The sequence below is a fragment of the Sarcophilus harrisii genome, chromosome 2, assembly GCF_902635505.1.
Source record: "Sarcophilus harrisii chromosome 2, mSarHar1.11, whole genome shotgun sequence".
In the NCBI taxonomy this organism is placed as follows: Eukaryota; Metazoa; Chordata; class Mammalia; order Dasyuromorphia; family Dasyuridae; genus Sarcophilus; species Sarcophilus harrisii.
In genome coordinates, this window is record NC_045427.1 from 367,854,716 (window position 1) to 367,998,894 (window position 144,179).

At 34.8% G+C, this 144,179-nt stretch overlaps 1 protein-coding gene across 1 annotated transcript; it reads right to left on the reverse strand.

Annotated features, from left to right (window-relative positions):
* Positions 1-36,546: 36,546 nt before the first annotated feature.
* C2H14orf132 (chromosome 2 C14orf132 homolog) lies at positions 36,547-90,218 on the reverse strand. Its single transcript, XM_023495467.2, has 2 exons — positions 89,649-90,218; positions 36,547-39,056 (listed from the first exon to the last, which is right to left on the reverse strand). Exons 1-2 carry the CDS (start codon positions 90,201-90,203, stop codon positions 38,832-38,834), a joined length of 780 nt encoding a protein of 259 aa, XP_023351235.1. The 5' UTR covers positions 90,204-90,218; the 3' UTR covers positions 36,547-38,831.
* Between the last annotated feature and the right edge of the window lie 53,961 nt (positions 90,219-144,179).

The window sequence follows — 144,179 nt, forward strand, 5'->3', positions numbered from 1 at the left end:
GAGCAAGAGACATACAAATAATTGTGATGCAAAGGCCAATGAAATAAGTACAAAAGAGAAGTAAAGAAAGCATACAATGAGAAATCTGGGGAGAGGTCACATGGCTTTCTGTTACAGAAACACTAGGGTTATAGAATTATAGATTTAGAAAGGGAAAGGATTTTTGCAGCGATATATTCTAACATTCTCATCTTATATATGAACAATCAAGTCTCAATTAAGGGTCCTTTTCAAAGTCTCTCAGGTAATCAGTAGCAGAATCAGCAACGCAAAATTGGGAAGTAGATAAATTAGTCCAAGCTGTTGGTTTTCCAATCTTTTAGGTTTGTACCCTTTTTCTGTTAGTGGTTCCTACCTTCTATCCATCCATATGGTCCTTTTTCTCTCCTTGAAGGATCTCCTCTTAGAATCTGTCAATCACATAAAGACAGTAAGGATTGGAGACAACTTAAAGTGACTATAATTGGTTGGGTAAATTTATCCACACATTCAAGGTGGACTGAAAGGATTTATCTTGCAGGACTATGTAAAGGATTTATCTTGCAGGACTATGGAACTACAACATCCCACTCCTACATCTCTTACTACTTACCCTACTTATAGGGGAGAACTTTTGTTACTAATTTGAAACAAGATTTTCCATATCATTCATATTTCTTGTAGAACTGGATTTTATTTTAGTCTCTGATAGTCTATTAGTGTAATTGGTGATTTTGGGGAGGTGGGATTGGATACGTAGGGTAAAGAAAGTAACAAGTTTGTGTCTGTGATTGACTCACAGATACTTGTGTGAATCAAAGCCAACTGAGATCTTAATGTTGTTCAAGCATCTCTTTGTGACTTTGTTCCTCTGTAAAATGGGATCATTATCATCATCATTATCATCACCATCATCATCTCCTGAACTCAAACACAGTTTCTGGACAAATAAGATTAAATAAAATTCAGGTTTATAGCACCATCCTTTACAAAGGTACAAAGTAAAACAATCTATGAAAACATTGTTGAAAGTAATTATATGCTAAAAATACTTTACTTTTTTCCCCTGTTGTTTATCTTTCCCTGGGTGAACCTCTCATCCTACGGTAAGAGCCCAAATCTTAGGGTAAGAATTAAAGCTCTAATACTTACTAGTTGTGCAACCTGGGTATGACACTTAAATTCTCTAGCCCTTAGTTTCTTATATGTAAAATGGAAAGACTAACACTTGTGGATATCTCATGAGAACAGCGTGGTATAGTGAATAAAGATCTGGCCTCTAAACCAGAGGGCTCAAATCCTGCCTTCAGATACCACCCATGTAACGTTGGGCAAATCATTGAAACTTTTAGTATTGTGGGCAATTATCTGAGACTATAAGTTGCTATTTACTATCTATTACAAGTCCCATATCCTATCTGGGTTTTAATTTTTACTGCAAAATAAATGTTGGACTAGATGATCTCTAAGTTTCCTTTACCTTTAAACCCATGAATGAGTCCTTTCTCCTGGGGAACTTTACCTTTTCAGCTCTTGAACAAAAACTCTTCTCCAGACTTCAATATTTTGATAATGTTGAATGTGTCACATGGCCCATTATGTCTACATAGCCCCTGTTTTGATCCACATTCTTCTTGGCCATCTTATTTTATCCCAGGCTCTTTTCTAGCTCTGGAATTTTAATTGAATCCATACTGTAATTGTTACTGAAAAGGATATGTCAACCAACTCCTCTATAGTTCCATTCACCACCCTTGGACTTTCTCAAACAAAACAACTCTCTCTGACCAACATTCTACTGAGGGTGTTGCCTTCCTTACTTAGAGTGTAAAATCAATAATGGCAGAGACAATCTCCATCTTGTATTTGCATCCTTGCACTTATTACATAGTAAACACTACATAAATACTTTTTCACTTATTTATTCATCCACTCATTCATCCATTTCATTCTTTCTTACATCCTTTAATCATCTAATTGATAAGATTTTTATAGGACCTCTGGGTTAAAAAAAATCAGTTACACAAATATAGAATGAAAGAGATATAGTTAGATGACATTTGTATGAAAAGCAGCTGTTGTATTTGTATCTGATACAGTTCCAAGGAGGATAGAAATAGATCTGCCCTTGGTTTAGAGGTTGCTAAAGAAGTGCTTCAATGTCTCTCAGCAAGGAATCACCCATTATAGCTATTCCTTCATTTTTTCTCTGATCCTTAATATATGACCTCTCACTTTGTATGTTTATACTTCAACCCTAAGTAATTAGTTAAAATCTTTTTTTTTTTTTCCACTTTGCTGAGGCAATTGGGGTTAAGTGACTTTGCCCAGGGTCACACAAGTAAGGCATGTTAAGTGTCTGAGGTCAGATTTGAACTCAGATCCTTCTGACTTCAGAGCTGGTATTCTATCTACTGTACTAACTAGCTACCCCTAAAATCTTTACAGATGAAAATGATCTCGTAATTACTGGACAAGATACTTGAATTCCTCTTTTATCTCAACAACTCCAGAGATGCAGACACCCCCCACTTGCCCTTGCTCTTGTACCAATCTTTTATCTTTTTCACTAATTTATTCCACCCACTAATATACTACCAATTTGGTTAACTCTCTAATTGTTCTTTTTATTTAGTCCTGCCAGTCCTCTTTTTCTCCTTTTTGAATCTATCTCTTCAGGTTTGAACTCCTCTCTCTTGGTTACTTCCCTAACTTCTTTTTTTGGTGAGTTGGGATTCACTCTAGAGGGCAGCTGACTACTTCTTCTCTAGTATGGGGAGAGAAGAGGAAAGATAATATCCTTTATATAGCACCTATTAGATAGTAGGCAGTAGACAAAGTGCTTTATCTCATTTGATCTTCACAGTAAACCTTAAAGGCAGGTACTGTTATTAACTCCATTTTATAGTTTAGGAAACTAAAGAAAATGGAGCTTAAGTGACAAATCCAGGATCACATAACTAGTAAATATTTGAGGCCAGATTTTAACAGAAGTCTTCCTAACTCCAGGTCTGGCTCTACCTGAACCATCTAGCTGCTTGAGTTTTATTATCAAGTAACCTAAAGATGCTAGGACTCTTCTTCTTCTTGTTCTTGTTGTTGTTCTCATTCTTCTCTCTTCTTTGATTTATTTAGGGGAGGAGATTACAGACAAGATACAACAGATATCAGAAATGGTAAATATGCAATAGAGTTAGGAGAGCACATAGTAAGACTAACCAGAATTAATCAGAGTAAGGAGAAAGATGCCATTAGAAGCAAGGCACTATGAGGAGGAAGAGAGAGTAACCTTATAGTAGCCTTAGTTCTAAAAAGAACTTAGCCTGTGCTAGGGTTTCTAATATTATTGTTACTAAACTCCTATCCCAGTATTCTCCTCAATATCAATCAATTAGCACCAATAGGCTTTTAAAGAAGTATATTTATTGAGAAGGTACAAAAGGAACATAAACCATAAAATGTCTCCCAATTCAGGGAAATTATCTCATCTGCTCACACATAGCCCAAAAGTAATAAGACATTTGTGGAACACATGGAGCCAAGGATTAGCTCAGGATTCTTGACTCTAGGAATCCTTATATCTTTGAAGAGTACTTCTCTATTTCATTTGGTTTGTTAATGAATAACTTGTTCTCTTGCTCAACTGGGTCGGCTCTTTCCAAGATGTGTTGTGTTGACTAACAGGTCAATTCATTGGTGGGATGGGTCAAGCAGGTCACTTGACCATTATGTTGGTTCTTCATAAGACTAGCCACCTGCTACCACTGGTTCCAGGAGTCCCAATGTCTGTCGGATCTCTGATGGCTTTGATGGCGCTCCTAGTTCTTTTGCTGAGTGTAGCTGGTTCTATTCATTACTGAACAAATGGAACTTTTTTAGTTCATCTCATTGTTGAAGAGGGCCACATTCATCAGAATTGATCATCATATAGTATTGTTGTTGAAGTATATAATGATCTCCTGGTCCTGGTCATTTTACTCAGAATCAGTTCATGTAAGTCTCTCCAGGCCTTTCTGAAATCATCCTGCTGGTCATTTCTTACAGAACAATAATATTCTATAACATTCATATACAATAATTTATTTAGCCATTCTCCAATTGATGGGCATCCACTCAGTTTCCAGTTTCTAGACACTACAAACAGGGCTGCCACAAACATTTTGGCACATACAAGTTCCTTTCCCTTCTTTAAGATTTTCTTGGGATATAAGTCCAGTAGTAGCACTGCTGGATCAAAGGGTATGCACAGTTTGATAGCTTTTTGAGCATAGTTCCAAATTGTTCTCCAGAATGGCTGGATGCATTTACAATTCCACCAACAATATATCAGTGTTGGCTGATCTCCCTTTACCAGTGTTGGCTGGCATCTTCTTTGCAACTAATAGTCTCAGAAAATATCCTGGAGTATCGAGTGGTTGTGTCATGACTAGAATCACAAAGCCAGTATCTATGAAAAGTGGGACTTGCTTTCTTAAAGTGTCTTGATTCTGAAGCCAGAACCTATTTTAGCTAATATTTTTACCATCCCCCCAAAACACACATGCACATTTTGCAGTAGCTTAACCTGTTTGTCACAAGAGAGCTGAGCTCTCTTGGCTATGATGGTGAGGACACTATGTACATCTCCAGCTAGCCTGAGGAATAAAGAACAGAACCAGGATCAATTTTACACTGGAACACTTGGGATAGCAAACATTCCTTGAACTTATATGACATCTGTTCCTGGAAGAATAGCCATTACTTATAGCAAGGGAAATTTAATTGAATTTTTCTGTTTGAATCAGTTCTATAGTGAGGGAATGTATTCATGTCCAAGGATCTGACATCCTCCTTGGTTTAAGAATGTTGACAAATGTCTCATTTAATTAGTGGTAACCAATATTCATTTGTCAGTAAAGAGGAAGACAAGTGAATGGTGAGGCTAAAAAGAAAATGTTCCAGTCAGCCCTCAGAAGGATTTCTTAGAGGAGGGATCACTTTAACCTCTGCCTGAGTTTCTTCTTCCCACATTGGTTACGGAAGTACCTCAGAGAATCAGGAGATTTGGACTTTTTCATCAGCCTTTTGTCCCTTTCATCTCAGAGATAGAAGCTTCAGAGGCCAATGTCTGTCTTGGGCACCAATGAAACATTGATGAGATTGAGGAACAGATTCAAGGTTTTACAAAGAGTCTTGCCAAAAAGCTACACCATATCTAAAGGGGAGTTGAAGATTTCATTTGAGGATTTCAGTAAAAAACAACAAAACAAAACAAAAAAACCCTAAACTTTGAGGGTTTTTCCCTTTGCTACATGTGCTCTCTGAGTTTGAATCCCCTTTCCCTTGGACTCTGTATAGACTGTGGGAAAGTGTATCATAGGCTTAGCAGGATATTTAATGATTGTTCTTACTATTCCACCTTTCTAAAACTTAATTAGGTCTAGCTAAGTGATCACCGATTATCTCTCTCTGTCTTTTTCTGTCTATCTCTGTCTCTGTCTCTGTCTCTTTGTCTCTCTCTCTCTGTGTGTGTGTGTGATATGTATGTGTGTGTAAGAATACCCAATGTAGATTTGAAACCTAAATCACTAGAAAAAAATATCCTAACCCTTCAAGGGTACCTTACAATTTTGAGAGGACATAGGAAAGTCACATTTTGGGGATTTGATTCATCAGTGTTAGTTGGGACAGTCACCCCTAGAATGCATGACATATCTGCATATGAAAACGCCAGGATTGTGGTTAGGAAAGTAGCAAAGCCAGTGACCTAGACCTTTGGAACTAGGTCCTCTCCATTCCTGTGTCTATCTCTGTCTCTCTTTTTCTCTCTCTCTATGTCTCTGTGTCTTTCTCTATTTGTCTCTCTCTGTTTCTCTGTCTCTCTCTGTGTATCTTTCTGTCTCTGTGTCATTGTGTGTCTGTCTCTGTCTCTATCTCTCTCTTTCTTTGTCTCTGTCGGTCTGCATTTCTGTTTGTCTGTCCTGTCTCTCTCTCTCTCTCTCTCTCTCTCTCTCTCTCTCTCTCTCTCACACACACACACACACACACACACACGCACACACCCTTATGTGGGAGAATGGAAAAGCCATAGAGTTTGAAACCAGAGGAACCCTGAACACCAGAGATGTTGGATAATCACTGAGCAAATAGCCATGACCAGATTATAGTTTAGCCTTCAGAGAAGAAAATTTGGGATGTTTAAAGTGCAATATAAGTTTGGTAGAAATCTCAAAGTATTTGTGCAACAATTAAATGGCTCATTTGCTTGGTTTAGGACCAGGAAGACCTGAGCTAACATTTGACCTCAGACACTCATTAGCTTTGTGTCCTTGGGCAAGTTCACTTAACCTCTTTCCTTCAGTTTTGCCAAGCATACAAAGGATGCTTTTTATATACTCTACATGTTGTTTGGGTTATTGTGGTAATTAATCTTGAAAGGTTATTGTGATAATTAAATGAGATAAAAAATTTATCACAAAATTAGCATTTTATTTTTCTATATACATGTGTTAAGATGAGCCATGCTGGCACTGTGAATTTTTAAAAGTCTAGAAATGCAAGGGAATCAAGTTGCAGTTGAAGATAGTTTTACTTTTCTTCCCTCCTTTTTTAAAAATAGTATTTTATTTTTCCAAATACATGCAAAGATAGTTTCCAACATTCATCACTGCAAAGCTTTGTATTTTGAATTTTCTCCCTCTCACCTTCCTCCCTCAAAGAGCAAGCAATCCTACGTAAGTTAAACATATGCATTTCTTCTATTTTTCTATATTTATATTGTTAAGGATCACACCTATATATGAAGCCCAGAAAGCCTATAAAGGGTTAAAGGAGACTGTACCATTAAGGGACAGGTGGATTCTCCTAAAGCCCCCACAGATGTGAATCATAACACACTTGAAGGAATTGCAAATCAGTCTTTACTGACAGATGTTGCTTGTGAATTGGGAGTGAAATAAATCAGAAGCAAGAGGGAAGAGGAGAGAAACCAGAGAATGTAACTGCCTCTCAGTCTCCTTGTATCATTATCGTCCTCTCACATGAAGTGATCTCTTCTGCTGGTCAGAATTAGATCCCCAACAGCCACTAGCAAGTGGCTTTTGTAATACTATATCTTTTCTATTTCTTCTCTATTTCTATCTTCATCAAGTTGTGAAGAAATCAGATCAAAAAGGGAAAAAAAAACCGAGAAAGGAAAAACAAACAACAAAAAGGTAAAAATATTATGCTTTGATCCACATTCAGTATCCAAAGTTCCCTCTTTGAATGTGGGTAGCACTTTCCATCACAAGTTGACTGGATTTACCTTGGATCATCTCACCAATTGTATCACAGTTGATTATCACATAATCTTGTTTTTACTATTGTATGGGACAGTAGTATACACAAAAATAGAGACTCAGGATAAGAAAAGCAAAAAAGGCTTTATTACAATCTCATGAGAAAGGGCATCTCCCCTTTGACAAGGTGTTTGTCGGTAAAGGGTACAAGGCATAACTTTGAAACACGAGATTAAATAGCCTAAATGCAGAAGCCCCCACCCGTCTTGGTTGGCCTTTTCTCTCATTGTCTGGAGGAGTCCAGACTTACATTTTAATCATGGAAATGTAACCCAGGAACAAAAGAATACAAGTCAATAATAATAAACTCTTAATTAAAGTTTTTTTAGAGAACTGATTTATAAGCAGATATAGACTTCAAAGCCATCATCACTTTTAGAAGAAGTACTTATATGCTAATTAAGAAGTGGTGGGAAATACTTTTTAGTTATTATAACTGTTATTATAAATTGTCAAGTTACATAATTAAAGTATAGTTTAAGGCTATATTCCCAAGGGATTGTTTTCACTCAGTTAATTCCACACATTGTGTACAATATTGAAATAATATTTTTAAAGCACTTAGCACAATATCTGTAATGTAGCTGGTGCTGTATAAATGAAAGTTGTTATTATTATTACTATTATTATAAAGGGACTCAAATTCCTTTCCAGGAAGAGAAATTCAAAGGAAAAACTAACGTTAAGGGAATTAGCTACCTAAGAACATCTTGGTCTTTGTTCTAAAAGGGGTCTTGGCATGTGGAACAGGAAATGTCCTGGTAGAGAGAAGCCTGAGGAATAGAGTCTGAGTAAACAAGATTGTAGAGTTGTTTTGTTTTTTTTTAAATCATGTCCTTCTAAGTCCAAGATATTCTGCTTTTTCTAAAAGAGCAGGGACAATCCTATAGGTTTTATTTATATTAAAATAGCATAGCAGTACCTGTTCACTACTGAGGAAAAAATAAATTTATGATTTTAGCTGATTCAAAAGCTAGAAACAGTGGAGACTAAAGCCAAGTAGCATCTTGCAAAGCATATGAGTCCTATGGAGAGGCATTTGGGCGTTGAGATGACTCCATCAGAACATCATCCAGAAGGAAAATTATGAGTCTAGTGACAGGTGGGAATATTGTAATAACATCACTAGAAGACCTCAATAGCCCTAAAGCAGCAGAAGTAGGAATTGTCCTCTCTACATGTATGCCTTGCTATCTGTGTTTTTTTATATTTGTGTTTCCCAATACATGTTCCATGCATGTGTTTCCTCTACCCACTAATGCTATTTGTAGGATAGCATTGAAGGCTCTCATAGTATTTGTGTAGCAATTAAGTGGCTCATTTGCTTGGTGTAGAACCAGGAAGACCTGAGTTAACATTTGACCTCAGACACTCATTACCTCTGTGTCTTTATGGGAAAATAGTTTTTTTCTCTACTTTTTCTGCTTTACTATTATATCATATGGCTTTACTTTGAATCAATTTGTGTCCTATGGCTATTAGAAGTAAACAAATCAGTGGGGGTTTATTTTAGTAGAATAGCTTTACTTAACTCTACAACAGTTTTTTAATGGCTATTTTATTTTTCCAAATACATGCAAAGATAGTTTTCAACATAGACCTTTGAAAAACCTTGTGTAAAACAGTTTTATGCTGAAAGATCTGTCTTGCAAAGTATGTGTGTATATAATGTATCCCAGATTCCATGATGATTTTTAAGGCCCCTCATAATCTTTCTCTAAATTACCTATTCAAATTTATCTCATACTACTCTCTTTCAAACAACGAGGCTTTCCTTACTTCTCCAACTGAAATTGATTTTTATCTCCAAATATTTTTTACCACATTTTATTTGGACTTCCTCACACTCAATTTCCTTCTCCATTGTATTTATCACTTATATATAATATATGCATGTGTGTATGTATGTATGTATGCATTTCCTCCGTTGAGTTGATACTCTTTAAAAGCAGTCCTGCATTACATTTATTTTTGATCTTTAGTGCTTAGAACAGTACATTGCAGCAAAGATGGGCTTAGTATTTGTTGAATTGAGTTGATTTCATATTTCAGTATGTCCTAACAAACTTGGCCAATACTGTCATTTTAAGTTGTAATCCATGCCTAGGATCTTATTTAAACTAAAAGAAAGATTATCTTTTACTGTAATTATGTAAATATCATCATATGGATTTGTTAATTTTAATTTTCTTATGCTTTAGTTTGATCTTCATATATAATGGGTTTTGCTGCAAAGAAAATGAGTTATTTTTATAATCCATACAGGAAAGTGAGAAAGAGACTAGGTTTGGTCTAGTTTTCTCTTTACCATTCATTACCTGGGCAAATCTATTAAATAAGACTGAAACTGATTTATTCATTTACTCTCAGTTTCTTCATTTACTCTGCCTATCTCACTCACACCATTGTTGGGATATTAAAACACTTTGCAATTCTAAAGTGATAGTATTATTATTTTTGCAATTATTATTATTATTTATGTTTTTGATATGTCTAAAGAAAGTGTCAAACACTTTTATCATTTGCTATGCTTATAGTCAATTCTTAGAATAAGCCTTCCCATGCCTAAACAATTAAGATTCAGATTATTGTTTAAAAGAGAGGTAGGGTGTGAGAATGGATACTTCTCTCATTCATTCATAATATTGGTAAATATGTATGGGGCCTCAGAATACTAAGTTTTGTCCATGATGATATATATAGTATAAAGTAATCTCAGAGTTGCAAGAAATCTCAGAGGTTATTAAAGGCAACTTTTGCCCAAATGTAGGAAGTCTATTTGTAATATCTTTGTCAAATGGTCAGATAAATGCACTTGGAGAACTCATTATTACTTAAGGCAAATCATTCTATTTTTGGACAGCTGAAACTGTTAGGAATTTTTTCTTTTTATGGAGTAAAAGACTTCTTCTCCATAACTTCTTCTCAAGGACAATCTTGAAATACCAATTATTTGAATAAATTCCTAGGAAATGTGCTTGGGGGTGGGTGGAGAGCCAGGATGGGCACAAACGAAAATATTGCCATAGGAAATTATTCTCCAGTGAACACAGTGTGAGATGCAGAGTGTCTGGTTTCAGCAAAGTGTTTCACAAAAGAATAATTGCCCCTTTGCTTAATAGAGAGAAAATGTAATATGTGATTCCAGACACCATGGAACAGTAGATGCCTGATATATTAACTGTGAAACAGACAATGCTTTTTTTTTTTTTTTTTTTTTTTTTTTTGCCATCTTTCAGAGATCAAGTAGGGGTAATTCAGAGCAATTAGGACAGACATAGTCTATTTTTGGCAAGATGGAAAAACATCCAGTGTGGATTTGAAATACAAAACGGCTATGAGTCACATAAATAAATAAATAGCTCCCCTTCTTCCCTCTCTCCCTTGAGTCAATAAGAGGAATAGGATCTGTGCTCCCAAAGCATTTTGTAAACCATAAAACAGCACAGAAATATGACTTACAATGATTATAATTATTATAAAAGTTTTTCCCATCTTTTTAATGGAATTCAGATAGAAAGGATTTGGGAGTAACTCCACTATACATTATTAGCATTCTTTTACATTGCAAGAAGACAAAATAATTGCTTTTTTGTAGTGGGTAAAAGTGGTATGATGTAGAGCTAGCTCTTGATTAGTGCAAAAGCTAGATTCCCTACAGAAGTAGTCATACTATTTGAATTCCCACAACACATTTCCACTGGGCTGGAACCAATGAGCACATTTACATAATTATATTTTCAAATAGTATGAAATAGAATACATGAGACAACTTCAATGAATTCATCATTCACACTCATTGAGACTTAGTTCATCCTCCGTAGACTTGTAGAAACCATCCTCAATTCAACCAACTCCAGTAGCAGCCAGCAAAGAAGAAAATTGTTCCTGTGCCCACATGCTTTTGATTTTTTCTACTGGGTATCAGTATTTGGAAAGCTTTCATTTATGTAGCTTGCAAGTTATAACTATTTGCTATGTAAGATTATATGATGATCAGTTCATCATGACTCTTTTCAACAGTGAGGTGATTCAGTATCCATGGGGGAGTGAGTGTGGATCACAACATAGTATTTTCACTTTTTTTTGTTATTGTTTGCTTGCATTTTGTTTTATTTCTCATTTTTCCCTTTTTGAGCTGATTCTACTTGTGCAGCATGGTAATTGTGGGAAAATGTATAGAAAAATTGCACATGTTTAACGTAGATTACTTGCAGTCTGGGGGGTGAGGGAAGGGAGGGAAAAAATTTGAAGCACAAGATTTTGCAAGGGTGAATGTTGAAAATTATCCATGCATAAGCTTTAAAAATAAAAAAGCTTTAATAAAAAAATAACTATTTATTATCGAATATAGATAGGACCTACACTCATGAATTCATGGATATAGGGAACTTATTAATGAAAAAATTCTCTACTGAAGCAAGTAGCCACCTTCTCTGAAATTTAATCTCAGAGATTTACTTAGAACATTGAGGGGTTAAGTGACATGCCCTGAGTCACACAGTTTGTGTTAGTGGTGAGATTGAATCCAGGTTCTTCCACTTTCAAGGCCAGCTTTTTATCCACTATGGTACTCTGCCTCATGTATTTGGCATAGTAACATCAATATTATTGTTTTTATTGTTGTTGTCATTCTTATCTTATTTGAGAGAATTCAGATAGAAAATAGTAAAAGGATAAACTCCTACCCAGATATTAGTTCAGACTTAATCTGTAGACTGTTGTTCAAGTGCATGAAAAGACTGTTTTTGTAACTTAGTGTGTTGTTGGTGATAATTATGATGATGGTATAAAGAAAGAAAGGAAACTTATCTGAAGGCTAACACAATAAGATTCCAGAAAGAGGGGCAGAGTATCCATTTTTCTTTAGTCTTTCTCTCTGAGGGACTCAAATAGTTATGATTTCAAAGAAGCCTCTTAAAGAAAGGTTAGTTGAACAGAAACAATGACATCCACATGCATTTCTGCATCACTGTAATATTTGCAGAGCACTTCTTTTGATGCTGGATGGGGTAGAGAATGAAAGCCTTATTCCTATTTTATGACTTTAAAAGCTGTAGCTCCAAGAGGGGGGGTACCTTGTCCAGGGTCATATGGCTAGTAAATATAAGATATAAGTATTTAACACAATGGGTTTTCATTTAAAATGTGTTAAATGCTGTTGTAACATCCTCTCTGGTCTCATTTTCCCAATTTGAATGGGACTAACAGGTAAATTCCTTTAGAGTACTGTGACTACTTTTTCCTTCAGGTTTTAGGCATAGCTGTGAGACATAGAATTTCTAGTACTATCATTCATGATCCCCATCCAATGGGGGATGTCAATTAGATGACATAAATAAGATAATCTTTACTGAAAAGGCATAGTAAAAAATTTCCCCAGACTTGGGAATGGAGGACACTTTGCCTCTGCATACATAGGCAGAAAAAATAGGCTTAAATTTAAAATATAAAAGAAGTGAGACACACACTTAATGAACTCATGGGGTCAAGGAGTACTTTGAGACTCTTGGCCCCAGGAATTCTTTTCTCTCTTCTAGAAGTTCCCATCAGAGTGAGGTGTCAGTGCAATGTTTCATTCCTGCATCATAGAAAGTAATGTGCTCTATGAGTGAAACAGAATTTCAGTAGCTCAAAAGCAAAGTGAAATGCACAAATTTAGATACATCTCCACTTCAAATGTTAATTTGTGATTATTTATGCCTTTATTGAGCTCAGCCACAGTCAGACACATTGTACCTTAACTCCAATACAGCATTGTCATGTTGATCCTCTTCAAGAACAAAGGACAACAATCAACCAGTAAACTTCAATTACCAATTTCTGGTGGGAGCCTCTTCTGATGGTTTTGTTATGTAGGCACCTTCTCCACTCCACCCTCCAATGCTTGGTTTGCTTAAGATCATGAAAGAATAAACATGTTGGGGGGCAGAGCCAAGATGGCAGAGAGGACATGTGCTTCATTCTGAGCTCCCTTCTACCTTCACTTACATTATAATTACCTAATTCAGACTCAGAAATAGTGTTTGACTGGTAAATCTATGAATATTGGGAGTACAACAAATTACCAGCTGAAGATAATTTGGAAGATCACCAGAAAAGATCTGTCTTATTCGAGTGGGAGGAGGCCAGCAAAGACAGGGAGGCAGAACATGGAGGCTAGCCCATGCTGAGCAAACTGGGGGCAGGGACAGTCTCCACAGGTAGAGATTTAGCAGGGAGGACTCTACCACAGATTGGCTGCTCTGCTTTGGCTGCAAAGCAGTAGATTAGCAGAGAAGTTACACAAACGCCAAAGTTACACAAATGCCCAAAATGCCAGAGTTTAACAGGACCTAGACACACCCATCTGTAATGGGCTGAGGTTTGAGTTGATACACTGAGGTCCCAAGTACATGAGGCTAAATAGTAATTGGGCTATACTCTATTAATATACATGATTGGATAAAGAATGGTCCCTGCCCACTCTCCGTGCAAGTCCTGATGTGTTGTATAGGAAATAACGATTTTGGTGAGTGGAGGCAGAGAGAGAGACAGGAAGAGAAGCTGGGGGAGATTGAGCCTGGGTTCGAGACTCCAAGCTGCTGGTTGTGTGGCTGCTGGTCGAGCTAGCTTCTTGACTCAGCTGCACACATTGCTATCGCCGATTCTCTTCCACCTCCGATCCTTCTTCACTGAGAATAAAGACTGACGATTTTCCCAACCAATTCACCTGGCTGATTTAAAATACACGTCTTCACATTTGCCCAACGGGGGAACCAAGGATAAAAACCCGTGACCAGGAACTTGGGTGAGTATTGTTAATAGACAAAATGAACTTATTTTCTTAAAACTAAAACCAGTAATCTTTTTTTAAAAGGGACAAATGTAGCTAAAGACCTCCATCCCGCCCCCAACCCCACCCAAGAGTGGTTAAGAAGCATGCTTAAGTGATAGAAATAACAGGGATTAAACTTGGGAACAGGTAGCAAGATTTGGGGTACATTAAACGCATCTCCCCCTGGTTCTAGAGGAGGAGCAGATTCTCGGATAACTGGTCCCTGGTTGGACAAGAGATGTCCATGCATTTCAGAGAATATGGTCCTCATTCAATTTTCATCGAGGCATTTTATTTATACAATATAATTCAGTTAGCACTAAGAAACCCTATCCTTAGAAGAAAGAAAAAACCGTGGCTCCTTCTACTCCTTCTCAAATTAGCCATGATATTAAGGAGGAAGACAATGAAGAGATTAATGACCATATCCCCACAGGGCATGGAGACTTAAGTGAGCAAGGGTGTAGTGACCTTCCCCCTCAGGAGGCAGCTTCATCCCCACCCCAGGAGCAAGTGATTGACTCTCCTCCACCAACTCCACCCTCCGGGATGGAGGGAGGAGGGGCAGTGGGGGGGCAGTGACAGCACCAATCATGAGCAGACTGCAAGAGGGCTTAATGAAGGCCAAAGAAAAGGGTGTGGACATCCGGGAGCTCCAGCCACTTATCTGTCCTGTAATTTCCCAGTTTAATGCCTCTGGTCAACAAAGTCGAAGATACGCCCCTTTTAATGTAGAAATCATTAAAGATCTTAAAAAAGGCTTGCACTCTTTATGGGGCTACATCAGCTTATGTTAAGATGCTATTACAGAATTTGGCTTTTGAAATCTTGACTCCTAATGATTGGAAATCTATAGCAAGAGTATGCCTAGAACCTGGACAAAATTACATGTGGCTTTCTGAATATAGTGAGTTCTGTAGGCTACAAGCCCAACAAAATAGTCAAAATGCTGTTCATGCTGCGATTACCTATGATCTACTACAAGGTATAGGTCCATATGCAGACGTCACAGCACAGATTAATTATTCAGTAGCAGCATATGAGCAAATTGCTGCTAATGCTATCAAAGCGTGGGCTTTGATTCACAATAAAAATGACAAAGGTGAGGCCTTCAGAAAAATAACACAAGGGCCAGATGAGCCCTTTGCTGACTTTGTGGGATGTTTGCAGACTGCTATCACAAGAACTAATGGGGAAAATCCATCAACAGATGTTTTAATAAGTCAACTTGCTAAGGAAAATGCTAATGAGGTCTGCAGAAGGATTATACTAGGACTGCGCAAGGATGCTCCTTTAGAGGAGTTCATAAGACGCTGTGCCACAGTGGGTACAAATGCCTTTTATAGCCAGGCTATGATGCAGACTTCCCAAGATCCCAACATGGGTAGACAGGGTCCCTTCCAGCAAGGGACTTCTAGAGAGACACGTCAATGCTTTCAGTGTGGTAAAGTAGGGCATCTGAAAACTCGATGTTGGTATAGAGGCAGAGTGAGAAAACAGGGTGGGAGAATAAGACCCAGCACCCCATGTCCAAAATGCAACAGAGGCTTCCATTGGGCCTTAGAATGTAGACAGGTTCAGGGAAACGGGATGAGGGGCCCAGCCCCAGGGCCCTATGCAAAAAACACTTGGGGCATGATGGCAGCCAATGGTGCATCCAGAAAGTGCCTAGACGGCCAATACCCCAATATGACCAATCAGCCAGGAAGCCATATGATGGCAGAAAGGGATTACACAATCAATCAGCCAGGAAGCAACCTGGATGGAGAAAGGGATTACAATTAGGAGAATAGAGTTGTATGCAACTGAGACAACTGAGATACCCCGGGAGAGGTGAAATCTTTCCCTTCCCAGCCTATGGATCCCTTGCCCCAGGCACAGTAGGCTTGACCAATTTACCTCCTGAGAGAGTACAAAACAGTGTCCATCCACATACTGATGTGGGAAACTGGGGAATGTGTAGATAATATCCCAGTCACCAATACAGGGCAGACAATGTGGACTTATCACCCAGGAGAAATAGTAGCATCAGGTTTACTCTACAGAATCCAATAAGCAGCCTAGTGATAGTCACCCAGATTCTGATTCCAGATCACAAATCCAGCAATTTATTGGACAGCAGCTGTAACAACTGACTGACCCATGCTCACAATCTATATAAATGGCCTTCCATTGGAAGGGATTGGTAGACACTGCCGCAGATCGGACGTTTTAGAGCGGTGCCAGCTGCCAGTCACTGCCAAAGATTAAAGCAGACAATCACATGTCTGGTGTAGGAGGATCAATAGCAGCTGAAGTTAGTGCTGCCCTAGAGATGGACTTTGAAGGCAAAACAGGAGTTTTACTCCTTTATAGTTGAAAAATCATCAATCTGTGGGAAGAGACGCTTACAGCAATTAGGTTAAAATGAGTACTTGGTTTTTAAGCAGGGTGCTGGAAGGCCTGCCAACACTTTCACCTGTTCCTATCCAATGGAAAACTGATACACCAGTGTGGATAGAGCAGTGGCCCTAAGTAAAGATAAAATTCAGGCCTTATTAGATATAGTACAGGAGAGCTTGACCAAGGACACTTAAAACCTTCTTAAGTCCTTGAATTCCAGTGTTTGTTGTGAAAAGAAATCTGGAAAATAGAGGATGTTAAGGATTTAAGAAAAGTGAATGAACAAATGGAAACTATGGGAACTCTTCAGCCTGGACTCCATCTCCACCAGTTGCCTAGAGAATGGCCTCTTTATAAGAGATATTAAGGATTGTTTCATTCTATCCCTCTGGATAAGAAGGATATGAAAAGATTTGTTTTTTCATGCCCAGCATTAACTTAGCTGAGCCTTATAAAAGATAAGGAATGGACAGTTTTGCCAAGGAATGAAAACAGCCCTACTATGTTCAAATGTATGTTGTGCTGCTCTTGCTCCAGTAAGAAAAGCATTCCAAAAGTTATGCTATTACATTACATGGATGACATTTTGGGATGTGCACCTGAGGAACAAATGTTAGAAGCATGTCTACAAAGACCATAGAAACACTAAGGAATTAAAATTATACATAGCACCAGAAAAATTCAAAGAATGCTCCTTTTCAATATTTAGGATATGAAGTATACCCTAAGGTGCATAGTTCAAAACTGTCCTTAAGAACAGAAAAGCTAAACACATTGAATGATTTTCAGAAATTGATAGGAGATATCCAATGGATGTGACCATGTTAGGTTTGACTACCCATCAGTTACAAACTGATATGACATTTTAAGGGAGACAGTGCTTTAAATTCACCACCCAGCTTACAAAAGAAGCTCAAGAGGCTTTGAGAGAAGTTGAACTGGTTTTATCCAATGTAGTTGAAAGAGTCACCTAAACCCTTTGGAGATATCAGTTTTGCCACACAAGAGGCACCCACAGCAGTCCTTCATCAAGACACAGTGTGATAGAGTGGGTGAACTCCCGCACAAACCAGAACAAAGCCTTACCCCTACCCAGTGCTTGTGGCTAGAATTTTATTAAAGGCCACAAAGCGAGCAGTACAATTATCTGGGACAAGACCTGACAAGATATACACCTTTTATACTAATACACAAATTAATGTGTGTTGGAGACCATCCCAGAGTGGCAAATTTTATTAGCCATGGCTCCAAATTTTTACATGGGTCTCCATTAAAGATAACTAGACTATTAATAATTAGGGATGGATTTTGAAGAAAAAGTTCTAAAGTTCCTCTTAAAGGACCAACTATCTTCATGGATGCATCCAAACATAATATTTGTGCTTGTATCAATGATCTAACTATAAAGAGAGAATCAGAACTCCTTTTCAGTCCACCAGAATGAATTGTAAGCCGATCATTCTAGCCCTTTACTTATTATCCAGGAGACATAAATATAATATCGATTCGGCCTATTCAGTAGTGTGGTACAAAGAATTGCCACAGCCCAAATAAAATTTACAGCCTCTAATATATATTAGCTCTTTAAGAAACTTCAAGAGCAAGTGAGAAAGCATCCAGGTAAGATCTGTATATTACATGTCCATTCTCATAGAGGACTTCAGTCCCATATTTGATGGCAACCAAAGGCAGATAGCCTTCTAACTATGTTGGTCAATACCCTTTTGTTCCAAGAAGCCAGGCATCTCATTCTAAATATCATCAGGCTGCTCGAGCTTTTACGCCAAATTTGAATAACAAAAGAGGAAGAGCATAGTAAAGCCTGTACGGTTGGCCTTCCTTTCCACGCCCAACACTGCCTCCAGGGAAGAACCCTCGTGGTTTGAGACCCAATGAAATCTGGCAAATGGATGTGATCCATTATAAATCTTTTGGTCGTCTGTCTTTCATGCATGTTGTGGTAGACACCTTTTCAGGATTCACTTTTGCAATGCCAGCAGCAAAAGAGACAGTCCGAGTGGTCACTGAATTCCTCATACAAGCATTTGCCATTATGGGTGTGCCACAACAAAAACAGACAATGGTCCTGCTTTATATTGAAACATTTTGCACACTTTTTGTGCACAGTATAAGATTTACACACCACGGGCATACCTTTTAATCCTCAAGGACAGGCAATAGTGGAGAGGAGAAAAGAGATATTAAGACCCTCCAAAACAAAAGAAAGGGGAGCCACAGTAACCTTAGAGAACTTCTAAATCTAGTTTTTTATACTATTAACTTTGATTTTTGACAAAGATGCAATGGCCTCTGGCAGACAGGTTTTATAACCCACCGAAGGTCATGTCCAGTGCAGCAGCTCCACTATCTTTAGATAATCGCCAGGTGATGGGAGAGACCCAGAAAGTGGTGAATGGAAAGGACCAGATAGGCTTAACTGCTTTGGGGAGAGGATTTGCTTGTATCTCTACAGGTGGAGAAGGGATCAGATGGGTGCCAACGAGCCATATTCTGCTTTGTCCATCGCAGAGAGACGGAGCAGACCCTTGAAACAAAGGAGAAGACCCAAGAAATATCGGGTGGTTCTGTTGCTGATTGTGCTCACCATTGAAAGAGCGTGGTAGTTATGGCATTTGACTCATGAACGTCAAAAATTGTTGGACTTCAAAACCCTTAGGAATCATTGGATTCTCTGAGACATGGGACTTGAAAACTCTCAGGAATCATTGGATTCTCTGAGACATAGGACTTGAAAACTCTCAGGAATCATTGGATTCTCTGAGACATGATAAGACTGTTACAACACTTCAAAATCTGCTGGAATCATTGGATTCCCTAAAACAAAAAGACTTTTGCAGGACTTCAAAAACTCAGGGGGATCATTGGATTCCCTGACATGTGAAGCAATGGACAATAGATTGGTTTTGGACTATCTCTTGGCGGCTGAAGAAGGTGTATGTGTGACTGTTGTTTACATACCCTCCTCCTAAGACTTCTGGTGATCTTTTCCAACACCATGTTGATTTATATTGTTTGCTATTCCGCTTACTTATGTACAATTCATGTTTGTTACACCACATCGAGCCTGCACTGACTGAGGGGAGGGTCATCCCCTAATAGCCTCTATGCTATTGCTATGTGCTTGTGTAATACCTCCCATGCTGATGGGTTTGTGCATAATAAGACCCTTCAGCCCAGAAACCCGCTAGCAACCCCATTTCCCTTTGGTGCTTTTCATCTCCCTTCCTGAGATGTCAGGTAGGCGTGATCATCTCCTTTTTAGTGCTTTCACCCTTGCCTTGAGAAGTCAGGAGGCTGTGATCCCTCCTTTCGGTGCTTTCACCTCCTTCCCTGAGAAGTTAGGGAGGCTGTGATCACCTCCTTGGGGCTCTGACCTCCCTGAGGAGTCAGGGGATGGCATGACCACCTGTGTTCTAAAAATAAAAGAAAGTGGGAGATGTAATGGGCTGAGATTTGAGTTGATGCAACTTGAGGTCCCAAGCACGTGAGGCTAAATAGTAATTGGGCATATACTCTATTAATATACATGATTGGATAAAGAATGGTCCCCTCCTATCCTCCGGCAAGTCCTGATGTGTTGTATAGGAAATGACGATTTTGGTGAGTGGGAGGCAGAGAGAGAGACAGGAAGAGAAGCTGGGGAGATTGGGCCTGGGTCTGAGACTCAAGCTGCTGGTTGTGTGGCTGCTGGTCGAGCTAGCTTCTTGCCTCAGCTGCACACATTGCTATCGCCGATTCTCTTCCACCTCCGATCCTTCTTCACTGAGAATAAAGACTGACGATTTTCCCCTAACCTGAATTCCTGACTCTGGCTGATTTAAAAATACATGATCTTCACACCCATCCAGCACTGAGAGTGACTCAGCACAACCACAGTGCAGCTGTGTAACCACAGTCCACCAGAGCAGTGACACTTCTGCTGCTCAGCCACTCATCCCAGGGCAGCTGCTGTTCCACACAGTGGGGTTCTGCCCAGGGCAGTCACACTTTCAGCGCATCAGGGTGCTTCCCAGCACAGTCACACTTCTCCAGCAGCATGGCCACTCTTTGCAACCCATTTGCAGGACAGCTGCTGTCCATATATCTATCCCTGCTCTGCAGAGGAAGGTGAGAACCTCCTTGCCCTGAAAGCAGACCCTAAGGGCTTTTAAAAAAATGAGTAAAAAAGCCAAGCGAACTCTAACTATTCATAGCTTCTATACAGAAAAAGAGCAGGTTTCCAACCCTGAGGAGACTAATAGCAGACAATTTCCGGACAAAACCCCAAAGGGAGATATAATCTGATCCCCATCACACAAGGCTCTCCTAGAAGAAATTAGAAAAGATCTTAAAAGAGAGCTAGAAGAAAAATGGGGGAAAGAAAGAGAAGCTCTGCAAGAGAGTACAAAAAAAGGCAAATAACTCATTAAACGAAAGATTTGATGAAGTGGAAAAAAAAAACAACATCCTGAAATGTGAAATGAAAAAGGTAAAGAACTCCCAGGTTAACAGAATTTGTGAATTGCAAAAGATAATGAACTCCAAGGAAAGTAACATTTGTGAAATGGAAAAATAAAATAACTCAGCAAAAAAAAATTAGTGAAATGGAAAAAAATTCCATAGAGCAAAACAACTCATTTAAAAACTCAATTGGACATACACAAAAGGAGGTACAAAAAGTTAATGAAGAAAATAACTCAATAAAAATCAGAACTGAACAAATAGAAATGAACGATTCATTGAGACATCAAGAATCAGTCAAGCAAAACCAAAAAAATTCAAAAAATAGGAAAAAAAAGTTAAATGTTTACTTGGAAAAACAACAGACCTGGAAAATAGATCTAGGAGAGATAATATGAGCATTATTGGACTTCCTGAAAATTATGATAAAAAAAAGAGCCTAGACACTATTTTACAGGAAATCATCCAAGGGAACTGCCCAGATGGAATGGAATCAGAAGCTAAAATAGGCATTGAAAGAATTCATCAAACACTGAAAGAGACCCCAAAATAAAAACTCCAAGGAATATTGTGGCTAAATTTCAGAACTATCAGACTAAGGAAAAAATCTTACAAGCATCCAGAAAAAAAAAAAAAAAAAAAAAACAATTCAAATACCGAGGAGCCACAATAAGGATCACTCAGGATCTAGCAGCTTCCACATTAAAGGATCAAAGGACCTGGAATATGATATTCCAAAAGGCAAAAGAACTTGGAATGAAGCCAAGAATAAACTACCTACTGAAGCTGAGCATTTTCTTCCAGGGAAGAAGATGGACATTCAATGAAACAGGTGAATTCCATTTATTCCTAATGAAAAAGCCAGAACTAAACAAAAAAATTAACCTCCAAATATAGGACTTAAGAGAAGTATAAAAGATAAAAAAGAACTCTTGAGAACTGTATTTCTGTTACAAGCATACACAAAGAGTGGGTGTATAATTTGATTTTATTGTTATAATATAAAAAAAGGGAAGTAGAAATGGAAAAGGAATAGTATCAGAAAAAGGGAAAAGGGGAGATAAAAAGAGGGAAATTACATTCCACAAAGAGGTAAAAGAAATCTGTCATATCTGAGGGAATTAAGGGAGGGAGAGGAACATTGTTTGAATCTTACTCTCATTAGATTTGGCTCAAAGAGAAAATATTAGACATATCTGGTTTACAGAGAAACTTCTTTCATCTCATTAAAAAGTAGGAGAGGAAAAGGAAAAAGGAAAAGAGTAGGTTAAATAGAAGGGAATACAGAAAAATAAGGGGAAAGCATAAGAAAAGGGGAGGGACCCAAACTGGGTAGGAGGGATTCTAAAGAGGGAGAGCAAATGATTTATACCAGGAATGCAGGAGTGGTTCAATATTAGGAAAACTATAAGCATAATTGACTATATCAATAACCAAATTAACAAAAACCATATGATCATCTCAATAGATGCAGAAAAAGCATTTAATAAAATCCAAATCCATTCCTATTAAAAACACTTGAGAGTATAGGAATAAATGGGCTTTCCCTTAAAATAGTCAGTAGCATCTATTTAAAACTCTCAATAAGGATCATATGTAATGGGGATAAACTGGAACCATTCCCAATAATCAGGACCATTTGGGATTGGCTAAGAAATAGACTAGTTGATCAGTGGAATAGGTAAGGTTCACAGGACAAAATAGTCAATAACTTTAATAATCTAGTGTTTGACAAATCCAAGACCCCAGCTTTGGGGATAAGAATTCAATGTTTGACAAAAACTGCTGGGAAAATTGGAAATTCATATGGCAGAAAGTAGGCATTGACCTACACTTAACACCATACACCAAGATAAGGTCAAAATGGGTTCATGATCTAGGCATAAAGAATGAGATTATAAATAAATTAGAAGAACATAGGATAGTTTACCTCTCAGACCTGTGGAGAAAGAAGGAATTTGTGACCAAAGAAGAACTAGAGATCATTATTGATCACAAAATAGAAAACTTTAATTGTATTAAATTAAAAAGCTTTTGTACAAAGAAAACTAATGCAGACAAGATTAAAAGGGAAGCAATAAGTTGGGAAAACATTTTTACAGTCAAAGGTTCTGATAAAGGCCTCATTTCCAGAATATATAGAGAATTGACTCAAATTTATAAGAAATCAAGCCATTCTCCAATTGATAAATAGTCAAAGGATAGGAACAAACAATTTTCAGATGAAGAAATAGAAACGATTTCTAGCCATATGAAAAGATGCTCCAAATCAGTATTAATCAGAGAAATGCAAATTAAGACAACTCTGAGATACCACTACACACCTGTCAGATTGTCTAGGATGACAGGAAAAGATAATGCTGGATGTTGGAGGGGATGTGGGAAAACTGGGACACTGATTCATTACTGGTGGAATTGTAAATGAATCCAACCATTCTGGAGAGCAATTTGGAACTATGCTTAAAAAGTTATCAAACTGTTCAAACTCTGATCCAGCAGTGTTATTATTGGGCTTATTTCTCAAAGAGATCTTAAAGGAGGGAAAGGAACTGATATGTGCAAAAATATTTGTGGCAGCCCTTTTTGTAGTGGCTAGAACTGGAAAATGAATGTATGCCCATCAATTGGAGAATGACTGAATAAATTATGGTATGTGAATATTATGGAATATTATTGTTCTGTAATAAATGGCCAACAGGATGATTTCAGAGAGGCCTGGAGAGACTTACATGAATTGATGCTAAGTGAAATGAACAGAACCAGGAGATCATTATACATGGCAACAACAAAACTATGCAAAGATCAATTCTGATGGATGTGACTCTCTTCAACAATGAGATGAACCAAATCAATTCCATTTGTTCAATAATGAAGAGAACCAGCTACACCTAGTGAAAGAACTATGGGAAATGCATATGAACCACAACGTAGCATTTCCATTCCCTCTGTTTTTGTCCGTGTGCATTTTTGATTTCCTTCTCAGGTTATCTTTTACCTTATGCCCAAGTCTGATTTTTCTTGTGCAGCAAAATAACTGTATGGATATTATACATATATTGTATTTAACATATACTTTAACATATTTAACATGTATGGATCTACCTGACATCTAGGGGAGAAGGTGGGGACAAGGAAGGGAAAAGTTGGAACAGAAAGTTTTGCAAGAGTCAAAGCTGAAAAATTACCCACACATATATCTTGTAAATAAAAAGCTATAAAAAAGAATAAATATGTTAAAACATAAAGGCTCTATGATTTCATGTATATGTAATAATTGCTGATTTTGGGGATCCAGTTTCTCTCCTCAAACTCCCTTCTGCAACTAAGAACAGTCTTCCTCAGGCAAAGCTACTGGGGAAAAGGATGAAGAGTCATTCACTTGAAACTTTTATATACATACTAATTTCCAGTTTAGCAACTCATGAGCCAACAGTCATTTCATTTGTAGTAATATATTTAAATATATCCAACGTTGTTTTCCCCAGTAGAATGGAAAGCAAAGGCTATTTCAATTTTGTGTCTAAACTCTTTTTACTTAGCACAGAACCTGGCACAAACTAGGCACTCATTAAATAAATGCATTTTGATCAATTGATTTGTCTTTGTCTTATTCTCCTTCTTTTATACTTCAGTCCAAGACCCATTGATCTTCAAAATATCTCTTGGTTTTGTCTATTCTTGGATCCTAAGTGGTCATATTATATGTGCTGACAAACAAAAGCTTCCTTAAATATTGTGCCCATTATATCACTTTCTCCTTACTGTATAGAATCAAATTTAACTTCCCAAGCTTTTCAGCAAAAATTTTGTGGCATTTCATTATATGGCTCCACCTTATTTTTCTAGCCTTATTTTCCTTTACTTTTCCATACATTCTTTTTGTGTGGCACTCTACTTACTGTGTTCAAAATAATGTCACTCTCACTCCCAATTCTGCGCTTTTTCTTTCTTCCTCAGGTTCAATGTCAGTTCTGCTCATCCATATCTCATACGACTCAAAGCTGTGATACAGTGACAGAAGAACTGGAATTTTAGTTTTAAGTTCACATTTTTGGTTCTATTGTTTTTCTAAGCCTACTCTGTAGGCTTCACTTTTTTTCATCTGTAACATGATGGGGTTTGGTTAGAAAACTGAAAATTTCTTCCAGCTCTAAATCTCTCATTCCAAATCTCTTTTTCTAAGAGACGTTTTCTTTGATTACTTCAGATTTCACTGATATCTCCTGCTCTGCACACTACATAATGTACAATTTTGTTTTTGTAAATAAGTTATAAAAATTTTATGTACTTATTATTTTATACTTTATATCACAGTTGAATGCAGGGCTGTGTTGGAGCCAACTAGAGTTGGTGAGAGCCAGTTGTTGAATTTTATATCTCAGATATTGGAACACAGAACAAATCAGAACTTGATTTATTGTTTTGTTGATTGGCTCAACTTAAGAAAATAGTGCTAATAATGTTAAGAAAACAAATATTAATAATTTTAATGCAGATTAAAGTTAAATGTGGTTATGTGTTAGTATTTTGAGTGCTTTTTATTTCTTGGAGAAGCAGTTGTTAAACAATTACCAACATATCCTTCATTATGTGTATACTTATATTATTTGCTTTTGAAATAATCAGATTTATTGATCCTATTTACAGTTAATTGATTTTTGTCTTGTGACTGCCTAAGTCTTGATTCTTTGTTTCTGATCTTAGTTCAGACATTCAGCTGTCCTGTAATGAGTTAAATTTAGAAATCTAGTTCTCCTATTAATCATGTTATGTTCTTATTTCAAGCAAATCTGTTACCCTTAAAAGATGTAAGTGGATACCTGTGAGTCTTGAATATTATCTTTACACCATCAAGTTATCCAAGGATTTGTATTCCAAAGAAATCTGGTTTACTGTCTCTGTCCTTGCAGATGCAACTGGACTGAAAAAAGAACATTTTTTAGTCACTGGAGGAGGGGAAGAATTTTTTTTTTGTTAGCCCTCATTCCAAATTTTCATCTACTAACATTTTCTTGCATCGAGGATGCTAGTTTTTCTGTTTTCTATACTCCCTAAAAACTATAAAAGAGAGTTCTTCCCCCTTGTTCAAAGTTTTAGCTTTGCTGGAGAAGGTGAGATCCTATTTATTCATATATTCATGCTTTACCAATGACTTGGTTGTCCTTAGAACTTAGAAATCAAGAAAACTTTAATTTTAATTATTACATTTTCTTAGACAAGATACTCTTCCATGTCAGGTAACATTTCTTATTTATTGCTGTGTATCTCCATAGGATCAAGTCCAGAGTCTTAAATAAGTTGAAGTCTATACAGAAGAGGATAGCCAGGATGGTGCAGGACTTGAAATTTTTTTCATATGAGAATTGGTTGAAGGAGCTAGAGATGATTAGCTTTGAGAAGATAATACTTAGAGAATGAAAAGTAACATGATAACTATATCCAAGTAGCTAAAGAAATGGATGGAAGATTTAGGAAAAACAAGAGTTAGAATAGATTTTAGTATGATGAAAGAAAAAAAATTATAACAAGCAGAGGTATTCTATAACAGGTGTGAATGAACTGAACACAAACCTTGGCCACAAAAGTGGAAAATATGTTCTGGTCTCTTGCTATGAAATATGTGAGATCTGTAGCTCTTGGTTGGTCCTTACATATCCCTAAAGCCTGATGGCTCTGTGAAATATGTTTGAAGATTAAGCCTGAAGACATGTTAAGTCTCTAAGCTATACAAAGGGAAAAAAAGATAGCTTCTGTCTTTTTTATTTTCATAGCATCCTTTTTTATTCTCTCTTGTGGATTTGTAATTAGAGGGATGAAGTCTTTTTTTTTGGCCTTCCATCTCCAAATGCTATAGTGTTTGAGTGCACAGGGCAGTGAGAAGGTGTATTTGCTTAGCTAAATTTGAGAGACCTTAAGTCCCTGGCTGCCTCTTTTTCCACTTTCTGGAAAGAAAGTGTTTCTTTCCCTGGGCACAGAAGATTGACTACTGATACTGAGATTGATGTTTTAGCTTGGGAGATTATGAATATGAGAATTAGGGAAGTCCTTGAGCTAGTGCTTCTCAATGCTATTTGCCCATCAGGATGTATAAAACAACTTCTCAGAGAAAAAGATGAGAATCATCAGGAGGATATCACAGTTGAAAGGGTTAATAAGAAAGTCCATGAATTGGCTTGCCAGGAGATTCAGACTTATAAATTCTAATCAGAAATACTTTTATGAGAAAGACTGTCCCCTGGATTTTGGGTGATCCCTTAGTGTTTTGAGAGAAATTCCCCCTCCCTATCCCCACACCTTGTTAGAAGTTCAAGCAGCTGTGAAGTTTACTATGTTCTAACAAAGAGAGAGCCTCATTGAAGTGGTTTCTTCTCACTTCTTGTGATCAACAAACTGGGAAACACTTCTTTGTTCATACCCTGGATAATCTTTGGCACAGTGCATCATGGCTACACATAAAGAGTGACCAAAATTCATTGGTAATGCAAGCTCAACTCAATCACTCCTATTATACTCTAGAAGTAGAATTGGGCAGGCGGGGGTCTGATAATTAATATATTTTAAAAAAATTCTTTGGAGGTTTTTGATGTAGAGGTTAAATAACTTGCAATTAGGCCATCTGGGAACCAGCAGAATGAAATACCCTTGAAAACTAACTTTTTAAAATAAAATTCATTTGGAAGTAGGGAATGGCTGAAATACATAGCTCTGTGGATGGAGGTGAGGAAACCTCAGGACACTGCTACTGAGGCTGGAGAGACCCAGGGAAGATCTAATCTGGGTAGTGCTGGGGGGAAGAAGATCTTTGTCTTATAACATCCTATTTAAACACAATTTTCTTATTGGAGTCTTTGAAGTATAGTGTTGTTGAAGTGAAGAGGGATCTTTTTCAATTTCAATTTCAATTAGTTATTTTTTTATACTTCAGCATTCTGAGCAATGGTAGTAGATGGGTATTTCCGTCAATCTAATTAATTGATATGTGATCCTTATATTTATTATAATAATAGCAATTTATATTTATATCTCTTTAAAAAAGTATAAAACACTCTCCACAGAGAAAGAGAGTGCAAATATTATTACTATGCATTTTACAACTAAAGGAACTGAGGATTAGGGAAATTAAAGAATCTTCCCAAAGTTATCAAGTATGGCAGCTAGATGGTATAAAAAAGTGTTGGACTTGGAGTTAGAAAGAACTAAGTTAAAATCTGGACTCATTCATTTACTAGTTGTGTGATCCTGGGCAAGTCACTTAATTTCCCTCAAACTTTGTTTCCTTATTGCTCAAAGGAGGATAATAATAGTACCTACATCACAAGGTTAGTGATATATATGAGATATAAATGAGATAATACATATAAAATGCCTTATAAACTTTAAAATGCTTTAAAAACTAGCTATCCTCTATTATGGTTATTATTTGTATTAGTAGCAAAATTAAAATCCAGATGTCTTGCCTCCAATTACAGAGTCCTTTTCAGTGCATCATATTACTCTCTAATTTTAAACTATATGCAAAAAATGTTGGGGTATTTTCTACTATCTTTTGTCCTCTTGGGACCAGGGTCATGAATAGACATCTCTGGATTGAGCTGGTTCCTGATTCTAGTGGGTCAGAACCAGGTTAACTATTCCAGAACCAGGTTAACTAACTCTTGGGGTCTCCCTTTCGGCATACCACTTCACACTAAATGCATCCTGTGCATATCCATGGTCTGCCTGGTCTGTAAGCAGGTCAACAGAAACAATTGTGGGTCATAATCAGTCTTTTAGAAATATGTTATAATCTGTACTTTGTTAGGTTCCAAAACTATTGTGCTGAGATCCCTACTGGTATTCATTGCAATTTCACTTAACCTATAATCTTTTCTGTAATCAGGTCTCTACCTTCTCCTTCACACCTGACATCTAATTGTCAAATACTATTAATTATACATCCTCATTATTTTTCACATCTATCTCCTAGCTTTCCATCCTTACTATTACTAACCTTGTTCAGGTATTCATTACCTCTCATTTAAACTCTAATGTTTTCCCATCATATTTTTTCTCCATTTTCTCCCCTTTAACCTGTATTATATTTCATTCCCAGATCAATCTTCCTAATGAATAAATTTGGTCATCTCATTGTTATGCTAATGGATCTTCACATCTTACCTGTTGAAAAATTTATTATATATGTATATACATATATATGTATGTGTATATATATTTGTCTTGACTTTAGAGCCCTCCAAAATATGAAACTACTCTAATTTCTAGTCATAATTTTTCATTCCTCCTCATCATCTATTTTGTTTCCAGTCAAACTCACTTATCCCTGTTTGGCTTTTTATCTGGAATACCTTCTAGCTCCACCACCCTCTCCTCTTTGAATTAAAATATTTCCATTTTTCAAAGCCTTGCTCCAATGTCGCATGGGTCTGGCTCCCTTTGCCAGACTTCAGGAAGTCTTCCCTGATAACTAATTCCCTCAGAAGCTGAAAGAGATTTTTCCAATCTCAGCCTTTTCAAAGGATGTTGTATTCCTCCCACGTTATGTTCTAAATTACAATTATGTGTATCCCTTTCTAATTTCTCCTACTAGATTGTTTGCCTCTTGGTCAAAGGGACTCAGTCTTATTCAGTTTTGTATTTCACCTGTTTAGCACAGCATCTTCCCAAGTGTAAGTGCTCAATAAATATTTTTCCAAGTAGTTGAATCTCTGGCTCAGATTGTGAACTATTTATTCCCAACTGATCTAGATAAATATGGTTATTTTATAACACATTTTTTACTGATGGAGAAATCAGGATTCTTGAGTCCTTGGGCGTGCCTGATTATTATAAAATGTACAACTCTATAGATTCAGATACATTTTTGTGGCTTCAGATACTCCATAGTTTTTTGTATTTAATTGATTATGTTCTTTATTGAATGCTCTGTATCTATAGACAAATTAGTACCAAGCATTTATGAAGAAAATATTTGCTATAATATGACAATAACAGCATAAGAACAAACACTCCATACAAAGTCAATTAAACAAAAACAGTCTATATTAAAAACAATCTTTTAGCTTTGTGAACTGGATCCATAAAAGCACATTTAAACATTACTTTAATCAATATAATTTTTTAACAAAGTTAAAAAGACAAGAAAAGAGAGATAGTATTAACATTGTTAGAGAAATCCCCCAGTTATTTAAGTAGGAAAGGACATTTAAAAAAACTGTTAAAATATCTTTTCATCCAATAAATTGGTAAAGCTTCCAGGAAAATACCAAATCTCAGTGCTCCCTGTATAAGTCATTCACATTTCCTGCACTGTTTGTCATGGGAATAAAGTTTCAGAAAAATGGCAGCCTGTAAAGAGATCATCTTGACCCATTCAAAGCCCCAAAAGGACCGTGGAAGAGAAATAGCTATGAATCTTTTTTTTTTGTTTGTTTGTCTAGATCTGGAATTCACAGGTCTAGACCTCTCTCACAGAGAAAACTCCTTCTACTAATACCTAATACATATTAGCAAATATTCTTCAATGTTAATCTTAGGAATAGAGAGAAGTTAAATAACTTGCTTGGAGTCAAAAAGTATCAGTAAGAGGACTTGAACCCAAATCTTCCAGAATGAGGCTGTCTTTCAATACACTACACTTAGATATTTATTTGTAATTAAGCAAACTATACATTCCTGAGTATTTCTTAGACTTTGAGGACCAAAGAGGGAATTTATCAGAACTATGAACAAGTAGTTTTTATAGTCTCCAATTTCTACAAGTTCTAGCCATCTATTGGTTTTCCAATGCATCCATTTATCAGATCCTTTCCTATTAATATTGATGAACTTTATTCATTCATAAAATATCTATTATGCATCAACCAACTTTTCTGTTAAGATCATTAATATTCTACTCCTTTCTTCTTCACATAAACTATTCTCTACATTAGTAACTCCCCTCCAATCCCCATCCTCTCCAGTTAGTAACCATCTCTGCCTATACATTCTACCCATCCTTTAAGACACAGATCAACTATCAACCCTTTTAAAGTCTTCCTAGTCCACAGTGTTTTTTTGCTATTCAGATTTCTATATTATGTATTATTTTTTTACCACATGTTAGATCTTTTTTACTGCTTTGAAATCTTATCTATATTTTTATATTCATTATCAATCTTGTCATCCCAACTGTACTCTATGATCCTGAAGGATGGGCACTGAGTCATATATATTTTTTTGCATCTATAGCAAAAAGCTCATTAACAGGTCAATGAGGAAGCCTATTAATAAAGGAAATATTGGCTCCACTGCCTAGGCCTTTTTATAAAGTAAATAAAGAGTATGTCAAGTAGTTCCAGGAATACTGGGGCAATATATGAATATTTGTTCATATCTGGGAGGACTTCTAACAGGATCTCTTTTAAAGTGTTTTTTTTTCCCTAAGCACCACAGGACCAACATTGTATCAAATAAAAAGTCTGATTTTTTTTTTTTTTTTGTTCATTGAACTAACCAATTGATTGAATCAGTATGCTGACCCAATATTATATAAATAGACTTGGCAAGATTCTCAGAGAAGACAAATGACTTTGGAAAAAAATTTTTTGACCCCATAGACTCAGTTTCCTCATCTTTAAAACAAGGGGATTAAGTGAGATAATCCTCAAAGTTCTTTTCAGCTCCATCTAACATTCTTACCTTTGGTCCAAGTATCTTCTTAGCTTTAATATTTTATGGTTCTATGACCCTCACATTTCTACTACTCCATATTCTAATAATCACAAGACCCTCCCAGCTCTGACATTTTATATGGCTATATGAAATATAATCCTCTTGCCCAAACTCTTTTGGAAGGGAGTGAAGAGACCTAAAGCCTCTTGGAGGTCATATTCTGCAAAACATAAGCATCAACATTTTATAGAACTCTGTCCTGGTGCTAAGTAGAATGTGGAGGGTGGGGACAAAGTATAATATTGGAGGAAATGAGGACATGTGAATACTTGAAGTTTGGGCCACAAGTCCACTTAGAAAATTAAGTTTAAAAATAAAATGTAGCTAGACTCACTGACTCAGTGAAATAGTACTGTATTAACAATTATGTAACTATACAGAAATCCATATTATGTTAAAATTATACAACTAATAGGTATAATGAAAAACATTGCTCAGCATAGATTTTTATAGTGTCTGGTACAGAGTAACTCAGAAACTGATTCAAATCTGTCTTTTCAGAATTAGACACCTTTAGGATTGCTCTTATTAAGCAACAATTATAAGAAATTTGAGGGGAAATGCAACTTCATCACAGCTTGCTACAAGTTTATTGATCAGCTCAGATACCCTGTCTTTCACTAAAGAATAGTTGTTAGTGACAAAAATTAACCCTAGTGAAAAAATAAACAAATACTAATTTTTGAGTCAAAAGACCTATGTTTAAATTTTCATTCAGTTCCTCATAATCTTGGAAGGATCTTGGTTCCTTCATTATCTTGGAAAAAGGTAATTACCTTTTTATCTTCTTTACATAATCACTCAGTCTTTTTGAATCTATAACATGGAGATAGTATTATTCATTCTGCTTACCTCCCAGGATTAACATGAGGACCAAATTATCTAAAAGAGGTAAAAAGATTTGTAGCCATTAAGTATCATGTCAACTTGTAAATCATATGAATGCGAAGTCTCATCTGTGTGGCTACTCCTTTCACCAGTACCAACTGCCATTCATTTGTATCTTTTTATCCTATGAAAGATTCCTTTATATCTTCTTAAAAGTCCTCTATTGAGTAGCTTATCCAAGGTACTAAAAAGTCTTCCTCTAGTTCTCTTAATATTTCAAGAATACCAATTCAGAATCCAAACTGTCTGGTTACCTGTTGTGCTTTATTACTGATATGTGACTGATAAACTTCTTTTTCTACCACATATGCTCTTGATGACACCTTCAATGCTACATCCTTCATATAAGACATCATTAGAAGTATCTTGCAGCCTATTTGACATTGGGTGTTTTTTCATTGGTCAGTAAAATGACATATAACAAAGAAAATAAGACTTGCTATTAAAAATCATTTTGCTCTGTAAACCTTAAGATTTCATGTGAAAATGAGCTATTCATCTAATTATTCTATAATTTGTAATTTGATGAGAACTCAATGTCCTATGATCTCATAATACTGATTATTTGTAATATCCATTCATGTCATTGAATTGATTTAGAATTAGGAGAGACATCAGAGTCATCTAACCCAATTCCTTCCTTGTATAGATGAAGAAAATTAGGTCCAGAGGGGTTAACTGATTTAAATGTCTTTTGGGTAAGTGTGTTAAAAACTTGAGATATTTTGCCTTATGATGCCTCTTGTGTAGTAGCCTCATATTGCTTCTATTTTCAATGGTTACATTTTTCATGTTTATCATATGTTCTCTTATCCATTTACACAATAATCTTCTTGCTGACTGGAACTATATTTCATCATTCTCTCCAATCTTGTTCCTTCTGCATTAAAGTTGTGTGTGCGTGCACACACATACATGAGTATATGCATCTACATATATGTGTATGTGTATGTAGATATTAATATACATATTTTTTTCCAAATGCAGAGGAAGATTCTTCCATGTTCTTGAAGAATGAGATTTACAGGAAATTGACATTAAAATGTCTATTTTGGCTGAAGGTTTCCTGGAGGCTACTATTATTGTGCTCCAAAGCATTAGTACAAGCAGAGTTCATTTTTGAAGCTTTTTGTTATGAGTCACACTACTAGAGAGGAGCTGTTCTGTGTAATCTGATAGGCAAGAGAGGTATGGGAGCTGTATCTAAAGAACCTCCTGCATAATGACCCTATGTTAAAATGATCTGGCTGCCTTCCAGGGAGTCCATTTAAGATTTATTTTGAAAATGGTCAGATGCCAATCTAGCTAATTGGTAATAGAGCCCTTCCATGGGTCCCTGGATAAGAAGAGATAACCATCTGCCTGAAGGCAGGGTGCTGATCTTAATGATATCTTGAGGTTTCTCCCACTTCCCAGAAGGAAATAGTCAACATGCCATTCTACTGAATTATCACACCCCTAGTGTGCACATTCCTCTAGATTGGAAGGTTGTGGGGAGATAAGGAGGTAATCTTAGACTGTAAGCATGAATAAATTTCAAGGGGTCTGTGAGTTAAAAATTCACAATTGAAAAGTTACATCTTCATTTTAATTAGCCTCCAACAGAAATTTAGCATTTCCTTAATTTAGGAGGTTCTTAAAAATTATTATTCTGAAATGTAATTCATAGGTTTCATCAAAATGCCAAAAGGGTCCATGACCCAAACAAAGAAAAGAACTCCTGCTGGAGAGTAAAAAAAACCCACAAAACTTTCCATGCGGTTTTCAAAGGTTGAGACATGTGACAGATTGTTTATAAAAATAGAAGAGATTCCTTCTCATTGTCATAAGAAGGTGTTGATAAAGAATTAAAACATGCAAACAATTTTAGGGAATGTTTTTAAAAGATAGGTGTATTTAGACCTTTAATTGGAAGGGAAATAAATAATAAGAATGAATATTCAGTGGGTACATATTGAAGAAAGAGATCAGTATAAAAGTTGTATTCACATTCCAGAAACTGACATTTCACTATTTTTTGTGCACACAAAGAAGTCTGAAGGTAAAAAAGCACTCTAGACATGAGATTATAGTCTATTTGACTTGTTGCTCCCTCAGTTGATGGTCTCCTGTCTATGATCATTGTGTAACTTCCCAAATCTGGTAGTAGGAACACAATGCCTCTTTGGTCTCATTCTGTGAATTGTGTGTAGAAGAGAGGGAGTTTGCATTAGATTCAACATAAATTAAAAACTTCCTGATGATCGGATTAGGGTTAACAAAAAATAGAGTGAGCTGCCACAAAGGGTTCTAAGTTCACCATAATTTAGCTTAAATGATGATTTGTTGGAAATTATTAATAATATGATTTGAAAGTTAGACTAGATAACCTCTGCTATTTCTTTACGTTCAGAGATTAAAGACTGTTGTGATTGTAAGATAGTTAGCAACTCCTTGGAATCATCATAACTACAGAGAAAAACATGCCCACACATTTATTCTTCCATAGTCCATATGTAAGAGTAGTGTGAAGTGTGGTTGAAATATTACTTTTGGGGGGAAAATCACCTTAGAAATATGAATTATAAGCTATGTGGAATTGTCCAGTGAGGGAATCTTATGAAATATGGGACAATTTATCTCATGTATAGCATTGATGACAATATAAGGAGGAGCAGGAAAGTGGCCTAATGACTAGAGGTACCTTCATGAGTTTTTAAGAGTTTAGTATGATATATGGTAGACTCTGGCAGTCAACACTTTCTATCCAGAAGTGAGGGACTTCTGACCCAAATGTCAATAAGATCCAAGAGCTGAGAGCTTAAGGATTTGGAGACCTCTGATCCTATAAATCTATGTTCTTATAAATAATTTTGCATATTATAATTAAAATCTCAAAGTTTAAAAGAATTTAAAGTTCATCTAGTTATTTCATGCTTGAATCTCTTATTTGGTATCTTTGCTATTTGAACATGAATCACTTTCATGCTTTTTGCAGCAGGTCCTTATAATGCTTTTTCTCTTCATTTTTGTTTCTTGGAACTCCTTGCTGCCCTCAAAGCTCAGCTGATAACCCCTTTTACTGGGGTCTTTCCCAATTTTCCCAGTTGTTATAATTTTTCCCTGAACCCATCCTCCAATTACTTTATACTTATTCATTTTCGTACATATTATAATTTTCCAACTGAAAGTGAGGGATGTTTTTGTTTGTCTATTATAGTGCTTGCACATTCTAAAATATGTAATAAATGGATGTTGAATTAAACTGAATATTCAGTGACATGGAACTCATTGGCTGTTTAACAAATCCCATACTATTGTTGGATAAGTCTGATTATTAGAAAGTTCTTCCTTACATTGAATTTAAATCTGCCTACTCAAGAACAATGAATTTTGAATCACTGGATCTGGGTTCAAATTCTGGTTCTGCTTAATACTTGTGTAAATTTAAACAAGCCAATTAAACAAACTAACAATTCCCTAAGCCTCAGGTTATTCCCTGGAAAATTATGGAGTGGGATTGGATGATTTCTAAAATGTCTTCTCACCAAAAGTCATAGAATCCTATGAAATTCTACCTATTTGCCCTGTTCTGTACTTTGAGGTTAATATTTATTGACTGCTAATGATAGAACTAGTTTTAGTTTGAGACAAGATGCACAAACTATTTTCTAAATTATCTAAGGTCAGGGCTGCATGGGCCTAATGGTTTTGAAGTCCATCCACTGATCACTGGGGAGGGTCATTTGAACTAGTGATTTATTTTTTCTAGCTGGAGCAGTTGATGTTTTGTCACCTTTTAGAAAGGTGACATATTAAACCACCTGACTTCCAATAGCCTTACCCTAACTCACTTTGGTTAAATGTGCTGAAAATTACAGCTCACTTCCTTTTCTCATTAATTGGTTACTGATGATAATAATAGCACCTACCTCACAGAATTGCTGTGAGGATCAAGTGAGATACAAATAAAGCTCTTTGTAAATCTTAAAATTTCATATAAATGTTAGTTATAATTATTACTATTGTATTATACAACTACCATGTTTATTTTTTCTATCTACTTGAGGAATTAAAAGGAGTTAAATATGAATTTGAAAATAGTAGGAACATAAATATGGAATTAAATTTCATTGATATCTGTTCCCCAAATCCTAGGGATCCTCAATACCTAGAAGAGACTAAGAAAATAGAAAACCATAATTAAGGGAATGTTGTTTAATTGTCAAGTTATTTTTCAAAGTTTGTAAGTTACATATTGCTTCCTTCTCTCTTTTTTCTTCTTCCTTACCTAATTCCCCTTTCTCCCACCCAGTTTGCACTGCAAGAGACCTTCAGGCCTGATGGAATTATAGCAGATTGTTCTGCCTGCTCACTAGAAAATCACTTGTAATTTATGTAAATGATTATGTAAATGAGATTCATGTCTTGGATGGGAGTTGAATTAGATAGGCTCTCCAACTCTTTCCAGCTCTAAGATTCTATGATCTTAGGGATGGGAAATCAAGCTAATGACAAACATTTACAGATTCCATAGAGGTTTCACATAAGACACTGTTTCACCAAGGCATTAGCAATTTGTACCATCTCTCTGGGGCTGCAGATTTCAAGGTTTTTTAAAAATGGTATATATTTTTTTGTCTTTGCATTCAAAGTATCTAGTACAGTGCCTAATATATAGGAGATATTTAATATCTAATCAGTTAAATAATCTCTGAAAAAAGGCTTCAGTAGTCAGGAAAGTCTTCCACTATAGAAGTGGATAGTCCCAAAATAATCTTTAAAAAAATAAGAAAATATTGTCAACTCATAAATCCAGAGAATGTTGCACAGCCATAGCTGTATAAAGCTGGTGTCCCAACTGGCCTACCGAATCTTCTTTCTTCATACAATATGAGTCATGTTTCAGACATGTCCATTTGAACGTTCACAGTCCTGAATGTCCAACTGTTAGAAAGAGATATAGCCAATTTCCTTTTGGAGTTAAATCTGCAGATACAGTCAGAAGTCAGACTGATAATTCTGTTGCCATAGTTTCTCAGCAGCAATCTCTTAATGGTGTCATTCAGAAAATTAGCCTGTTCTTTTTTCTTAAAAATCATTCATTCCCCTAGATGATGGACTGGGAAAATTTAAACTTTCTGTAACAATAATTACCAGCCCTAAAGGTAATATACCCACACCTTTTAGACATATTGTAGCCCCTCCCTAGAAGAGAAAGAACTCTTAAATTCCTGGAAAGAGATTCACCTCCCCTTTCATTCTTCATTTCCCATAATAAGGCTGTTGGGGCAGCAACATTTCTTTGCAAGGAAAAGGACTCATTCATTTAAATATGAATCAGAGAAATTCTTCCCTCAACAATTTTTAACCTGCTCTTTTATTCAGGAGTGTCCTTATCAAGCATGATTGCAAAGGGAAGATGGGAATAAAATGATGTGCAAAAGTATATTCAAAATATATCAAATCATATTATGATCATTTTAAACTCTGAAATGTAACCAGTGGGGCTGTCTGTTCTATTATATCTTTAAATCAGCTCATCAATGATAGTTTCTCTTTTCCTAAAAAAGAAACTAGAGAATAGAAAGACCAATGGCTGAGGAACCAGGAAACCTGGGTGCTTTCTCTGACTGCTGATTAGCTATGAGAGCACAGGCAATACCTATATGAGCTTCACTTTTCTAATCTGGAAAATGAAGAGTCTGGACCACGTCAAATCTAATGTAGTATGTGGGTACAACAATCTCTAAATTTCAGAGGGAGATTATTTCTATCATAAAAATATTAGCATGTGAATATTGTATAGCTTTAGTTTTCTTGGTTAGCAGATCTCATTTTTTAAGTACCTTCTCTTCTCCATCCATTAAAAAGAATAAAAAATCCAGCTGGAAAGGGGGAAAAGTAGGAAAAAATAAAAGTTAATTAGCTTTCCCTAGTTTTCCAAATGAACCTTGAGATTCTAGAAGGCATAGCAGTTGTCTGTCCAAACCAAATAATACTCATTTTAGTCTCCTGATTTTCTATCATCAGGCTTTGAAAGGATTATGTAAAAAAACTGGAACCTGGTCTTATTTGTTGACTTTCATTTCCAGATCTTGGTAAGAACTAAAAGATGAGACAATCAATATCTTGGCACAGCATGGCCTAATTCTATCTATGAGAATAAGGTCAAGAATCACACATAATTACTGGCTGTCCATGCCAGCAGGATTATGCTACACATATGACAACTGGCACTCTTTCCATTTAGCAGGGTCAGGACTCATGCTCACCAGATGCTTAATTTGTTTTGCTCAGAAGGTGAAGGCATAGACAACACCCACCACCACAATGTTCCCAATGGTGGCTATTATGGCAATCCATAATAAGATGGCATCATTGGAAGAACGAGGTGGCTCTTCCAGTTGGTTTGGTCCTGAAGTGGCTGTGTGGACATTGGCCGATGAATTGAACAAGGAGTATTCAGTACTGAAGTCTTCATTTGGTGAATCCATAAAAGCTCCTCCCATAACAGGAATCTGTGGAGAAAGATGGGAAGGGGTCAACAGAATCTAAACATTCTGAGCAAGTCACTTTTCCTTTGCATGTTTAATCTTATTATCCTAAAATGCTGAGAACACTGGAACATAATTTGGACTTGGGAATTAGAGGTCTGGGTTTGAATCACACACCTGGCACACATTTATTAGATATATGATCATTGGCAAGTTCTTCAATTTTTCTGAGTCTCAGTTTCCTTTTCCATAAAATAAAGATAACAATACATGACATATCCACCACCCCACAGGACTATTATGAGGCTCAACTAACAACTGATGTGCTCTGTAAACCTTAAAGCAGTTTAATCAACTAATATTGCATTACCCACTACTTAGAATTTCTATTAAAAAAGTATTTTGGAGTCTAAGAATGCTCTTTAGCTAAGAATGCTAAATATGAGTTATTATCTTTTTATTTAAAAGATAATCTTTCCTTTATGAAACAGGCATTTTATAGGCACTCAATCCTATGTGGAAAAATGAGATTTTGATTCAGATTGAACACATGAAGGAGAATGCTGGAGCTGAATCATAAGAACCAATTGTTATATTTTCAGTTTGAGCTTCAGAAATCAATAATCCTTACAAACCAAACCTTGATTTATTACTTTGTTGATTGTCTAAATTTTCAAAAGTGATAGAGCAAGTATTAATAAAGCCAATTAAATTTTCCTAGGGAGCTGATTGTCAAACACCAATATACCATTGAACATTGGTACAAATTTTTCACTGTGAACTTTACATTTTGGAGAGTACTGGAGTGAAAGAGTTGGACACAGCATTAAAGTTGGGCCTTGATAATATAGGAAATAGTGATTCCATGACAGCTTGGTTGAGTCAAAAGCTGTAAGAAAAGCTATGAATTGTAAGTAGAAATCTGAGGTGTGGAGGATGTTGAAATATAATCATTCCTTTGCAAGGAAAATGTAAACTGAACTATGGAAATTTTTAACACCAAAAAGCTGGGAGGCCAGATAGTTCATAGAGAGCTTAAGAAAAGGTGAATATTCCTATTATTGGAGAAGAAGAGAAATTTGGGGAGAAGAGTAATTAGGAGGTTCATAGATGATAGCAATTTGCGGTTGAGATGGGATGATATGAATTTTAAGAGAGATGGTATCAGAGGTAGAATTCCAAAATATCAGAGAAGGAGAAAGGAAAAGAGCATGAGAAAAGAGATGATATCAAGAGATGTAGTATTTTGACTTAGGTTTAATCATCAATAAAGTGAAAATGATGGATTATAACAATTGCAATTGTGATAACTAATATTCATTAACACTTTGCAAGGTGCTGTACCCACAGTATCTCCTTTGAGCCTTACTGATAATCCTGTGAGGTAACTGCTATTGTTATCTTCGTTTTATAGATGAGAAAACTGAAATGACCTACACAAAGTCACAGAGGTAACAAGTTTTCTGAGGCAGGATTTGAACTTAGGTCTTAATTCCAGATTCAGTATTATTTATTATGGCACTTACATTTATCAAAAATACAGTTATCTCAAAATAGATATGAACTTCTCAACTTGTTTTAATAGGAGGGAAAGATAGAGAAATATTTAGTATGCTCTCCAAAGAGAAGAGGTCTGAGTGGGAACTCCTGGGCAACCAGGAGCATGGGCACTTGGGATATTGAAGGGGATAACACTGAATATGAAATGTGTCTGTTTTTTAATTCCTCCCAGAGTCAATCACATACATGAAATCGGTATATTTTAGAGTGGGAAGGAAACTTAGAAGTCATCCAGTCTAATTTTATTTGTGAGATGAAAACACTTCATTGATGTCCTTTTGTCCCAAGACTCTGTTCTCTAAAAGGTAACATTTTGATAATTTACTTTTTGCTAAGGTATGAGAACTCTGTTTACTTAGATTAGTGAATAAAATGTGGAATTTTGGATTCAGGAAGACCTGAGTTCAAATATTTTCTCAAATACTTACTAATAGTGTGACCCTGGGTCTCACTTATCTCATCTCAGTTATCTCATCCAAAAACTTGGGATAATTGCCCCTATTTTATAGATGAACCCTTTATAGAAAGAGTTTTTATGTAAGCATCAAATGAGACAACATAGATAAAGCACTTTGCAAACCTTAAAATGCCATATGAATTCTAGCCATCATCATCATTATATTTGAGAAAATCATTATATCATGAGAAAAGAATGATTAGATCATATAGTTTTAGCTTTTTGAGTGTTCTGGACTCCTTTGGTGGTCTGGTGAATCTAATGGGATCATGAATTTTCAAAAGTATGAGATTTTATTTCCTAAATGGTACAAAAGCTCTTCTTACTTTGACTAAAGTATTACTAACAATGATTATAAGTTATATTTTCAATGAGAATAATATGATTGATTATTTTTGAAAAGTCATTTTCAAATGACTAAAAGTGAGGAGATTGGGTGAACTTGTTAAGTATTTGTTAATAATTAATTATTTAGTAAAATTAATCAAAAATCCAGCCAAATAGTTGAATTGACTTTTAAAGAAAATATATTATGTAATTTTCAATTAAAAACTAATAATTAAATAATAGCTCACAAGAGTCAATTAATACAATAACTTTTCTGAAGAAATCATATATCTGTGTTTAGATATTGTGGGTTCCTAATTGGTGAAAGTCATACTATTTTGGTGGAAGCCATTTTAAAGCAGGTGTGAGTTATTGCAAGCACACTAAATCTAGCAAATAACGTTGGATGTCTGAGAACTTACTCAAATGACCAGCACATGGCCTTGTGGGATCCCGATTTGGTTGAAAACTATTACAAGAATATAATAAGCCCTGAGATCCAGACTCAAAATTAAAACTGCTTTCTAAACCTAATGAAAATTCCTAATGACATATATAATGATACTTTTCAACTTCTCCTCTGTTTGATTTCTATAATTATCATGGGACTTTTGGGGTTTTTTTTGACAGGAATCCACTGCGTAGCAAGAATCTGAATCTGTAGCTGCCCCCAAAAGACCCTATATAAATAACCTATTATGATTATTAAACCACTTATATAATTATAAGTGGTTTCTGCCATTTTGGAAATTTCTAAAATATGTGAGCCAACACACAAAAAACAGTCAAGTGGGGATGAAGTAATAGAATCCTTTTATTCTATTATAACCTTGGTTATAATAGTAACCCTGGTGTTGCCTCTTTATTTGGTAAAATTAGCTTGCCTTTTGATTGGGGGTATTGGGAGTAGGCTTGGAGTTCCCTTGGTTGGGGATTTTCAGATCCTACAGGTATTCACCATTACAGAATACAAAAACAACAAGAAATGAATTTTTTTGTAACTCAGTAAAATATGTTCTCTATAAACCCATTCTGCTTTATTTATATGTTTCTACTTAATGGAATGGTATCATGCCTTCATTTCCTATTCATATTCAGTTGTTTAGTTTTGTATTTAAATAACTGTGAAGAACATTAAGAAGGTCTGTTTCACTAAACTGTAGGATGCAGGAAATAAAGTAATAAATACTGGTGTTGAAGAGGTAGGCTAGGACCAGGTTGTAAAGGATTTTAAATGCCAAATAGAGATTCTAGTATTAATAGTAGGTAACCACTGGGGTTTATTGAGTAACTTAGCAGGGCTCTTTAAAGTTTCTCTACTCATAACCTTTCTTAACCCTGAGAAATTTTCATATGACCCCAAGTATATATGTATATAAAATAGGTATGCAAATCAAACATTTATTGATAACAAACCATAATTTTGCATCCCCCATATTCAGTTATGAGACTCTATATGGGATTGCAAACTACAGTTTAAAGAGCTAGGAGCTAGGCACATAGTCTGACATGGGATTTAGGAAAATCACTTTGGTAGGTGTGTGGATAATAAATTGGAGAGGGAAATCTAAGTAGGAGACTAAAAAGGAGATTATTGCAATTTTCCAGGTGAGAGGCAATGAAAACCTGAACCAGGGTTACTGTGTGAGTAGAGAGAAGGGACAGATGTGGGAGATTAGGGAAATATAGAATTGGGAGGATTTGGAAATTGCTTGACTATTTGAGGAAAGTGAGGAATTGAAAAAGACACCTAATTATGAAACTGGGAGAGCTGAAGGATATTGCTGTCTTTGACAAATAATAGAAATTCAGAAAAAGGTTGAGTTTGATGGGCAAGATAAAGAAATGAAATCTTTGCTGTAGCTAGCAAGCTTTTCATAACTTACCCAGGGCTCAGATTAGGTCTTCTGATTGATTCTAAATCCAGTGCTTTTTCTATTACTTCATCCACTTGGCTGTTATTTGCATGTTGGCTCACATATTTTAGAAATTTCAAAAATGGCAGAAAGCAACAAAAAATCATTTCACCTTTCCAGTCCCCAATTTCCTCATCTATTCCATAGGATGAAGACTGAATGAAGTAATGTGTGAAAAGTGTTATGTAATGCTAAATTACTGTGTTCTTTTGAACAATCATAATCAATAACATTATTTGATCAGTTAGAGTCAGAAAAACTGGGTTCAAATAGTGTCCTTCTTAAAGATCTCCAGAGATGTGAAACTCATTACTCTTAAGTCAACCTTTTCTCTTTCTATTCTATTAAATCTACCTTAGACAAAAATTTTCATGGAAGAAAGTCAAAATAGGAAAGGTTCAGCAGGAAAAACCAAATTATTTCATACCCAGAATGACACTTAGGGACAGAATGTTGGAGTTGGAAGGAACTTCAACATTTATCAACCTATTTATTCAGCCAATTCTCAGAAGGAATGAAATGCAAAACAAGTGGTCATCCAGTCACTGTTTAAAGATCTCCAAAGACCCCCCTCCAGTGAGGAGACCACCATTACCTCCCAGGGCATCCATTTTATACTCAGAAATCTCTAGTTACCCGAATATCTTTCATGCCATTAAGTATAAATTTGTCTTTTTGCAATTTTTCCTGATTTTGTTTCTTGGAGTCAGACAGAGCATACCTTGCAATTTTCTGATTGGTTTTCTGGAGGTCTCTGGACCAGTCTATCACCAGGTGAATAGCCAGGTGTTAAAGGCCAAATCCTTTATTATCTCCTTCAAAGTCTTGTCTCCTTGCCTGGGGCTTCAGCTGGCTTTCTTGGAGCCCTTCCAAAATCTTGGTTTCAGTGGAGAGGTCAAGGAGTAGCCAAGCCACAGTGGTATGAGATGGAATGAATGAATCTGGCTGAGTTTATCCCAGCTTATATGTTCTGTTTTAATTACATTATCATAGGTGTGAATCTTGTAGAATAGATGTCAATATTGTAGAACTATATTAAGTACTAAGTACATGTACTGAACTACAGAACTATTAATCACCATGCTAAACTAGATTGTCTTATCAATTCCACTGACTTAACACTTTGTAAGAATCTTTGTTTTAAGCACATAGTTCTGGCCCATAACATATCCTTCTTTCTTTTGTTTTAGAACATAGGCAGTCACGTCCTCTCTGACTTCTCAGGGAGATGAGAACCCCAAAAGGGAAGTGATCATGTCCTTCCTGATTTCTCAGAAAGGGAGATGAAAACACCAAAAGAAATGGGGAATCAAACCAGATTAGTGGGTTTCTGAAGGGTCTCAATTGAAACAGGTATACATAAGTCCATCAACATGGGAGGTATTACATAACAAACAACATGAATCAACATGAGGAATTATACATATTCATAAATCCTAGAAATAGTCCAAAACCAATCTACTGTCCATTACTTCATGTGTCAGGGAATCCAATGATTCCTGCAAGTTTTAAAATCCTGCAATAGACTCATCTTGTACTAGGAAATCCAATGATTCCTGCAGATTTTGAAGTCCTGCATCAGTCTTATCAACAATTTTTCATTGTAGGGAATCATTGAATGATTCCTGCTGGTTTTGAAGTTCTGCAACAGTCTTATCAACAATTTTTCATCTCAGGGAATCCAATAATTCCTGCTGGTTTAAAAGTCCTGCAACAGTTTCATTATCTTTTTCAGTGTCAGATGTTTCTTACATCTGCTTTGTTTCAAGGTTTTTCTCTTTTTCTGTCTCTCTCAAGGTGCTTGTTGGCAGCCATTTGATTTCTTTTCCAACTATAGAGATACAAGCAAATCCTTTCCCCCAAGCAGTTAACCTATCTAGTCCCTTCCATTCACCACTTTCTAGATCTCTCATCACCTGGCAATTATATTGGAGCTGCTTGCACTGGACATTGCCCTTTTGTCGGGTTAAAAAGCCTATATTTTCCCCAATTGTAATACCTTTCTCCCATCTGATTGCTTCCTGGCTGATTGATCATATCAGGGTATTGAACTTCTAAAGACTTTCTGGGTATAAACTTGGCTGCCATCATGCCCCACCTGTTTTTTGTTTGAGGTCTTGGAGCTGGGCCCCGCCTCTCATTTCCCTGGGTCAATCTATATTCTGAAGCCCAATGAAAGTCTCTGTTGCATTTTGTACATGGGATTTTGGGTCTTGTTCTCTCATCCTGCCCTCTCACTCTATTTCTATGCCTACATTGAGTTAGAAAATATTCAAGGAACAGTAAAAAAAAAAGTTGAAGGACATTACAATTGTGCCATGTGAGGATCCATGTTTAGCCTCCTGAAAAGGAGCCTATAATGGGGATGTAATAACTGTTTTCAAATATTTGAAGGATTGTCATGTAGAAGAGGAATAAGCTTGTTTTGCCTGGCCTTAGAGAGAAGAACTTGGAGTGATGGGTAGGAGTCATACAGAAAGAGGTTTAGGCATGAGGACAGAGAAAACTTCCTCACTATTAGAGCCATCCAAAAGGGAAATTGATTGCTTCAAGAAATATGAAGTTCAACCTTAAAATGAAGCTGGGTGATCATTTAATGGTATGGTTGGTCAGGTAAGGACTAGAGTAGATAGATAAATCGATGGATAAATAGATAGGTAGGAAGACAGAGCAAACAAGTATTTATTAAGCACTTAAATGCTATGCATTATGCCAAGCACAAAATATAAGTAAAAGCAAGATAGTCTTTGCCCACAAGTGGCTTACATCCTAATGGGGAAAGATAATATATAAAGAAGTCCTGGAAGTGGGGAGGTGGGACATAAGAGCATGGTGAAGGAGACAGAAAGTGATGTGGAATGCAGGGCTCTGGTAAGATAAGGCAAAACCCCACTTCCAAACTGTCACTTATCAGCCAGAAAATCCAATGGCAGAATCTGATTCCAGTAGGAGGGAAATTAGAATGAGGATAATGCTTGGAGATAGACAGTATGGTAAGAATATGACCAAGAAGACTAAATGGCTTCTACAATCCCTTTGGAATTCTGAGATTCTATTAATTTGTGAGACATAATAGACTACGTACTGAAACTGGCCTGTTTGTGAATGAGCCCTTCTGAAGTGAGCACAGACTGACCAGAATGAACAAATCTCTGGTTAAGTAGAAACTTGTTTTGCTGTCTTTCTGTATTGTTCATTGTCATGAAGAACTCTGATTTTGAAGTAAGAAGATCCTAGTTTGAGTATTGGGGCTGCCATTTATCAAATATGAAAACTTAGTAAGTTACTTTATTTCTAATGAACTTCAGTTTCCTTTCATTTAAAATAATAAAAATCCTCACCAACAAAATCTAACAGCAAGAGATACAAAGAGAAATTCCATTCAGAATAACTGTCAACAGCATAAAATATTTGGGAATCTATCTACCAAAGGAAAGTCAGGAATTATATGAGCAAAATTACAAAAAACTTTCCACACAAATAAAGTCAGACTTAAATAATTGGAAAAATATTAAGTGCTCCTGGATAGGTCGAGCTAATATAATAAAGATGACAATACTCCCTAAACTAATCTATTTATTTAGTACTATACCAATCAGACTTCCAAGAAAATATTTTAATGCTCTAGAAAAAATAACAACAAAATTCATATGAAATAATAAAAGGTCAAGAATCTCAAAAGAATTAATGAAAAAAAAATCAAATGAAGGTGGCCTAGCTGTACCTGATCTAAAACTATATTATAAAGCAGCAGGCACCTAAACCATTTGGTATTGGCTAAGAAATAGATTAGTTGGATCAGTGGAACAGGTTAGGTTCACAAGACAGAATAGTCAACTATAGCAATCTAGTGTTTGACAAACCCAAAGATCCTAATTTTGGGGATGAGAATTCATTATTTGACAAAAACTGCTGGGATAACTGGAAATTAGTATGGCAGAAATTAGGCATGGACCCACACTTAACACCGTATACCAAGATAAGATCAAAATGGGTCCATGATTTAGACACAAACAACAAGATTATAAATAAATTGGAGGAACATAGGATAGTTTATCTATCAGACTTGTGGAGGAGGAAGAAATTTGTGACTAAAGACGAACTAGAGACCATTATTGATCACAAAATAGAAAATTTTGATTACATCAAATTAAAAAGCTTCTGTACAAACAAAACAAAACTAAACTAATGCAAACAAGATTAGAAGGGAAGCAACAAACTGGGAAAACATCTTCACAGTTAAAGGTTCTGATAAAGGCCTCATTTCCAAAATATATAGAGAACTGACTCTAATTTATAAGAAACCAAGCCATTCTCCAATTGACAAATGGTCAAAGGATATGAAGACAATTTTCAGATGATGAAATTGAAATTATTACCACTCATATGAAAGTGTTCCAAATCATTATTAATCAGAGAAATGCAAATTAAGACAACTCTGAGATACCACTACACACCTTAGTCAGATTGGCTAAGATGACAGGAAAAAATAATGATGATTGTTGGAGGGGATGCGGGAAAATTGGGACACTGATACATTGTTGGTGGAGTTGTGAACGAATCCAACCATTCTGATGAGCAATCTGGAACTATGCCCAAAAAGTTATCAAACTGTGTATACCCTTTGATCCAGCAGTGTTTCTACTGGGCTTATACCCCAAGGAGATACTAAAGAAGGGAAAGGGACCTGTATGTGCCAAAATGTTTGTGGCAGCCCTGTTTGTAGTGGCTAGAAACTGGAAAATGAATGGATGCCCATCAATTGGAGAATGGTTGGGTAAACTGTGGTATATGAATGTTTTTTTTTTATTTTATTTTATTTAATAGCCTTTTATTTACAGGATTTATACATGGGTAACTTTACAGCATTAACAATTGCCAAACCTCTTGTTCCAATTTTTCACTTCTTACCCCCCCCCCACCCCCTCCCCTAGATGGCAGGATGACCAGTAGATGTTAAATATATTAAAATATAACTTAGATACACAATAAGTATACATGACCAAAACATTATTTTGCTGTACAAAAAGAATCAGACTCTGAATTATTGTACAATTAGCTTGTGAAGGAAATCAAAAATGCATGTGTGCATAAATATAGGGATTGGGGATTTAATGTAATGGTTTTTAGTCATCTCCCAGAGTTATTTTCTGGGCATAGCTAGCTCAGTTCATTACTGCTCCATTAGAAATGATTTGGCTTGATCTCGTTGCTGAGGATGGCCTGATCCATCAGAACTGGTCATCATTCTAGCTATTGTTGTTGAAGTATATAATGATCCCCTGGTCCTGCTCATTTCACTCAGCATCAGTTCGTGTAAGTCTCTCCAGGCCTTTCTGAAATCATCCTGTTGGTCATTTCTTACAGAACAGTAATATTCCATAATTTTGTGGTATATGAATGTTATGGAATATTATTATTCTGTAAGAAATGACCATCAGGATGAATACAGAGAGGCTTGGAGAGAATTACATGAACTGATGCTAAGTGAAATGAGCAGAACCAAGAGATCATTATATATGTCAACAACGATACTGTATGAAGATATAATCTGATGGAAGTGGATTTCTTTGACAAAGAGACCTAATTCAGTTTCAATTGATCAATGATGGACAGAAGCAGCTGCTCCCAAAGAAAAAACACTGGGAAATGAATGTAAACTGTTTGAATTTTTGCTTTTCTTCCTGGGTTATTTTTATCTTCTGAATCCAATTCTCCCTGTGCAACAAGAGAACTGTTTGGTTCTGCACAAATATTGTATCTAAGATATACTGTGACATATTCAACATATATAGGACTGCTTGCCATCTAGGGGAGGGGGTGGAGGGTAGGAGGGAAAAATCGGAACAGAAGTGAGTGCAAGGGATAATGTTGTAAAAAAATTACCCTGGCATGGGTTCTGTCAATAAAAAGTTATTATAACAAATAAATAAAAATGAAAAAAAAATAGTAAAAATCCTAGAGTTGGAACAGTACCCATCTCACAATTTGTTTTTTATATGTATATGTGTGTCAAGTACTTGTGTAAACTGTAATCATAAATATTATATAAATATCAGGTATTATTATCATCAAGATAATAATCAAATGATAATATCAGTGGGACATTTATATATCATTTGATGAAGCTTCCAAAACATATTATGTATATTATCTCATTGGGTAAAAAAAAACATTTGTGAGATAAGTATTTATTACTAACAACTATGGCAATAATAATATATATATATATGTATTACATATTATGTATATCATAAACACCTTTATTAATTCAAAAAACCCTTCTATTGTACAGAAATGCATATGATTATCTTGAAATGGGTTCCTTATCAAGAATGGTCCTCAGTGATGCCTGCATTTGAGCAGGACTTATCTAGACTTCTACAGATAGTAGGTTTCTTCACATGAGCAATATCATACACTTGAGAAAACTGTCACTTGAATTATTTGAAAATTTAACCTAATAATATAGTAGCCTTCTTTGAGAATATGAAATATAGAGGGAGTGGAGGATGGGAGAATGTTTTTTTCCTGTGTTGACTGCATATCATTTCGTCCTTCTGAAACTTGTGAAAGCCAAATATTGATCAGAGAACCTGGCTTCCAATCTTACCCCAACCATTATCTGGTTTTATAATGTGAAGCAAAATCCCTTTCCATCTTTGGGCTTCTTCCTTCAAAAAATGAAGAGGTTATACTAGATCAGATGTTCTTAATATGAAATCTTCTAAATTTGAAAAAAAAATTTAACTGTATTTTAATATAACTTGTTTTCTTTATAATTTTATCTAATATATTTTATGTATTAAAAATAACATTCTGAGATGGAGCTCATAGTCTTCACCAGATCTGCAAAAGTAGCCATGATAAAGGTTTGGGTTTTTTTTGTTTTTTGTTTTTTTTGGGGGGATAGTTATAGATTAAACTTAATAGACAGACTTGATAGATACATGGATTGATAGATATATGGATTGACATATAGATAGACAGACAGATAGAAAGACAGAAAGATAGAAATATAGGCTTTTTAAACCTTATTTGTTGTTTAGCTGTGTATGACTCTTCATGACTCCATTTAGGGTTATCTTGTCAAAGATACTGAAATGGTTTGCCATATCCTTCTTCAGCTTATTTTACAGATGAGGAAACTAAAACAAACAGGATTGAGTAACTTGTCCTGAGTCACAGGAAGAGAGGATGTGGGATAAGAAAGGTTTAAAATCAAACTAACAAGCATTTATTATGCATCTAGTATATGTCAGGTGGGGGCAGATAGGTGGCAAAGTAGATAGAGTTAAGAGTTTGGAGTGAGGGAGGCACATTTTCCTGAGTTTAAATATGGCTTCAGGCACTTACTAGTTGTTTGATCCTGGAAAAGTCACTTAACACTGTCACAGTTTCTCATCTGTAAAATGAGAAGGAAATGGCAAACCACTGTAGTATTTTTAACAAGAAAACCCTGAAGGGGATCATGAGGAATCAGATGCAACTAAAATGACTGAACAACATGTCAGACTCTGTGCTAGAGAATGAATATACAAAAAATGGGTATAGGAAACAGGGGAAAAAATGGTCCTTATTCTCAAGGGTTTATAGTCTAATCAAGGAGATAGCATAATAACTATGCAGAAACAAGATATAGATAAGATATATTGAAGATAGTCAATAGATGGAAAGCTCTAGCATTAAGGCGAATAGGGAAATGCCACTTAAGCCTTGAAGGAAAACAGAGATTCTAAAAGTTGATGGTAAATCAGAAATGATGAGCGCGAGGTAAGAAATGGAATGCTGAAAATGAGGAAGACCAAGTGGGCTAGTTTGGCTCATATATATCCTATATGAAGGGGAACTTATGAAATAAGTCTGGAAAGGCATAGCATCCTAGGGCCAGATTATGAAATATTTAAATGCCAAGCTAGGGAAATTTGTGTTTTGTGCTAATGCAATAATTAGTCACAGAAGGATCTTAAGCAAGAGGATGACATTCTATGTTCTATGACTCTCAGTTCTCTTTGAACTCAGTAGGATATAAGCTCTTTGAGGACAGAGACTATTTTATCATTGTAATTTTATCCCTATAACATAGTACAGTTCTTGACAAAGGGTATATAAGCTTAATAAATGCTTGGAAAATTAAATATAACTTTAACACTTTATGTGCTAAAGTGTGTTCTGGCTGAAACACTCTAAGATCTGTGAGCCTAAGTAAGGGCCATTTTCTAACTTTGAGATATATATTTAAAACTGGGTTTATTGCCAGGGAGTGAGCTGCTCACAGAGACAAATAACATAATCTATCCCTCTGAAAATACCTTCCTTAAGTGCATTCAAATTATAAAATTCAAAAAGCCATTTTAAAGAGATTTTATTATAAGATGACATTAGTAGGAAGAAAATAAGATTTAAAACATAATGATTTCCATGTATAAAAGTGCTGAATTTAGCAATCTTATAATAAGTCTGCTCCCTAATCCCTACAGCTGGGTGAAGACCTTCTTATCTAAGAAGAAGCTGGAGTCAGAGGGTTGCTCTAAAAAACACTCAAAGGGATCCATAAATATTTCTAGATTTTTCTCAAAATAGATCAAGGGCATCTATTCTGAAGGATCAAAAATAAAATTCACAAGCTCAACTCAGCATCAGACACTGGGTCAGAAAGAACTAATATTTGGATATCAGAAAGCCTGAATTTGAATCCTGAATTTATTACTTCTGTAACCTTAGACAAGTCATTGGACCTTGAAGCTCCTCATCTTCCTCAGTGCTTTACCTTCATTTGTGACTTCCCACTTTAAAATTTGGGGATTCTTCTCCTATTTTGGTTGACACTACTAAGCCTTTTATTTGGATTTTCTTTTAGTGTTCTTTCACCCTCTAAGTATGGAAGTTTTGTCCTTGTTTTTCTGTTTTCTCTCTGCAGTTTCTTTCTTAGTAATCTTAACTATTCTTGTGTTATGACATCTATGCATATTATACCCAAATTTAATCTCTTTCTTCTATATCTCCACCTCCTTAATAGATATCTTTAATGACGTCTACAAAGCATCTCATACTCAATATGGGTATAATTGAATCCACTGTATCCCCCAACTTCCTTATTTCTGTTAATAGGACTTCTCTCTATCACTCAAGCTTGAAATGTTGTGGCCAACTGTGACTCATCCTTCCCTCTTTATGTACAATCAGTTACCAATTACTTTTGCAAACTCTTTACCACCCTCTTTTCTCTATTTATAATGTCATATCTTCTTACCATCTCTCATTTAGACAATTCTAACAGCTCTTCATCTAGGGCTCTTAACCTGGAGATTGTGAAATTATTTTTAATGTATTTCAATAAATTAGTTTCCTTTCTAATTCCATGTATTTTGTTTTCTGCATTTAAAAGAATTATTCTGAGAAGGGTGCCATAAGCTTCATTAGACTACCAATGGCCTCCAAGATATCCAAAAAGATTAAGAATCCTCGAATTCATGAATCCATAGAGTCCTTCAAGTCATTTCAAGTGTTGTGTTATAGGAAGCCTCCTCTACTTTTACTAGTTATTAGTGTCTTCCTGTTTTTCTATGTGTACTTGTTTCCCTCCAAATGAAGATAAATTCCCCTTTTTGTATCTCTGGTACAGTGCCTACCACATAGAAGTCATTAATAAATGTTTGTTGAATGAATGACCAGCTCTGAATCTAGAATTTCCTTTTTCTAATCCTGCCCACTAAAATACTTCTCTTTCTTTAAGGATTCATTTTAAGGTTCACTTTTCTAGGAAGTCTTTTTTTTTTTTAATTTAATAGCCTTTTATTTACAGGATATATACATGGGTAACTTTACAGGATTAACAATTGCCAAACCTCTTGTTCCAATTTTTCACCTCTTACCCCCCCCCACCCCCTCCCCTAGATGGCAGGATGACCAGTAGATGTTAAATATATTAAAATATAACTTAGATACACAATAAGTATACATGATCAAAACATTATTTTGCTGTACAAAAAGAATCAGACTCTGAATTATTGTACAATTAGCTTGTGAAGGAAATCAAAAATGCAGGTGTGCATAAATATAGGGATTGGGAATTCAATGTAATGGTTTTTAGTCATCTCCCAGAGTTCTTTTTCTGGGCATAGCTAGTTCAGTTCATTACTGCTCCATTAGAAATGATTTGGTTGATCTCGTTGCTGAGGATGGCCTGATCCATCAGAACTGGTCATCATCTAGTATTGTTGTTGAAGTATATAATGATCTCCTGGTCCTGCTCATTTCACTCAGCATCAGTTCGTGTAAGTCTCTCCAGGCCTTTCTGAAATCATCCTGTTGGTCATTTCTTACAGAACAGTAATATTCCATAATTTTCATATACCACAATTTATTCAGCCATTCTCCAACTGATGGACATCCATTCAGTTTCCAGTTTCTAGCCACTACAAAAAGGGCTGCCACAAACATTCGTGCACATACAGGTCCCTTTCCCTTCTTTATAATCTCTTTGGGATATAATCCCAGTAGTAACACTGCTGGATCAAAGGGTATGCACAGTTTGATAACTTTTTGAGCATAGTTCCAAACTACTCTCCAAAATGGTTGGATTCGTTCACAACTCCACCAACAATGCATCAATGTCCCAGTTTTCCCGCATCCCCTCCAACAATCATCATTATTTTTTCCTGTCATCTTAGCCAATCTGACAGGTGTGTAGTGGTATCTTAGAGTTGTCTTAATTTGCATTTCTCTGATTAATAATGACTTGGAGCATCTTTTCATATGACTAGAAATAGTTTCAATTTCTTCATCTGAGAATTGTCTGTTCATATCCTTTGACCATTTTTCAATTGGAGAATGGCTTGATTTTTTATAAATTAGAGTTAATTCTCTATATATTTTGGAAATGAGGCCTTTATCAGAACCTTTGACTGTAAAAATATTTTCCCAGTTTATTGCTTCCCTTCTAATCTTGTCTGCATTAGTTTTGTTTGTGCAAAAACTTTTCAGTTTGGTATAATCACTTTTCTAGGAAGTCTTTCCTGATTATCTCAGCTGAAAATGAATCACTCTTTTAACAAAATTTCTTATAGAACTTATACTGGACCTTCAGAGTCACAGAATTTCAGAGTTGGAAGAAGAGTTGGAGGTCATCTAGGACAACCCATCCAAGAACAAGGATTTCTTCCTGTATTCCTGTATTTTTATTTTTATTATTTTTTTATTCCTATATTCCTCAAGTGAGCCTGAGGATTGCAATGAATTCACTATCACTATTGAATTCACTATCATTATCACTATTGAATGAATTCACTATTCACTATCTATGAAGCAAGACCATTTTATTTTAAGACAACTTTAATTGTTAGGAAATTTTTTCTTTCAAATCTAAATTAGCCTTGTGCAATTTTCATCAATTGATTCTAGTCTTCCATCCTCAAAATATTCTAATTCTGTACTACAGAGTACATATATGGATACACAAGTGTGTATATATCATCTCTCCTATCTTGCAATAATATATAAGCTTATCAAGGACAGAGATGGTCATTTTCCCTTTCTGTATCCCTAGTGCTGGGCATAGAGCCTTAATAAATGCTTATTGTACTGAAATATCTTTCTAAAGTCCTTTCAAGCTCTAAAACCTATCATTTTAGGTGGTGCAGTGGATAAAGTGTCAGATCTGAAGTAAGGAAATCTTGAGTCTACATGGGGCCTTACACAGTTCCTAACTATGTGATCCTGAACAAGTCATCTGCCCTCTGTTTGTCTCAGTTTCCTTTTTTGATTAAATCTCTTTATTTTCAAAACATAATCATAGATAATTTTCAGCATTCACTTTTGCAAAAGCTTGTGTTGCAATTTTTTTCCCTTTTCTCCCCCCCATACTCTTTCCTAGACAGTAAGTAATCCAATATGTTAAACATATGCAATTCTTCTATACATATTTCCACAATTATCATGGTGCACAAGAAAAATCAGATCAAAACGAAAAAATGAGAAAGAAAAGAAAATGCAAGCAAATAACCATAAAAAAGTGAAAATATGATGTTGTGATCCACACTCAGTCCCCATAGTCCTCTTTCTGGATACAAATTTGCCTTAATTTCCTAATAGGTAAAATGGGGATAACATTGTTACCTGCTTTACTGAATTGTTGTGAGGATCAAATGAAACAATAATTATCACGCCTGGCACATAGTGAATACTAAATAAAGGATAATAATGTCTTTATTGTTAAATAAGGCTAAATAAAGGATAATAATGTCTAATAATATTGTTAAATAAGGCTAAATAAAGGATAATAATGTCTTTATTGTTAGTCAAACTCCAGCAAAGACCCTACCACTCTTGTTGTGCTGACTGATGGTATGTTATCCAAGCCACCTTTATAGTGACAACAACTCATTTTCCTAGATCACTCTCCAGTTTATATGGTACATGCCTCACAACAACACTTGAAAGCAGGTGACATAAAGTATCTCAATTTTCTAGATGAAGAAACTAAGGCTCAGAGAGCAGAAACAACTTGCCTCAGTATCAGAGCCGGGAACTCAACCCTGGATTGTTTGACTACAAGTCATGCTATGTTACACTGAACTACATTTATTTTTCCTCCTTTAAGGAAACTTATTGCCTATTTCAAGGAATAAAGTGTCCAAAATGTCTCTAGCATAAGGTATTTAATAGTGGCAAAAAATCTTTTCTGTACAAATGGAAGATGAACTGCTAAACTTAGAAATTTCCTTAAGATCATTCCTATTTGTTACAAAGGTTTTATTTTATTTTATTTTTTCTGTTTCATTAGAGAAGGGCAAGAAGGAAAGAGAGAAGATGGATTTTTGTTAATGGAAAAAATAAAATAAAAATTTAAAATATAAAAATAGTACTATAAAATTCTTTCCAACTCAGAAATTCTGAATTTAAACTTCTAAACTTTTAGATTTCTATAGCAGTAACAAAAGGCTTCCCACTGGCCACAAGGACTGCAGTCCTCCAACTCTTGCTGCTGAGGCTGGAGCTGATAATCTTTTTCTTTCTGGGACTGAGTTGTAGAAGGACTAGAGCTAATCACATGTTCAAACTAAGTCTATCACTAATATATGAGCTCCCCAAGAGCTCAACCCTAAGGCTCCTCCCTCTAAATGTAGTATTCTTGCCATCTTTAATGTTCTTTATAGAAATACTGTTAGATGATGTCTTTAATATCCATATCATTAGCTACCTCAGCCCTGCCTGGAGTGAATTCTTTCCTTTTCTCTATCTCTTAGTATACTTATTTTTTATTCAAAGTTTAGCTCTAGAACCATTTACCATATGATGCTCTTTCCCTCTCTGCTACCAGTTTCTCCTAGACAAAATAGTTTTGCACATTCTTATATGTATAGATGTTGTTTCCTTTTATAGAAGACAAACTCCTTGAGGGTAAATACTGTTTCATTTTTTTTTCTTTGTAACATTAGAATATGGAATAATGCTTGACATATTATATAAGTTTAATAAATGTTTGTTGATTATTGATAGGCTGGAAGGATGATTAAGAGAAAAGTTTCTTTTTTTAGTCTATTTAATTTTTTAACTTGTTTTAATTTTCTTTTTTTTTAGATTTTTATTTTCAAAATATATGCATAGATAAGTTTTCAACATTCGTCCTTGGAAAACCTCGTGTTTCAATTTTTTTTCTCCCTATATTCCTCTCATACATTCAGCAAGTAATTATATGTTAAACATGTACAATTCTTCTATACACATTTCCACAATTATCATGCTACACAAGAAAAATCAGATCAAAAAGGAAAATAATAAGAAAAAAAAAACAAAAATCAAGCAAAATAACAAAAAAGGTGAAAATACTATTTTGTGATCCACACAATCCTTTTTCTGGATGTATATGGTTCTCTCCATCATGTCTACTGGAATTAGCCTTGAATTATCTCCTTGTAGAAAGGAGCCACACCCATCACATAATCTTGTTGCTATATACAATATTTTCTTGGTTCTACTCACTTCACTTAGATTCTGTTCATATAAGCCTCTCCAGAACTTTCTGAAATCATCCTGCTGATTGCTTCTTATGGAACAATAATATTACATAATAATATTATGGAACAATAACATTCATATACCATAACTTATTTAGCCATTCTCCAACTGATAGGCATTCACTCAATTTCTAGTTCCTTGCCACTACAAAAATGGTTGCTACAAACATTTTTGCACATGTAGGTCCTTTTCCCTTTTTTAATATCTCTTTGGGATACAGGCCCATTAGAGACCCTGCTGGATTAAAAGTTATACACAGTTTGATAACTCTTTGGGCATAGTTCCATATTGCTCTGCAGAATGGTTAAAACACTTCACAACTCCATCAACAATATATTCATGTCACAGTTTTCCCACTTTCCCTCCAATATTTATCATTATATAAGAGAAAAGTTTATTTACAAAGAAAGACTAATAGCTACAATCAAGGTTGGACTCAAAAATAGACTTTTCTTCAAAGGTATGCTTAATATCTGATGTGGAGAAGTATGATTTCATAATGAATTTTAAAATATGTGAAATCAGTACTAAATTATAAAATAAGCAATTATTTGGGAATGCATTGGATATTAAAAGATTTTTTAAGATGTAAAAAGTTGTATAATCTATTATAGCTCAATAAATTTATTTATTTTTTTAAAGAAAAGGTTTCTTTCTTCCAATCCTTCTGGTTCACAAAGGGTCATTACAAGAAATTTCAAGTTTTGACAATGTACCAGAAGCTTTTAATCACATTAGTTGAACTGCTAAAAAATAGCACAAAATAGCACTGAGTTTATCTGAATTTACTCCTCCTGAGAGAAAATATTACATTGGTAATGTATCCTGTAGTTTTTTTTTTTTTGGAGCAGTCCATTAAATTGTTCTATAATGCATGGTATATAAATCTGGCCCAGACTAACTACATGCTTTTTTCAATGAGTAAATTATCTGCTTTATGCATTATTATTATCATTACCATTAATAATGTTGTGGTTTTTGTTTGTCCTTTATTTTTAAGACCAATGATACCCAAATATACTTATACACATGGATCAAACACGATCATTCAACAAACAGTTATCAAATTCTTATCATTGCAATGAACGTTTTTAATATAAGAGAGATATAGACTTAAATCTAGTTCTATTTGATGTTTATAAATCATAGAACCATAAAATGTCACAGCTGATTAGAGATCATCTAAGCAGGGTCCACAGAGTCCAAATGGGTTCATAGGTAGATTTTAGGGGATCCATCACTCCAGATGGGAAAATTTTTACATATTTCCCACTAATCTTTAATTGAAATTTAGCACTGCTTTCCATTAGAAATTAAAGAATTATTCTGAGATAAGATACATGGACTAGAGACCATTATAAGGTTCTAGGATACAAAAAAGTTTAAGAACTTCTAATCTAGTTCAACTTCTTCTTTTAATAAACAAGGAAGTTTAGACCCAGACAACAGAATTAGCTCAAGGTCACAAAACTAATTAGTGTCACTAATGGTCACTGACTCCTATTCCATGCTACTTCCACTATACCATGTTCCTTGACTAATATGGTCTGAGTGATAAGAAACTTATATATGTATATACATGTACATATACATCTATAAATATACATATCCACAACACACAGATGTATGTATATATGTACGTATGTATGTGTATATAGATATGTATATAGTGGTGTGATGAAAAAAAGTTGCATAAAAAGCTAGAAGATCTGAGCTTAAATCCCAGTTCTGTTACAGACCACTAAGAGATTTTGGAGAAGATCTCTGTCTTTATTTTCTTCATGTTTAAATTAGACCTTATATTAAATATATAATTTTATATCTAATATAAGATCTTAAAGATCTTATATTAGAAAACCTTTGATGTTCCTTTCATCTCCAAGTCAATAAAATGACAAGGAAGGATATGAAAAGTGCTACAAGAAAGGCACACAGTGCTAAAGAACTGGTTACTTCCAGCTAGTAGGTTTCATGACAGAAATAGTATTCAAATTGGGTCCCTAACAACAGGAAGGATTTGTACAGAGAAAAATGATGAGAAAAGAGGACAGGAAATATGGAGAGTTATTATAGCATGAAGCCTAGAGAGTGCATAAATTGTTTAGGAAATAAAGAATAATCCAGGTTGGCAGGAGCACAGTATGAATGCAGGGACAAAGGTATGAAAATAAAAGTAGATGGTAAGGTAAAGATTCTGGAATTTATTCCATAAGGTAACAGGGAGCCATAAAGAGAGTTTTAAAGAGGTAAATGATATGAATAGAAAAAATGCATTAAGAAGATTATTCTGGCTGTGTGAGAAGGATGGATTGAAAGGAAGAGAGAACAGAAATAATGAAACCTAAGTAGGAGGCTATTTCAATATTCCAGGCTAGAAACAGTGAGGATTATATCAATGCAAATAGAAAGGAAAAATAGATGCATATACTATTGTAGAAATAGAATTAACATTATTTGGTGACTTAATTGGTATACAGGCTAAAGAACAGGAAGAAATAGAAACAATGGAGAATGACATTAATGTTGGAAAGAGGGATGTCAGAATAAACAGGATGATTTGATGATGAAATGGATTTTATATAGGATGAGTTTAAGATGATGAAGGGACATCTAGGGGGAGATGCTCAGAAGACAGATGGAAATATGGGCCTGGAGTTTATGAAGCTGAAGATGGAGATATGGGAGTCATCAGCATAGATGTCATAACCAACGTGATGAATGCAGACTACTTTACAAGAATGAAGATGTAGAGAAAGAAAAAAGAATGCTAAGTACAGAGACTTGAAGAATGTTGATCATTATTCTTCTTGTCTTATATTTTATGGAATTTAGATAGAAATAGTTCTAGAATAAGTCACTATCCTAATATTATTTTTTTATGTTTACTATTTGTCAACTAGACAAAACTAGTCTTTGACTAGACTGTTAAACCTCAGTCCTGGCTCAGTAGAGGAGAAAATCTAGAACGCAAATTCTTGGGAACCAGGCTATTTCTTGAAAAGAGCAAGCAAAGCTATCCCCTGCAAACACCAAGGACCCCTGTGCTCAAAGGCAAGGCTCAGAATTGCACAGGAAGCTTGGAATAACATCTACTTTGCTCCAGAAGCAGAGCTCAACCATAAAAGTAAAAAAAAGAGGAAATACCAAAAGAAAAAAAAGAAAATGATCAAGAAACAGAAAAGAACCTTCACCATAAAAAGCTACTATTGTGACAGGGCAGACCAAATCAAAACTCAGACAAGGACAAAATGTCCACAGAATAAATCTTAAAGAATGATATGAATTTGTCTCAAGCCTAAAGAGGTTTTGTGCTCATAAAAAGACTTTAAAAGGCAAATAATAGAGGTAGAAATAAAAAATGAGAAAGGAAATGAGAGTGTGCATGATAGAGTCAACAACTTAGAAAAGGAAGGAAAAAAATTGTCTAAAGAAAACAACTCCTTAAAAAGTAGAATTAACCAAATGGAAAAAGAGATACAAAATCTGAATGAAGAAAATCACACATTTAAAACAGAACAGGGCAAATGAAAGCCAATGACTCTGTGAGACAGCAAGAATCAGTCAAACAAAACTAAAAAGAATGAAAAAATGGAAGAAAATGTGAAATACTTCATTGGAAAAACAGCCTACCTGGAAAATAGATCCAGAAGAAACAATTTAAAAATTATTGGCCTACCTGAAGGCCATGACCCAAAAAAAAGAGCCTGGGTAGCATTCTTCAAGAGATTATTACAGGAAAATGTACAAATATTATAGCAGCAGACGGAAAAATACTCATTGAAATAACCCATCAATCACCTTCAGAGATTCTCACAAGGAAAACCCCAAGGAACATCGTTATGAAAGTCTACAACTACAATCTCAAGGAAAAAAATACTGTAAACTGCCAGACAAAACAGTTCAAATATCAAGGAGCAACAGTCAAGGTTACCCAAGATCTATCATCTTCTACAATTAAGAATTGGAGGTCCTGAAATACCATTTTCTTATGGACCTAGACAAAGGACTTAGGGTTACAACCAAGAATTAATTACCCAGCAAGATCAACATCATCTTTCGGGGAGGCAATGAAGTTTCAACTAAATAAGAGACTTTCAATCATTTCTATTAAAAAACAGAAAAAATAATTTCTTTCTTTTTTTTTGAACTGAGGCAATTGGGGTTAAATGACTTGCTCAGGGTCACACAACTAGGAAGTGTTAAGTTTCTGAGATCAGATTTGAATTCAGGTCCTCCTGACTTCAGGGCTGGTACTCTATCCACTGCACCACCTAACTGCCCCAGAAAAAATCATTTCTATTGAAAATTTAATCTACAAATGCAGGACTCAAGAGAAGTATAGAAAAGTAAACAAAGGGAAAACATACATACATATATATATATATGTGTGTGTGTATATGTATATATGAGGAAAGGGGAAATATAATGGGACAATTAATGTTCACATAAAGAGGTGTAAAAAATCTATTACAATCAAGGGAAAAAGAAGGGAGGGGGATGAACATTGTCTGAAGCTTGATCTCATCAGTTTTAGCGCTAATTGGGAATAACTTAATCATTCAGCTGGGTATAGAGATTTATTTAACCCTACAAAGAAGTAAAAGGAGAAAGAGGAAAGAAAAGGGGGGGACAGGATAGAAGGAAGGGCAGAAACACTAGGGGAAAAGATAAGAGAAAGGAAGAAAGGGTAATAGAAGATAAAGTAGTGGGTAAGATGAGTAAAAAACACTATTAAGAGAAGGGAGAGGAGTTATAAGAGATAAAATAGTAGATGTGGTGGGTATAAAAGGATTAACAATAGAGTAGAAAGAGAGAACAAAAGTATATAAAAGAAGAAAATAGGAAGGAGGAAAATAGAGAGCTGGAAATCATAACTGTGAATGTGAATGGGTTGAACTTTCCCTTAAAATGGAAGCAAATAGCAGAGTGGAGTAAAAAACAGAATCCTACAATATATTGTTTACACAAAGCCACATTTATCACAGAGAAACACATACAGAGTTATGGTAAAAACGCTGGAACAGAATTTATTATGCTTCAGCTAAAGTAAAAAAAAAATCAGAGGTAGCAATTCTGATCTCAGATAAAGCAAAAGTAAAAATCACAAATTAAATCCAATGTGGAATAATTGATTGGTAAATTTTCAGAGTAAGCATTTTTACTTTTTACTTAAACAAAATGATGGGAAAATGTAAATAATACAGATTAAACTTAAAAGTGTGTTATATGCAGATTTCTTCTTCACTCCTTCATATAGCTGGTTGCTAAACATTTACCAATACATTGCTGAGTGGGATCATATTAGCCAAAGAGAAGTAGGAGGTGACCAAAGTAAGCTGCTCTGTTACAATAGAAGGAAATCATTGACCTAAGAATTAAATATAGATTTTCAAATTTATAAAAAGCAATGATCATTGCTATTCCTAAACACATTTGAGAATCTTAAGAATCAGGGATAAACCTCCTAAAGCCTTATTTCACAAATGCCATTCCCTGAACTCCTATAAGTAGAAAAGCAGTCTTTGGAAGACCAGTCCTCATTCTATTTGAGGGCATTTGCCTCCCAAGTATTAATTTCTTGTAATATGACCCAAGAAGGGAGCATACTTGCATCTGATCATGTGGATAATTAATAGTAAAGTTGGGTCTTGAATCTAGAACCAATTATTCACAATTCCATATTCTTTCCTTTATACCATGCTAGACATAATTAATCCATTCATCTAAAATTTTCTGATGAGGGAAATGAGAAGGGAGTCAAAACAATTCATCAATTAATTAGAAATCCATGTGTGCACTTAACATATGGTTTCTTTCCCCACCCCCACTTCATCCCTTCTGATTTTACTGAGATGTCTTGCTAAGAAATGCCCTAATTTCTGCCAACACTTGGTCTTGGGCTATTTCAGGATTAGCTTGTTTTTGTTTTACTCTTTTTTCCCTCCCTCCTCTCAACCCTCTCTCTCCTAGTTCAGTGCCTTACAAAGAATATATTTTTTAAAAACTGGATTTCTTTTTCCTTTTTTCTTTAGCATTTCACACAATGTCTTGCACAAAATGGTTGGCTTTGTAGGTTGATTTTAATAAAATCTTTTTTTCCCTATTTTTTCTTTACTTTTTTAAATGTAATGACCTTTTGTTCACCCTTTCTCATTTTTCTCCTTGATCCTTTTTTCTTTCTAAAGTAGATTAAAATAATTGAGTCAAATTAACATAAAATAGAATTTTCCATTTGTGAAAAAGCAGAAACATAGCCTAGACCTGTAATTGTATAGGGAATTACTGAATGAGGAACTTGCTCTATGAATGCAGGTTGGCACTGCAATTTATGATTTTGCTCAGTGTTCATGTAGTTAGTATGTGTCAGAGACACATGTCTTTGATTTTGTACCTTTTTCCTATCCACTTTATCACCATGCCTTTTACTATGTCAAACATAAGATTTGCCAATGTGAAACCCTCTTCCCATTTAAAGATTTGGAATCTGGATAATTATAATAATGGTCTAGAGTTAATCACAAATAAATGGGGGCATTTCCACATTACAACCTTACTCAACAACAGACTCCTCTCACTCTGAGGTAGCTTTGGCCATATGTTGTCACAGACAAAGGCTGGAGTGGATTGCTAAAGTTTTAAAGATGCCAAAGACCTTTGCAATATTCTATTTCTGGATGAAAATAATCAGGAATTCTAACATCAAAGATACAGGTGGATGGAGTCTTCATTAACATAAGCCCTACCTGAGAGAGAGAAAGATGAGATAGGAATATGAATACATTTCTCTTTATTAAGAATGAATTGATACCCTGAGTTAAATAAAGGGATAACAACTTAGCTTTCAAGGCCCTTCCCTCCAGCATTACTATGTGATTGTTGAAAAGCCTACCTTTTGTTCCATAGCTTCTTCTCAGTGACTAGTAATTCAGTGTGGGCTGCCAGGGGATTAGGAGTTATCACAAATTTGGGGAGCATTGGCACTGACCAGAGAAGGGAATATTTTATACTCCTAGGAAAGACAGCCCCATGTGATTTTCATCCCCTTGGCCATCTATCACGATCTGTTTTGCAGTAGAGACTTTTACATAAATCATCCCTACACTCCTCTGATATTGTTTACAAGCTTCAAAGAGCTGTTGAAAACTGGATTGGGAAGCATTTTTTAGTATAATGAATGCCTTTCAAAACAGGAAAAAAACCCACTAGTCATTCTATTTGTATTTAGAGGCACTTTGACATGAGATTTGTTGAATACATCCCACAAATGTTCCCTGAATAATGATTTATTTAATACTCTACAATGATGCCTCAGTTCATAACTCCTTTGAAAATAATGCTCTCTTTTATAAGTATTTTAGGCATTAAGGACACAGACCAAGACACTGGTCCTTTTAATGTTGCTTAAATTTAGTGTTTCTTTAGTGCTTAGCAGCAGCTGAGAAAGAATTATCACAGGCATTTTCTGAGGTACTGGTAATGTATGTTATGAAAAGAGAATCAAATTATAAGTCACAGAACCCAAGTTTGAATCTTGGTTTTGACATGAGATCTTGAAACAAGTTATTCTCTTCCATGTCCCTCCTAAATCTTAATTTATTTATCTATAAAAGTAACTTGCTGTGGAAAAACAGTAGGCTAAAAGCCCTGTACCAATGAGCACTAGCATTCAGAAGTAAGTGACCACTGTATTTTCAAACCAATGAGGCACAGAGATCCAACATCCCCAAAAAAAGCTAATACACATGACACCATTTATCTCACAAGATCATTATAAAGACCAAATGATCTATTAAATATAAAGTTTTTTGTAAACCTTAAATGCAAATAAAAATTAATTTTTTATTGTTGTTATTGTTATTATTAGTCTTTCTATTTGAACCAAAGACCTACTAGAGGGAAAAGTGAGGGCTCAAATGAATCATTGTCATATTTGGTTTCCTACAATGAGGAATCTTCCTAAAAAAAAAGGCCAGAGAACATTTGACGACTACAAAGTCTAAGAAGCCACAGGCCTTGTGACCATGATGGGGTGCCTTTGCTACTTTTAGAAAGAAAGAATGCTCAAGGAGGGATGCTCCTATCCTTATAACCCATCCTTTACCCTGCTATAGTGGCTTTACTTCTGGTAACAAAGATCCTCACATTGTATCATGCTATTGCAATACATTTTTTTAATGCATAGAATTATTTTTATATTTTCAATTAGACCTTTGAGTCTTTTATTCAACAAATATTGAATGATCATTATACATAAATGTTCTCTCCTAGATGTTAAAGGAGACACAAAAATATTTTTGTTTTTTCTTTATTGTGATAAAAAACTTTCAGTTGACAATCAATGCTATCAATATAGAGACCAAAATAAATGAGATATAGTTTTAAGTTTGTTCTTGGTTAAGTTGTTTCAACTTTTCAGACTTCAGATTCCACTTGAAAAGTGAAACCTTAGAGCTAGATGTCATCTAAGACTCCTTCAAGATATGTTTCTACAATTGGACATTTGCCAATGCTGATATTCTGTGATTTGCCAGTGCTGATATTCTGTGGTTCTAAATTGTATTCTATGATTTCACAATTTGATAATAGATACCAGACAAATTAGTAGGGGGGCAGATATGAATGCCAAATCTCTTATGATTGGAAAGTTGCATAAAATAGGAGATGTCAGTCTCAAAAGAGAGAGATGCCAAGATTGAACTGAGGGCCTCTTAATATTATTTTGCATTTACACATCATGCTATGATTATGAAATTGTATATCTACATCTGTATATAAAACTTCATTGAAATCTTACAATTCTGACGAGGCAAGAGATATCAATATCAATATCACCATTTTACAGATGGGAAAATGGAAACTAAGGAAGGAAAGGTGACAATGTCACAGAGCCAATAAGTGGCAGAATCAGAACTTAAATCTTGGTCCTTCCACTCAAAGTGCATGACTCTTTCAACAGACACACAGTGCCTCAAAATTCTACATCCCTATATTCATTTATATTTATGTAAACACAAAATTATGTGCTATCCCACTTTAAGGAATCTAGGATACTCAAAATCCAAAGAGTTGATGTCTAAAAGTAATACTTTAACCCTCAAATGTAAGATTACTTGACTTAGAAGATACCATCAATTTCCCTCCTTTCTCCTCTCTCTCCCCTTGCTTCCACTACTTTTATTTTATCCTTTCCTTCCCCTTTTATGTTTTGATGAAGGGAATGAGTTCATGTATGAAAAACTGACAAAATAAAAGTTTTACTGACACACTGTTATAAGGACTAGATAGAGAACTTCTTCAACTTGAGCTATTGCCCTCTTTTTCCCCATCTAGTCCAAGAATGAGAATGAGGAGGAGCAGGTAAGCTTTTTGCTGTGAAAACAGATTTAATAAGTGAACTTAGCACAGTATCTGCATGTAGCATACATTTTAAAATGCTTATTGATGGACCCACTGATTGATTGACTTTATTATGCAGAATCCTGTTGAGTGAAGATCTGACTGAGCTTGTTTGCATTGCCCAAAAAGCCAACTTGGTGAGTTTTACTACAATTTCTATTTTGCTGTAACAAGATTATGAAAGATGATTTTATGAGGCAAAATACTGTTGAATAGAGGAGCTGGCTGGACTTTTCTGCCTTATCCAGAAGACTGACTGGAGAAGCTTTGTAGTTTTCTGACTTAGGGTAACTGCTTGTCACTCTAATAACATAAACCTTTTTGACATTTTTAACTTTAATTATGAGTTAAAAGAATTTGTCATTGCTTAATCAGTTCAACTCAATCAGCAGTAGAGAAACCAATTTGTTCAGCAGGTAACAGACGAGGACCAAAAGCGAAATAGGAAATGAAATAGCTTTGTTCCTGAAGAAACCAAAAATTGTAAGGTCTGTAGTCCAGAGATATGCATTTCCCCAGGCACATATATTTCCTCATTCAAGTACCTTCCTTCATGACATTCATGAATGTCCAGGTTTATGTGTGTTTCTACCTTCTTCCATGTACATTGTACTGTGTTTTTTGGTGGAAAAGTGTGACCCAAATGGATGAGTGGGTTGTGATGTTAAAATTGTTCTTGCTTTTACCTTATCTTTAAGGACATGTTTTATAGTTAGTAGCTAATAATGTCATGGTAACTGATATTGTGTAAATTGGAAGCTGACTTATAGAAACTCTGGAGCTAGAATGTTTAGCAGAAGTACATAAGGTTGACCCTAGAACTGTGAGAGTGTGAGGCACAGTTGTATGGTGATGGACATTGTCTGGTAAGTTCAGATATAAAGGTGTAAAGTGTGGGTTGAGAAAAGTGAGGCAGCCTAAAGATACCTACCTAAGGTAGGCTACCTAAACGTAGCCTCTTAAGTGATGGCTACATTTCATGAAAAAGCTTCATATGAATTACCATAATGATATAATTGGAGCTTTACTTGAGAATTGAGAAGGTACCACAGATTTTTTACAACCTTGAAATAATTGTTGTGAGTATGAATAGCCAGTATCTTATGGGTTATTAATGTGTCAATGGATTGAAATTTCTATTTGAAGGATTGCCTGATCAAGCAACACTGATTATGCAAGATCATATGACCATAATAGATTGAAAAAACTAACCAATTCTCCTCTAGTTTTTAAAATGTTCTTTCTGATTCAAATGCTTTGTAAAGAGTTAAATACTTTTTTCAAAAGGACACACTTTGTGTAGTCTCATTTATGCTACAAATATTCTGGGAAAGAAACCTTCCAGGTTATGTAGCTGACTAGAGATGAAAAAGGATATGTATTCCCTGCCTCGGTTTTCCAATTTCTAAAATTAAAAAGTTCAACTAGATGATCTCTAAGGTTCCTTCTAACTGTTAAATGTTAAGACTTTTGAAATTTCTTCCCTGTATGATTTTACAGGGGACATTTTCTGGAAAATTCAATAAAACTTAGCAACCAACTGTACATGAAGAGCAAAAGAGGGATAAGTTACAGATGACAAGGAAAATTGGTGCTACACTTAGAATCAAATTTAAGGCAAGCAATAAAACTAAGAGCTGGTTTAATGAAAAAACCAAGAAAATACATAAACCTTTGATTAATTTGATTAGAAAAAGGAAAGAAGAAAACTAAATTACCAATATAAAAGATGAAAAGAGGGAATTTACTACTAACGGAGAGGAAATTAAAGCAATAATTAGGAGCTATTTTGCCCAATTGTATGCCAATAAATCTGATTATCTTAGTAAAATTGATTAATATTTACAAAAATATAGATTAACAGAGGATGAAATAAATTACTTAAACAGTCTCAATTTGTAAAAAGAAATTGAACAAGCCATCAATGAACTCCCTAAGAAAAAATCTCCAGGGACTAACAAATGAATTCTACCAAACATTTAAAGAACAATTAATTCCAATACAATATAAACTACCCTAAAAATAAGTGGAAAAGAAATCCTATCAAATCTCTTTGATGACACAGATATGGTGCTTAACTAAGAAGGGTCAAAACAGAGAAAGAAAATTATAGACCAATTTCCTTAATGAATATTGATGCAAAAATTTTAAATAAAAGCTTGACAAAAATATTACAGCAACTTATGACCAAGATAATACACTATAACCAAGAAGGATTTATACCAGGAATATAGGACTGGTTCAATATCAGGAAAACTATTAGTATAATTGACTATATCAATAACTAAACTAATAGAAACCATATGATTATATCACTAGATACAGAAAAAGCACTTTTGTTAAGGACCATGCCTAAGTGAAGGGGCAGGTCAATTCTCTGAGAGCCTCCATAGCTGTGAATTATAACATCTGAAGGAGTTGCAAAGCAGCCTTTATTGACACAGCTGTTACTTGTAGACTGGGAATGAAATAAATTGGAGGCAGAAGGGAGAGGAGAGAGGTCAAACAACGCAACTGCCTCTCAGTAGGAAGATCAGAGAACAGCAACTGCTTCTCAGTCTCCTTGTATAATTATCATCTGCTCACATAAAGAGATTCATTTTACAGGTCTGAGTTAGACCTTCAGCAGCCACTAGCAGGTGGCTCCCATATTACAACATCTAGCGCCCCACATTGGGCACCAAAATGTTATGTCTGGGCTAGCTTTCTGGAGGAACTCTGGTCTTTAGGTGGAGAAGTGATGAAGGAAGAGAGCCACCACGAGGCTGGTCAAAGATGGAGTCTAGAGTCCAGAGTCCAGAGTCTGGAGTCTGGAGTCCGGAGTCTGAAGTCTTGTCTGTGTCTGTGGCTGAGACTCTCTGTTCCCAGTCCTCTCAGCCCTTAAATACCTCAGTACCATTACATCACTACAGCAACTGAGCATGTGCCAACTGTAGAACCATTACATCACCATATCACACTAAGTATATGCCAACTACAATGATTACATCATTACATCACATTAAGTATATACTTAAACATATGTTTAACTAGAGAACCATTATCCCATCAATAACACTGAGTAGATGCTTAACTATAAGGACCCTGCTGTCCTTGATAAAAGTATACTTTTCCAGAGTTGTGGCCCTCTACACATTTTATAAAATACAAAACCCATTCCTATTAAAAACATCAGAGAACATAGGAATAAATGGAGTTTTCCTTAAAATTTTTTAAAAGTAGTAAGTAGAATCTATCTAAAATTATCATCAGGCATCATGGGGATAAACAAGAAGAACCCAAAAAGATCAGGGGTGAAACAGGGTCATCCACTATCACCATTACTGTTCAATATTGTATTAGAAATGTTAGCTTTAGCAATAAGAGGAAAAAAAATGAAAGAGTTAAAGTAATGAAGAAACAAAATTATCATTTTTTGCAGATGATATGATGGTATACTTAGAGAATCCTAGAGAATCAATTAAAAACTAGAAACAAATAAAACTTTAGCAAAGTTGCAGGATACACAATAAATCCACCTAAATCACAAGCATTTCTATGTTACCAACAAAGTCTCATTGGGACTTTCCTCCTCAAATGGGAAAAATACTATTTAAAATAACTGTAGATAATAAAAAATATTTGGGAGTTTACCTGTTAAGGCAAAGCCAGGAATTATATGAACACAATTACAAAACACTTTCCACACAAATAAAGTTAGATCTAAACAACTGGAAGAATATCAAATGCTTATGGGTAGGCCAAGCTAATATAATAAAATCAACAATTCTACCTAAATTAATCTACTTATTCAGTGCTACACCAATCAAATTGCCAAGAAATTACTTTCTAGAACTAAAAAACATAATAACCAAATTCATCTGGAAGTACTAAAAATCAAGAATTTCAAGGGAATTAATGATTCAAAGGCAAAAATGTATCAGATCTAAAACTATATTGTAAAGCCACAGTCATCCAAACCATTTGATACTGAATAAGAAACAGAATAGTTGCTTAGTGGAATAGTTGATCACAAGACATAATAATCGCTGATTATAGTAATTTAGTGTTTGACAAACCCCAAAACTTCAGCTTCTGGGATAAGAACTCACTATTTGACAAAAAATTCTTGAAAAATTGGAAAATAGTATAACAGAAATTAGGCATTGAATATCTAACATTTTATACTAAGATAAGGTCAAAATGGGTTCATGATTAAACATAAAAAGTGATAATATAAGAGAATTAGGAAAACAAGGGATAGTTTAACTTTTAGATTTGTGGAGAAGGAAGGAATTTATGGCCAAAGAAGAACTAGAGAACATTATAAAAATGGATAATTTTGATTATATTAAATTAAAAAAGATTTTTGTAAACAAAATCAATGCAACCAAGATTAGAAGAGAAGCAGAAAACTGGGAAAACTTTTTTACATTCAAGGTCCTGAGAAAGGCCTCATTTCTAAAATATATAGAGAATTGACTCAAAGTTATAAAAATACAAGCAATTTTCCAATTAGATAAATGGTCAAAGAATATGAACAGAAAATTTTCAGATGAAAAAATTAAAGCCATTTCTAGTCATATGAAAAAATTTGATTAGAGAAATATAAATTAAGACAACTCTGAGGTATCACTTCACACCTCTCAGATTGATTAATATGACCAGAAAAGATAGTGATAAATGTTAGAGATTTAAAAAAACTAAGACACTTACACATTGTTGGTGAAGTTGTAAATTTATCCAACCATTCTGGTGAACAATTTGTAACTATGCCAAAGGCTATCAAACTGTGTATACCCTTTCATCCAGCAGTGTCTCTACTGAATTTGTATCTCAAAGAGATCATAAAAAAGGAAAAGGACCCACATGTGCAAAAATGTTTGTAGCAGCCCTTTTTGTAATGGCAAAAAACTGGAAACTGAGTGGATGCCCCTCAGTTGGAGAATGGCTGAATATGTTATGGTATATGAATGTAATAGAATATTATTGTTCTAGAAGAAACAATCAGCAGGCTGACCTGCTTCACCCCTGATCTTTTTGGTTTCTTCTTGTTTATCCCCATGATGCCTGATGATAATTTCAGAAAGACCTGGAGAGACTTAACATGAACTGACGCTATCTGAAATGAATAGAACCAAGAGAACATTGTACACAGCAAATTTATGTGATGATCAACTGTGATGGACTTGGTTCTTTTCAACAGTGAGGTGATTCAGACAAATTCCAAAAGACTTATGATGGAGAGACCACCTGCATCCAGAAAGAAGAATATAGGAACTGAAGCTTAGTATTTTTATCTTTTTGGTTTTTGCTTGATTTTTTCCCTTTCTTTTTTTTCCTTTTGATTTGATTTTCTTGTGTGTGCAGCATGATAAATGTGAAAACATGTATAGAAGAATTGCACATATTTAATATATATTGGATTATTTTCTGTCTAAGGGAGGGGGAGAAAAATTTGGAACACAGAGTTTTGTAGGGGTGAATGTTGAAAACTATATTTACATATATTTTTAAAAATAAAAAGCTATTAGTAAAAAAGAAAGAAAGCACAAATCTCCAGGGCCAATTGGACTTCCAAATGAATTTTATCAAACATTTAAAAATCAATTAACTCTAATGCTACATAAACTATTTTGAAAAATAGTTGAAGAAGGAATCCTACCAAATCCACTTTGTGACACAGAAATGGTGCTGATACCTAAACTAGGAAGGGCCAAAATAGAGAAAGAAAATTACAAAGCAATTTCCCTAATGAATATCGATGCAAAAATCTTAAAGAAAATATTAGCAAAGAAATTACAACAATTTATCACCACGATAATACACTAGGGTCAATATGATTTTTATGAAGAATGCAGGGCTAATTCAACATCAGGAAAACTATTAGTGTAATTGATTATATCAATAACAAATCTATAAAAATTACATATTATCCCAATAGATATAGAAAAAAATTTGCCAAAATATGACAAAATTTCCCCCCTTCTCCACAGATCTGACATAGTCTACCTGTCAGATCTGTGGAGAAGGTGGGGAATTTTGGTCAAAGAAGAACTAGAGAACATTATGAAATGCAAAATTGATAATTTTGATTACATTAAATTAAAAAGCTTTTGCCCAAACAAAACTAATGCAGCCAAGATTAAAAGAGAAGCAAAAAGCTGGGGGAAAATTTTATATATAAGGGTTCTGATAAAGGTCTCATTTCTAAAATATATAGAGAACTGACTCAAATTTAAAAGAATGCCCTAAATCACTATTGATTAAAGAAATATAAATTAAGACAAGTTCTGAGATACCACTTCACATCTTTCAGATTGGCTAAGATTACAGGAAAGATAATGATAAATATTGGAGGAGATGTGGGAAAACTGGGACATGAAGACGTCTTATTCATGGTGGAGTTGTGAAATGATCTAACTGTTCCGGAGATAATTTGGAACTATGCCCAAAAGTGTCAAACTGTGCATATCTTCTGATCCAACAGTGTCATTGTTGGGTCTTTATCTCAAAGAGATCATAAAAGAAAGGACCCACATGTGCAAAAATATTTACAGCAGCTCTTTTTGTCATGGGAAGCAATTGAAAACTTAGTAGATGCTCATTAGTTGGGGAATGGCTCAATAAGTTATGGCATATGAATGTAATGGAATATTATTGCTCTATAAGAACAGTCTGATATCAGAAAAGCTTGGAAAGATTTACATGAACTGAATGAAGTGAGTAGAACCAGGAAAACATTATACATGGTAACAGCAAAATTATGTGATGATAAACTTTGGTGGACTTGCATCTTCCAAAAAAAAATGTAGTGATTCAATATAATTCTAATAGACTTGGAATCAAAAAAAGCCATCTGCATCCAGGAGAAAACTATGGAGACTTAAAGTGTATTGACATATAGTATGTTCACCATTTTTTGTTCATTTGCTTTTTCTTTGACATGATTTTCCCCTTTTGGTCTGATTTTTCTTGCACAACATGACAAATAAGGAAATATATTTAAAAGGATTGCACATAATTAACTTATTTCAGATTGCTTGATGTTTTGAGGATGGGGGAAATAAGAAAGAGAGGAAGAAAAATTTGAAACACAAAATCATAAAAATGTTCAAATGAATGTTGAAAACTATTTTATATGTATTTGAAAAAATAAAATATTCAGACAATAAAAGCAAATTTAAGACAAGCAAATTGAAAAGTTGAATTGGTTCTGTTTTGTGAATTTGAGATGACAGAAACAAAAATAGAGGATCAAGGCTTGGAAATTGAGTAGTAGCCACATTTTACATAAAGCAGAAGGGAAGAGGTACAAATTCAACTTATTTTGAATATTTCTTAAGCCCAATGAAATGGAATGTGGTGCAGCAGACAGAAAATTAACTTATAAAGCCAGTGTCCCAGAGTTCAAATCTTACCTCACAATAATTTAAATGATTCAAAAGATACAGAAATGGACAACTGGAAATTTTATTCTGGATCTGTTTCTCTTGAAAAGACATGATCTGAAAGCTGAGGTGGAAAAGACATGAACCACATAGGGAAGCAACCACTTCATCCAGAGAAAATTTGAGCATAATATGAAATGTTTCTTAGATTTAGGGAAAGTAGATTTTTTTGGTTCAGGGGGAAAGATAGTTCCCATGAACTAAAATACTAATGTGAAAGTCAACAGAGGAATGACTAGAGATGTTCAAGAATAAAGTTTAAAAGACACAAAGGGAAACAATTCCAATGAGAAAGAAAAAGGAAATTTTTTTGGGAAGAATATTGAGGCTGCACAAGTCACAGACAAGCTAGCTTAAATTTTTAAAAAGGAAGATATAAGCAAGACAAGTAAAAAGAAGCTGACTATAAGACCATGATATTAACCTATAAAAATAGTGTTACAAATCCTGAAGTTAAGAAGGATTAAAGAAATGTTAGATCATGGAGTATGGTTGGATTATTAAAATTTCAGTATGAGCATTTATGCCTCAGAAACATAATTGGTACAAATCATGACTTGATTTATTGCTTTGTTGCCTATTGAGACATAAGATGTCAATAATTCAAATTAAATTCCAGTGCTGCACGTGAATTTCCATTTTCCTTACAGAGAACCCCATTGATAATTATTTACAACTACATTTCTAGAAAGAACCTTTGCTTGGGCTATAACAACTGACAACTGAGACAAGTTCCAAATAGAAATTCCAATAGGAATTCCACTAAGAATCCAAATTCCTGTTCTGTTTTGTCTTTTCTGCAAGGGAGAGTTACCTCTATACTAGACATGGCAGAATAAAGAAAAATAACAGAGAGTTGTTACACAAGATAAATAAAGAGATAACTATCACTGATCTGCCCTTGAATGTAAATCATCTGGACTGCATGAGCCACATCTCCAAAGATCTGGCTATATCATTACTAAGCCAGAATCCATTATATTTGAAAGATCATGGAAAATGGAAGGCTACTGCAAGACTGGAGTCGGACAAATGTCTCAAGATAAGGAAAAGAATAAATCCTACAAATTATACACAAGTGAACTTTGAGTCCTGGGAAAATTTCAGAATAGATCATTAAAGAAACTGCAAATTTTTAGGTAAGAAAGAATTGGTTATAAAGAACCAACATAACTTCATGAGCAACAGCTTCTGCCACAGCTTTGAAAGTTATAGATTAATCTTATTATATACTTAAAAATAAAAGCAAACCTAAGGAATACCTACAGTTGAACAAATAATTCTTTTTGTCAATTCTGTAATGCATATACTATATATGCCCTTTGTGTTTAATATTTACATTCAGAATGGAAAATAAAAAAAAAAGATCATACCAAATTAACTGAGAAGAATGCTATGGATATAGTTTCTCTAAACTTTAATGAAGCTTTTGTAAAATATCTTTGACAATTTTGTCATTTTTATGGAGAAAATGGAGAAATATGAAATAGATTCATAAGTGGTCAAACGGCAGGACTCAAAGGATAATTTTTAAGTTGTCCAATGTCGATGTGTAAGGATATTCACCAGTGAATTCCCTGATGCTGGGCTTCTGAGCATTATCATAAATGCCTTGGATAAAAACATTGACGATATGTTCATCAAATTTGCAAGTAATAGAAAGGTGGGAAGGACCATTTATTCATTAGGAGTCATGATCCAGAAAAAATCCAGAAAAAATCCTTTTAATCTAGAGCTGTGATTTGTAACCTAGGATCCATCAACTTTAAAAAACACATACACACATGTATATATCTATATCTATATAATTTAATATTACATACATGTATATGTATATATATGTATTCTATATACATCTCAATATAAGCAGCTAAGTAGTACAGTGGATAGAGCACTGGGCTTGAAATTAAGAATATTCATCTTTATGAGTTCAAATTAACCTAATCAAAATTAGACAGCTGTGTGATTATGGGCAAGTGACTTAACCCTGTTTGTTTCAATTTTTTTCATTGGAAAAGGAAGAAGGAAATGGCAAATCACTCAAGTATCTTTGCAATGAAAACTCCAAATAGGGTCATGAAGAGTCAGATATGACTGCAACTAATATCATAATTGATTTTTTTTGTAATTAGCATATTTTACTTTATGCATTTGAAAAAATAATTCTAGGAAGTGGCCCACAGACTTTACCAACTACAAAAGAGAGTTAGAACTTCTAGAATAATGGCTGAATCTATTAAGATGAAATTTAATAGGGATAAATGTAAATTTCTTTCATCTTTCTGCTTTTCTATTATTGTCAAGTACCAGTCTTCTTGTAATATGGGTTCAAAATCTCAATATCTTCTTCAAGTCCTTATATACAGTCAGTCTACATTTGTTTTGTTTGTTAAATTTTCTTATTTCTGTCTTCACAAATCTCTTGTAAATGAGCTATTTTCAACACTCACACAGGCCTCACTTTTGTACAGGATTATAATGCCTCTCTTCTAGACTCATACAATAGTTTTGTAATTGGCCTCTCTATTTGAAATTTCTCTCTAATCCAACCCATCCTCTATTCATCTGCCAAAGTGATTTTCCTAAAATGTAGGGTTTACATATAGCCCTTTCATATTTTATATCTCCTGCTCAGGGGTCTGGTAGAGAATTTTAAATTCAACTTTAGAATTCTGTGATATAGAATTTCAGGAAATATATCAAAATCCAAATGATAATGACCCAGGTGCTATAATTCTCCATTGCCTTTAATAGATCTGGACATTTCTTATTAAGATGGATGCATGGCATAGCTCTCAAAATACACTCCAGAAAACATCTACAACTCATGAAATGATGAACAAGAAATCTAATGTTAACTCTAGTTTGGCATCTTCACTCAGCTTAGATCTATTCAAAGAGAAGCACATAAGCACTAGGAAAGGAACCCTACCAGAACTTTCATAGGTAGGGAAGGCACATGTCTGTTAGCACATAGCAGTGATGCTCCAGTTGCACCTGAAGCCTGTAATACTCCTTATGCAGGGACAAGCAGACCTTCCAATGAAGAAGCTTCAGGGTGGTCCCTCCACATTTGAAGACCCTGGACATGTCAGGAATGCTCAGACTATTATGCCCTGTGAACATCAAAAAGTAACAGAACTCTGCTCTGTAATGCTAAAAAGATCCATGAAGGCTGCCACAGTTTGAAACTAGTTAATTTTTTTTGGGGGGGGGGCGCTGAGAGAAGCTAGTGAGAAAGCTACCAGTATTATGAGTATAGATGCCTCAAGCAAACTAGAAACTAGACCCAGGAAACTAATTTCAAGGCCTTTTCAAAAATGCAGACCTTGATACAAAATTCCAAATAAGAAATTGTTTATATGAATAAATAGAAAAAGACACTGAACACCATAAAAAGTATACTTCCCAAGAAGCCCAAGAAATAAACCCCAAACAATATTACAATAAATATAATAAATAAAAAAGCAAAGTATCAGAGAAAAATATAATTTGACCACAAGGACTGTAAGAGAACCTGTAAGAAGTGCAGCTAGATAATACAGTAGATAAAGCACTCCTGAAGTCAGGAGAACCTGAGTTCAAATCTGAGCTCAGACACTTAACACTACTTGTTGGGTGACCCCAGTCAAGTCACTTGCATGCCTTGCAAAAATATAAAAAGAAACAAGAGAACCTGTAAGAAATGAAGCAAGAAATAAGTAAAATTATAAGTGAAATAAGAGCCTTGTTGGAAAGAATTAGAAGGAGAACAGAAGTGGAATACTTATCCAAGTATCAAGTTCCAAGAAAATTAGATTGAACTAAACAAATATATGATTTCATGAGACAATAAGAAACATCAGAGCAAAATCAAAAAGACTGAAAAAATAGATTTAAATGTTAGCTATATGCTATGAAAATAACTGACCTAGCAAAAAGAACAAGGAAAGATAATTAAGTAATCTTATATTTACTCTATATGTATCTACATTGCATTCTCTTTATCTTTATTCCTTATACACATATATGTATTTGTCTTTTTTTAGAATGTAAACTCCTTGAGATTAGGGATTGTTTCTTTTTTGTTAAATGTATCCCCAACAACTAGCACATTGCAAACACTGAACAAATGTTTATTTATTGATTAAATTAGAACTAGAAATGTTAACTACATAACAGGATAAGAAAAAAGAAATTGAGATAATAAACAGAAATGAAGGGAAATTATATATCACTTTGCTGCTGATATATATGACGCTCCTTGTGGAGAATCCTATTCATTCAAATTAAAAAAAATAAACTCTGAAATAGTTCATAACATCAGTAAAATAGCAACATATAAAACAAACTTACATAAATTATCAACTTTTTGTATATTACAAACAAAACTCAGCGCAAAGACAAAAATTCCAAAGAAACTATAGCATTGCAAATAACAGTTCTCAAAGTACAGTCTAGTTTCCTTAAAACCCCAATGTGACCCAAAGTCATAACTATTTTTACTAAAATATTTTAACTTCTGATATGGTAAATATCAATAGCTATAACCTGTGCCAAAAAAGCTAATGCTTTTTTAAAATATAGCTTTTTATTTTTCTAAGTATATGCAAAAATAGTTTTCAACATTCATATTTGCAAAACCTTGTGTTCCAAATTTTTCTCCCTCCTTCTCCCTCTTCCCTAGACAGCAAGCATTTTAATATAGATTAACATGTGCAATTCTTCTAAACATAATTCCACATTTATTATGTTGTGCAAGAAAAATCAGATCAAAAGGGAAAAAACATGGAAAAAAAGAAAAAAAAACAAGCAAGAAAACAACAAAAAAGATGAAAATACTATGTTTTGATCCACATTCAGTCTCCAAAGATCTCTCTCTGGATGCAAATGGCTCTTTCCAGCATAAGTCTATTAGAAGTTGCCTTGAATCACTTCATTGTTGAAAAGGGACAGGTCTATCACAGTTGATCATCACATAATAGTTTTGGTCAATTCTCTTTTATATTCTTAAAAATTATTAGCTCTTTAATTTCAGAAAAGCCTGTAAAGACTTATATGAACTGGTGCTAAGTGAAGTGAGTAGAACTAAGAGATTTGAGATCAAAACTATTATGGAACCCCCCCCCCTCCCAACATACACACACAAGAAATAGAATATATGAATACAGATTCTAAATACTCTTTATACTAAATACTCAGACTTAAATAATTAGTAAACTAATTGTTCATGGTTAAGCTATGCCAATATAATAAAAAAATATTAATTTACTTATTGAATGTCAAAATTAACAAAGAGTCACTTTGTTAAAGTAGGAGAAAAGTAATAAAGTTCATTCAGAGGAACAAAAAAGTCGATAATCTCAAAGAAAATAATAATAATAAAAAGTGGAAAGGAAGGTGATTTAATTTTAAACAGATCTCAAGTAAACTACCTATAAATAATCATAAAAATTATTTGACATTGGTTTAAAAATTAAGAAATAGATTACTGAAATAGATTGGGTATTCTATACAGAAGCAAAAGAATATAGCAGAATATTATTCAATAAAGCCCAAAGACCTCAACTGTTGGGCAAAGACTCACTAGCTTCCCCCCCCAAAAAATGAGAAGAAAACAGGATATTAGTCTGACAGAAATGAGATTAAGACCAGTATTTCACCTTATGTATAATAAGCTCCAAGTGGATATGTAATGTAGATCTAAAAAGTCATCTCACAAACAAAATAGAGGTTACAAAATAACTTTTGTAGCTATGGATAAAACTTTGTTTGACCAAATGGTAGAGATAAGCACTGAAGACAAAATGACATAAAATGGAAAAATTTCTCCACAAATAAAATCAGTATAGTTAGAATTAGAAGAAAAACATTTAACTGAAAAAAATCTTTGCAGCAAATTTCTCTGATAAAGATTCAGTATTTATGTTTTATAAAGCACTGATTCAACTATATAAGAATGGATACCATTTCCTACTAGATAAATGGATATGAATAGACATAGAAAATCCAAATGATCACCAACTATATAAAAATATGCTCCAAATCATTTATAATTTTTAAAGGTGCAAATTAATACCACTCACCTTCACCTGTCATATTGGCAAAGCTGATTGAAAAGGAAAATGACAGTTGGAGAGGTTATGGAAAAATTGATGTGCTAATGAACTTTTTGGTGGAGCTATGAATTTCTCTAGCCATTTTGGAAAGCAATTTAGAACTATGCCCTAAAATGCCATTACTAGGGCTTTTGAAACTCTTTGAAAAGGAGCAAAGAGAGAGAGGAAAGATTAAAACATAGTTATAGCAGCTCTTTTTTTTTTCTAATTGTAAAGAACTGGGAAAAAGGCAATGAACTAGGGAATGGATGAACAAATCATGGTATATAAATGTAACAAAATGAAATAAGAATGAAATATTCTTGTACCATAAGAAATGAAGAAAGGAATGTTCTGAGAGAAATCTGATATATGAATTAAAGCAGAGTGAAATGAGCAGAGCCAGAACAATTTATACAGTAGAAACAACACTTGAAAGGAAAAAAACAACTTGGAAATGATTTAGATAAATTAAATAACTATCTCACAATTTCCAAGTATTCATAATGAAGCATGTAACTTGTTCCTAATAAAAATGCAGGAAAAATACTTATTTGTACCAATCAATTGTGACATCTTTTTGCTTGACTATGCTTATTGATTACAAAAATAGTGTTTTTCTTTTTTTAAATTGGAGAGAGGAACTAATTGATAATGTTGCTGAAAAAAAAGAAAAGAAAAGAAAGAAAAGATGGACACTAAAGCATTTTCTTAATTTACAGAAGAGAACAAAAGGATGCTCAGAGGGAAATATGGACAAACAGAACTGTTTTGAAAGAAATATTGAATTTATTTTACACTTAAAAATCAAGCTGTTGGCAATAGAAGTGTGTAGTTTTATGTATAATTTGTTCTAGTTTATGTGTTAAAATATTCTTTTTATCATTTGTTAAATTTAGAATATAGGAGACACAAATGATATAATTAAGAAAACTTTTAGCTCTTAATAGATTTTCTAAATATTTGAATAATTAACTTGTGTAAAAGTCAACAAGTATTTATTAAATGCTTCCATGTATACTGGTGGGACCCACCTCTACTTTGCCTTTAAAAACTCAGTTGTTAAATTTTTAGAGTGAAGATTTATATCTCAGCAGTCAGCATTCATTACAAATGGGGGCTTGACTTATTGTTCTGTTAAATGTCTAAACTTAAGAAAATGTTAATAATTCATGTTAAACTCAAAATTGTGTATTTTTCCCATTTAAAAAAATGATTCTTTAAGATTGTTTGGATAAACTTACCATCAGTCCCTCCCTTTAGATGGGTATGTATTGCATTTATACTTAAACTTAATGCTAAATTTTAATTAAATGCCAAAATAATTAAGTATTTTAAAGTGCGGAAAGATATGTTACTGATTCAAAATTATGTTTTAAAAAGACAATGAGTATGCAAATGATTATTCTTGCTAAACAATATTATTGCCTAGACAAAAACATTCTATCTCAGCAATCTGGGAAGAGGCAGTGATGGGAGTTATGTTGATCTAATTTCCTCAACTAGCAACTCATTCTGGAAAGGAGAGGACAACTGCATGGCTTTACATTTAGGATTTTAGAATGATTCCATAAGCAATTCATAAAAATGTCACAGAATCCAAAGGGACATCAGAAATAATCTACATCAATTACTTCATTTGTATTCAGAAACTCATGTTCAGAGTGAAGAAATAACTTGTCCATCTTGACACAGCAATTATCTTAGTGACAGAGCTGGGATTTGAACCACAGGTCTCTTGACATCTGTTATCTGGAATATGAATTATATTTATTCTGTTTGACCTCAAAAGGCAGACTTAGGAAGAATAGATTAAGAGATAGATTTCATATCTATTAAAGAATAAATTTCTAACCAGAACTGTCCAGAAGGGAAGTAGTATTCCATTAAAAGGTTATAAGTTTTCCCTATCAGTTGAGTTCTTCTATAGTTTTCATAGATACCCTGTCCTTTTTTCAAATCTGATCATGCCACTCCTATAAGAAACCTTTCTCAGTCCTACTTAATTTTATTGGATGGATGGAAATATGAAATTATTCCCAATTTATCCTTGTACATATCTTGTTTGTATGTAGTTGTTTCCAAATTGTTCCTCTATAAAGTCCATAAGGACACAGTTTTTGTTTGTTTTTCTTTGTATTTCCATTGCTGAATATGGTATGTAGTACATGATAAGTGATTTTAAAATTCTAATTGACTAATTGCCCTACTTGATGAACTTCAGAAGTCTTTGTTTCTTTTAGGGTTTTTAAATGTTCTTCACATTATGTTCCCAATCTATCTCTTCAGGCTGAGACTGGATTGCTTTCTGGTCCTTAACATAGATGGTCTTCCATATATGGAATATATTCCTTTCCTACCACTGCAGCAGTACTTTAAAAAAATACAACACAAGTTCTGTAATCTATAAAAGGATTTTCCTGATTTCCACCCCTACTCAAAGTATTAGTTCGCTCCCTTTTTTGAAATTATTTTTGAGCTATCATTTTTTAAAAATTAGGTTGTGTCTAAACAATACTAAAGACATGACTAATTGTGAAAAATTGGTTGAGATGTTTCATTTTTATGTCCAAATTTATAACTTAAAACTAGTTTAACCCAGTAATTAGGAGAAAGTTTGCAATATGATTTCTTTGTGTTAACAAATAATCCCATAATAACTAAATTATCATTTTTGCATGCCCTTGTATCTCTGATTTATAACTGGTACTTCTATTAAAGTTGTTAGACATGCTCAGCATACAAAAAAGAAATTACTTTTTGTACCTTTGATGCTTACTCATCTATGTATGTTAAATTTACTCCAATAGATTATGAACCCCTAGAAGTCTGGGAACATTTAATTTCCATTTAAATAAATGTTTATCTTGTTGCATTAGCAGCAGAACAAGAAACCCAGGTCTCCTGGCTCCCACTTTAGAGTTTCACTATGCTGTATCTACCCAAATCACAAATTAAGTAATGTTCAGTTGAACTGGCTCAAACTAATTGATCTATTGAATAGTTTTATGTTTTTATTTTTCATCTGGAATATATTTTACGAAAATATTTTTGGGAAGCAAGCAGACCTAAGAGGGTGACTTATGAAAATAGGCTTCTTTTACTATTTGTGGGATATGTTGGAAGTTGTAAATGATTTAAATGAGATGTTGTTTGGCATATAGAAAAGAAAAGGCTTCTAATTTTCAGTTCTAGATTCATTTGCCTATAACCAAAAGCATTATTGTTTACCATTTCCATCCACTCATCTAATACTACATTAAATAGCTACTATATTAAAGGTTCTATGCTCTAGCATGAAGAATAATAAGGATAAAAGACTCTCAGCCTCTGACATAAGGAAGTTTTGACATTAGTAGTGGTGATAATACACAAACAAAAAATGCCTATACCTGCAGAATGTTATATTCACAGGATGAAAAGTACAAAGAAAATATTATAAAGCTCTAAAGAAGGAAAAGACTACTCCTTCTTCCTCTTTGACTATCTCTTCTTTAGCTGGACCAACTAAATTATTACACAAGGATCTATATTCTGGAGAAACTTTGCTTTGAAGTTTTGATTTCTTAATTTGAGGACTGTTTCCTGATCCCCTATTTCAGAAAAGCTCCAACCATATTTTGTTTTGCTATTTTCTATTCTTTTCTGTCATTTCTTCCATAGTTATACCAACTTCTTTGACTTCTTTGCTAATTTCTTGTACCTTTCTTCATCCTCTCATTTCTCCAATTCTTTAAGTATGATCAAAATCAACTCTGCCTTATGTCAATTTATTCTCTTATTATCCCACTCACCATTCTGTAGCTTTCCACATCAAAGTTCTCCCTCTCTAGCTAGTACTCCTTAAATTGTATATGTTTTCCTCTCCATTGGAATGTGAGAGGGCAGAAAGTCTTTTTCATTTCTTTTTTTTCTTTTTTTTTTTTTTGGTAACTCCAGTGCTTACCATGATATTTGGTACATATTAAGCTCTAAATAAGCTTATTCTTTTGTTTATTTCTGGATCAGGGATAGGAAGGAATAATGGAAAGCTTCCTGGAAGGGGCAGTATTTTAGTCGAGTCTTACAGGATGGTTAAGTTTCCACAGGTAGTGATAAGAATGAGGACATTCTAGAAAAAGAACAAAACATGAGCATATTAAGGAAACAAAGATGGATTCCTATTTAGCAGATTTTATATAACTTGCAAAACAAAGGAAAATATGGGTTATGAGACCAGTCTTTTGGAGTAGGATAACAGATGTACTCTGCTGAGAGCACATTTAACAGCACTGTAAGTCATAACATAACCAACTAAGAGAAGGGAAACAAAGAAAGCCTCAAGAAGAATCACAGAACTAGAGAAGGTTATAGGTAGAAGGAACCTTAGGATCATAAAACCATTAAAAATCAGATCTGCTGAAGTTCATGTACTCTCTGTCTTTGCTCCTGCAAAAGGAAAATTGAACGGTCACCTGTGGATTAGTAATATACTCTTGATTCTCCAGACAGAGAAAGAATTCTTTCCTAGCCACCACTCCCCAGTGTTATTTGTCCCCTTTATTAGGATTCAAACATGTTGAAGATGAACTTTTATATTTATATCAGCAGCATACTGCACAATGGTTGGGGCACAGTAAATGCTTAATAAAAGCATTTTCATTCATCCATTCATTATTCAGCTAATCTAAAAACTCTCAACTTGCAGAAGAAGAAAATGAGCCCCAGAGTGATAAATGACTTGCCCAATCGTGGCTCTGCTCTCAAGGGGCTTAACACTGCTGATGAGGCAGAGTTTATATTCACAAACTTCTTATAAACAACCAGTCTAAGAAACCTGATATTTTTTTCTTCCTATTTATTCTATTGTTCAAAATAGTTCCCCAACTCTCATGTTCTCTCATTTTTTATCCTGTTTCCAGGATTGTGTTAAAGTAGAAATTAAGTGATCCCTTTTTAACACAGGAAATTATTGTTGTTTTTTTTTTTAATTCAAGTATAATCCTGTAGTCAACTAAATCATATTGAAAGTAAAAACTTGACTGCAAGAAGGATTAGAAAGGCCTTGGTTGTGGACAAAATGGGATTTCTTAACAGGATTAGATTTTGTTAAACAATATTTATTAAATTATTTTTCTTGGATGAGTATTCAATTAAGATGCAGGCTATCAAAGATGGGAAACTCAGACCATTGCTGCCTCTCAACCTTATGCCCCACTAATAGTATTTTAGAAGTGGAAGGGACCTCTCATTTTATACATGAGGAAACTATAGAATGATAGGAACATGCTGGATTTTGAGCCAGGGAGATTTGTATTCCAAACTTGCCTCTAATATTTACTATGTGACCCTGGATAAGTCCTCTTATCTACAATATAGGGATACTCATACTTGTTTTATCTATCTCATGATCCTGTTAAGTTATTGTTTTAACTTATCAATTTCACTTTATTCCAGGATAAAGCCTGAACAATTTGAATCAATTTGTAAATATTTGTTATGTAAAATCAAAACATCATTAAAACTTAAAAAAAAAGAAAAGAAAACATGCATCATGATATGGAGGGAAGAGCATAGGAGTAGGAATCAGAAAACCTAAATTCTGGTCCTTTTTGTGTCAATTAAATAGCTATCAAACCTTGGGACAATCACTCTTTTTAAGCCTTCATTCTTGTCTGTAAAATGGAAAAATAATTCTTTCCTTGCCTCTCTTCTAGGATTGTTGTAAAAGGGTAAATGAGATGATGCATGTGAAAGATGTTTAGAATTGCTGTGCAATGCTTTTGTTTGGATTTCACATCCCAATCTTTACAAAGAATATTTAGCTTCTCTCTATTTCTCTCTGCCTATTTAATTCCTACTCCTTGTTCTCCCAGTTTCAGACCCAGGTTGTCCATGAATCCTCTCCTCATTACCTAGTGTTGCCACTTGCATTAAGCAACAAAGAGCTCGTGAGATTTTTTTTTTACCTCTTGTCTCCATATCTTTGCAGATTTCTCCTCATGCCTGAAAAAAAAAATTTCAGAATCACCTACACCTCTTAGAATCCCATCTCCTTCAAAGCTGTGCCATTTCTTATATGAGACTTTTCCTGCTTCTCCACTAGTACCAACCTTCCCTTTCCTGCTAAAATTATATTTTCCTTTGTCTATATCTTGAATTTATTGATAAATGTAAATTTTGTCTCCTCCCACTAGAATGTAAATTTCTGGAGGGAAATTATTTCATTTTTGTCTTTATATCCTCAAAACTTAGCACAGTGTCAACCCAGAGCAGATGCTTAATAAATATTTATTTATTGATTGAAGGCAGAAACCAAATCTAATACTTTTCTAAGACTCGCCCAATACAATGCCAACCCATGAAACTCATTTTTCCAAGTTTTGAGTTGATATGCAGTTTCATTGTGGGTTATGACATCAACATGTGTTTTGAAAACAAGTTTATTTTGTAAAGTTGCCATAGCAACTTCCATTGCTATAGCCATCCTCAAGGATTTTGGTAATCAATTTATCTTGTTACCAAAGAAATATCAGCTGTTTGTGATATGATAGAGAGTAAAGAGAAACAAAGAGGCAGTAATTGTCTCTCTTCTCCATGGGAAAATACACTAAAGGTTTTACAGTGAAAAAGTACCTTACTACTTTTAGAATTATTGCCTTTTAGAATTACTTCCCATTTAGGAAATAAGAGCTAAGAATTTAAGTAGGTCAACAAACTGTTCTTTAGAGCAATTGGGAAGATGAAATCCTTGCAAAAGAGTTGGGATTTCTTTGAAGGTTTCAGACCTCAAGGGAAGACAGCAAACTCTAGGATGCTCTGTTTGACTTATTAATCACTTAATGCAAATAGTCTATTTTTTTTCAGAGAAAAGCAAAAATAATTAAGTGAAATTTTTCCATATTTGCTTCAACTAACTTCATTTATTGTTAGAAAGACAACTTTAAAAATTGCTTAACATTCCAAGTGGAACAGGTCATTGATTCTAAGCATTTGTGGGATATTGAGGAAGTCTTTTCATTTCAATAAAAAATACATAATCAAACATGATTTTGGTGGGAAGAACACTAGATTTAGACCTACATTTGAATCCTGATCCTGATACTTTATTGTCAATATGACTTTGTGTAAATCATTTGGAACCCAGTTTCCTTATTAGTAAAATGGGGATAATGATTTCACTTAGCCCTCAGGTTTGTAATGAGGATAAAATCAAATATTTGTAGAGTACTTTGCAATCCTTAAGGCTCTACATAAACGAAAATTACTATCATCATTATTATTAAAGGATGGGATCATCTCCAAGGAAAAACAATCTAGAGGAATATAGGCAGGCTCATCACTAGAAAATGGACCACAACATGATTTTTTTTTGGCCAAAGCAGCTGTCAAAGATCATCTACCAAGCTATAGAGAGGTTGTGCTCTTTGTTAAGAAAGGAAGTGCTCATATAGAGAAACAATTAATTGTTAGAATCACTTTAAGTTCTTACTATGAAAATGACACTGAGAAACATGAAGACAAAGAAATGTTCAGCATGATCTCTGTCTTCAAAATTCTTCTATTTAGAAGAATACTGTATCATATAGCTTATTAGATTAAAATACTTATCAAATGCCTATCATGCTCAGAGCATTATTTGAGAAAAGCATCTTGTAGAAAAGGCACCATGATTTCCTTGATATTATTAATTTCTAAGATTAGATGAAAGAAAATAAGCCTCTTACCAGTTAGGCCAATTTTCAGAATCTTGTTAAAAGGGGAAAGATTGTTTTTCCTTCCTGCTCATAATAAGCATATGATCTGATTTTCCTGCTGCCCTTGTTAAATACATTCATCTTTCAAACAACAAAGGTAGTTGTAAGGGTGGGGCTGGAATTCATTCTCATTTTGGATTATTCAAAAAGAATCCGTGTCTTTTTAAAGACACCATGCAAGTGCACTTTAGACCAAGAAGACTGATGAAGCAACATGCACAGAGCACTAAAGGCATGCCCCTCATGAAACAAAACTGGAGGCCCTTAACTCCAGGAGACTGGGGGAGTAGAGATGGCTGCCAGCTAATGATATTTGCAACAGAGCCTTTTACCATTTTGATAGTTCACCTTTATTATACATGCTTTCTTGAAATGGAAATTTTTGTTACATATTTTGAATCTTTCCTGATGTTCTACTAGGTACATAATGCTGTTTTTTTTAAAAAAAAATTTCTCTCTTTTTGTCTTTTTCTATTTTGTTTTTTCTTAAATTGTACTTAGTTCTAAATAAATATTTCTTGAAAAGTTCACCCAGGAAAAAAAAAAAAAGAAAAATCCATCAAGAGACCAAGGCCATACCAGATACCTGAAAACCCTCTCTACTTATTCAAAGAAAAGAGCTACAAGAGCAGGTGCCCATATATGTCAGCAATTTTTGACAATTCTTTCTATCTTATTATTACCATATTACCTTGCAAGAATAGTTTGTTTGAGTTATGCTGGACGTTCATATCCACTTCATTCTTGTCATAACCCTGTGGATCAGGGCAGACATTATTATTATTATTCACATTTGGCAGATGGGGAAAGTGAAAAATGATGTCCCTGACACTAGGAAATGAAGAGAGCATGGAGAAATGGAGATTTAAGTACATGAACTCTGCCTTTAACTCAGGAGTTCTTAATTTGAGATTCATGAACTTAAAATAATAATAACTGCATTTTAGCATTTTAACCTATTTGACTTCTCTTGTATTCCTATATATTCTATTTTACACATTTAAGACCTCAAGAAAGGGTCCATAAACTTCTAGGACACAAAAAGATTGAGCCCTTGCTTTAAGACATAGCAATACCCACCCTTTTTTCTAGTCCAGAACTTAAGCTTGTTCCCTAATTGAAGAGCCCTTCCAGATGGGTGCAGAGTCTCTTCTCTTTTTTCCCCCTTCGGGGGTCGCCGAGGAAGGGCTGGGAAAGGGAGACACGGTTACGCACAGTTGAGGCCGGATGGTCACACCCAGGTGCCTCAAGAGTCCATCCCTGACTACTCTCACAGGTTCAAATCACTCAGTTCTGACTTCCTCACTCTCCAGCTTTGGTCTCTCTTCTGGTGTGAGCGAGAGAGAACAAAGAAAAGGAAGGAATAAAGGTCCTAGACAGAGGCACCTAGCGCTTGCGTTTGACTGTCTCAAATCCCAGCTTGCTGGTCAGAGGAGTTAGTATTGAGGTGATAAACTAGACAGGCTTGGGATTGGATAAGGGTGTTTTGTTTTGTTATGTTTTTTTTTTTTTTTTAAAGCTTTGCTAGCCATCAGGTCGGAGTGGAGGGGAAGGAAGACAGGAAGAAGGGGGACACCACGCCAAAACAGGGGTTCCTCTAAATACTGCGAAAACAGGAGGGGAGGAGACGGCGGTGAAAGGGGGCTCCAGGGTCTGTGTGGATGTCCCACCTTCGAGGATCGAAAAGGGTCCCATTACCTGCGCTGCCATAAATGAAAGATCCATGCTGTTGCTTCTGCTTGTATGGCTGCGATTTTCGCTGTCCACTCCGCCGCCGCTGCTGCCTTCACAGCTACCTTCGCTGCTGTTGCTGCTGCCACTGTCACTGCTGCTGTTGCTGTTCCAGCAACTAAAGAATGGAGGTGCGGAGTAGGAGGTGGTGGCTAACTCAGCTCTTGTCCCGTGTGATGGTTTCTTTCTCACAGGTCCCCGCAGCTTGGTGAGGTTGGCCCAGGAGTCCCGTGCGCCTCCCGGACTCTGGGCAGCGAGACTGCTGGTCGTCTGGCAGAGCTGAGGCTGAGGGTACCCTTGGAGAAAGCGGACTGGCTCCCGCCCTGCCACGTGATCGTCTCCTATAGAGCTATTCACTTGCAGCCTCTGGCTTGGCCCTGGCCAAAAGGCGGACTCAGCCCAGCCCAGCCTTTCTGATACTCTTTGGCATCTTCCAGATGCCCTGTGCACGGTTCTCCATGCCCCCACGGCCAGGCCAGCTGTTTCTCGCCCCAGATCAGAGATCCAAACAGGTTTTAACATCCAAGAGACGATAGTTTACGGTGACAGAACATAAATTCCTGTTTATAGAGGAGAAAAATCAAGGCTCTTGACAGTCTGACTCCAAATTGCCTTTGTTTTCTTTCACTTTCCTACCTGCCCACTAGCATTATTACAAAATCCACATTTTAGAAATGAGCTTTTTCCCCTCCTCGTTCTTATGTAACACTTTGTTCATACTTCTCTTATGTACTTGAATTCCATTTTGTCTCCTATTAAAATGCAAACTACTTGAAACCAGAAACCATCTTTCTTTGCTTTTTTATTTTATCCTCAACCTTATAACAGTGCTTGGCATATACTCATGTTTATTAATGCTTAACAAGTGCTTTTATATTCATTCATAAAGGGCTTCCTATGTTCAAAGCACCTAGGTGAATAGCACCAAGAAGATCCAAGTTCAAATCCAGCTTTAGATCTATTTATGCTATTTGTGATTCTGGGCAAATTACTTAACTTTTTTTGCTTTGGTCTCTTCAAGTGTAAAATGAACCGGCAAATCACTCCAGTATCTTTGCCAAAAAAACCTCCATAAAATAGTCAAACGAGGCAAACGATTTAACAGCAACAAATGTTCAGGATATATCAGAAGGGTTGGGGAAGATATAATGATCGTGGTAGTACCAGTCCTCATGAAACAAACATACATCTGCAAGTAACATTACAAAATGGAACTCAAGTGCATAAAAGAAGTCTTCTTGTTTCAATCAAACCAGACTACAAGCCATTACTAGAACTCAATTGCAACTTGCCCCCAACTTCATGATATTAAGAAATATATGATATTTAGAATCAGACACCTATCTTGAGTGGGCATTTCCTATGTTTTGCTGTGACATTTTCAAGCACTTAAATTATTCTATTCTCTAAGACTCTTTCCTTTAAGATTTGCTTTGTGATACTTTGTATGTGATGTCTTCTCAGACCTTTCAGATTAAAAGTGATATTCCTTCTTTCAGGTTTCCACATTGCTTTCCTTGTACTTCTCCTATGGTCCTATTCACATTTTGCCATATATTAATAAATAATTGTGTTAAGACGAATTTTCTCCTCAACTTATTTCTTATTTGTTTTGTGGTTCGATTTATCTAGTTCTGAGGGAGCAAGGTTGAGATCAGGATGGTTACCCCTGCTTTATTATACTTCACCTGAAACATAACAGATTCTGCTCTAGCCTTTTACCTTTACTCCATTTGTATCACTCTGCTTTAAATGTGTTTTTTTGTAAACAACATATTGTAGGATTCTGGCTTTAAATCTATTCTGTTATCTGCTTCCATTTTACATTCCATTCACATTCACAGTTAAAATGACTAATTCTGTATTTTCAGCTATCTTCTTTACCCCAAATTCTGCTTTTCTCTTTCCTTTCTCTCTTTCCCTCTTCTCCAGTATTTTGCTTCTGATCACCACTTGCCTCAAGCAGCTTTCCCCCTTTATAGCCCTTCCCTCCTTCTTATACCTTTCCCCTACTATTTCTGTTTTCCTTTCTATTAGCTTCCTCCTTTCCTTTTCCTTTTTCCATCCCACATCCCTAAAAGGTGAAACAAGTTTCTCTATCAAACCAAATATGTCTAATATTCTCTCTTTGAGCCAAATCTGAAGAAAGTAAGATTCACACAATGTTCATCTTCCTCCCTTCTTTCCCTCAATTATAATAGGTTTTCTTTGCCTCTTCATGAGATGTAATTTCCCTCATTTTATCTCCACTTTCCCCCTTTTCCAGTACAATCTTCTGTCCACCTCTAGTTTCTTTTTTATATTATCACAATAAAATCAAATTATACCTGCACTCTCTATGTATACCCATAACAGAGATATAGTTCTCAAGAGTTCTTTTCTGTTTACTTTTTTTATGCTTCTCTTGAGTTCTATATTTGGAGGTTAAGTTTTTGTTCAGCTCTGGTCTTTTCATCAGAAATAAATGAAATTCACCTGTTTCATTGAATGTCTATCTTCTTCCCTGAAAGAAAACACTCAGTTTAGTATGATAGTTTATTCTTGGCTGCATTTCAAATTCCTTTGCCTTTCAGAATATCAAATTTGCAGGTTCTTCCACCCTTTAAGGTGGAAGCTGCTAGGTCCTGGGTGATCCTTATTATGGCTTCTTGGTATTTGAATTGTTTCTTTCTGGCTGCTTGCAATATTTTTTCCTTGGTTCAATAGTTCTGAAATTTAGCCATGACATTCCTTGGAGTTTTCAATTTGGGGTCTCTTTTGGGAGATGATTGGTGAATTCTTTCAATGAATTCTATTTTACCTTCTCAATCTAGGACATCAGGGCAGTTTTCTTTGATGATTTCCTGAAAGATAATATCTAGGCTGGTTTTTTTCATCATGGTTTTGAGGAAGTCCAATAATCCTTAGATTGTCTCTCCTAGATCTATTTTCTAGGTCAGTTGTTTTCCCAAGTAAGTATTTTACCTTTTCTTCTATTTTTTCTTTTTCTTTTTCTTTTTTTTTTTGCTTGAGTGATTCTTGATGTCTCATCGAGTCACTCATTTCCATTTGTTCAGTTATGATTTGTAGTGAATTATTTTCTTCATTTACCTTTTTTAGTTCTTTTTGTATTTGGTCAATTGAATTTTGAAATGAGTTGTTTCGTTCTATGGATTTTTCCCCCATTTCACAAATTCTGTTTTTCCATTTCCATTTTCCAATAGTCAAATTTATTTTGTAAGGAGTTATATACTTTTGCCATTTCAGTAAATCTATTTTGTAAGGAGTTTTCTTCAGATAATTTCTGTGTTTCCCTTTCCAAACCCTCTTGCAAAGTTCTCATCCCCCCAACTCTCTTATAAGATCTTTTTAAATTTCTTCCAAGATAGCCATGTGAAATGGGCACCAATTTATATTACCCTTTGGGGCTTCATTTAGAGATAATCTGCTTTTAGTGACCTTAGGGTTTGAAACCTGTTCTTTCACCATAAAACTGTCTTTGATCAGAGTTCTTTTTGCTCTTTTGCTCATTTTTTTTTCTTGAGGCAAGTAGGGTTAAGTGACTTGTTCAGGGTCACACAGCCAGGCTGGGTCATGTTTCGCTTCCTGGTTTACCAAATGCAGCGTATGGACCCCAAGGTTCGTTACCGTCTCTTTGTAGACATCCTGCCCACTGGTCAATATCACTGGCGCTATGAGAATGCCCAATGGGCTCTGTGTCAACGCAAAGAGAACAAGCCTGGCAACCAGTTTTACCTGCACCCACATTCACTCAACACAGGCGCCCACTGAATGAAGCGAGAGCCTTTAAAAAAACCCAAGCTCACTAACACGGAGCCCACTGCCAAGAATGCCAGCCACTTGACCTTGCTCCAGTCTCCACAATACTGGCCCAGGCTTCACATTGAAGAACTCGGCGATGGAGACCAGGAAACACTGACTGCCTCCTCCTCGACTCATATCTTCACCTTCCCAGAAACCGAGTTCATTGCCGTGACTTCTTATCACAGTGCTGAGGTCATACACCTCAAAATTCACCACAATCCCTTTGCTAGGGCCTTTCAAAAAGACTCCCCCTCGAAAAGAGACTTGAATATGGGTCTCCCACTTGGACAAGCAGGTGCTAATACCTCCACTGAAGCAACTTCAGACCATGCCAGCCAACGGCCATTGCTCCAAGAGGTCACTGGACAAGACCAGGACCATGGAATCTCTCTTCCCGAAGGTGGGTTCCAGATGCCCCAGCCACTCTTGGCCCAGGCCGCTGCCATAGCCCCAAGCTTTTTGTCCTCCACTTCTGCAGCCTCCTTGCCTTATGAAGACAGACAAGATGCTACAGTGTCAGGAATGGAGGAGCCTGTGTCCCTGCCCCAAACCTCCCCGGAGGACACTATGGACAGTGTGGGCTCTCAAAGCCCCTGGAGCCTTCATCAAAAAATCTGGACTCATGGCAGCCAGCCAGATTCAGAAGTTGCAGCAGTGGGAGAAGAGCTTGAAAGAAGAGGTGTCTGTCTCCTCCTACTTCAGGCAGTAAGGCCATGTCCTCAGCAAGGGCCAATCTAGAAGCACAAGATGAGTGGCTTCCAGCTGCAGAAGCCAGCGCCAACATCTCCCCAGAAGCAGCTTCTGAGGATTCTGGCGACTTGCTGGTAACAAAAGAGGCCAATGTGCAGAAGGGGAACAACGGGATGCCCATTCCCTGCTATGCCACCATGCAGCAGTCCCAGCCACCCTTGTACTATGTCTTTGACCCCACTCCCAGCAGCAGCCACAGCAATGACCTGGCAACCTTGCAAGTTGTGGCCCTGAACCCTAGCTTGCAGACCTCCTCTTCTCCACTTGCTATGGCTTATGAGCCCAGTCAAGAGGGTCTGCTTGCCCTATTGGAGGCACCCTCATTCTGGTCAGAAACCTCTCAGGGCATCAATGGGGATTGCTGCCAATCTGGACCTCTGCTCTCTGTGCCTGGAGCCCCAGAGGAGCCAAGTGTTCAAGAGCAAATCTGGCCCCATCTGACCCACACAGAATTGGAATGTTCAGCACTGGCTGAAGGAGCTCAGAAGAAGAGACGTTTATCTCCTTGTGCTTCAGGTAGGCAGGCAATGTGCTCAGGGTAGGACAGTGGAGAAGCACAGCATCAGAGTCTTACAGCTGTAGCCTCCAGCCCCTACACCTTCTCAGAAGTGGCTTCTGACAACTCTGAAAACCTGCTGGGTGTCCAAGAGGCTACTGCCTCAGACAGTAGGAGCAGGATCCCTGTTCTCTGGAATGCCACCCAGCAGCCCCAGACACCCTTGCACTCTTTCACTCCACTCCCAGCAGCAGCAACAGTAGTATTCTGCCAACCTTGGAAGTTGTGGCCACAGGTCTGGCCTGGCAGCCTTCCCCTTCTCCACTTGCCAGGCCTTATGAGTCCAGGCACAAAGAGGCTCTGTTCTCCCTACTGGAGGCATCTGGCTGCTTCTCAGAAACCTCCGAGGGGACCAGTAGCTACTGTCTCTTCTCTGTGCCCTCCAAGCCAATGCATCCTGTCCCTGGAGCCCAAGAAGGCCAAAGTCTTCAATGGGAAATTTGGACCTTTCTAACCGAGACAGTCTTGGAAGATTCATCCCAGGCTTCAAGAACTTCAGAGAAGACACGTTTCTGTCCCAAGGACTACCCCTCTTTCCCCAGTCCAGATTTCCACTGGGATTTCCTCTTCTAATAAAGAAGAGCAGCCCCTTGGAGACCTACGACATCTAGAAACACACACAAGCCCACACAGGCACAGGCACATGCTGCCATGCATCCACCCTTCCATTCACCCATGCTCAGAGACACACCCACTCACACCCACTCACAGAGACAAGGAGACAGACACCCAGACTGCTATCAATTGGCAGCGAGCAAAGGAGCATTCCTTTGACTCCAAGTGCAGGGGATCAGGGAGAGTGCGGAGTGCTGACTCCATGCAACGGACAAAAGATTTGATGGGCAAATTCTGGCTCAATCCACCTTGCCTTATGATTTTTTGCTTAGAGGAGAGGATCATCTTGGGGGGAAAAACCCCTTTTCTCCTGATGGTCCTGCCTGTTAATGCAATGCCATGGTCTGGTAGATGTGAGGCCCACAGTGCCTTTCCTTAGTGATTCCTTAGGATGGAGATTTCTTTTTTGTTTTTGTGAAAGATTTTTATTTTTCAAAAGTCAGGCATGGACAATTTTCTTACATGAACCCTTGCAAAACCTTGCGTTTCAATTTCCTTCCCTTCCTCCCACTCCCTGGGTAGATGACAAGTTATGCAATGTATTCAATATATTGTTAAATGGATGTTAAATCCAATATCTACACACATATGAATTAAATCATCTTGCTGCCCAAGACAAATTAAATCAAAATGAACAAAATGAGAAAGGAAATAAAATGCCAGCAAGCAATCACAAAAAGAATGAAAGTGCTATGCTGTAGATCACAGGATCCACATTCAGTTCCCACAGTCCCCTCTCTGGGTATAGCTGTCTCTCTTCATCCCAAGATCATTGGAACTGGCCTGAGCCATCCCGTTGTTGCAAAGAGCCATGTCCATCAGATTCGATTACCATTTGAACTTCTTGTTGCCATGTATAACAATCTCCTGGTTCTGCTCATTTCCCTTAGCTTCCCTTTATGGACGTCTCTCCAGGCCTTTTCGAAATCACCCTGCTGATCATTTCTTAGAGAATGATCATATTCCTTAACATTCATATATCCTCGCTCATCCAACCATTGTCCAGCAAAGGGGCATCCACTCAGTTTCCAGCTTCGTGCCACTACAAAGAGGGCTGCACGTGTGAGTCCCTTTCCCTCCCTTAAGATCTCTTTGCTATGTAAGCCCAGGAGAAACGCTGCTGGATCAAATGGCATGCCTATTTGGATAGCCCTTTGGGCATAGTTTCAAATTGCTCTCCAGAATGGTTGGATCACTTCACGACTCCCCCAACAATGTATTAGTGTCCCAGTTTCCCCAATATTCATCCTTATCTTTACCTGTCATCTTAGGCAATCTGAGAGGTGTGTAGTGCTGCCTCGGAGTCATCTGACATTGCATTTCTCTGATCAATAGTGATTTAAAGCACCTTTTCATATGACTAGAAAAGGTTGTAATTTCTTCATCTGCAAATTGTTCATATCCTTTGACCACTGACCAATGAGAGAATGGCTTGAACTCTTCTCAGTTAGAGTAAGTTCTTTTGATGCTTTAGAAAGGAATCCTTCATCAGAACCTTTGAATGTAAAAAATGTTTCCCCAGTTTATTGCTTCCCTTCTAATCATGTCTGCATTCATTCTGTTGGTATAACCATTTTTAACTGAATGTAATCAAAGTTATCTACTTTTTGTTGAGTAATGAATTCTCATTCTTCTTTAGTCACAAATTCCTTTCTTCTCCATGGCTCTGAGAGGGAAATGATCCTTTGTTCCTCCAATTTGCTTCTAATATCACTCTTTATGTCTAAATCATGAACTCATTTTGACCTTATCTTGGTAGACGGTGTTAGGTCACTGCCTAGTTTCTGCCATACTTGTTTCCAATTTTGCCAGCTGTTTTGGTCTAATTGTCCCAAAGTCGCTTTTGATCCTTCAAACTTGGGTCCTTGCATCTTTCCAACAAAAAAAGAAAAAAAAAGAAAACCTACGGACAAGACTAGACTTGAGAAAATGGAATATGCATACATGTTATTACTAATATCAAGTATGATAAAATATTTTATGATGGAAAATTAAAATACCTTTGTCAAAATCTTGTTAAAATGTGTAAAACAATTGATTACTCAAATATACCTCATATTTATGATTATTCCACTGGAGAGAGTCTTTCCTAAGACTATTCTAATGAATCTCATACATCAGATTCCAGCTGTTATTATTTTATGTATACATTAGTAAAATAGGATTAGAGAACAACAGCTGTGGTTTTGAAGAAACATCCAGATTTTAGACACCTACATTCCATTCCCCACTCTTGTTGTATCAGCAAGTGTGACTTTGGTCAATCCATTTCACTCTCAAAATTCACTCTCAAAATGAGGATATTTGATTAGATTCCTATAATCTTCGGAATTTCTGACATTTTATGTTATATAATTAGAGCTACATAATCTTACAGCTAGTTGCTTCCTTAGCATGTCAGAGATGAAAGAAAACTCAGGCAGAAAAGATACCAGACATAGATGACAACTTTAAATTAGGGAATTATAAAATCTCAAATCTGAAAAAGATCTAAGAAATCATTTTGGTCATCGATCCCTACAAAATCTGAAGTCTAAGAATAACAAATTTGTAGTTATATGCTTCATTGAATGTAATCCTAATTTTAGTGGGTTTCTTCTGGTCTCTGTGGTGAGTTAAAGCTTCTATGGATTCTTATTTATATCAGTGAAAAACTAAACTACACTTGCATTTTCTATGGTTAAGAACCGAGTGTTCCCTCCCCCCCCAGGAACTTTCTGCAACTGCACTGAGTTAGAAGTAATTGCTACCTCTATTCTTCACAATAATATTTACTTAAACACTTTCAACATAGGAAGGCAAAAATATGAAAATAGTAAACTCTGAGATCTTAAAAATATGACAATTATTATGAAAATAATTTATAAAACAGTATAGAAACATTGCTTTATTCTTGGATATTCTACACATTTGTCTTTTATGTTATGAGATGTGCCATGACAATGGTTAGATTTCTATTAATCAATCCTTTTGCATGAAACCATATTTTTAAAAAAATGAACATTGTAATTTAAAAAAATATTTTAAAATAAGCATTTGAAGTTGGCTATTTTAAGATCCTAAGAGAGCATTTTAACATCAGTGTACATTGCTTAATTTGCATTGTAATTACAGAACACTTTCATAGACATCTCATTTCTGTTTTGAAACAGCCATGTGAGTTTGGAAATATAGTTATTATTATTCTAATTTTACAGAGCAGGAGAGACATAGAAAATTGAGCTATTGCTAACTATATATATATATATATATATATATATATATATATATATATATCCTAAAATATGGACTTAATATATTTTATTTTTTTAAAGTAAATTTAAAATATTCATATATTTAATAACCTGAGCTACTCCTTAACTCAACTAGGTCCCCAGTTAGGTCAATACTCCTACTTATGTACTCCTTCTTCTACTAGTATAGCTCCTGAATGCCCAATAGTGGGCTGGTCATTAACAATGACCTAATAGATTTGAATTAGCTTTGAGCAAAGGAATTTACTCAAACAGCATAGCAAAAACAATAGTTATAAAATATTCTCCAAATAAATCTAGGGTATTACCTCCCATAAATACATACAAAATCCATTATGTTAATGGCCTAATGGCACAAATTTGTAGTATATTGGTGATTAGATATACATGTGTAGTTTATAAGATTACTGTTATCCATGTGGGTGGAAGTAGCTTCCTTTTATTGGCTGCCAGTGTCTTTAAAACTGGTGAGACTGAGCTATTCGAATATTCATTATTTTCTGTTGTTCTCCTTTTGGCAACTCTTATTTCTTGTATCCTATTTCACCACTGAAAAAATATAATGAACTGAAGCAGTGAGAAGAATTTCCCTTACCCTACACCTCTTTTACCCTGGTTCTAAGAAAGGAGCCTGGCGAATACATGTTTCGGTTTTGTATCATTTATCCTCCTCAATTTCAGTTGTAGAGGTGGTCATGGGTTAGGATTTCAAGTCATGGTTATGTTGGAGTCACGATTGCAGGTGAGATTGTCTTTTTATCTGTAGACCATTCGGAATTAGTAAATTGTTTTAACTAAGCTAGTTGCCTGAGATTCAGCTTTTCATGTGTGCAGTACAACTTTGGTAACCTGGCAAAGAAGGCGACCAGGAATAACATTCAGGCTCAGAGAATGTCTTATTTTTTATGAATAAATGCTCAGTTAGCATTTGTATATCATTAATAAAACCTATATGTAGCTTGACACACATTTTGCCTATATTCCTTAAAATCTCTAGTCTATGATATATCTAATATATATTAGTTAACATATATAATATATATCTCCCCTTCTGCCCTGCCCATGCTTTTCTTCTAGAAAAGCCAAATATTTAATATTAGCATAAACAAGACATAACAGTTTATATCTGCACAGCATTTTACAGTTTATAAAATTGTTATAAATTATTGAGCCCCATTTTAGAGGAGGATGTAATTGAATTTGGTGCTTTGTACCAGTCTCCAAAGTATATAAATGATGGACCCTAAGATCTGGTTCTCAGAAGAACCAGGTCTTAGGCTCCATCTCTTAAATTCCTTTCTAATAAATATTTATTAAGCATTTCTTATATGCTTATTATTTCTATTAATACAGTAAAAGTCTGACACAAGTCCTGCTCTTAAGAGCTTACAATGTAATTGTAAGATGGTAAGACACATATATAAAGAGATAATGGAATAAGTTCCAACAAATGATTTAAGTAAATGTCATGAGAAATTTGAATAGGGAAATATTACTTGATAGTACCTTTTAGAAAAAAATTAATAACATTTTATTTTTTCTAATTACAAATAAAGATAGTTTTCAATATACATCTTTGTAAGATTCTGATCTCCAAATTTTCCTCCTTCACTCCTTTATTCCCCTCTCCCCAAGAGAGCAGACATTCTGAGATAGGTTATATATGTACAATCATGTTAAACATATTCCCTTATTAGTCATATAGTGAAAGAAGACTCAGAAAAAGAGAAAACCATGAGAAAGGAAAAAAAAAACAAAAAAGGAAAGAAAATAGTATGCTTCAATTTGCATTGAGACACCATAATTCTTTCTCTGAGTGTTGTCATCATTCTTTCTTAGAGTTGTCTTGGATTATTACAGTATTGAGTAGAGCTGGTCTATCATAATTGATCATCACACAGGACTGCTGTTGCTGTATACAGTGTTCTTCTGATTCTGCTTTCTTCATTCAGAATCAGTTCACATACATCTTGCCAGGTTTTTCTAAAATTCATCTATTCATCATTTCTTATAGAACAATAGTAACCCATTATATTCATATGCCACAATTTGTTCAGCCATACCTTAAATGATGGACATGCCCTAATTTTTAATTATTTGCCACAACAAAAAGAGCTGCTATTAATATTGTGCAAGGGTCCTTCTCTCTTTTAATGATATTTTTGGCGTGCAGACCCAGTAGTGGCATTGCTGGATCAAAGTATATGCTTAGTTTTATAGCCTTTTGGATATGGTTTCAAATTACTCTCCAGAATGGTTAGATTAATTCATAACTTTACCAACAGTGCATTGCATTAGTGTCCCAGTGTTCCCACATCACCTCCAGCATTTATTTTTTTTTCTGTCATCTTAGTCAATCTGATAGGTGTAAGGTGGTACCTCAGAGTTGTTTTAATGTGCATTTCTCTCTTCTTTAAATAGCTTTTTATTGACAGAACATATGCATGGGTAATTTTTCAACACTGACCCTTGCAATCACTTCTATTCCAACTTTTCCCTTCCTTCCCTTCATCCCTCCCCTAGATGGCAGGCAGTCTCATACATGTTAAACATGCTAAAGTAGATCTTAAATACCATATATGTGTACATATTTATACAGTTCTCTTGTTGCACAAGAAAAATCAGATTTAGAAAGGTAAAAATGGAAGAAAAACAATTCCCTCCAATATTCGTCATTATCTTTTCCTGATAGATGTGTAGTGGTATCTCAGAGTTGTCTTAATTTGCATTTCTCTGAACAATAATTTGGAACATCTTTTCATATGAGTGGAAATAGTTTCAATTTTATCATCTGAAAATTGTCTGTTCATATCCTTTGACCATTTATCAATTGGAGAATGGCTTGATTTCTTATAGAGTCATTTCTCTATATATTTTGGAAATGAGGCCTTTATCAGAACCTTTAACTGTAAAAAATGTTTTCCCAGTTTATTGCTTCCCTTCTAATCTTGTCTAATTTGCATTTCTCTGATCAATAGTGTTTTAGAACATTTTTTCATATTACTATAGATAGCTTTAATTTTTTTCACTTGAAAACTGCCTGTTCATATCCATTGGCCATTTATCAACTGGGGGATGACTCATATTCTTATATATTTGAGTCAGTTCTCTAAATATTTTAGAAATGAGGTCTTTACTGAAACACTGTAAAATTCTTACCTACCCTACCCCCAGCTTTGTACTTTCCTTCTAATAATGGTTGCCTTTGTTTTGTTTGTGCAAAAACTTAAAATTTAAAGTAATCAAAATTATCCTTTTTGTATTTTATAATGTTCTCTATCTCTTGCTATCACCCTTTATGTTTAAATCACGTACTCATTTTATTCTCATTTTGGAATAGGGTATGAAATGTTGGTCTATACTATTTTCCAACTTTCCCAGCAGTTTTTGTCAAATAGGGAGTTATCCCAAAAGCTTAACTCTTTAGTTTTTTTTAAACAGTAGATTACTAATTATTTACTACTGTGTCTTATGTGACTAATCAATTTCACTGATCTGTCACTCTATTTCTTAGCCAATATTAAATGGTTTTGGTGATTTCTTATAATATAGTTTTTGATCTGGCACAGCTAGATCACTTTCCTCTGAGTTTTTTCATAAAATTTCCCTTGATATTTTTGAGCCTTTTCCAAGTTAATAAAGAATTTCAAAGTTAAATTGTTGGTGTAGCCTATAGATGGAAATGACCATCTGTAACAAATTATAGGGAAGATCAGCACATGTAGCAAAAATAGCAGAAAGTTATCATATGCAGTATCTGAATGGGGAGAGCCTCCCATATATCAAAATGGAAATGTGTATTTCCCTTTGAGGACACACCACAGGGAGCACATACTCCCTTTTCTGGGGCTTGGTTCAATTTTGCATCAAGGACTTCTTTCTATTGTGTGTTTAAAATCCATATTGTTTAAACACACATGCATATATATAAACACACATACACACACATATATATATATATAAACACACATATGTATGTACATATATCCCACCCCCACATATATGTCATTAATCTTTCCTTATAAATTCTTCTAATTTTGAAAACTTTGCTTAGGAATAAAATTTATATGTGCCTCTTTTCTGTCTGATTTCTGAATGGAGTTGGTATCTATTCTTTTCCAGAGATGTTAAATTTTTCTCATGATTTGGCATTGAAACCACAAAATTTAGACAAGTAGTTCAAATCTTCATCATAAAATAATAATTTTAATATCAAAATAAACATTAAGTATAATTTTGGTGAGCAGTGCATTTATTTGAAATCTAGCCTTGATGATAGCCCATGACTTTTCAAAGGGATTTACATCAGATTCGCTTTCTAACCATTAACGGATCAGCTTATTGGATGCTGATTCTGATTTCTTGTGGGTTCAAATAATCTTTGAGTTTCTTAATTCCCCACATCAATAACTACTGAAAATTTTCTAACAATTTACTTTTTTAGGAATTACAATGTTCACATATTTACTATCAAGTAAGCTGAGTACTACAAAAGAACAGCTGAAACAACAGAATGTGGTAGAGATCTCAACAAGGACATTCTGAGGGAAGAAGGTATTTTGACAATATGACCATATGTATTGATAAATAAGACAGAATAAGTTAAAAGGAAGAATGGAAACAAAGAATAAAGTGATTATTCTACTTTAGTGTAAGGTGCTAGAGGAGACAAGAAGGAATAGAATCAATCAATAAACATTAACAGAATGAATGCCTAAAGACAATAGATGAAGTTTCTTATTGGTAGAATAGAAAGCAGGCCAGCATCACTCAGCTGAAAAGTGTGTGTTAAGGAGATGCAAGAAGATTGAATTAGCATCTTGTAACTACAAGCCATTGAAGTTTCCTAAGTGTGTGTGTGTGTGTGTGTGTGTGTGTGAGACATGTTTGGACTTGTGTTTTAAGAAAATAGCGTTAGAGGCTGAATGCAGGATGGGTTAAGGTGGGTAGATACTTGAGATAAATATGCCCATTAGCAGGCTATGATAGGTAGTAACCTAGGTATTAAGTGATGAGTGTCTACACTAGAATGGTGGCAGTATCATAAGAGTTAAGGGAGTATTATGTGAGAGATGTTGCAAAGGTGAAATCTACAGGCCTTAGCAAAGGCTTGAATATAGGGAGGGTGAAGAGATGAGAGGTTGTGAGTGCTGCCTTTTACAGTGATAGAGAAGGTAAAAGGTGGGGAGAGTTTAACAGGAAAAATAATGAGTTCTATTTTGTACACATTGAGTTTCAGATGTCTACTGAAAATCTATTTTCAGATATCTAAAAAGGCAATGGGATATTGAGAACTGAAGGTCAGCAAAGATTGTGACAGGAAAGCTATAATTGAGAATTATCACCATAGAAATGGTAATTAAATCCATGGGAACTGATGAAATCACCAAGTTAAGTAGTATAGAGGGAGAAAAGAAGAGGATCCAGGACAAAATCCTGAAAGTCACTTGTGGATGGAGGATGCATGTAGATCTATATGGATAGAGGACATGATATGATGGAGAATTCAGCAATGAGTAGTCAGATAAGAGGAGAACCAGGAAGAAGAATTCTGAAATCTCCAAGAGAAGAGAGTATCAAGAAGGAAAGAGTGACCAGCAGTGATAAGGATTGCAAAGAGAATAAGGAAGGGGAGGAGTACTGAGAAAACAAACCCATAGGTTTAGCAAATCAACATTAGATACAGAATACCTAAAAATGCTGTAAACTCTTCCAGGAATTTCTATTACATGTCATCACAACTCTAACAGAAGGACACTCCCCAGCATTTCCAAGTGAGGCTATAATGAATTCACTAGACCAAGGTAACAGATATAATATGTTCAGCATCCAAATCTTTGCAGATCTTCACAATAACTTTTTCCTTTGGGGGGAAAAAAACTTGTTCTTAAGTTAGGTATTGGATTGAAGATGCATCATTTATAAAATGGGTTAAAGAAACTGTAAGTATCTGCAAAAGAGGATTGAAATCTATTGCTAAATAAAGAGATTTTGGACATCTGATTTTAGACTCGTGGTTAAAAGAAAAATATTCTACTCCTTCATTTCCCCTCAACCAGTAACATGTAAACAGGCACAAGTAAATGAGTTTTTTTTTGGTCAGAGTAACTCATGACTAGCATGGTTTATATAATCACAGATTTCAATTCTTTTCATCCTCTGAACTAGGAATTCTTAACATTTCTGCATCATGGAAACCTACTGTAGTTTAATGAATCTAAAGATCCTTTCCTCTAAAAATGTTTTCAAAGTGTATGAAATAAAATATATAAACTTGCAAAGAAAGTAAGTTATATTGAAACATTATTATTAAGATATTTTTATAAAAATATTTGCAGGACCCCATCTTAAGAATCTGTGCTCTAAGAGAATTTTTTTGTCCTTTTGTCCACTTAGGGATTTTTATATCCATTCTACAGCTTCATGATTTTAAGTATTCATGGTTGTTTTCATGTTGACACTACTTATAATCTGGAGGACATCCCAATGCAGCATGGTAGAAAGCATTCCAAGTTGAAGGAGCTGGATTCAAATTCTGCATTTGTCATTTATAATATGTGTGAGCTTGTAAAAGTTGCCCAATTTTTCTACTTTTCAGTTTCCTCATCTACATAATAAAAGGATGAAACTAGTTGGCTTCATAGGTTCCTTTTACCTCTAAATCTGTGATTATATAAACTATGCTAATCATGAGTTACTTTGACCAAGAAGAAAATTCATCTATTTGTGCCTTGTTTACATGTTGTTGGCATCAACAACTTTTCCCAAAAGACAACTAGTTAAAGTCTTTTAAACTTGGTAGAACCTATCAGATTTGAAATTTTATGACATATAGTAATTTAGTAGTCATTGTATTATGAATCTATCAATCAACAAACATGAGATTCAAGACACTGTGCTGAGCATTAGCAACACAAAGAAACAAATGAAACAGTTCCTGACTTTAAGAAACTTACATTTTATTGGAAGAAGTGATAGTCAATACACATATAAGTGTATAAAAGTGTATATGTAGAATAGGGTGGCAAGTTATATGTATAGCTTAACATGTAGTTTCAGGTTGGGGTGTATTTTTTTTTCTTTAAGAGGAATTCCCACTGATAACATGGAAGAGGAGAAGTAGTAGACAGGAGCAGGATTGTATGCTGTGAATTTCTCCTAGGTGTAGGCCCTTCTTACTCTCCCCCCTCCCCCTGCCTTTTAATTAATTAATTAATTATTATTTTTATTAAAGCCTTTTATTTTCAAAACATATGTGTTATGGGCCAGAACTTGAAACAAGGTGCTAAGTCAGTGGAATTGATAGAGACAATGGTTATCTAATTTAGCATGGTGCTTAACAGTTCTCTAGTTCAGTACATGTACTTAGTACTTACTATAGTTCTACAAGATTCACACCTTTGATAAGAGACCATATAAGTTCAGACAAACTCAGCCAGAATCAGAAATAGGGAAGACCAGAGAAGTGGTGGCAGGTTGTCCTCTGCTTCTCCACTGAAGTCAAGATCCGGAAGGCCTCAATTAAAAACCAGCCAAGCCACAAGTGAAGGAGACAAGACTTTGAAGGAGACAATAAAGGATTTGGACTTTAACTCCTGGCTGCACTTGTGGTGATTACTGAACTGAACCTAAGGCTGCCTCCAGAGACCCCAAGGAAACCTCAACAGAGAATATTACATTTTAGAAAGAATATTATGCATATGCATATGTGCATGGATAATTATTCAACACTGACCCTTGCAAAACCTTGTGTTCCAAATTTCCCTTCCCCCTCCTCTTGTCTCCTTCCCAGATGGCAAGTAATCCAAAATATGTTAAACTTGTGCAATTCTTCTATCCATATTTCCACAATTTTCATGCTGCACAAGAAAAATCAGATCAAAAAGGAAAAAGATGAAATGCAAGCAAACAACGAAAAAGAGTGAAAAAATTATTTTGTGATCCACAACCAGTGCCCACAGTTCTCTCTCTGAGTGTAGATGGCTCTCTTCATCACAAGACTATTGGAATTGTAGGTCCCCTTTACTTGGGAATATTGGGGAATGGAGGAAGATTGCTCTTATAGTAAAAGGTTAAAATAAGTAAGCACACAATGAGTAGCAAGGATTTCCATTTTTTGAGCATGGCTCATTTTTCTTTATTTTTTCCCCCAAGGTCTCATTTTGACTATGTGTATATGTCTATACATTTATAAATATATTAAGTCTGTAAAGGGCAGGAACTCTGAAAAGGTATGCTTAAGGCTCAGTATAATTGATTTAATCCTCCAACAAAGTGTTAACTTAGTGGAAATGATGAGACAATGGTTTTCTAATTTACACATACTTAGTACTTTGTATGGTGATGTAATAGTTCTACAATTGATGTAATTGTAATAGGGTATTTAAACTGAGAACAAAGTCAGCCACAGACATTCCATCTTTGATCAACCTCATGGTGGCTCTCCTGCCTCCTGCATTTCCCCACTAAGAAGACAAGTCTCATCTGAAGGTTCCCCCAAAGCTAGCCTGGCACCAGATGAAGGAGATAGACTGTGAAGGAGATAATAAAGACTTTGGACATTATTCCTGACTATTCTTGTGGTGATTATTCTGCTGAAATCAAGGCTGGTTCCAAGATCTCCAGAAAGATAACCAGAACATTACATTTGGCTCCCGAATATGGATGTAAGGATTTTACACTCAGCAGTTCAACTGAAACAATCATGAGTTCAGTGGAGAAGTCCCTGTGACCAGGAAATAGAGTGAGTACAAAAATAGACAAGCAGGAAACTTTTGTAAGGGCTAAACTGGTGTTTCAGCTGAAATGGGACAAATGCTTGAAAAAAGAGCCTTCCCCACCCCAAAGGAAGTGTGTAGAAAGCATAGTTAGGTTAATAAAATGGCAAGGTTTGATTGTAACTTGGGAGCAGATTGGTGGACTCTTAGAAACATTAGAATGCACATCCTCTTGGTTCTCCAAGGGAGAAGAATTAGAAGCAGATAAATGGTAATTAGTGGGAGAGCAACTAATTGAGTACTACAATGATAATGGTCCTGATTCAATTTCTAAGGAAACATTCTCTCTCTCTCTCTCTCTCTCTCTCTCTCTCTCTCTCTCTCTATATATATATATATATATATATATATGTATAACTTAATACAATTGGCTATAAGGAATTACATAAGTGCTAAAATAAGAAAAAAGGAGAAAGAGCAGAAGGAAGATGGTATTGATAAAGTAGCTGAAAAGCATGAAAACTTAGAAAAAAAAGAAGTTAGGTACAGTGCTGATGAAATTAATAAGTGTGATGCTTCACAGCAGGAGCCATTAAGTCATTCCCCATCTCATGACTCCTCCCCTCCACCCCCCACCCCCCGATTAACCCTACATGGGTGGAGGGAGAAAGAGGGGGGAAAGGGCAGTGACACAATCAGCACCCCCCATACAGGAGCTTTGTCCACTCCCTATGACATGATTAGAAAAGGCACTAGTTAAAGCTAAAGAAGGACAGGATATATCCAATTTAAGAATAAAAGCATACCCTGTGATTGAAGAATTTGATTCTTCAGGTCAATCCAGGAGAAGATACACTCCTTTTGATCTGGAAATTATCCACAATGTGAAAAAGGGTTGCACTATCTATGGGGCTACATTGTCTTATGTTAAGATGGTATTAGAGAATTTGGCTTTTGAAATTTTAACTCCTAGTGATTGGAAATCTATGGCAAGGACATGATTAAATCCTGGACAAAACTTGTGGCTCTTGGAATATAGTGAACGCTGTAGAATACAAGACCAATGAAATAGGCAAACTGGAGTTAATAAACCAATCACCTTTGATCAACTAGCAGGTATAGGTCATTAGGCAGACATTTTAGTGCAGATTAATTACCCTTTGATAGCATATGAGCAAATTGCTGCTGCTGCTGTTATCAAAGCATGGGACACTCTCCCAGGAAAACAAGATAGAGGGGAAGCCTTCATGAAAATAGAGCGAGGTCCAAATGAACCTTTTGCTGATTTCATGGGATGTCTACAGACAGCTGTCATATGAACTATTGGTGAAAAGGCAGCAACAGAAATAATAATAAAATAACTTTCTAGAGAAAATGCTAATTATGTTTGTAGAAGAATTATACTAGGACTCACAAAGATACTCCTTTAGAGGAGATCATAAGATGCTGTGCCACAATGGGCATAAATGCCTTTTATATCTAGGCTATGATGCAGAACATGGGAAGACAGGGTCTCTTTTGGCAAGGACTTCCAGAGAGACTCAACAATACTTTTAATGTGGTAAAATAGGTCATCTGAAAGCTCAATATTGGCATAAAAAATAGGTAGGAGAACAAGACCCCAAACCCTATGTCCAAAATGCAACAAAGGCTTCAATTGGGCCCAGCTCCAGGGGCCCAGGCAAAAAAAAAACAGGTGGGACATGATGGCAGATGAGGTTATACCCAAAGAGTCTTTAGAAGTTGACTACTCTGACATGATCAATCAGCAGAGAAGCAATCAGACGGGATAAAGGGATTACAATTGGGGAAAATACAGGTTTTATAATCCAACGGAAGGGCAGTGTCCAGTGTGCGCAGCACCAATATAAATGCCAGGTAATGTGTTTAGAGATCCAGAAAGTGGTAAATGGAAAGGACTAGATAGGTTAACTCCTTGGGGGAGAGGGTTTGCTTGTATCTCTACAGATGGAGAAGGAATCAGAGGGGTGCCAACAAGCCGTCGTATTTTCCTTGTCCATTGGAGAGAGACAGAAAAAGAGAAACCTTGAAACTAAGAAGAAAACTCAAGAAACATTGGGTGGTTTCATCTCTGACTACATGTGCCACTGAAAAAGCATGACTGTTAACCCAACATATATTGCAATTGACTCATGAACATCAAAAATTGTTAAGACTGTTACAGAACTTCAAAACTCAGGAATCATTGGATTCTCTAAGACATGATAAAATTATTGCAGGACTTGAAAACCATCAAGAATCATTTGATTCTTTAACACATAATAAGACTGTTGCAGGACTTCAAAATTTGCAGGAATCATTGGATTCCCTGATACATGAAGTAATGAATGATAGATTGGTTTTGGACTATTTCTTGACTGCTGAAGGAGGTGTAGGTGTGATTGTTATTTACATGCCTTCCTTCTAGGATTTATGGACATGTATAATTGCTCATGTTGCTTGTTAACATCACTATTAGCTTATTATATTACTATGTTTGCTTGTATAATACCTCCCATGCTGATGGATTTATATATACTTGTTTCATGTGAGACCCTTTGAAACCCGCTAACAAAATCTGGTTTGACTTCCCATTTTTCTTTGGTGTTTCCCCCCCCCCCTTCCTGAGGCATCATGGAAGACATGATCACCTCCTTTTTAACGTTTTCAACTCCCTTACCAACAGAAATAGTAAGGAAGAGGTTTAAAAAAAGGGAAAGGAGTTCAAGGGGGAAGGAGGGATTCTAAAGAGGAAGTGCTGCTCTGTGGTACTCATAAGTCTAATACTGGTAAGGGGGTAAGAGGGAAAGGAAAGAGAAAAGTATAATTTGGGGATAATAAGATGGCAGGAAATACAGAATTAGTAGTTTTAACCATAAATGTGAACTATTATAGGATATTATAGTAAACACCTAACTGCCCTATAAAATCTATAAACTAGGGAAACACCTATCTTTCAAAGCAAAATCTTAAATTCATCTATTTGTGAGGAAAAAAAACAAAAAAAATTGCAAAAAATTTAATACTGACATAGTATACAAACTTAAAATTTATCAAATTTTTATTTATTGTTTGTGTAGCTTAATGCAAGCAAAGTACTAAAAATGCTTAGATGGGCTTTAACCAATTCCACAAGCACAAAGGTTTGGTACTGGCCTTACTGTTAATTTTTATTAGACCTACACATGCAAGTTTCCACAACCTGGTGAGTATGGCCTTTTAACTTCCATTGAGTTTAAAGGAGTGGGTATCAGGCACACTTCCCAAAGTAGCCCATGACACCTTGTTTAACCACACGCCCATGGGTTATAGCAGTGACTAACATTGAGCTATAAATGAAAGTTTGACTAAATCATAATAAAAAGGGTTGGCAAATTTTTTTTCATTATAATTACATTTTTACATAAAATATATTATATTTTACATAGTTTTATAAGCATATATTAACATATTAATGTAATTATAAATATCTATGTATATAGAGCACACATTTATAGTCCACTATCATATAATAATGTACATATTAAGTAAATAGTACTAAATACATTAATATAAAATATTACTAAAAATTAACAAGTACATACATATCTTTACCTAATATAACTCATAATAGTACATAATACATAATATGTATATATTACATAAGACATAATATGTTGGCATACATAGACATTACATCCATGAATAAAGATCAACAAAGCTATTTCCTCTAGCAGATCATTACCTTTAGGAATACCTTTATCCTCCACTCAGGAGAGATCAGCAACCCGCCATTTGAAGACACGCAATCCTTCAGAGCAGGCCCATAATCTGTGGACGAACCTTATTTCCTCTGACTGGCTACTGGTTGCTACTTAAGGCCCATTCGTTCCTAATTCAGCTCAACCATCCTTTTTGCAGAGGCATTTGTGATGGTAACAATGCTGTTTGGCCTCATATTGCAGCATCTCCAGTGATTGCAATGGCATTAGGTAGTTTTTAATTTGGGGGTGGTTTATCAGCAGGGCGGGAACCTGGGGGACGCCATTAAAAGTGCAGACTTACATAACAAGGCCAACAACATTTCAACTTGACATCAACTGAGAATGAACATCAGACACACGCTTATTTCCAAAATGGTGTTATTCAATGAATGATAATCAAACATAATATTAATTAAAAACAATCATAACATATAGTGTTTAGATGTTAAGCTAAATAATTGTAATCAATTATATTGAAGATATAATTAATCAATGATCGATAGACATATTACTATTATATTACTAAAACCTTATTAGACTATGTGTTCATATTCCTCCCCCTTCCCCCCCATAATATGTGACCCATCAGCCAGACGAACGTACTAAGGGTGAGGTTATGTGTGAGTGTATGCATATATATGTATGTTTATGTGTGTGTATACGTGTGTACGTGTACGTGTATGTGTATGTGTATGTGTATACTCCACTATAAAGCGGAGGTAGATAACAGACTGGATTAAAAGCCAGAATCCTACAATATGTTGTTTAAAAGAAACACACTTGAAGCAGGGCGATACATACAGAGTAAAGGCTAGAGCAGAATCTACTATGCTTCAAGTCAATTTAAAAAAGCAGGGGTAGCCATCCTGATCTCAGATCAAGCAAAAGCAAAAATTGATCTAATTAAAAGAGATAAGGAAGGGCACTATATCTAGCTAAAGGGTAGCATAGATAATGAAGCAATATCAATACTAAACATATATGCGCCAAGTGGTATTGCATGGAAATTCCTAAAGGAGAAGTTAAGAGAGCTGCAAGAAGAAATAGATAGCAAAACTATAATGGTGAGAGATCTCAGCCTTGCACTCTCAGAACTAGATAAATCAAATCACAAACTAGATTTGTAAATAGAACACTAGAAAAGTTAGGTATGATAGATCTTTGGAGAAAAGTGAATGAAGACAGAAAGGAGTATACTTCTTGGCACTTATATAAAATGGAACTTATATAAAAATTGGCCATATATTAGGACATAAAGACCTCAAATTCAAATGCAAAAAGGCAGAAGTAGTAAATGCATCCTTCCCAGATCACGATGCAATAAAAATTACGTTCAATAAAAAGCCAGGAGAAAATAGACCAAAAAGTAATTGGAACCTAATAAATCTTATCCTAAAGAATGATTGGGTGAAATAGACAATCATAGACACAATTAATAATTTCACCCAAGAGAAAGACAATAATAAGACATCATACTAAAATGTGTGGGATGCAACCAAGGTGGTAATAAGGGGGAATTTTATGTCTAGAGGCTTACTTGAATAAAATAGAGACAGAGAAAATCAATGAATTAGGCTTACAAATAAAAAAGCTAGAAAAAGAGCAAATTAAAATCCCCCAATCAAACACTAAATTTTAAATTTTAAAAATAAAAGGAGAGATCAATAAAATTGAAAGTAAAAAATTATTGAATTAATAAATAAAACTGAGCTGGTTTTATGTAAAAACCAACAAAATAGATAAACCCTTAGTAAATTTGATTTAAAAAAGGAAAGAGGAAAATCAAATTGTTAGTCTTCAGAATGAAAAGGCAGAATTTTCCACTAATGAAAAGGAAATTAAAGCAATAATTAGGAGTTACTTTGCCCAGTTTTATGCCAATAAATTTGATAACTTAAATCAAATGGATGAATATCTTCAAAAATATAGGTTGCCCAGATTAACAGAGGAAGAAGTAAAATTTTTAAATAGTCTCATTTTAGAAAAAGAAATAAAACAAGCTATTAATCAACTTCCTAAAAAAAATCCCCAGGACCAGATGTATTTATATGTGAATTCTACCAAACCTTTAAAGAACAACTAACTCCAATACTATATAAACTATTTGAAAAAACAGGGAATGAAAGAGTCCTACCAAATTCCTTTTATGACTCAGACATGGTACTGATACCTAAACCAGGTAGGACAAAAGCAGAGAAAGAAAATTATAGACCAATCTCCCTAATGAATATTGATGCTAAAATCTTATATAAAATATTAGCAAAAAGATTACAGAAAATCATCCCCAGGATAATACACCATGACCAAATAGGAATTATACTAGAAATGCTGGGCTGGTACAATATTAGGAAAACTATTAGCATAATTGACTATATCACTAACCAAATTAACAAAAACCATATGATCATCTCAATAAAGGCAGAAAAAGCATTTGATAAAATCCAATATCCCTTCCTATTAAAAATAGTACAGAGTATAGGAATAAATGGGCTTTTCCTTAAAATAGTCAATAGCATCTATTTAAGACCATCATATGTAATGGTGATAAACTGGAACCATTCCAAGTAAAATTAGGAGTGAAACAAGGTTGCCCACTTTCATCATCACTATTTAATGTTGTATCAGAAAAACTAGCTTTGGCAATAAGAGATGAAAAAGAAATTAAAGGAATTAGAGTAGGTAATGAGGAAACCAAATTATCACTCATTGCAGATGATATAATCGTATGCTTACAGAACTCCAGAGATTCTACTAAAAAGCTATTAGAAAAATCCACACCATTAGCAAAGTTGCAGGATACAAAATACATCCACATAAATCATCAGCATTTTTATACATCACTAACAAAATCCAACAGCAAGAGATACAAAGAGAAATTCCATTTAAAGTAACTGCCAATAGTGTAAAATATTTGGGAATCTATCTACCAAAGGAAAGTCAGGAATTATATGAGCAAATCTACAAAACGCTTTCCACACAAATAAAGCCAGATCTAAACAATTGGAAAAATATTAAGTGCTCCTAGATAGGTTGAGAAAATAAAATAAAGATGACAATACTCCCTAAACTAATCTAACTCCCTAAACTAAACTAATTATTTAGTGCTATAAGAATCAGACTTCCAGGAAACTATTTTAATGACATAGAAAAAATAACAACAAAATTCATCTGGAAGACCAAAAGGTCAAGAATTTCAAGGGAACTAATGAAAAAAAAATCAAATGAGGGTGGCCTAGGTGTACCTGATCTAAAACTATATTATAAAGCAACGGTCACCAAAAGCATTTGGTATTGGCTAGTTGATCAGTGGAATAGGTTAGGTTCACAGGACAAAACAATAACTATAGAAATCTAGTGTTTGACAAACCCAAAGACCCCAGCCTTCAGGATAAGAATTCACTATTTGACAAAAACTTCTGGGAAAATTGAAAATTAGTGTGGCAGAAACTAGGCATTGACCAATACTTAACACTGTACACGAATATAAAATCGAAATGGGTTCATGATCTAGGCATAAAGAATGAGATTATAAATAAATGAGAAGAACATAGGATTGTTTACCTCTCAGGCCTGTGGAGGAGGAAGGAATTTGTGATCAAAGAAGAAGTAGAGGTCATTATTAATTACAAAATAGAAAATTTCGATTATATTAAATTAAAAAGCTTTTGTACAAATAAAACTATTGCAGACAGGATTAGAAGGGAAGCAATAAACTGGGAAAACATTTTTACAGCTAAATGTTCTGATAAAGGCCTCATCTCCAAAATATATAGAGAATTGACTCTAATTTATAAGAAATCAAGCCATTTTTCAATTGATAAATGGTCAAAGGATATGAACAGACAATTTTCAGATGAAGAAATTAAAAGTATGAAAAGGTGTTCCAAATTATTGTTGATCAGAGAAATGTAAATTAAGACAACTCTGATATACCACTACACACCTGTCAGATTGGCTAAAATGACAGGAAAAGATAATGACGAATGTTGGAGGGGATGCAGGCAAACTGGGACACTGATGCATTGTGAGCGGAGTTGTGAATGCATCCAACCATTCTGGAGAGCAATCTGGAATTATGCCCAGAAAGTTATAAAACTGTGCATACCCTTTGATACAGCAGTGTTATACTGGGCTTATATCCCAAAGAGATATTAAGGAAGAGAAAGGGACCCATATGTGCAAAAATGTTTGTGGCAGCCCTTTTTGTAGTGGTTAGAAACTGGAAATTGAATGGATGCCCATCAATTAGAGAATGGTTGGGTAAATTGTGGTATATGGTTGTTATGGAATATTATTGTTCTATAAGAAATGACCAGCAGGATGAATACAAAGAGGCTTGGAGAGACATACATGAACTGATGCTGAGTGAAATGAGCAGAACCAGGAGATCATTATACACTTCAACAACAATAGTATATGAACATCAATTCTGATGGACATGGCTCTCTTCAACACTGAGAGGATCCAAATCAGTTCCAATTGATCTGTAATGAGCAGAACTAGCTCTACCCAGAGAAAGAACACTGAGAAATGAGTATGGACCTCAATAAAACATTTCCACTCTCTGTTATTTGCTTGCATTTTTATTTTTTTCTTCTCAGGTTATTTTTACCTTCTTTCTAAATCTGATCTTTCCTGTGCAACAAGATAATTGTATAAACACGTATACATATATTTTATTTAACATATTTTTAACATATTTAACATGTATGAGACTACCTACCAACTAGGGGAAGGGGTGGGGGGAAGGAGGGGAAAAGTTGGAATAGAAAGTTTTGCAAGGGTCAGTGTTGAAAATTTACCCATTTTGTATATAAAAAGCTATAATAAAAATAAAATTTAATGTTAAATAAATAAATTAATTAAATAAAATAAAAAAGAAGCAAGTGATGTGGGGGAAAAGAACCCAGTTTCCTCTGGGTATTTTTCAATCTCACCAGATAACCCATCAATTCTTGGCCAGAGGAAAGAAAATCTTTTCTCTGTTTCTGATTCCCCTTGTTCATGGTAGGTATTTGCAGAGTCCCTGGTGAACAGATCAGTGAGTATCCGTAAGTGGCTCAACCTTACCTCTATACTCCCTCCCACATGGAGGTTAGATGGTAGCGATAAGATGAATGGTGTTTTGATTTCTAGATCCATGTTTCCCCTTCATGCCACATCTTTCTTCCAAAATAAAGAAAGCAGACAATGGTACTGAATGATTGCCATAGGTCATGCTAATCAGGAAGGGAATCCAAATTTTCTCCATTTTGACTTATTTAGTTGTGTCAACCTAAGGTAGTCTCCATTATATGAAAACTTCTTGAACTTTGTCTCTCTGAGAGAGTTCTCCATAGCAACATTTATCTTTGCTGGAGTAGGTGATGAATGGATTTTTTCAAAGAAAGGTCTTGACTTCAGCCTCGACAGTTATACATTAATATGTCTAGAAAAAAGTCCTTGGCAAGTCTAAATCTTATATATCTATTTTCTGAAGGCATAAAGTTTGACCACTAGATGGCTCTGAAGGGCAAGGAATTCATACTAAATATCATTAAGTTCCTTTTTCACCTGTTTTCATCTCTCTTCGCACAGATTTTCCATTATTATTTCTATGGAGTAACATGAATCTCTTCTGTCATTCCAGAAGGAGAAATCAGAGTAATACCAATACTTTACCTTTCCATGGTAAGTGCTGTATAATTTACACAGTACAGTTTATACTTTCATAAACATTCTCACCTAGTTTCAACAGAACTGGGAAGCAGTCAAGGAAAGGCTTTTTAATGCTATGTGACAAATGACAAAATTGAGGCTCACAAAAGCAAAGAGAATGGCTTCATACAATTGGAAAGTAGGAGAAATAGCATTCTACACAGGCTCCCTGACTTCTAGTCTAGTATTGAGTCTTAGAAAAACCACCTACTGATCTATTCCTTTTTTCTAAAACAACAATGATTTGTGAGAGTCAAGATTTTGTCCTACAGGGACCTAAGTTTAAACACAGAGACATGGATTGTTTCTTTTCTTTTCTTGTAATTTTTGTTCTCAGCATCCAGCACAATGTCATGTACATAAAAGCAGGTGCTCAATAAATGTCTTGTGATCTGGAATTACACTTTCACATATTAATTTAAAAAGAGAATAAGAGAGGAAAATGACAAATGTGGAGGGACTATAGGAAGATCTCACTAATGAATTGTTGGTAGAACTATAGATTAGTCCAGCCATTCTGAGAGGCAACTTGGAGCTTTGCTAGAATGGTCACTAAATGGTGCAGATCTTTTCATTCAGCTACCTTTACTAACCATACAACCCAAGATGATTTTTTTAGAAGAGGGAAAAGTCTTAAATATACAAAAATATAGTAGTTGTTTACAACTGGAAACTAAGTTCCCACCTATTGAGAAACAACTAAACAAAATATGGTGCTGCTAACCCTTTTCCAATTACATTTTATCATTAGTTCCTTTGATGTTTTCTTCCAAATGAATTTTAGTACTATTTTTTTAACTTAGATTTTTTATTTTGCAATTTAATTGAGATGGCATTGAATATATGAATATATAAAAATATACAAAATTATCAAGTTTATTATATTGGACCTGCCTACACAAGTGTAATTATTTAAATGTTATTTTTTTGCATAAAAGAGTTGTGTATAATTTTGATCAATAGTTCTTATGTTTGTTTTGGCAGGTGTACTATCAGATATTTTATACTGTCTTAAGTTATTTTGCATAGGGCATTTCTTGCTATCTCTTTTTGTAGGCTTTCATTAGTGACATATGGAATGCTATGAAGTATATAGGTTTTCTTTATAACCACCTACTGTTTTCTTTTCATTTTTTCCTATAAATTTTATACTTAAACACTCAATGAGAAAACAAAACAAAACAAAAAACCATTGCCATGTACACAACAGAACATAAGAAAGAATTCAGTATAAAATAATAAATTTCCATTTTAAGAAACCCTATATAATAAATATTACACTCTGTTTTTTGAGCTGCCCAATTTTTCTTTGCTTTCTTGTTGTTTTTTTTTTTTTGTTGTTCAGCATTGTGGACTTTTTACTTTATTTTTTCTTTTCCTTTCCCTCCTCCCCTTAAGAAAGCTAGAATTAAACACGGATATACATATACACATATGTATATGTATGTGTGTATATATGTGTGTGATAAGATTATACCTTTTATAGACAGTTTTATAAACAGTACATGGCTATGGACACACATATACAGAGATATATAAACATAGACATATATACACATATACACTCATATACATAAATGTAAGATAGTACTATGATTATTTCCTATCATCTGTTTTTCTGAAGATGGATAGCATTTTCCTTCATGAGTCCAGGTCATTCCATGTTTTTCTAAATCAACCAGCCATCATTTCCTACACTATGACAATATTCTTTTCTGGATTGAAAAACTTCTTTCTTCATAAGATCTTTGAGGTTAAATTGGGTATTTATACTTGTCTGAATTACATGGTTGCTTGAAATTGCTCTTAAAATGATATTGCTGTTACTCTTGGCTCTACTCATTTTTTTCTTCATTATTTTGTGATGGTCTCTCCATGCTTATATAAAATCACTGAGTTCATCATTTCTTATAGCAGAGCAATATTCCATCATTTCCAATTTGTTTAGCTATTCTTGAAATGATTTCTAGTTCTTGGCTACCACAAAGAAAGCTGTTATAAATATTTTGGAACATGTAGATTCTTTTCCATTTTCCCTAATTTTCTTGAGAAAAAGATCTAAGAGTGATATGGCTGGATCAAAGGGTATAGTAAGTTTTATATTATAATTCTTCAGTCATAATTCCAAATCTCTTTCTCCAAAATGTTTGAATTAATTCCCAGATCCACCAACAATAAGTGAAGGTCATATTTTTCCTACATCCCCTTCAACATTTGTCACTTTCCTTTTCTATTATTTTAGCTAATCTGATAGGTATAATATATCTCAAGGTGGCTTAAATTTGTATTTCTTTAATCAATAACAATTTGGAGCATTTTATATGACTATAAATTGGTTGATTTCTTCATCAGGGAACTTCATATTCATAGCCTTTGACTATCAATTGAGGAATGACTCACATTCTTGCGATTTGACAAAGTTCTTTATATATTTGATATATGAGAGCTTTATCTGAGCCACTGTCTATAAAATTTTCCTCTAGCTTTCTGCTTTTCTCCTAATCTTGGCTATATTTATTTTCTTTGGAAAAATCCCTTTAAAATTTAATGTAATCAAAAATATACAAATCATATCTTACAGCATTCCTTATCTCTTGTTTGTTCATAAGTTGTCACCTATCTATAAGCCTAATAGGTGATATGTTCCATGTTTTTCAAATTTTCTCATATCTCTCTTTGTATCTAGGTCATGCATCCATTTTCACCTTATCTTAGTAAATAGTGTACAATATTTATCCATCTCCAATTTCTGCCAGACTACTTTTTAGTTGTCCCAACAATTTTAACAACTAGTGAATTTTTATCTAAAAAATTTAAGTCTTTACACTTTGCAAACACTGGGAAACTATATTTGTTTGGTGCTGTAGATTGTATGTCTACTCCATTCCACTGATATATCTATTTTTTAATCAACACTAGATAGTTTTGGTAATTACTGCCTAATACAGCAAAAGCTCCTTTCTTTACATTTTTTCTTATTTGTTTCTTTGATAATCTTTATTTTTCGTTATTCCAGATGAATGTAAAAAATTTTTTTCTAGCTCCAAAAATTTTTGGTAATATAATTGGAGTAACATTAAATATATGGATTAATTTTGGTAAAATTGTAATTTTTATTATACCGACCCTGCCTGCCCATGAACAATTAATATATCTTCATTTATTTGAATCTCATTTTATCTGCATAGAAAGATTTTTATGATTTTGTTCATTATACATCCTTGGGTTTGTTTTGTTAAGTATATACACAGGTATCATATATTGTCTAGAGTTATTTAAATGGGGTATCTCTAAGTATCTCTTCCTGCAGGGTTTTGTTGGTGGTATATAGGAATGCTGATGACTTATGTGAGTTTACTTTATATCCTGTTACTTGAGTGAAATTATTTTAAAATGTTTTTTAATAATAGCTTTTTTATTTTTGAAATACATGCAAAGATAGCTTTCCAGATTTTCCAAAATCAGTCAGCTCATAATTTTTTTATGGAACAAGAATATTCTATTAATTCATATGTCAAAACTTGTTCAGTCATTCCTCAATTGATGGACATCCACTCAATTGTCAATTCCTTGCCATGACAAAAGGAGCTACTATAAATGTTTTTATGCAAGTGACTCCTTTCCCCCCTTTTATGATTTCTTTGGCTGAATAAGTAGATTAACTAGATTGTCATTTTATTATATTAGTTTTGTCTACCCACAAACACTTAATATTCTTCCAAATGTTCCCATCTAACTTTATTTGTGTGGAAAGTGTTTTATAATTGTGTTCATATAGTTTCTAGCTTGACTTGGCAGGTAAACTCCCAAATATTTTACATTACCCATGTTATTTTAAATGGAATTTCTCTTTATATCTTTTGTAGCTGAACTTTATTGGTAATATATAGAAATGCCAGTGATTTATGTGGCTTTACATTATATCCTGCAACTTTGCTAAAATTACTAATTGTTTCTAGCAGTTTTTTAGTTGATGCTCAGTATTCTCTATGTATGTCATTACATTGCAAAGAATGATAATTTTGCTTCCTCATTGCCTACTCTAATTCCTTTAATTTATTTTTCTTCTGTTCTTGCCACAGCTAACATTTCTAATACAATTGTGAACAGTAATGGTGATAGTGGGCTACCTTGTTTCACCCCAATCTTGTTGGGAATGCTTCAAGTTTATTTCTACATATGATGCTTGCTGATGGTTTTAGATAGATGCTACTTAGTATTTAAAGGAAATCTACATTCATTCCCATGCCCTCTAGTGTTTCTAATAGGAATGGTTGTTGTATTTTGTCAAATGCTTTTCCTGAAACTTTTGATATAATAATTTGATTTGTGTTAGTTTGGTTATTAATATAGTCTATTATGCTAATGGTTTTCCTAATATTGAATTGGCCCTGCATGCCTGGTATAAATCCTACTTGGTCATGACATATTATCGTGGTGGTAAGTTGCTGTAATCTCTTTTCTAATAGTTTATTTAAGATTTTTGTATCAACATTCATTAGGGAAATTGGTCTATAGTTTTCTTTATGTGTTTTGACCCTACCTGGTTTAGATATCAGCATCATATTTATGTCATAAAAGGAATTTGGTAGGGCTCCATCTTTCCATATTTTTTTCAAATAGTTTGCATAATTTTGGAATTAATTGTTCTTTGATAGTTTGTGGTTTGGTAGTTTTATGGTTTTATTATATTTGTATTATTATATTTATATATTTTATTATATTTGCTCAGCCTATCCAAGAGCACTTAATATTTTTCCAATTGTTTAAATCTGACTTTATTCGTGTGGAAAGTGTTTTGTAGTTTTGCTCATATAATTCCTGACTTTACTTTGGCAGATAGATTCCCAGATATTTTATGCTATCGGCAGTTATTTTGAATGGAATTTCTCTTTGTATTTCTTACTGTTGGATTTTGTTGGTGATATATAAAAATGATGAGGATTTATGTGGATTTATTTTGTATCCTGCAACTTTGCTAAAGTTGTGGATTATTTCTAATAGCTTTTTAGTAGAATCTCTGGGGTTCTCTAAGTATACCATCATATCATCTGCAAAGTGTGATAATTTGGTTTTCTCATTATTTGCTTTTATCTATCTTCTTTTAATCTCTTTCTCAATTGTTATTGCCAAAGCTAGCATTTCTAATATAATATTGAATAGTAATGGTGATAGTGGGCAACCTTCAGGGCAATTTCTCTTAATTTCTTGCGATATCCTATTAAAATTTTTTTTTTACTGTAATTTATAGGCAGTCCAACAATTTACTTTCTCCTTGATCTGTTCTTCAGATTAGTTGTTTTTCTAATGTTTTCCATTATCTTCCTTTTTTTATTCTTTTGATTTAAAAAGTATTTATTGGTGTCTTATGTTACTCACTTCTTATCCAGCTCTATCCATATCAACTCTTTCAAGGAGTTATTTTCTTTTTTAAGTTCTTGGATCTCTTTTTTCAATTGGATGGCTCCTTTTTATAGTTTTCTTATAGTTTTTTATAGTTCTTGGGGAGGGGGGGAGTGGATTACTCTTATTTTTCCACTAATTTTTCCTTGACTTCTCAAATCATTTTATGGTTTTTTTCAAGAACCCTTTTTTGGACTTGTAGCTGTTTGACATTTTTCTTTGTGGTAGATGTAGCTTTTTTATTTCCATTATCTTCCTCTGAATATGAACCCCAAATTTCTCTATCTCCATAATAGTTGTCTCAGATTGGGTTATTTTTTCTTTGCTTATTCATTTTTGTTTCTATTTTATTTTATTTTTTAGGAATTTATTATGATAGTCAGGTTCTAATCCCAAGGTGTAGGTATCAGTGCTCTGGGCTCAGGTCCTTTTTTACTATTACTTTTTGAATTCTGTCTAGCAGCCCAATCCCTGGGATTCCTCTCTACCTCTAGGCCACAGGTAGTGCCCCCATTCATGCTGTCCCATCATTGCTTTTGTTCCCTGTAGACCCTCAACTCTCCCCTCTGTAAGAACCACAAGGAAGGACTACACTCTCCTATAAGTACCCACCACCAGCAGGATCCCCATCCCCCTATTATCCTGTTCACTGGGTATATGCTGGCTCTTTCTCAACAGCAGCCACAACCAAGTGAGCAAAGTTGTGCTTGTACTCTTTTAATCTTGCTACATCAGCTCTCTGGCCCTCACACTGTTCATGGGGATATTTCAGATCCTCCCTCCCATCCCCCAGACCTTAGGGCTTATTGTTTGTTGGTTCTGTGAAATTGATCTGGAAGTCTTGAACTTCAGTGCAAACATTCACTCCTAAAGGCTGAGTCTTTCCTGAGATCCTCTTAAATTATCTTAAAAGAAAAACTACTTTACTTTTATTTTTGTTTATTTTTTGCCATTCTACATTCATTTTGAGGCAATGTTGTATCTATCTTTGTGAAGGAAATTTGGAGAACCTGGGATTTTTTAAACTATGCTTCCATCTTCAAAGATCATAGTTCAACCAGAACATGACACATTTTAAAAATCTCAATACTGCGATGCAGAAGATAAAAAAAAATCTGCCCATAGCTTCTCAATATAAACAGTAAAATATTGATAAAATCTAGATTTCCATTAGAAAAAACCCTTGTCCAGGAGATCATTATATACTTCAACAATAATACTATATGATGACCAGTTCTGATGGACCTGGCCATCCTCAGCAATGAGATCAACCAAATCATTTCCAATGGAGCAGTAATGAACTGAACCAGCTACGCCCAGAGAAAGAACTCTGAGTGATGACTAAAAGCTATTACATTGAATTCCCAATCCCTATATTTATGCCCACCTGCATTTTTGATTTCCTTCACAAGCTAATTGTACAATATTTCAGAGTCTGATTCTTTTTGTACAGCAAAATAACGGTTTGTTCATGTATACTTATTGTGTATCTAATTTATATTTTTAATATATTTAACATCTACTGGTCATCCTGGACGGGGTGAGGGGTAAGAGGTGAAAAATTGGAACAAGAGGTTTGGCATTTGTCAATACTGTAAAGTTACCCATACATATAACCTGTAAATAAAAGGCTATTAAATTAAAAAAAAAAGTAATTTAACCCTGATTGCTTGGCCAAAAATAAATAAATAAATAAAAGAAAAAACCCTTGTTCTTCCAATGCTAAAACATAGTGGTTACATTTAACTATTTAAATTGTAAACAAATTTTGCAGGTAGCCAAAAGAAAAACTTTATGATCTATAAGAAAGGCCTTTGAAAACCATAAGATTACAGGGCAGATACAAGAAATTAGATATAAAATAAAAATATAAATTCTTTATATGTATATATATATATATATATATATATATATACATATATACACACACACACACACACATATAAATTCTTCACATAACTTTCACCTCATAGGCATTGGATGAATTCTTTTGCCCTCTTAAGACCATATCAGTGGTTTATTTAGTAAACAGTTCCCATAATAATTTTAACATGTTCAGTACAGGTTGATAAATTTTAATTTTGAGAGGGAGCAAAATGCTGAAACATCAAATACTAGCCTGTGTCTATAAAATATTATTACCTGAAATTAAAATATGGGTTAAACCAAAAAGGTTTTCAATGGGAATTGAAACAAAAAGGTTTTTCCACAAATTCTCAGTTAATTAAAAACTGTTATATATCTGAAAATTATTCTGTTTAGTGAGTGCTTTTCTTTTCTTTTCTTTTTCACCTTCTTTTGTTGTTGTTTTTTTAAAAATTTTCCTTGCTTACCTTTAAAACAATTTTTAATATATGTTTTTTTTAAAAACTTTGAGTTCCAGATTCTCTTATTCCCACTTTAAGCTTTCACCAAAAAAGCATATGTGAAGTTATGCAATATATTCCCATAAATATCATGTTGTGAAAGAAAATATAAATTCCGCCCCCCCCCCCCCGCAAAAAAATCTCAAGGTAAAAATGATAAAGAGAGAGGGACAGGGGAGAACATTTCAATCTTTATTCAGACAAAATCACTTTTTTCTCTGGAAATGGATGGAATTTTTCAGCTTAAGTCCTTCAGAGTAGTTGTGGATCATTGAATTGCTGAGAGTAGCAAAGTCATTCATAGTTGATTACAGTTTGTGACTTTGTACACAGTAACTTTCTCTTTGTTGAGTTCATAGAAGACATTCCAAGTTTTTCTGAGAGTATCTTGTTTATAATTTCCAACAAAACAATAATAATCAATCATAATCACATACCACAATTTATTTAGTCTTTCCCAATTGATGGGCATCTCCTCAGTTTCTGATATTTTTTGCGCTGAAAAGAGAGCTGGTATAAATATTTTTGAACATATTGGTCTTTTTTTTTTTTTAATCTCTTTTGGGTGCAAATAGATGGCACAGTGGATGGTGCACTGGGCCGAAAGTCAGGAAGATCTGAATTCAAATCCAATCTCAGACATTTAACATTTTCCATCTTTGTGACCCTAGGAATGTTACTTAACCTCAGTTGCCTCACAAAAAAAATTAAAATATTTTTTGGTATTTTTGTCTAGGGATGGTAAAGAACATGCATACTTTTATAGCCTTTTCAGCATAGGTCATATCTTTTGATCATTTATCAGTTTGAACCTGGCTTTTTTTTTTTTTTCAAGTTTGACTCAGTTCCCTATATGTTTGAGAAATGAGGCCTTAGAGAAAGTTGCTTCAAAATTCTCTTTACAATTACTATTTCTAACAGTATCCCCTTTATTTATTTAGTTCTCTCTTTCCTTTTACTTGTCTCTCTTCAAAAGTGTTTTGCTACTGATCACTTTTTCCCTCAATATGCCTTCTTTTCTATCATCCTCCCCTCTTCCTATACTCCTTTCACCTCCTATTTTCCTGTAGGATAAGATATATACAGTATCCATATTGAGTGTATATGTTATTTCCTTTTTGAGTCAATTGTGAGGAGTATGGTTCACAACCCTCTTCTCCTCTCTTCCTCTCTACTATAAAAGCTTTTCCTTGCCTTTTTTATGACAGATAATACACACCATTCCATTTCTCCCTTTCCCTCTCTCTCAGCAAATTCCTCTCTCACCACTTAATTTTATTATTTTTATATATTATTCCTTCATATTCAACTCATACTTGTGTTCTTGGTCTGTATATACTCCTAACTACCATAATGATGAGTAAGTTCTAATTAATTACAAATATCATCCTCCTATGTAGGAATGTCAGCACATAAACCTCATCAAGTTTCTTATATCATTTTCCTCATTATCTCCTAATATTTCTCTTAAGTCCTGCATTTGAAAATTAAATTTTAATTCAGTCATGGTCTTTTCATACTAAATGCTTGAACATGTTCTATTTCATTAAATTCCCACCTTTTCCCCTAAAGGATTATACTCAGTTGCTAAGTAAGTGATTCTTGGTTGTAATCCTAGCTCCATTGCTTCCAGAATATCATGTTCCAAGCTCTCCATTCCTTTAATGTAGAAGCTCCTAAATCTTGTATTATCCTGGCTATGGCTTCATTATATTTGAATTGTTCCTTTCTGAATGCTTGCAATATTTTCACCTTGACCTGGGAGTTCTGGAATTTAGCTCTAATATGCTTGGGACTTTTAACTTTGGGATCTCTTTCAGGAAGTGATTGGTGGATTCTTTCAATTTCTATTTTACCCTCTGGTTCTAGAAATTTTTTCTCTTTTCTGTTCATTTTCTTAAACCATTACTCAGTTTTTTAAATACTCTTTGCTAGAGTAGGGCTTTCTTTTCAGGGTGAAGAATGAACTGTTTCGAGCTTCAGGGGTTTTGTGTAGCTATTTTCAGAAAATCTTCTAGTGACCTGACAACAAGCCCTCTTTTCTGGCATGGAACTGTTAGGAGTGTCTCCATCCCTCTGTAGCTGTAACATATAGTGTATTAAAACATTAGAGTCCCCATGCTTACTCCTGGTATGCTGGCTTCCCATTGATAACTCTTTCCTGTCCATCTTCCAAGTCATCTTTGGTGTCTCTGGGCTGAAAGGTCTAGAAACCATCAGTGTTGCTACTGATTCAGTTTTCTATGACCATTCCTGCTTTGGTTGCACTAGGGCTAGGTGTAAAGATCTGAAACGATGAAAAGGTGCACTTGAATCAGACAACAGAGCACTTAAGGCTAATTACCTATTTGTCAATGACTCTATTAGCATATGTTTGGGAAAATGGCCCTTTTCACCACTGGTGCTGGCTCAGTGTTTGGTGTATACAGATAATCATAGGCAAGGATTAGAGGGTGGGGTGAGACAAGCCAGACTCACTTGGTGGCAGGACAAGGAGGAGAAAGGTGGAGATCCTGGACTCCAGAATCGAGAAGAGATCTTTGGCTAAACTCCTGGCAGTTTGCCTGACTCTTCCCCTAAAGACCAAGGACTTTTACTTATGCTGACTCTGACTGATCCTGAGGCCTCCAGGGAGCTAGCCTGGACTTTACAGCTAGGGATGGTGCTGGGGTTGTGCTGGTGCTGTCTGCATTGGTACTATGCACTAGACCCTCATCCTGGTGCCATGTATATTTCCTGCTGACATTTTAAGTTGTCATCAGCTGGAAAATTGAATTTAAAGTTCTGGGGGAGAGTATGGTGAGTTTTTGCCTTTACTTTGCCACCTTGGCTTGGCTTGCCAGGATGACTTCTTAATACAAAAGAGGGAGAAAGGCAATTACAAAGCACAAAATAAGTAATTATATTACATGAAATTGAAAAGCTCTTGCATGATCAAAATTAATACAATTAAGAAATGAAAAGAATCAACTGATTGTGAAAAATCTTTGCATCGAATATTTCTCATAAAGATCTGATACTAAATATAAGCAGATCCTTGGCAGAAATATATAAAATCAAAAGCTATTCCCATATACATAAATCATCAAAGAAAATCAAAATCAGTTTGGTTGAGAAATATAAAGAAATATGGATCAGGAAAACATATAGACTGAATCAAGATTAAACAAGAAAAAAATCAGAAAAACAATACATAGATTGTCTACAACAGTGAAAATGGAAAACAACAACAAAACCAAATTGAATGCCATAACATTTTTATGAATAATAAGACTTCCAGCCAAGATGGCGGAGAGGATAAACACATCTACTTAAGCTCTGTGTTTTCTCTCAGAATTTATTTCATGACAAGCCTCGGAATTAGTGCTTGACTGAAAAAAAAAAGTCACAAATAATTACCAAAAGAAGACATCCTTGAAATTTGCCAGAAAAGATTTGGTTTTGCTCAAAGGCAGGGACGGTTAGACCAGGCACAGGTTGAGGGCAAGCAGTGGCAGCAAGAGCACAGCAGGCAGCTCATACTGAACAGACTGGAGCCGGATGGGGTGTGATCTCAGCTGTCTCTGCACGGAATGATATACTACAGTATTGGCTGCTTTGCCCTGGCAGTAAGCCAGTAGACAAGCAGAGAAGCTAAAAACACAGGGGGTGAAGACTATAATCCCAAAAAACCAAGGGTCTCTCAGGACCTGGCCACACCCACCCGCAGTGTCTCAGCACACTCTCAGAGTCTCAGAGCGCAGATGCAGCACAGTCATTGCTGTCCTGCTAGTGCCTTGTTGCTACCCCCCTTCTCCCCCCACCGCCCCTTCCACAGTCTGTAGAGGAAGCTTGGTAACATCATCCAGCTCCCCCCTTCCCTCCCCCCCAAAAAAAGCAGATTGCGTTTGTTTTTTGTTTTTTTGCTAGTTTGTCTTCTTTGAAAATTTTTGTGAATAAGATTTACTCTAAAGAAGAGATATGACAGGAAGCCTCCCCCACTTCTCTGCAGAAATTGGGGATCATGGGTGTGGAACATTATACATAATGCATTATAGACATTTTCTTTCTTTTGCTTTAAACATCTTTTATTACAAGAGATGGCTCTCTATGAAGGAAAAAGAAAGAACACAGTGGGAAATGTAGGTGATGCAAATTTTTTTTAAAATGTATTTTTAAAAACAAAAACATTTTGTTAAATATGTTGACATAGAATGCATACAACTCAATAAGAAAATATGAAGAGGGTAGACAAGAAGAGAGTTGATGTTGACTTGGAGAAAGGATGGAGAAAGGAAGGGAATAATCATAAACAAAGTAAATTTCAACTTTAGAGAACAGATTTTGAAGTAAGAATTTTAAAATTTAAAAAATTTTTTACTCAGTAATCTGGGTCTAGTGAAAGTAAAGTGGGTACTGAAGGCTGTGGAGTGAAAACAAACCATTTCAATTATGAGTGAACATTGTTGATAATATCCCTTACCTTTTACTACCTTCTTTATTATAAAAGGGAATAGGGCAAAAGAGAACACAAATTAGCCTATTTAACCCATTCCTCATATGAATAGGTTTTCATAATTATAAGCCTTCCTACCCCATCTAATGCCTCTGTGTCTATTCTTCCTCATTTTTTTTTGTTTTTAATTATTGTTTTTACCTTAACTCTGCCCCAATTTTTATTTTGAACTACTCTATTGCTAATGTCAATCTTAAAAATATGTTTTCATATAAAAAATCACAGTTTGTTCATGTTAAGTTCTCTGAAATTGATCTTTGAACATAGTATTTTTACGTTTTTCTTTTTGTTTGCTTGCATTTTGTTTTTTTCTCATTTTTTTCTTTTTGGTCTGATTTTTCTTGTGCAGCATGATAATTGTGGAAATAGGCATAGAAGAAATGAACATGTTTAACATATATTAAATTACTTGCCATCTAGGGGAAGGGCTGAGAGGAAGACAAGAAGAAAAAAATTTGGAACACAAGGTTTTTCAGTGATGAATGTTGAAAATTATGCATGTTTTGAAAATAAAAAACTTTGATTTTTTAAAAAAAGAAACTGATCTTTGACAATGGCTCTTATATGTTAAATTTTCTATTGAGTTTAAGTTTGATTGATAGAAAGTCTTGAAAGTCTGCAAATTCATTGAACATGCATTTTTCTCATTCAGTATTAAGGATAATTTTATTGAATATGATATTTTTGGTAGCAGGCCTAGTTCTTTTAAATGCTGGTAGATATGATTCCAGGATCTGTCATCTTTATTGTGGTTCCTGACAAATCATATACAATTCTAATTGTAGCTCCAGTATATCTGAATTTTTTGTTGTTGTTGTTGTTTGTTTGTTTGTTTGTTTCTTGAAAGATTTTCTCTTTGATCCAGGGGTTTCAGAATCTGGCAAGAATATTTCTCTGTATTTTCCTCAAAGGATATCTTTGAAATGATAATAAATAGATTTTTTTCTATTTCTATTTTCCTCTCCTGTTCTATCATCCACTAATTTCTTGTATTATTTCTTGCATTACTGTGTCCCAGTTCCATTTTGATCACCGATTTCAGTTAGTCCAATTGTTCTTATGTTTTCTCTTCTTGATCTGTTTTCCAGAACTGTTGTCTTTCTTCTAAGATGTTTCACATCATGTTCTATTTTTTATTCTTTACATTCTGTTTTGTTATTTCTTAGTCTCTTATTGCTTCACTATCTTCCCCTTGCCCAATCCTAATTATCAAAGAGTTATTTTTATCTTTAAAACCTTGCATCTCTTTTTCTAGTTTTTTAACTTTTTAAAATATAATCTTGTTTTTCTTGGATTTTTAAAATGTTTTCCTTAATGTCTTTCATTTGTTTTTTAAATTCTTTTTTGAGTTCTTCTGTAAATTCTTTCTGGGCAGGGAGCCATTTAATGTTACTCTTTGGGATAAAAGAAGCTTTTTTTTTACTTCAGTGTCCTCTTCTGAAGATGAACCCTGGTCTTTCCTGTTCTGATAATAAGTTTCCATGGTTTGAGTCTTTCTTATTTGCTGGTTCATTTTTTACAATGAGAAGTAGTGGTGTAAGCACTTGTAATCATGGGGTGAGGTGCCTCCAACTTCATTTCAGTTCTCCCCTCTGATCTGGAACTCTAACTCAGATGTTTCATCCTCCTGCAATTGATAGCAGCCAGCAGTGTCCCTGCCCCACTACTTCTGCACTCAAATCAATTTGCTGTTTCTTTCTTGCCCAGATCATGTCTCTGCAGTACAGCTGGGTCTGGCATTCCTAATCAGTCGAGATTTATTCAGTATTCTTGGACACAGACTCCTGACTCCACATGCAGTCAGGAAGGTGAAAGTTTCTGTGGTTCCTGCTGAGACTCCATCCAAATCCAGCTAGCCTCAGGATTTCCCACTATGTTTCTGTGGAACTACCCTGGAGGTGTTTCTGAGCTCTTCCAGGAATTCTTTTTCAGGACCTGACACCAATTCACAATTTTTTTTCCTTTGGGTCTTGAGAGATAGCAGTTTTGACTTTGTCTTACTTTGTCATCTTCTCTGAGTTTGTTTTGATCTCTGTACTATATTAATTTTCTATCATCAAAGTTGTTGTTGTTGTTTGTTGATTTTAAGTTTGTTTCTGTGAACTTTATGTCGAAGTCGGCCTCTGTTCCTAGGTCAAATGAGGAACTATCCCAAGCTTCAGAATTTTTTGTGCAGCTGTTTTCAGAGCTAGTTCGGGGAGTCTGTAAATTTACAGTTCTTCAAAGGTATGATCTAAGAGCTAAGGATAGCTCTGTTTACTATTCTTCTGACCTGTATTTATGTCTGTGAATAATTACACCTTGGAACTGTGACAGGATTTCTGCTTCCTATGGTCACAAACCGATGTGCTAGAGCTCTTTTTCTCCCTGGAACAGCAATCTAAATGCACATATGGTCAGTCACTGGATTCTTGAACCCAATGCCAACAAAGGAATCCCAAAATTTCCTGATTAGTTGCCTGATCCCTTTACAATCTGTGGGCTGAGAGCTCTGGAAACTCCTGTTTTATTGATGATGCAATCAACTGTGAGGTATGTTACTGGTTTGCTATAGTAGGAATGATGCTGGCACAATCTGCACTGGACTGATTTTCTTTTTTTTCTTTTCTTTTTTTAAATTTAATAGCCTTTTATTTACAGGTTATATGTATGGGTAACTTTACAGCATTAACAATTGCCAAACCTCTTGTTCCAATTTTTCACCTCTTACCCCTCACCCCCTCCCCCAGATGGCAGGATGACCAGTAGATGTTAAATATATTAAAATATAAATTAGATACACAATAAGCATACATGAACAAACCGTTATTTTGCTGTACAAAAGAATCAGACTCTGAAATATTGTACAATTAGCTTTGAAGGAAATCAAAAATGCAGGTGGGCATAAATATAGGGATTGGGAATTCAATGTAATGGTTTTTAGTCATCACCCAGAGTTCTTTCTCTAGGCGTAGCTGGTTCAGTTCATTACTGCTCCATTGGAAATGATTTGGTTGATCTCATTGCTGAGGATGGCCAGGTCCATCAGAACTGGTCATCATATAGTATTGTTGTTGAAGTATATAATGATCTCCTGGTCCTGCTCATTTCACTCAGCATCAGTTCGTGTAAGTCTCTCCAGGCCTTTCTGAAATCATCCTGTTGGTCATTTCTTACAGAAAAATAATATTCCATAATATTCATATACCACAATTTATTCAGCCATTCTCCAACTGATGGGCATCCACTCAGTTTCCCATTTCTAGCCACTACAAAGAGGGCTGCCACAAATATTCGTGCACATACAGGTCCCTTTCCCTTCTTTATGATCTCTTTGGGATATAAGCACTGGACTGATTTTCAATGTGTGACAGGCCTTCCCTGCCAATCTTCTAAGTTGTTTTGGGTTAGAAAATGTATAACCATGTCTTTTCGAAGTTCTGCTACTGCAGAATTTTTTGAGGTATTATTTAAAGTTGCATTGAGAGGAGCAGAGCCAAGATGGTGGAGAGGAAACATGTGTCTTTCTGATCTCCCAAGACTCTCAATTAATTAGCAAATTAAGCCTTTGAATTAGTTCTAGACTGGCAGAATCATGAATATTAAGAGTACAGCAAATTACCAGCAGAAGATAATTTGAAAGATCACCAGAAATATCACCAAAATTAAAACTCCAAGTAATATTGTGGCTAAATTTCAGAACTATTGTATGAAGGAAAAAATATTATACGTAGCTAGACAAAAAAAAAATTCAAATACTGAAGAACCACAATAAGGATTAGCCAGGATCTAGCAGCTTCACATTAAAGGTCGAAGGGTCTGGAATCTAATATTCCAAAAGGCAAAGGAACTTGGAATGCAACCAAGAATAAACTACTCAGCTAAACTGAGCATTTTCTTCCAGGGAAAAAGACTGGTATTAAATGAAACAAGTAATTCCATTTATTTCTGATGAAAAAACTAGATCTAAACAAAAAAATTGACCTTCAAATTTAGGACTCAAGAGAAGTATAAAAAGGTAAAAAGAACTCTTGAGAACTGTATTTCTGTTATGGATATACATAGAGAGTGCATGGATAATTTGATTTTACTGTTACAATATATAAAAGGATTTATAGTGGAAAGGGGATTGTACCAGAAAAAGGGAAAAGTGGAGGTAAAATGAGAGAAATTACATCTCATGAAAAGGCAAAAGAAACCTATTATATTTGAGAGAAAGAAGGGAGGGAGATGAACATTATATGAATCTTACTCTCATCAGATTTGGCTCAAAGAGAAAATATTAGACATATTTGGTTTACAGAAAAATTTCTTTTACCTTATTGAAAAGTGGGAGGGGAAAAGGGAAAAGGGAAGGAATAGGCTAAATAAAAGGGAAAACAGAAATAGTAGGGAAAAGGTATAAGAAAGGGGGGACTTTAAAGGGGGAGAGATTATAAAGGGGGAGGGCTAGTTGAGGCAAGTGATGCTCATAAGTTAAATAATGGGGAGGAGGGAAAGAGGAACAGGAAAGAGAAAAGTATAATCTGGGGATAAGATGGCATGAAATACAGAATTAGTAGTTTTCACAATAAATGTGAATGGGGTGAACTCTTCCACAAAGTGGAAATGAATAGCAGACAGAATTAAAAGCCAGAATTCTACAATATGTTTTTTTATAAGAAACACATTTAAAGCAGAGTGATACATACAGAATAAAGGTAAAAGGCTGGAGCAGAATCTATTATGTTTCAGGTGAAGTAAAAAAAAAAAAAAAGCAGGGGTAGCCATCCTGATCTCAGATCAAGCAAAAGCAAACACTGATCTAATTAAAAAAGATGAGGAAGGAAACTATATCTTTCTAAAGGGTACCATGGATAATGAAGCATTATCAATACTAAATATATATACACCAAATGGCATAGCATGGAACTTCCTAAAGGAGAAATTAAGAGAGCTGCAAGAAGAAATAGACAGCAAAACTATAATAGTGGGAGAGCTCAACCTTGCACTCTCAGAATTAGATAAATTCAACCACAAAATAAATCAGAAAGAAGTTGAAGAGGTAAATAGAATACTGGAAAAGTTAGGTATGATAGATCTTAGTAGAAAAATGAATGGAAACAGAAAGGAGTATACTTTCTTCTCTGCAGTTCATGGAACCTATACAAAAATTGACCATATATTAGGACATGAAGACCTCAAAATCAAATGCAAAAAGGCAGAAATAGTAAACACATTTTTTTCAGATCATGATGCAATAAAAATTACATTCAATAAAAAGCCAGGGGAAAATAGACCAAAAAGTCATTGGAAACTAAACAATCTCATCCTAAAGAATGAATGAGTGAAACAAGAAATCATAGACACAATTAATAATTTCATTCAAGAGAATGACAATAATTAGACAACATACCAAAATTTCTGGAATGCAGCCAAAGTGCTAATAAGGGGAAATTTTATATCCCTAGCTCCTTCCTTGCATAAAATAGAGAAAGAGAAGATCAGTGAATTGGGCTTGCAACTAAAAAAAGCTAGAAAAATAGCAAATTAAAACCCCACAAATATCAAATTTGAAATTCCAAAAATAAAAGGAGAAATTAACAAAATTGAAAATAAAAAAGAATTAAAGTAATAAATAAAACTAAGAGTTGGTTTTATGAAAAAACCAACAAAATAGATAAACCTTTAGTACATTTGATTAGAAAAAGGAAAGAGGAAAATCAAATTGTTAGTCTTAAAAATGAAAAGGGAGAACTTTCCACAAATGAAGAGGAAATTAGAACAATAATTAGGAGTTACTTTGCCCTGGACTGATTTTCAATGTGTGACAGGCCTTCCCTGCCAATCTTCTAAGTTGTTTTGGGTTAGAAAATGTATAGCCATGTCCTTTTAAAGTTCTGCTATTGCAGAATTTTTCGAGGTATTATGTAAAGTTGCATGCAGGGGGGCAGAGCCAAGATGGTGGAGAGGATACACATGTCTTTCTGATCTCCCAAGACTCTCACATAATTAGCAAATTAATTAACTTTATTTAGCAAATTAATGAACTTTATGCCAATAAATTTGATAATCTAAATGAAATGGATACTTATAAAAATATAGATTGCCCAGATTAATGGAGGAGGAAGTAAAGTGCCTAAATAGTCCCATTTTAGAAAAAGAAATAGAACAAACTATTAATCAACTCCTTACAAAAAATCTCCAGGATCAAATGGATTTATATGTGAATTCTACCAAACATTTAAAGAACAATTAACTCTAATGTCATATAAACTATTTGAAAAAATAGGGAATGAAAGATTCCTACCAGATTCCTTTTATAGCACAGACATGGTACTGATACCTAAACCAGGTAGGATGAAAACAGAGAAAGAAAATTACAGACCAATCTCTCTAATGAATATTGATGCAAAAATCTTAAATAAAATATTAGCAAAATGATTACAGAAAATCATCCCCAGGATAATACACCATGACCAAGTGGGATTTATACTAGGAAGGCTGGCTCAATATTAGGAAAACTATTAGTATAATTGACTATATCAATAACCTAATTAACAAAAACCATATGATTATCTCAATACATGCAGAAAAAGCATTTAATAAAATCTAATCCATTTCTATTGAAAACACTAGAGAGTATAGGAATAACTGAACTTTTCCTTAAAATAGTCAGAAGCCTCTATTTAAAACCATCAGTAAGCTTCATATGTAATGGGGATAAACTGGAACCATTCCCAATAAGATCAGAGGTGAAATCAAGGTTGCTCACTATCACCATTACTATTCTATATTGTATTAAAATGCTAGCTTTGGCAATAAGAGATGAAAAAGACATTAAAGGAATTAGAGTAAGTAATGAGAAAACCAATATCATTCTTTGATGGTATACTTATGATTGTATACTTAGATGGTATATAATGGTATATTTAGAGAAAACCAAAGAATCAACTAAAAAGCTATTAGAAATAGTCCACAACTTTAGTAAAGTTGCAGGATACAAAATAAATCTACATACATCATCAGAATTTTTATAAATCACTAACAAAATCCAATAGCAAGAGATAGCAAGAGAAATTCCTTTTAAAATAACTGTCAATAGTATAAAATATTTGGGAATCCATCTGCCAAGGGAAAGTCAGGAACTATATGAGCAAAAGTACAAAACACTTTCCACACAAATAAAGTCAGATCTCAACAACTGGAAAAATATCAAGTGCTCTTGGATAGGTCTAGAAAATATAACAAAGATGACAATATTACCTAAACTAATCTATTTATTTAGTGCTATACCAAACTCCCAAGAAACTATTTTACCGGCCTAGAAAAAATAACAAGAAAATTCATCTGGAAGAACAAAAGGTTAAGAATTTTAAGGGAACCAATGAAAAAAAAACATCAAATGAAGATGGCCTAACTGTACCAGATCTAAAACTATATTATAAAGCAGCAGTCATCAAAACCTTTTGGTACTGGCTAACAAATAGAGTAATCAATCAGATGAAAGGAAAAGATAATGATGAATGTCGGAGGGGATACAGGAAAACTGGAACACTAATACATTTTTGGTGGAATTGTGAAGGGATCCAACCATTCTGGAGAACAATTTGGATCTATGCTGAAAAAGATATCAAACTGTGCATACCCTTTGACCCAGCAGTGTTACTACTGGGCTTATATCCCAAAGAGATCTTAAAAGAGGGAAAGGGACCCACATGAGCAAAAGTGTTTGTGGCAGCGCTTTTTGTAGTGGTTAGAAACTGGAACCTAAATGGTTGCCCTTCAATTGGGAATGGCTGAATAAATTATGGTATGTGAATGTTATGGAATATTATTATTCTGTAAAAAATGACCAACAGGATGATTTCAGAGAGGCCTGTAGAGACTTACATGAATTGATGCTAAGTGAAATGGGCAGAACCAGAAGATCATTATACACAGCAACAAGAAGACTATAAGATGATCAATGCTGATGCACATGGCTTTCTTCAACAATGAGATGATTCAAACCAGTTCCTATTGTTTAGTAATGAAGAGAGCCATATATACCCAGAGAGGGGACTATGGGAACTGAGTGTGGATCACAACATAGCATTTTCATTCCTTCTGTTATTTTTTGCTTGCATTTTTGTTTTCCTTCTCAGGTTTTTTTCTTTCTAGATCCATTTTTTCTCATGTAGCAAGATAATTGCATAAATATGTACACATATATTGGATTTAACACAGATTTTAACATATTTAATAAGTATTGGACTACCAGCTATCTAGGGGAGAGGGTGGGGAGAAGGAGGGAAAAATTTGGAACAAAAAGTTTTACAAGGATAAATGTTGAAAAAATTACCTATGCATATGTTTTTTAAATAAGAAGCTATAATAAAAAATAAAGTTTCATGGAGAGAAATTTGGGGAACTTCGGGTAATCTCTGCCTTTTCTTCACCAGTTAAAAAGAGAGTGAAAGGAGAAAACATGGAGGCAACAATTATAGATGGCTTTCTCAATTTGGTTAGCTACAAATAGCAGAAATGAAATGGGATGATAGTTAACAGGGAAGGAAGGATCATGAAGGTTTTTTCAGTATAAGGGAGACATAAGCATGTTTATAGTCAATAGCAAATGAATTGGTAGACAAAGAAAAATTGAAGAGAAAAGATGATAGATAGGACATACTATTGGAGCAAATAGAATGGAATGGAATCAGTTGAATATGAGATAGGAAGGAAAAAGGAGATAATAGCAAAAGGTAACCAAGAACTTTCCCATTTTCCAGATTTATCTCTAGTTGACCAGTCCACTTCTCAGCTGATTATCAAAAAAGAGACAATCTATTTCTGTACCCATACTGGAAGCTTTTTTGATGGGGTAGAAACTGTCGGTGTTTGTATTTTAGTATTGCACTTTTGGAACCCAGCTCACCTCCATGTGATAGGCATTAAAGTAGGACTTTGTGATACATGCATTTAATTATTTGAATAAGAATTTTGTGTGTGCAGGTGGTGATAGAGAACTCAGATCTTTTAACTACAAATCTAGAACTTTTTCTATGACACCATTTTTTTTCACATAAAGGAGAATTACAGGGATGGTATTTATATTATTGACTCCAGAAGTTGTAAAGAAAGTGCTATGCAAATAACAAAGTGATATGAAAATATAAATCACTAATATTATTTAATCCTGTTAAGTCAGAAAGCAGAAAAAAAAAAGAAACATTGGTGTAGAGTATTGATTTTCAACTTTTTGGTCTCAGGACCTCTTTATACTATTAAAACTATTGAAGACCCCCCCCCCAGAACTTTTGTATATTATATAGAAATTTACCATATTAGAAATTAAAATATATTACTATTATCATGAAAATAGTTTTGACCTCATAGTCCCTCTGAAAGCATCTCAGAGACCTAAAGACATCCTCAGGTCACTCTTTAAGAACGACTGGCATAAAAAACATTACAAATATGATTGGTCTCATTAGAGTCGACTAAATCTTCTTATTCACCATTACTTGTTCAGCTTCTTTCTTAACTTTGTATTTTTTTCTTATAGAAGTAAATGTCCTCACTTTCTTCCAGGGAAGATGAAATTCTCCCTGGTCCATTGAATTTCAATGTTATTATACTTATATAGAGCAGAGGAAATAGACTCTATTGAGCACAAGGCAGGCAGGAAATCCAGGAACAAAGTTATTGAAGAAAAAGATTGAATATAAAATGGGGAAAGAGAAATATTGTGTCCAATATCAACAAATATAGCAGGAGATAATGTTTTTCTGAAGGAGGTGATAGAATAGTAGGTATGGAATCATGAGTAACTGAAGAGGGAACCTTATATGAAAAATCAATTGTGATCATTACACCACATACTTTTCAGAGGATATAGATAAATTCACTACTTAAATAGACTTATATATATGCTGTATGTGCTGATATTCAGTAACTCTTCACTGAAAGAGAGTTTCTTGCCACTGGGGAAGATACAAATATGAATAATCTAGAATCACAGCACTGAAGAAATTCCATATATGTAATCATAGAACACAAAATAGAGTTGAAAATAATTTTAAAGAAACACACAGAATGTGAGGGGGGTATAATATGGCAGTGCTAAAAGAGGCCTTGGGAATTCACCTAGTCCAATCCCTTCATTTGACAAATAAGAAAAAGGTCCAGAGGGAGCAAGTGATTTACTCAAGGTCACCTAAATTTCACTAAAGCAACTGTTGTTTACAGGAAATTTCCAATACATAAAACTCCAGTTTCATACTTTCACATCAAGTCTGGTCAATTATCCCTAGAGGAGTTGGTGATGAGGCTGCTTCCAAAGTTGGATAATGCCTTTGTCATCTCTCTCTAGACTTGGCCTGGTTTTCTCTGTCTGTATGCAGAAGTGATCTATAGAGATACTAAGTACTACCTGACTGTCCCTCTACAAGGAAGCTCATATTGGAAACCAGTCATTGGCTCCAGTCCAAATGACAGCTCAGGCCCGGAAAACTGTTGGAAAGAAGCAAACACAGCTGGGCACCCTGCATCACACAGACAGTCTGGCTTGGAATAGCTACCTGTCAGGCAAGTTAAACATCCATGCATCACACTGTTATCCCATAGGAATCCTCACAGAATAAGAGATAACTGAAGTTTAGTGGAAAGAATGAAGACTTTGGAATCAGCTTATCTGAGATTCACTTCCAATTTCAGCAATTACTAGATGGGTGATATTGACCAAATCACTTTACCCACAAATTGTATCTTTATCTTTTGCACATGATTTTCAATTCTTTTTAACTAAAATTGAGAACATCCATTCTAAACTCTTATTGCCTCCCATCCACTTATCAAAATCTCTCTCTGTTTTCACCAATTATCCTCTATAATGCAATAGGAAAAGAACACTGGATAGAGGCAAAAGACTTGAGTTGGGACTCTGTCTCTGCCATTTACCTTGGACAAGTGGAACAAGTCTTTTTCTAGATTCTTTCTAGATTCCTTATCTGTAAAGTGTGTGTGTGTGTGTGTGTGTGTGTGGTTCATATTATAAGACCTTCAATGTGGCTTCCATCTCTACATTACATAATACTTTCATCCAAGTTCAGACAACAACGTATTCTTACTTCTGCCAAGGCTGTCTTGGTCTCATGATCTTAGTCTCTGCTTTTCCCATTGGGAAGTTATTTCTTTCCCAGTTTTGGTCTTCTTTATCTACTAGCTCCTTGTTTATTGCTTATCTAGATCTCATTGATCTTTAAAAAACCTTCCATGGACCTTCTTGAGTCTTCATGCTGTATCTTTACTTATTTTAGCAACTTAACCCTTTGAAAGAGTTGCCCAATTTCTCTATCACTCAAGAAAATTTTTTTGATCATTTGTTTTAATCTTTGCTTAAGAAATTAAAAAGTTATTAATTTTACCTCCTCTAAAATTTTTACTAGGGTACAACTCTCCCAGACACTATGCTAAATATACCCAAAAGGCAAAGTATAGATATTTTTCATGAAGCTTACAATTTATTGCTGGTTACAACAAACTAGCAATTGTAGGCAAACATGATATACAAAATGTCCCAAAAATCTTAGAATAGTTTTAATATACCAAAACTTAAAACTGTATTAAGACTTTTGGAAAATCCTGTAAACAGGATAAATGAAAGATAAACAATGGAGAGAAGGCATTAACTAGGATTAAAGGAGATTAAGAAAAGCTTCTCATAGAATATGAGATATTATCTGAAATTTAAACGAAACTGGGGAAATTGGGAGGCAGATATGATGGAGAGGGACCCAGCCATTGGAAACAGCCAATAAAAATGCCCAGTTTGGAAATGGATTGTATTGTTTAAGGAGTAGCAAAGAGACTAGTATCACTGGATTGCAGAACACATGAGAATAAATGCATCAGAACACTGGAAGGATCAAAAGGGGACAGATTACAAACAATTTCAAATACTGGTTGGAGGATTTTGTTTTTGAATTTAGAGGTGATAATCACTGGAGTTTATGCAGCCTGGGGTGGGGTGGGCAAGAGTGTGACATGATTAGGTTTGCTTTAGGAGAATTAATTTGACAGCTGAGTGGAGGATATGTCATGGGAAAAAATGAGGGAGGGAGAACAATTGGAAGGTTGTTACAGGTAGAAATGATTTGGCAACTGATTATTTATGAAAGATGAGAGAGTGATGAGTTGAGATTGTCACCTAGTTTGTGAGCCTGAGTAACTCAAAGAGTAGCAGTACCCACCATCTATAGTAAAGCTTCTTAGACTGTTTTGCAACTCATATGGGGTCACATAACTGAATGTGGATATTATCAAAAAATGGCAACAATAAAAGTTATTAAATATTACATTAAGATTTAATTCCTATATAAAAATAAAAAGTGTATCCATCTCATTAGTATTCAAATTTGCTTTTATCTTTAATCAACAGTAAAAATTATATGTATATCAAAGAATTGTTTTAAAATACATGTGCAATTATTCTATACATGTTTCCACAATTATCATGCTGCACAAGAAAAATCACATCAAAAAGAAAAGAAAATGGAAAAGAAAGCCAAAATCAAACAACAATAAAAAAGGTGAGAATCTGGATGCAAATGGCTTTCTCCATTATTTCTCCCCAGGCCTTTCTGAAATTATCCTGCTGATCCTTTCTTATAGAACAATAATATTCCATTACACACACACACACACACACACACACACACACACGTATATATATATATACACACACACACACACATATATTTATGCACCATAATTTATTCAGACAATCTCCAAAGGGCATTCATTTCCAATTTTCAGTTTTCTTGTCACTACAAAAAGGGCTGCTACAAACCTTTTTGCACATTTGGGTCCTTTTCCCTTTTTTTATGATCTCTTTGGAATACAGATCCAGTAGAGACATTGCTGGATAAAAGGGTATGCACAATTTGAAAGCCCTTTGGGCATAGTTCCAAATTGCTCTCCAGAATGGGTGGATCAATTCACAACTTTACCAACAATGCATTAGTGTCCCAGTTTTCCCACATCCTTCCAACATTTGTTATAATCTTTTCCTGTCATTTTAGCCAATCTGAGAGGTATATTGTGGTTCCTCAGAATTGTCTTAATTTGCATTTTTCTAATCAATAGTGATTTAGAGCATTTTTTTAATGTGGCTTAGAAATGGTTTTAATTTCTTCATCTGAAAATTATCTGTTCATATCCTTTGGCCATTTATCAATTGGAAAATGGCTTGTATTCTTATCAATTTGAGCGAATTCTCTATATATTTTAGAAATGAGGTCTTTATCAGAACTCTTGGATATAAATTTTTTTCCCAGTTTCCTGCTTCCCTTTTTTGCATTGATTTTATGTATGAAAACTTTTTAATTTAATATAATCAAAATTATCCATTTTGCATTTCATAATGTACTCTACTTCTTTGGCCACAAATTCCTTACTTTACCATAGATCTGATTTGTTCTTCTAATTTGTTTACATTCCACACTCTTTATTTCTATATCATGAACCCATTTCACCTTATCTTGGTATACAGTATTAGGTGTGGGTCAATGCCTAGTTTCTGCCTTACTATTTTCCAATTTTCTCAGCAATTTTTGTCAAATAGTGAGTTCTTCTCCCAGAAGCTTTTGGGTCTTTGGGTTTATAAAACACTAAATTACTATAGTCATTGACTATTGTGTTTTGTGAACCTATCCTATTCCACTGATTGATTACTCTAGTACCAAATGGTTTTGATAACCTCTGTTTTATAAGAAAGGTACATCTAGGCCACATTCATTTGCATTTTTCATTAATTCCTTTAAAATTCTTGAGCTTTTATTCTTCCAGATGAACGTTGTTATAATTTTTCTAGTTCTGTAAAGCAATTTCTTGGTAGTTTGATTGATATGGCATTGAATGAGTAGATTAATTTATGTAGAATTGTTTTTATTTATTTATTTACTCATTTATTCATTTATCTATCTATCTATCCTGTCCATGATCATTTGATATTCTTCCAGTTGATTAGATCTGCATTTATTTGTGTGGACAGTGTTTTGTAATTGTGTTCCTGGCTTTATCTTGGCAGGTAGACTCCCAAAAAACTGTATTAGTTATAGTTATTTAAAAAGGAATTTGTCTTTGTATCTTTTGCTGCTTGACTTTGTTAATACCATATAGAAATGCTTATAATTTTTGTGGATTTATTTTATATCCTGCAACTTTGAAAAACTTGTAAATTGTGTCTAGAAGTTTTTTAGCTGATTCTCTAGGATTCTCTAAATATACCATCATATCATCTGCAAAGAGTGATAATATGATTTCCTCATTACCTACTCTAATTCCTTTAATGTTTTCTTCTCTTATTGCTAAAGCTAACATTTCTGATATAATATTGAACAGCAATGGTGAGCAACATTGTTCCCTGATCTTATTGAAAATGGTTCTATTTTATCTTCATTGCAGATGGTGCTTGCTGATAGCTTTAAATAGATGTTATTTATCATTTTAAGGAAAACTCCATTTATTTCTGTGCTCTCTGGTATTTTTTAAAAATAGGAATGGGTGTTGCATGTCATCAAGTGCTTTTTCTACAATTATTAAGATGATCATATGATTTGTTAGTTTGTTTATTCATATAGTCAATTATTCCAATAATTTTCCTAATATTTAACCAGTCCTGCATTCCTGGTATAAATACTACTTGGTTATGATGTTTTAACTTTGTGATAACTTTCTGTAATCTCTTTGCTAATATATTTTTAAAGATTTTTGCATCAATATTCATTAGAGAGTTTGGTCTATGATTTTTCTCTCTCTTGTGACCCTACTTGGTTTAGGTATCAGAAACATATCTGTCTCAAAAGAAATTTGGTAGAACTCCTTCTTTTCCTATTTTCCCAAATAGTTTGCATAGTATTGAAATTTATTTTTAAAAAATGTTTGGTAGAATTCACTTTTAAACCCATGTAGCCCTGGAATTTTTTCTTATGGAGTTGATTAATAGCTTGTTCAATTTCTTTCATTTAAATTTTTTTAATTTTCAAAATAGATGCATAAATAATTTTTAACATTCATTCACCCTTGAAAAACCTTTTGTATCAAGTTTTTTCTTCCTCAGTTCTCCTGACTCCCTTCCTTAGAGAGCAAGTAATCTA

What these genes read in the sequence shown, in the direction of transcription:
- C2H14orf132 (XM_023495467.2), bottom strand. Translation starts at nt 90,203, where the DNA reads ATGTTAAAACCTGTTTGGATCTCTGATCTGGGGCGAGAAACAGCTGGC. An exon ending in TTTCATTTATGGCAGCGCAG is followed by an intron (nt 39,057 to 89,648) that starts GTAATGGGACCC and finishes CTTTCTCCACAG; the next exon opens with ATTCCTGTTATGGGAGGAGC.